The 130,349-nt window shown below is 41.8% G+C and overlaps 1 protein-coding gene and 1 pseudogene across 4 annotated transcripts; both read left to right on the top strand.

The window, feature by feature from the left end:
- Positions 1 to 16,155: 16,155 nt before the first annotated feature.
- On the top strand, positions 16,156 to 92,329 carry MAPK9 (mitogen-activated protein kinase 9). 4 transcript variants are annotated; one of them, XM_023552361.2, is made up of 12 exons: positions 16,156 to 16,268; positions 34,555 to 34,725; positions 47,455 to 47,584; positions 49,673 to 49,731; positions 52,121 to 52,259; positions 66,305 to 66,470; positions 67,133 to 67,204; positions 75,445 to 75,627; positions 79,802 to 79,926; positions 81,474 to 81,537; positions 85,173 to 85,244; positions 86,829 to 92,329. In XM_023552361.2, exons 2-12 carry the CDS (start codon positions 34,604 to 34,606, stop codon positions 86,969 to 86,971), a joined length of 1,275 nt encoding a protein of 424 aa, XP_023408129.1. In that variant the 5' UTR covers positions 16,156 to 16,268; positions 34,555 to 34,603; the 3' UTR covers positions 86,972 to 92,329. The 4 variants fall into 4 exon arrangements, with proteins under 4 accessions (XP_023408129.1, XP_003404756.1, XP_010591583.1 ...); XM_003404708.4 differs by lacking the exon at positions 67,133 to 67,204 and adding an exon at positions 67,563 to 67,634 and having other exon boundaries at positions 86,829 to 92,322; XM_010593281.3 differs by lacking the exon at positions 67,133 to 67,204 and adding an exon at positions 67,563 to 67,634 and having other exon boundaries at positions 86,824 to 86,961.
- LOC135230385 (germ cell-less protein-like 1) lies at positions 52,269 to 66,257 on the top strand (annotated as a pseudogene).
- Positions 92,330 to 130,349: the final 38,020 nt, after the last annotated feature.

The following is a 130,349-nucleotide window of genomic DNA, read 5'->3' as shown; positions in this document are numbered from 1 at the left end:
TGCGGTGTTGGCAAAGAATATTGAATATACCATGGACTGCCGAAAGAACGAACAAATTTGTCTTGAAAGAAGTAAAACCAGAAGGCTCATTAGAAACAAGGATGGCAAGGCTGCATCTTATATACTTTGGACATGTTGTCAGGAGGGATCAGTCCCTGGAGAAGGACATCATGCTTGGCAGAGTACAGGGTCAGCGGAAAAAAGGAAGACCCTCAACAAGGTGAATTGACACAATGGCTGCAACAATGAGCTCAAGCACAACAATTTTAAGGATGGCTCAGGACCAGGCAGTGTTTCGTTCTGTTGTGCATAGGGTCACTATAAGTCGGAACCAACTCGATGGCACCTAACAACAACAACAACAAGAGCAAGTTAATTTGAAACCTCAAAGGTTTAGAAAAAACGTTTTTTCTGCCTCAAGCTGAAATTGGTGCAAGTAAAAACTAACCAACCAACCAACCAGACGCCACTAAGTTGATTCTAACTCATGGCAATTCTGTGTGTGTCAGAGTAGAACTGTGCTCCATACAGTCATCAATGGCTGGTTTTTCAGAGGCAGACCTCCCGGCCCTTCTTCCAAGGCAGTTATGAGTGGACTTAAACATCCAACCTCTTGGTTAGCAACCCAGTGCATTAACCATTTGCACTATCGGGTACTCGAAGTAAAAGACAGGAAGCTGGATATAAAAGGAACTATAAGGGCCAAAATCAAAGAATTATGCCTACAACTTGGACAAATAGAAAGAGCAACAAAAGAAACCTTCAGTCACCAGAAGAAAGCAAATAATAAACATTAGAGCAGAATTAAATGAAATAGAAAACAGAAAAACAATTGAAAGAATTAACAAGACCAAAAGCTGGTTCTTTGAAAAAAGTAACCAAGTTGATAAACCATTGGCCAAATTGACAAAAGAAAAACAGGAGAGGAAGCAAATAACCCGAATAAGAAATGAGATCGGCGATATTACAACAGACCCAACAGAAAGTAAAAGAATCAGATTACTATAAAAAATTGTACTCTAACAAATTTGGAAACCTAGAAGAAATGGAGGAATTCCTAGAAACACACTACCTACCTAAACTAACACAGAGGTAGAACAAGTAAACAGACCTATAACAAAAGAAGAGATTGAAAAGGTAATCAAAAAACTCCCAACAAAAAAAAAGCCCTCGCCCGGAAGGCTTCACTGCAGAGCTCTACCAAACTTTCAGAGAAGAGCGAACATCACTACTACTAAAAGTATTTCAGAGCATAGAAAAGGACGGAATACTCCCAAACTCATTCTATGAAGCCAGCATATCTCCGATACCAAAACCAGATAAAGGCATCACAAAAAAGAAAATTACAGACCTATATCCCTCATGAGCTTAGATGCAAACATCATCAACAAAATTCTAGCCAATAGAATTCAACAACATATCAAAAAAATAATTCATCATGACCAAGTGAGATTTACATCAGGTAGGCAGGGATGATTCAACGTTAGAAAAACAATTAATGTAATCCATCATATAAATAAAACAAAAGAATCACATGATTTTATCAACTGATGCAGAAAAGGCATTTGACAAAGTTCAACACCCATTCATGATAAAAACTCAACAAAATAGAAGGAAAAGTCCTCAGTCAGCATAATAAAGGGCATTTACACAAAGCCAATAGCCAACATCATCCTAAATTGAGAGAGTCTGAAAGCATTCCCCTTGAGATCCGGAACCAGACAAGGATGCCCTATACCACCACTCTTATTCAACACTGTGCTGGAGGTCCTAGCCAGAGCAATTAGGCTAGATAAAGAAATAAAGGACATCCGGATTGGCAAGGAAGAAGTCAAAGTATCTCTATTTGCAGATGACATGATCTTATACACAGAAAACCCTAAGGAATCCTCAAGAAAACTACTGAAACTAATAGAAGAGTTCAGCAGACTATCAGGATACAAGATAAACATACAAAAATCAGTTGGATTCCTCTATACCAACAAAAAGAACATCGAAGAGGAAATCACCAAATCAGTACCATTTACAGTAGTCCCCAAGAAGATAAAATACTTATGAATAAATCTTACCAGAGATGTAAAAGCCTTATACAAAGAAAACTGCAAAACACTTCTGCAAGAAACCAAAAGATACCTACATAAGTGGAATAACATACGTTGCTCATGGATAGGAAGTCTTAACATTGTAAAAATGCCTGTTCTACCAAACGCGATCCATACATTTAATGCAATTCCAATCCAAATTCCAATGGCATTCTTTAATGAGATGGAGAAACAAATTGCCAACTTCATATGGAAGGGAAAGGGGCCCCGGGATAATTAAAGCATTACTGAAAAAGAAGAACAAAGTGGGAGGCCTCACTCTACCTGATTTTAGAACCTATTATACCGCCACAGTAGTCAAAACAGCCTGGTACTGGTACAAAAGAAACAAAGACCAATGGAACAGAATTGAGAATCCAGACATCAATCCATCCACATATGAGCAGCTGATATTTGACAAAGGTGGTTACATGGGGAAAGGACAGTCTTTTTAACAAATTGTGCTGGCATAACTGGATACCTATCTGCAAAAAATGAACTAAGACCCGTACCTCACACCATGCACAAAAACTAACTCAAAATGGATCAAAGACCTAAATATAAAGTCTAAAACGATAAAGATCATGGAAGAAAAACTCGGGACAATGCTAGGACCCCTAATACATGGCATAAACAGTATACAAAACATTACTAACAATGCAGAAGAGAAACTAGATAACTGGGAGCTCCTAAAAATCAAACACCTATGCTCATCCAAAGGCTTCACCAAAAGAGTAAAAAGATTACCTATAGACTGGGAAAAAGTTTTTAGCTATGACATTTCTGATCAGCGCCTGATCTCTAAAATCTACATGATACTGCAAAAACTCAACTACAAAAAGACAACCCAATTAAAAAATGGGCAAAACACATTAGAGAAATACAAATTAAAACTACAATGAGATTCCATCTCACTCCAACAAGGCTGGCATTAACCCAAAAACACAAAATAATAAATGTTGTAGAGGCTGCAGAGAGATTGGAACTCTTATACACTGCTGGTGGGAATGTAAAATGGTACAACCACTTTGGAAATCTATCTGGCGTTTTCTTAAAAAGTTAGAACTACCATACAACCCAGAAATCCCACTCCTCGGAATATACCCTAGAGAAACAAGAGCCTTCACACGAACAGATATATGCACACCCATGTTTATTGCAGCTCTGTTTACAATAGCAAAAAGCTGGAAGCAACCAAGGTGTCCATCAACGGATGAATGGTTAAATAAATTGTGGTATAGTCACACAACGGAATACTACGCATCAATAAAGAACAGTGACGAATCTGTGAAACATTTCATAACATGGAGGAACCTGGAAGGCATTATGCTGAGTGAAATTGTTCAGAGGCAAAAGGACAAATATGGTATAAGACCACTATTATAAGATCTTGAGAGGTAGTGTAAACTGAGAAGAACACATACTTTTGTGGTTATGAGGTGGGGAGTGAGGGAGGGTGGGAGAGGGTTATTTACTGATTAGTTAGTAGATAAGAACTACTTTAGGTAAAGGGAAGGACAATACTCAACACACAGAAGGTCAGCTCAACTGGACTGGACCAAAAGCAAAGAAGTTTCCAGGATAAACTAAATGCTTCAAAGGTCAGAGGAGCAAGGGCAGGGATTTGGGGACTACGGCTTAAGGGGACTTCTAAGTCAACTGGCAAAATAATTGTATTATGAAAACATTCTGCATCCCACTTTGAAATGTGGTGTCTGGGGTCTTAAATGTTAACAAGTGGCCATCTAAGATGCATCAATTGGTCTCAACCCACCTGGATCAAAGGAGAATGAAGAACACCAAGGTCACACGATAACTATGAGTCCAAGAGACAGAAAGGGCCACATGAACCAGAGACTTACATCATCCTGAGACCAGAAGAACTAGATGGTGCCCGGCCAAAACCGATGACTGCCCTGACAGGGAGCACAACAGAGAACCCCTGAGGGAGCAGGAGATCAGACCCCAAATTCTCATAAAAAGACCAGACTCAATGGTCTGACTGAGACTAGAGGAATCCCAGTGGTCATGGTCCCCAAACCTTCTGTTGGCCCAGGACAGGAACCATTCCCGTAGACAACTCATCAGACATGGAAGGGACTGGACAATGGGTTGGAGAGAGATGCTGACAAAGAGTGAGCTACTTGCATCAGGTGGACACTTGAGACTGTGTTGACATCTCCTGTCTGGAGGGGAGATAGGAGGGTAGAGAGGGTTAGAAACTGGCAAAATTGTCACAAAAGGAGAGACTGGAAGGAGGGAGTGGGCTGACTCATTAGTGGGTGAGTAAGTGAGTATGGAGTAAGGTGTATATAAGCTTATATGTGACAGACTGACTTGATTTGTAAACGTTCACTTAAAGCTCAATAAAAATTATTTTAAAAAACGGGCAAAAGATATGAACAGACCACTAAAGAAGACATTCAGATAGCTAACAGATACATGAGGAAATGCCATTAGCCATTAGAGAAATGCAAATGAAAACTACAATGAGATTCCATCTCACTCCAACAAGGCTGGCATTAATCCAAAAAACACAAAATAAGAAATGTTGGAGAGGTTGTGGAGAGACTGGAACACTTATACACTGCTAGTGGGCATGTAAAATGGCACAACCACTTTGGTAATCGATTTGGTGATTCCTTAAAAAGCTAGAAATAGAACTACCATATGATCCAGCAATCCCACTCCTTGGAATATATCGTAGAGAAATAAGAGCTTTTACACCAACAGATATATGCACACCCATGTTCACTGCAGCACTGTTTACAATAGCAAAAAGATGGAAGCAACCAAGGTGCCCAGCAAGAGATGGATAAATTATGGTATATTTACAGAATGCAATACTACACATCGATAAAGAAGTGATGAATCTGTGAAATATTTCATAACATGGAGGAATGTGGAAGGCATTATGCTGATTGAAATTAGTCAGTTGCAAAAGGGCAAATATTGTATAAGACCACTACTCTAAGAACGCGAGAAATAGTTTAAAAAGAGAAAAAAATATTGTTTGATGGTTATGAAAGGGGAGAGGCAGGGAGAGAAAGAGAGGGGTATTCACTAATTAGGCAGTAGATAAGAACTACTTCAAGTGAAGAGAAAGACAACACACAATATAGAAGTCAGCACAAGCAGACTAAACCAAAAGCGAAGGTTCCTGAATAAACTGAATGCTTCAAAGGCCAGTGTAGCAGGGGCAGGGGTTTGGGGACCATGGTTTTAGGGGACATCTAGGTCAATTGGCATAATAAAATCTATTAAGAAAACATGCTGCATCCCACTTTGGAGAGTGGCGTCTGGGGTCTTAAACACTAGCAAGCAGCCATCTAAGATGCATCAATTGGTCTCAACCCACCCGGAGCAAAGAAGAATGAAGAGCACCAAGGACACTAGGTAATTATGAGCCCAAGAGACAGAAAGGGCCATGTAAATCAGAGACTACATCAACCTGAGACAAGAAGAACTAGATAGTGCCTGGCTACAACCGATGACTGACCTGACAGGTAAGACAACAGAGAACTCCTGAGGGAGCAGGAGAGCAGTGGGATGCAGACCCCAAATTCTCCTAAAAAGACCAGGCTTAATGGTCTGGCTGAGACTAGGAGTCCAGTAGTCATGGCCCCCAGTCCTTCTGTTAGCCCAAGACAAGAACCATTTCCAAAGCCAGCTCTTCAGACAGGGATTCGACTGGACAATGGGATAGAAAAAGATGCTGGTGAAGGATGAGCTTCTTGGATCAAGTAGACACTTGAGACTATGTTGGCATCTCCTATCTGGAAGGGAGATGAGAGGACAGAGGGGTCAGAAGCTGGCAGAATAGATACGAAAAGAGGGAATAGAGGGAAGGAGCGGGCTGTCTTATCAGGGGGATAGCAATTAGGAGTATACAGCAAGGGTTATAAATTTACGTATAAGAGACTGACTTGATTTGTAAACTTTCACTTAAAGCACAATAAAAATTAAAAAAAAAAAAAACTCAGAGGAAAAATAAATAAATAAATAAAAGGAACTGTAAGGATTAGGGAGAAGCTGACACTTCTCCCCATCCCTAGCACCTGCTACAGATTCCCAGTGTAAAGAACCATCCCCACCCCCACCCTCCACCAAGAAATCACCCAGGAGCAAGAAACAGATTGGCTAGGCATTGGCTGGGTTTATGGCCTGGCATTTCCCAAGGCAGAGGCCAAGATAGAGCAATTAAGCTCGGGGCTGGGGGATAACGCAGACTCAGCCCTGTTGTTAAAAGAGAGTCTCCCTTCCCACTCCTAGACACACATACACACACTCGTGCACACACACACGCTGAGGACCAGGACTCAGTGAGATTTTTCTCTCCGGACTCCAGGCCGTACGGATGAGCAAATAAAATCATCCAAAAGTCTTTGCAAGCAAAGGCCCAAGATTCCCTAACCCTAAATAATTTCCTATGCCCAGAACCCTCACCAATAGGAAAAGCCCCCACGCCCCTGACAGATAGGCTCTGGGGAATGGTGGCCTGGAGCTCTCCCTGATGGCAGAATCAGAGCTGGTCAGGCGCTCCCTCTGGTGCAGAATGTGGTCTATGCCTAGACTGTGGCCACACGGGGCTGGTGCTTCCCCTTGTGTCTTTTCTTAGAGAGGAGTTATTTTATGGTCTTTTTTTTTGTATCCAGGATGCCCTGGGAGTGGTTACATTGACAGGTGGACTTCCCTGGAACAATGCCCACCTCCCAGAGAAGATTCCAGGGTCTGCAGGCAATGATGCCTGGACAAGGTGCTTCTTGATGGGAGGAGGTGACTGGGCTGTGGTCATATTACAAGAAAGCCATGCATGCACGCTCTTAGCTGAGCAGTGCCATGGGGTGAACATGTAGTTTTGCCTGCCCGTCCTACATCCTTCCCACTTCTTGGGCTGGAGAACAATGATGATGCCACACTCAGCCATGTGGTTGGTGAGGCTAACCCTAGCCCTTGCTCTAGGAGTAGGTCATGACCTGGGTATCACCCCAAGCACAGAGCCCACCCAAAACAGGGCTTCACAGGATATTTGCTGGGCTGCTGAGCGCAAGTCTCAGCTGGTCTAACAGCTGCAAGACAGCTTACAAATCCAGGTATTGGAGGAATGGCCATTTAGAGGCCTGAATGCCATTTGCCGAGAGCTTCCCATCTCATTTTACAAGCTGGCACTAGAAGGGAGAGAGATGCTTTTCAGTGGCTCACTGCACCCATCAGGCAGGGCACTTTCAGATACAAGTGACAGAAATCCAATTCAAACGGGCTGAAACAAGAAGTCCAGCAGTAGTTTTTGTAAGTGCCATTGAGCCAGCTCCAACTCACAGCAATCTTATGTATAACAAAACAAAATTTGGCCCAGTCCTGGGCCATCTTCATGATTGTCGGTATGTCTGAGCCCACTGCTGTGGCTATTGCGTCAGTCCATCTCATTGGAGATCTCCCTTATTTTCTTTGACCCTCAACTTCACCAAACATGATGCCCTTTTCTTGTGATTGGTCTTTCCTGATGACATGTCCAAAGTAAGTGAGCTGAAGTCTCACCATCTTTGCTTCTAAGGAGGATTCTGGTTATATTTCTGCTAAGACTGATTTGTTCATTCTCCTGGAAGTCCATGTTATATTCAATACTCCTCCCCAACACCACAATTGTAAAGCGTCAGAACAGCTGGATCCAGGCTCACATGACATCAGTACCTGATTCCTTTCCCTCTCTGGGTTTTACCCACCTCTATGTTGATTTCAGGCAGGTTTGTTCCACATGGGTCTATTGGCAGCTCCAGGCTGAGTCCAACAGGACAAGAGAAACTGGCCCTACCACAAGGCACTGAGCTGGTCACATGCCCATTCCTGAACTATCATTGAGGCTAAGGGGATAGACTACACTGATTGTCTTAGGACTGGGCCAGAACCATCCCTGGGCTGGAATGAGGGTCAAGGAGGTGGCCAGCCTCGCAATAACCACAAAGACTGAGAGTTGGGGGGATTCCCCAGAGACTCCTCAGAGTGTTTCTAGCGAAAGAAGAAGGAATGATGCTGGTCTGGTAAACAGCCATGCCCACTGAAGCACTGACCAGTGAGGGGGCAAGGGGTGCTCAAGGGGACTCGAAGCCAGAGGTAATCAGGACCCATCTGCGTCTGACCTGGGAATTGGCCACCCACAATTCATCCAACATCCCTGCCTTCCCCAACTGCTTCTGCCCTTTCTCCTGCCCGCCCAGCTGAATGGTGTAAGGTGGAAGCCCCGCCCAGTAGGGCCATCAGAGTCCTCCTAGGGGGGGTTGCAAACTGGATTTGGGAAGGAGGGTCAGTCCCCCTTGGGTGGTGGTAGTACAGAAGATGACACCAGGAAGAAGATGACCCACAGTGAGAGAGCAGGATGATGAAAGTACAAAGAAAGGGACAGTCCCAGGCCCCAGGGTAGCTCAGGATCCTGGTAGTCCTGAGGCCAGCTCCACCCCTACTTTCTCCCAGGGGTGCCATTATCTCAGGAACATCCCAATAAATCTCCCCATTGGCCTAAGTGCAGGTTGGCTTTCTCCAATACACAGCTGAGGCAGTCCGGACTTACATCCCTTGAGGCCGCTCTGGTCCTGGTCAGGGTTGGGAGAAGGGAAGGAGAGGGGTTGTTGGACGGGGAGAGAGCAGGCAATGTTCAAGGGTGAGGGACAGAAGAGGCTTCATGATGAAACTCAGCATCCTGGTCTGTGCCCAGCACCTCACCCCTTCTCTTGGGTCCTCGAAGCGCCCCCACCAGCATGGGATCATCACCCATACCCACTTCCCACAGAACCGAGGCTCAGAGAAATGACTCCCTTGCCCTGAGTAGCACAACGGATAAGCAGAGAACCAAGCTGGAACCCAGGCCAGTCAAGGTGAATGATGTCGGGGCCACAGAAATTTGTCCGGCTGTGGCTTACACATAGCTGGCTGCTAGACAAGCCCACTGGCTCCTCCTCCCATGCTTGTTCCTCTCTGGGTGTAGAGGCCAGTGTGAGGCAGAGAGGTGGGCAGGATCTCTGTCAGCTGTGGTATCTGGAGTAGCCAGAGCTGAGAGCCTTGATTCTCAAGGACAGGGAACGGAAAGGCAGTGAGGTGGCCAGAGAAGGGAAGCTGAGGGTCTCAGAGGAGGTAAAGGCCCATGGCTTTCACCACAGAGTACACAGCCAGGGGCTGCAGAGCTGAAAGGGGTCAGGTGGCAGCCTGGAGACAGGCCAGAAAGGACTCTCCTTTGTGCTCTTGGTGGGATGAGCCATGGGTGGGTGAGCAGGCCAAGAACTGAGGTCCCCACCTGGAAAATTGAGTCAGGAGCCATGGCACCCTCCCTGACTCCCCCTTCTCCTCTACCCCTACCTCTCACAAAGACCCACTGATTTTGCCTCCTAAACCTGGTCTTTACATCAAGTTTACTTAAGTATCGTTTACATACATTAGAAGTTTCCCTTTTAAGTGCACTGTTCTATGATATTTGACAAATATAGAATCACATAACCACCATCATAATCAAAATATGAAATATACCTATCATCCTAAAAAATTCTCTACTGCTCTTTTGTAGTCAACCCCCCTTCACTGCCCCACCCACAAACACACTTCTTGTCTGGCAACTGCTGATCTGATTTTGCTTTTTCCAGAATGTCATTGTTATGGATTGAACTGTGTCCCCCAAAAACATATATCAACTTGGCTAGGCCAGGATTCCCAGTATTGTGCGGTTGTCCTCCATTTGTCATCTGACATGACTTTCCTACTTGTTATAAATCCTAACCTCTACGATGTTAATGAGGCAGAATCAGACAGTTATGTTAACGAGGCAGGACTCAATCTACGGGATTAGGTTGTATTCTGAGTCAATCTCTTTTGAGATGTAAGAGAGAGAAGGAAGCAGAGAGGAGTGGGACCTCATATCACCAAGAAAGAAGCACTGGTGACAAAGCGCATCCTTTGGACCCAGGGTCCCTGTGCTGAGAAGCTCCTAGACTAGGAAAAGATTGATGATAAGGACCTTTCCCCAGAACTGACAGAGAAAGCCTTCCCCTAGAGCTGGTATCCTGAATTCAGATTTCTAGCCTTCTAAACTATGACAGAATAAATTTCTCTTTGTTAAAACCACCTGCTTGTGGTATTTCTGTTACAATAGCACTAGATAACTAAGTCATATAAGTGGAATCATAGAGAATATAGTCTTTTGTATCTGGCTTTTCCCTTAGACTTGATGCTTTTTATATCTATCCATGATGTGCACTCATCAGTAAGTTGTTCTGTTTTATTGCCAGGTAATACTCCATTGCATAGATGTGGCTTTTGTTTATCCATTAGCTGGATGATAGACATACAAGTTGTTTCCACTGTTTGACTGTTATGAACACAGCTGCTATAAACATTGGGTTCAGTGGTAAAATTCTCATTCATGAGGAAGACCTGAGTTCGATTCCCAGCCAATGTACCTCATGTGCAGCCACCACCTGTTAGTCAGCAGAGGCTTGAGTGTTGCTATGATACAGAACAGGTTTCAGTGGAACTTCCAGACTAAGATGGACCAGGAAGAAAGGCCTGATCATCTACTTCCAAGAAATTAGCCAATGTAAACCCTATGGATCACAGCTGTCCAATCCTGTTGTAGATAGGGCCCTTGCACATGGGGTCACCGTGAGTTGGGGACTGACTCAAAGGTAGCTAACAACAACAAACATTGATATACAACTCTTTGTGCAGACATGCCTCTCCCCCTGCCCTTGGATAAATATCTAGGAAGGGAATTGCTAAATCATGTTCTACTTTTGAAGAAACTGCCAAACTGCACTAGCAATGTTTTAGAGTTCCAGTTGCTCTACACCCATAATCCCAGTACTTCGTACTGTCAGATATTTTTCATTTTATGTTAGCCATGCTAAAAGATGTATAGTGGCATCTAATTGTGGTTTTAACTTGCATTTCCCTAAAGACTTGAAACATTAAAAATCAATTCCTTCCTCTTGACAACTGCTGCCATGGCCCTGGGCCAGGCCTCATCTTCTCTCCCAACTGCCTTTGACTAGCTCCCTAACTGGTTTCGTGGCTATAAGTCCCTCATTCCCAAAAGTTCATATATCCCAGTGATCTTTCCAAAACAAACATCCAGCCATATCACTCACTTCCTTGCTTAACACCTCTCAACAGCAGCCCTTTGCCTCCACAGCCAACTCCCGCTTTGTGATGTTACAAGGGCCAGCAGGTACTGCGGGGAAACCACAGCCAGGTGTGGGGGTTAGGGAGTGGTGGGCACTGTGGTGAACTGGGGACTTGCCTAAAGGGGTAGCTGCCACTTGATTCTAGTAGACCGGCCTGTGGGAATGCAGGACTTGTTGCCAGATTCTCTCTATGCAAGTGAAGCCAACAATTGAGATTTTTCAAGCTAAATTTCCCCATTTTAAAAGGTTAGCAATTAATTAAAAAAAAAAAAAAAAAACTCTCTGGGCCAAACAAGGTATATCAGTGAGTTGAAGCAAGCCCACATGCCACCTGTCAGCAGTGCCAGTCTGCCTCAAAGCCCCTCCTGACTCTTCTAGTGTTCCCATTCCCATTCTCCATCTCCGACAAGTCGAGATGACTGTGGTTCCATGAACAAAGCACACAGGCCTCACTTCTGAACTTCTGGACCACAGTGCCCTTGCCTTCTGACCACCAACCCAGCATACTTTTATCACTTTCCAGCCTCATCTGGGCTTCCTGCTTGACCAGGCCTTTTCCGACTGCTTCCTTCCACTGGGCAGGCTAAACCAGGTGTCCCTCCTTCATGCTCCTGTGGGCCTGTTCTCATCACAGTTGGGGCAGGATCTTTTCACATGTGTGCCTCTCCCAGGATTGTGTCATTCTCCAAGGCATGGACCTGTCCCTCTCCACCTGTCACTTCAGCTCTATGTCCAAAAATGTTCACCGTCTTTCACAAACCAAAAAAAAAAAACAGTGTTTCTGGGATAAATAGGAGGCTTAGAGAAAACTCAGTGTGACTATGTGTGCAGTGATTTTTTAGTTTCTTTGTTTTTTAATTTTATTGTGCTTTAGGTGAAAGTTTACAGCTCAATTGTTTCCCAATCAAAAACTTATACACATATTGTTGTGACATCAGTTGCAATCCCAGCAATGTGACAGCACTCTCCCTCTTTCCACCCTGGGTTCCCCATGTCCATTAGTCCAGTTTTCCTCCTCCTTCCTACCTTCTCGTCTTGCTTTTGGGGAGGAGTTGTCCATTTGGTCTCTATTATGAATTAAATTCTGTCCCCCCAAAATTTGTGTCAACTTGGCTAGGCCATGATTCCCAGTATTGTGTGCTTGTTCACCATTTTGTCATCTGATGTGATTTTCCTTTGTGTTGTAAATCCTACCTCCATGATGTTAATAAGGCAGGATTAGAGGCAGTCATGTTAATAAGGCAGAACTCAATCTACAAGATTAGGTTGTATCTTGAGTCAATCTTTTTTGGGGTCTAAAAGAGAGAATCAGATCGGGAGGGGGGCCCTCATACCACCAAGAAAGCAGCACCTGGAGTGGAGCACATCCTTTGGACCCAGGGTTCCTGCCTGGAGAAGCTCCTGGACCAAGGGAAGATTGATGACAAGGGCGTTCCTCCAGCCCTGAGGAAGACTAAAAGCCTTCCCCTGGAGCTGGCACTCTGAATTAAGGCTTCAAGCCTACTAGACTGTAAGAGAATAAACTTGTTTGCTAAAGCCATCCACTCGAGGTATTTCTACTATAGCAGCACTACATAACTAAGTCTCATATATTTAATTGAACTAAGAAACACGTTCCTCACATGTGTTGTTTTATAGACCTGTCTAATGGCTGAAAAGCGGGCTTTGGGAGTGCCTTCAGTTCTGAGTTAGCAAGGTGTCCAGGACCATAGTCTCAGGGGTTCCTCCAGTCTCTGTCAAGCCAGTAAATCTGGGTTTTTTTTGTGAATTTGAACTCTGTTCTACATTTTTCTCCCCCTCTGTCTGGGGCTCTCTATTGTGATACCTGTCAGAATTGGTCTGCGGTGGTAGCAGGACACCATCTAGGTCTTCTGGGCTCAGGCTAGTGATGGCTGTGGTTCATGTGGTCCTTTAGTCCTTTGGGCAAATTATTTTCCTTGTGTCTTTGGTTTTCTTCATTCTCCTTTGCTACGGACAGGATGAGACCAATAGATGTATCATAGATACATCTACTTGCAAGCTTTTAAGACCCCAGATGCTATACACGAAAGTAGGATGTAGAACATTTTCTTTACGAACTGTATTATGCCAACTGACCCAGGTGTCCCCCAAGACTCTGGTCCCCAGCCCTCAGCCCCAGCAACTCAGTCCTCAAGGTGTTTGGATGTATCTAGGAAACTTCTACGACTTTGCCTTGGTCAAGTTGTGCTGACTTCCCCTATATTGTGTGTTGTCTTTCCCTTCACCAGAGCTGACACTTTTCTACTATAGTGATTTGTCCTCCTCATCCCTCCCCTCCCTCGTAACCATCAAAGAATGTTTTTTTCTGTGTGTAAACCTTTTCTTGAGTTTTTATAACAGTGATCGTGTACAGTATTTTGTCTTTGTGTTTGACTTATTTCACTCAGCATACCCTCCAGATTCATCCACGTCATGAGATGTTTCACAGATTCATCATTGTTCTTTATCATTGCGTAGTATTCCATTGCGTGTATGTACCATAATTTGTGTATCCATTCATCTACTGATGGGCACTTAAGCTGTTTCCATCTTTTTGCCATTGTGAATAGTGTTGTGATGAACATGGGTGTGCATACGTCTACTCATGTGACAGCTCTTATTTCTTTTTTTTTTTTTTTTTTACTCCTAGGAATGGAATTGCTGAATTGTATGGTATTTCTAGCTTTTTAAGAAGGCACTATATCGTTTTCCATAGTAGTTGTGCCACTTTACATTCCCACCCACAGTGCGTAAGAGTTCTAATCTCCTCGAAAGGTCTCCAACATTTATTTATTTTAACTAATGCCAGTAATCTCAGAATGAGATGGTATCTCATTGTAGTTTTGCTATGCTGGTTACTCACTTTGCATAGGGTAAAGGGTGCATTTTAAAGGTGGATAAAGGTGGATGTTGTAAAATCGGGCACAGTATGTGTCTGGGAATTGGTGCTCCCTTCCTAACCTGACCAGAAGGTTCCACAAATGCTCCTTGGTAGAATCACAACTGACAGCCAGGCTTTTACTAGTTTCCCAAAATCCCTGATGGTGGCATTTTTCACTCTCTGTTTTCTGGAGTGCAAATGAAGTCAGGGTGCCCGAAGCAGGTGGTAGGCGTCAATGAAGTATCAGCAGGAACCCATTAGGTGGGCCCTCCATTGAAGGCCACACTCAAGAGCTATAGTTAGTTTTAGAAACCTCCCTTTGGTGGCCATAGTGGGTGGGGAGGGTGGCCTAATGGGGACACCATGACTCGATCCCTTCCTCTACCCCACCCCTCCTCTGAGACGCTAGTGGTGCCACCAGCCTTGCTCGGCACTCGGGTCCCCTTGATACCTAGTCAGTCTTGCTGCCTTCCCCAAGTTCTGCCACCCATGCCTCTCAGTCCCTTGACCACCCATCTACAGGGTCCTGCTCCTTCCTCCTACCTTATCCCTTACCCCTAGTCACTCCATGGACCCTAGCATCCTAGGACTGCTGCTCCTTCTCCAAGGTCACCATTTGCCAAGCACCATCTCCTACTCTTCCCATCCCCAAAGTCTAACTCCCCCCACTCACACCCAATCCATTGGCCTCAAGCTTTCTCTAAACGCATTCAGCGTCCTTGCTTCACTTCCGTCTTTACTTAGCCACAGCACCAGATAAACTCTCTCATCTTCTAAGACACTAAGCCGGCAGTTACCTGACCCGAGGGCCTTGAGGGCTGCAGGAGAAGCCCCAAAAGCTCAGTGTCAACAGACCCCAGTCACTAGCGGGCCCTCAGCACTCTCGTTGTGTACCCTCCAGCCAATTCCGACTCATAGCGACCCCCTAGGACAGAACCCCATAAGGCTTTCTAGGCTATATCTTTACAGGAACAGATATTCAGGTCTTATCTCCCGCGGAGCAGCTGGTGGGTTGGAACCGTCTACCTTTTGGTTAGCAGCCAAGCGCTTTAACCATTGCGCCACCAGCACTAACACCCTCCATTTACGGTTTTGCCCTTCTCCTCTAAGACCGAGGGATTGGACCCCGTTCGTTTCAGCCCTGCCACCAGACGCACCAGTCCATCCTCTCCTTCCCTCAGTCGCTGATCAACTGGGAGAGATTGTCCACACAGAAGCTCTCCATCTCCTCGGGCCTCCCCTGCAACAACTGGATTCTGACCGCACCCCCTAAAAGCCCCTTCACTGAGGCGCGCAGCTCCCCCAGCTGCAGTGAGCAGCGTAGTCGAAAGGCCCTGCGCCTCTCCTCCCACTTCCCCCAGGGCCGTTTCACGCCGATTCCCGGGCGACCCGGCCCCAGCCTCCCCTCGCCTTCGCCCGGGTTCTCCCCGAAACGGGCCGGCTCTCAGTCCATCTCCGGGACGCCTGGTCTCTGCGAGCCTGAACCCGCAGCCCCGAGGCTGGCTCCTGCTCGGCCCCACTGCGGTGAGGCGCCCCAGCCAGGTCCGCCTCCGGCCCGGATCTCGGTTTTGTCTACCCTCTCCGCCGCCTCCCGGGTCCGCGTCCGGTCGTCGTGCCGAGCCCTTCTTGCCGGGCTTGGGGGGCGGGCCGAGTCATGCTTGCGCCTCCAGCCCATGGTACGCACTAGGCAGGTCTGTATGCGGCGGCTGCGTGGCCCGAGCAAGCGCACGGTCTCAGAGACGCTGAGCCCCGCCATGCCCCAACCGAGACCTCAGGCAACCGACCCGGCCGCAGGCTCCGCCTGCCGCCCCACCTGCCGCCTCGCCAGCACCGCCCAGCAGCGGGCGGGCCTCCTGGCGCAATTGGCCGCGTCGGCCCGGCTTTCCGCGAGCTGATTGGTTGGCCCTCCGGTCAGTCAGGAGAGGCGCCGCGGCGGCGGCGGCTGCGGAGGGAACCCGACCGGAAGGGTCGAAGCGCCCCGGAGCCCCTCACACCCACTGCGGCGGCTGCGGCGGCGGCTGGGCGTAGCGGGGCGGGGCGGCCGGCCGAGCCCGGGGGCAGCGGATCCGGGAACTGCCAGCGCGCAGCGCTGCCAGTCTGCCCGCCCGCCCTCTCCCCTTGGCGCGGCGGCGGGGAGGCGAGGTGAGCCCGGCGGGTGGCGAGAAGGCTAGGCCCGGCGGGGGCTGCTTGGTCCGGACCCCTCCGGCAAGGGGCGGCGGGAGGGCTAGCGGCCGGGCTTTGCGGAGTGGGCGCAGGGCTGCCGGATGCAGGCCGCGGGGTGGGCCAGGGCCTGCGGGGAGCTGGCGGTCCGGGCCGCCGCCCCTGCCCTAGAGGCTGCCGCAGTCGCCCCCTTCCTCCCAGCTGTTAGCAGTCCCGGGTGTTGGCAGGCTTCCGGGCCTGGCCCCGACAGACCTGCCCGGGGGTGAGGAGTTGTGGGGGGTGGGGGCGCAGGAAGGGGTCTGCGGGTGCCACCCCTCCTGACTCCGGGGCGCGCAGCTGCACACACACCGGTGCTGCGATGCTCAGGAGCTCCGGGTCTGGTCCCTGCGACCTTGGCCAAGGCACTGACCCTCACCATGCCTCAGTTTACCCATCGGGAAAAGGACGAATTGTCAACACTTTTGTACAGAGTGGTTGTCAGGTTTGTGGCGGTGTGTGAAAGTGCGTGAGCCTTGTACACATTTGTGGGAAATCGTGCAGGATGGTGCCCCTTGCAGGTGTGAGTGGCAGGACAATCCCATCCCTCCCAGCCTCCAGCCCTTGCACTCTTCCAGTGCCTTGTTATTGCACACTCAATGGCCCTGGCAGCGCCTGAGCGGCCCTGCCCACCTCCTCTCCCGTCCCTTCCACCCATAGCAGTGTGCTCCTATCCCACTCACCTCACCTGCCTTGAAAAATGCCAAGCCTCATACACCTCAAGACCTTTGCAATTGCTGTTTCTTGTGTTTGGAGTTGTCTTCTGGATCTTTACACAGCTGACTCCTTGGTGTTCGTTTCTCTGGACATCTCCGGTCGTATGTTTTCTGTGAGGCCTTCCTTGACCACCCTCTTTCTTTCTTTAGTCATTCTGTCTCCTTTGTTTAATTTTATTCCCAGTGGTATATTCTGGCTTGAAACTGTTCTGTTTGTCTGCCTGTTTATTTTCTGTTTCTCCTGCTAGGATGTAAGCACTAGGAAAACAGGTAGTTGTCTGATTTGCTCACTGCTTTTTATCCCAACTGCTTAGAAAGCACACAGTAAGTACTTAGTAATATCAGTTGAATGAATGAATGGATGCTTTAAGGAATGACCCTGCCTCCCTATTGCCTCTGGTTTATCTTTTAATTTAGTGACTTCTGATTAACTTGTGAAACCTATAAGCAGATGGAAGCTTGTTCTCATTTTGTGAAACGTTTTAATGTTCTTGACCTCTTTATTTGGTAACTGTCAGAACAAGCTGTCGATATGAAAGCATGTGATGTTTTAGCTCCATCTTCCTTCCATTCAGTAGACATTTATGGAGTTCTAGATTATCTAGGTCAGGTTTTGTGCTAGGCCTTGGGGACACAAATGAGATGGCGACAGGGTCCCTTCCCCCAGAGAGCCCAGCAGGGAAAGCAGACATGCAGACAGTTTGTCCCAGGACAGCATGATGACTGCTATAGTGGAGGAGGCAACAGGTGGTGTTGGGGTTGGGCCTTGAAGGATGCTGAGAAGTTTGCCAGGCAAGGAGAGGCACGGAAGTATGACGAGGTTGGGGGGCAGGCTTTAGCCCAGTATGGAGCTTGAAGTCCGCCACAAGGCCAGGTGTAAGAGAGCACGGAGTGGTGGGGGCCCTGGACTACCAGAACCCCACCCAGCAATTTTTTAAAAGAAGCTAGAATTCCAGATTTTTGTGTTTACTCTCCTGGTTTTGTAAATATCTCCCAAACTTAAACCTACTGCCATCGAGTTGATTCCGACTCAGTGATTCCATAGGGTTTCCAAGGCTGTAAATCCCTATGGAAGCAGACTGCTACATCTTTTCTCTCATAGAGCCACTGGTGGTTTTGAACAGCTGAACTTTTTGGTTAGCAGTCAATTGCTTTAACCACTGCGCCACCAGGGCTCTTTTGTGTAAATGCTGACAGTAGTTAATTAATTACACACACTAAAAACAAGCAAGCAAACCAAAAACTGCTATGAGCCAAGCAAAATACAATAAGCCTCATTCAGCTTGGCTATAGGATTGTCATGCTCCAGGACAGGCTGTGTAGGAGGAAGTTGCTGTGATTCACTGGAAAGGTAGCCTAAGGCCAGGTACCAGCCCAGGTACTCCCACTTAATTGTTAGGAGCCCTTGAGTAACAGCTATGAAACCCATTTTTACAGACGAGGAAACTGAGGTTTATAGAGTTTGAGCAGTCTGCTTCAGATGAGCAGCTGGTAAGTGAAATTTGAACCCAGGTCTCCCCCAGATCCAGTGTTCTTTCCTGGGTCCTTCAGCTCTGAGCACACTCTTTTGGCCTTTGTTATTCTGTAAGAACAAAATCCAATCTAGATGATGTTTTCCTCTATCCAGTTTGTTTGTTTCCTTCAAAAGGATCTCGAGGGGTTAAAAATAATTGTATTTTGGCAGTCTTCTCTGGAGAGCTTTGATATGCCTGAGAATTTTATTTTTAAGGTGCCATGACTTTAAATAATTTGTTGACAGATTAAAAGGTGTTTGTTTGGTTCCCTAAATAAATGTTAGAGGGTACACTTAAATTTCATATTTTTCTCTTTAAAATAAAGTCATCTTAATTATCTGGTTAAAGAAAAGTTTTGATGCAGCGAATACTGTAAGTACATTCTCAAACCAACTGTTTTCGTGATGAATATGGTAAAACAGAAAGCACTTTTTTTTCTTTTAACTCTATTGATTTGGTGGTAAAACCCAAAAAACCAAACCCATTGCCATCGAGTCGATTCTGACCCATAGCAGCCATATAGTACAGAGTAGAACTGCTCCATAGAGTTTCCAAGGAGTGCCTGGTGGATTCCAACTGCTGATCTTTTGGTTAGCAGCTGTAGCACTTAACCATTATACCACCAGGGTTCCCAATTTGGTGGTAGGACAGCTGTTTTGACCTAAATATGTAGTTATACCTCTACATGGTTAAGAAGGCGCCATTTTTTACATGATTTTCCTTAAGAATTACCAAATTGGTACTTGTCATTTTGTGATTATGTAAACTTGTTTCAGTAGCAGGGTCTTTTATTTTGATTGTTTATCATGGCGACTTTCAAGCGTACACAAAAATAAACAGAATAGTATCCGGCTTCAACAATTAATAACTCCTGGCCAATCTTGTTTCATTTCAAACCTTATTCACTTCACACCCTCCCTTTCACCAATATTGTCTTCAAGCAGATCCTAAATACCATGAGATTTCATTTGTGACTTTTTAAGTATGTCTTTAAAAGATAAGGACTCTTTTTAACTTGAAAAAGCAAGAATTCCTTAAAACATCATCAAATAAACAGTCTATTCAAATTTCCAATTGCCCCATGAATTTTATAGTTTTTTTTTTTTTAACAGTTTACTTGAATTAGGCTCCAGCTAAGCCATTTTTTTTTTAAGCCATATATTGTGAATGGTTGATTTGTCTTTTAAGTTTCCTCTTATCTGTGGATTCCCTCTCCATTTCTTTTTTGTTTCACTTGTTTAATTTTTATTGTGGTGAAATACATATAACAAAACATTTGCCATTTCAACAATTTTCCATGTGCAACTTAGTGACATTAATTACATTCACCATCTTGTGCAGCCGTCTCCACTATTTCCAATTTTTTTTCATCACCTTTAACAGAAACTCAGTACCCCTTAAGCAATAACTCCCCATTTTCCTTACCCACCTGCCCCTGGTAAACACTAATAAACTTTGGTCTCTATACCTATTCTAGATATTTCACATAAGTAGGATCGTGTTATATTTGGCCTTTTGTCATCTGACTTATTTCATTCAGAATAGTGTTTTCGAAGTTTATCCTTATTGTAGCACATATCAGAAGTTCATTTCTCTTTATGACTGAATATGAATATCCATTCTTCTGTTGATGGACAGTTGAGTTGTTTCCACCTTTTGGCTATTGTGAAGAATGCCGTAATGAACATGGGTGTACAAGTATCTAAGTCCCTGCTTTCATATCTGTTGGGTATATATCTAGGAGTGGAATTGCTGAGTGACATGACAGTTTTATGCCTTGTAGCTTATTTGTTGAAGAAATTGGGTTATCTGTCTTATAGCATTATCATAGTTGGGATTTTACTGATGGCATCTCTGCAGTGTAATTTAACGTGTTTCTCTGTATTTCCTGAAAGTGGGTAGTTGAACCTAGACGAAGCTCGGTCAGATTCAGGGTACAGACTTTTGGCAAGACCCCTTCATCGGTGATAGTATGCTTTTGCCTCTAGAGGCACGTAAGTCTGGTTGTCTCATACTGTGATAGTAGCAGCTGTTGATTCTCAATGTTTAGATCCATTGATTCTTTAAAAAAGAATTTAAATTGATACCTCAAATCTTATCTGGGTGTAAATTAATAGATGTAAAAAGAATGAACAAGAGTAGCCACCATTTTAACATTGGAATTCGTTATAGCTAAGGAAGTTTACTAAACATCTGAAGGTGAAATTTAACAATTTGGTTTTATTTAATTAGTATTTTTATACTCTATTCTTTCCCTCCTTTTTTTTGTCAGCTAATTTTGCTTTAATATCTTTCTTAAGCAAAGACTACCTAATCTAAGACATTTTAGGAATTGTAAAAATAGGTTCTAAGGATGTATGGATTACAAATGAGGTAGTTTCCCCCCATTAAAAATGAGTCATTTATATCAAACTCCTTAAGTTAAAGAGGTTCTTGTCTGTTATGAAGTTGAAGCTATAAGTTGAAGTACTTCTTTAACTGAATTATTTAGCTATTAGGGGCATGAACAGTATAAAACCCATCTTTTAGTGGTGTGCCAAAAGTTTGTTTTTCCATAGGTCAGGGTTGAGAAAACTTGGGGATTTGCTTAACAGCATTTTTTAAAAAATGTTTACAACTACTGGTTTTATTGAAGTAAAATGATAAAACTCAGGGTCATCATAAGGAAGAGACACATGGGTGAGGAATATTCTGAATGCAAAGCTGCCGTACCTCAGAGAGGGCACCTCACTCTCCCTTTGTGGACCAGGAAGCTCTCTGAGCCTTAGAGTTTCAAGCATTTATTGACCAGTTCTGCATAATAGGCCAAATCATGCCTCCTGAGGCTAGCTGGTATCAGCCTCCCAGGTAAGTCTTTCCTGGCCTGGCCAGCCCCTTCTTGCCAGCACAGATCTTCAGGTATGGCCTGGAAGTCCCAGACCAAGGCACTCCAGTTACTTCAAAGGTGATTTCACATAAGCCAAAGACAAAGGCCACCTGACTTTGGGTAAAGCTATGTCCTTTACTCTGTACTAGAAATGTCCTGAAAAATTGGGAAAAATATGGAATCATCTGACTTTTTGGGGGGAGGAGGTGAAAATTATGCATCAAAACATGATCCCATTAAATAATTTCTATATGTTATTGTTCAGTGACATTGGTTGCATTTTTCACATTGTGTCAACATTCTCCTTTTTTCTCCTCTAATTGTTTCATTCTCATTAATTTAGACTGCCCCTTAAACTTCTCATCTGTGCTTTAGAGTTACCGTTGTCCCTTTGATCTCATATAGATAATTTTTTTATTTTTAAAGCGTAATACTTAAGGATGACATTCTTTACTTTTTGAGCTAAACCTTTTGTTTGTTTAAAGATGACTTCAGGGGATAGTTTTGTTTCAAGGTTTGAGAGTATCCCAGGACAATAGTCTCAGGGGTTTCTTCAGCCTCATTGGGTCCAGTAAGGCTGGGTTCTTTGGGAATTTGAGGCTCTCATCCACATTTTTTCCCTTCCTATCAGGATCCATCTATTGTGTCCCTGATTGAAGCATTTGGTGATGGTAGCTGGGCACCATCCAGTTCTTCTGATCTCATGTTAGAGGAAGTAGTGGTTCAGGGAGGCTGTTAGTCCTGCAGTTTAGTTACTTCTCTGATTCTGGACTTTCCTTCTTCCTCTGTTGCTCCAGGTGAACAAAAACCAATTATTGTATCTTGGATGGCCGCTAACAAGCTTTAAAAACATGCATGTTTTTAATCCCTCCTCTACCATGATGTGAATTTTGAGAAGGAATAATTGCCTTTAAAATAACTTCTAAGAAAAGCATATATTTCTACATAACCGTAAATGATTTAATTTAATTTGTCATATGGTTTAAATATTGTTTATCTAAAGGGACGCTGTTCCTAGTTTGTTTTTTGCATATCTAGTTGTGGCGGTGCAGCCCAGGTTACAGATGGACCCAGCTCAAGCAGCTGAGTACTGGCCAGTGACTGTGATCAAAATTGGCTTAACCAGCTCTTGCCTGTACTCAGAAATGTATTAACTGTAATATGTTATGAAGCAGATGTCTTCAAAAATGCCTTAAAATTTACTTCAGGCTTCCCGAAATACCATCTGCCTGTGTCCTAGAATGAAAAGTAAATTCTGTGAAGAATCACCTGTCTATTGTGTCTTTCACTGAGGTGCTCACACAACATTAGTCATGTTATCAGCTTTTGCACTTGCTAGATTTTAGTTCAGATCTTCAGAATACACATAGCTGTTTGGGGAGCAGTTTAAGTAAAATGGGTGTGATAATATCTGTCCTCATGTCAGCCACCATTATGCATGTACCCTGTTCTGGGCACGTACTAACCGTCCAGAGGTTGAGTATGTGCTCATCCTCATTTTACAGATGAGTGCAAGTTGCTTATCCAGTTTCACCCAGCCAAGTGATAGACCTACTGCAAGTCTGACTCTGGAGTCCTGGCCCTAACAATGGTACCACACTGCCTTTCCACATTTATTCTCTCTCTCAGTATTTCTTTTAACAAGCATTCACTAGATACCCACTGTGTAATTACTAGGGAATTGAGAAAGGAATCAGGCACATTTTCTGCCCATAAGGAGTTCACAGAGTGCAAGTGGAAGTAGACTTGGAATGCAGTATAAAATGGAAGTAGTTCCTGGTAGCAAAGAAAGGGGCATGTCCAACACAGGTTGAAGGGAAAGGGTGTAGTAGAGGAAAACTTCCCAGAGGAGCAGGTGCTTGCATGCGATTTGAAGGAGGATGAAGGTTGGCCCGGAGAACAAAAGGAGAAGGAAGTCAGGTCAGGCAGATGGAACCACTTGATACTGGCAGTGGCAAGGGTGCCCAGGGTCTCTGATGCAATGTAAAGGATCTGAATTTTATTCTCAAGGCAGTTGGTCACTACTGAAGGAATTTAAACTGGAAAGTGGTATGATTGCTGCATATTTCCAACAGACCTCTTTTTCTTTTTAACTTTTTAATTTGAAATAATTATGGATTCATAAGAAGTTGCAAAAATAGTACAGAGAGGTCTTGTGCATCCTTTACGCAGTCTCTCCCTCCCCACTAAACCAAACCCACTGCCGTCGAGTTGATTCTGACTCATAGTGACCCCATAGGGTTTCCAAGGCTATAGTCTCTATGGAAGTAGACTGCCACATCTTTCTCCTGCAGTTGATGGCTTTAACCACTGTAGTACCAGGGCTCCTTCCAGTTTCCACCAGTGATTATATTTTTACATAACTGTAGTACAGTATCAAAACCAGGAAATTGGCTTTGGTACAATGAGTATATAGTTCTATGCCATTTTATTAAATGTGGAAATTCATTTAACTACAATCAAGGTACAGAACTATTCCATCATCCCAAAGATCTCCCTCATGCTACCCCTTTATATTCATACAGTCATCCGTCCCATTGTCTGCCTATCCCCTGTCTCTAGCTCCTGGCAGTCACTAATTTGTTGTTCATCTCCATAATTTTGTCATTTCAGGAATGTTTCATAGGTGGTAGTGTGACTTTTGGGATTGGCTTTTTTCACTCAGCTTAATACCCTTGAGGTCCATCCAAGTTTTATGTATCAGTAGGTCATTCCTTTTTATTGCTGAGTAGTAGTCCACAGTCTGGATGCACCACAGTTCGCTTAACCATTTACCTGTTGGAGGACATTTGGGTTATTTACAGTTTTGGGCTATTACAAATAATTATGCTGTGAACATTCATGTGTATATTTTTATGTGGACAGATTTATCTTTTTTTAAATAATTTCTGTTTCTTGTTGAAAATATACATCGCAAAACATACACCAATCCAACAATTTCTACATGTACAATTCAGTGACATCGATTATATTCAGGTTGTGCAACCATTCTCACTCTCTTTTTCCAAATTATTCCTTTATGTTTGACTCACTGCTCCCTAAACTTCCTAACTTTCGAATTGCATTGTCAGTTTAATCCCGTATAGGTAGCTCTTTAAAAGAGTACAGTGCTCATGGCAGACATGATTTACTAATTAAGCTAAACTATTGTTTGGTTTTAAGAAGACTTCAGGGATATTTTTGATTTAAGGTTTAAAGATTAATTCAGGGCAGTAGTTTTAGGGGTTCATCCAGGCTCACTGGCTCCAGAAACTCTGGATTCCATGAGAATTTAAAATTCTATGCTGCATTTCCACTCTTTCGATCAGGTTTTGATCAAAATGTTCAACAGATCTCTCTTTTTAAAATATGTGCGTGGTGATTTGGAGGTAGACAGAAAAGAGGCTGGGGGAGCATTTAAGCTGTTGCTGGGTCCAGGAGGCATTGAGAAGGCCTTACCCAAAGCACTGGGATTGGGACGTAGAGAGAAAGGACAAGTGAAAGAAGGGGGGTCCAGTGGGGACAAATCCTCACGGGGCCCTAATGATCCAACAGTGGGTAACATGATAGCCCAATACCAGTTGTTATTCTGTATCCATAATATGTACTGTAGCTTCAGAACTGACACTCAGAAGCATGACCCTGAGATGCCATAAGGTTTTTGATTATCAAAGAAAGATTTAGTTGTTGTGCTCTGCTCTTTTTGTAAGAATTAAAGTAAGAAATGAGAACAGTTTGATAAATTTCAGCAGCAGATACTGAAGCACAGAGAGTTATTGTGAGGATCTACTTTTGCTCACAACTGTGAGTTAATTGAAATATCACATGTCCTGGGTATTCTGAAGCATTCGTATGATAAAAGGTTTAATTGAGTCTTTAAATAAATGAATCACCATCATCAGAAGGAAAATGTATCCTTGCTGGGTGAAACCAACAAGAAGAAAAGTAAAGGCCTGTGTGTTTCTAGCCTGGTCCTGACCAGCTCATGGACCCATCATTTTACCTTCTAAGTAAAATTCGAAATTTTGGAGTGGTGTATTTGGAAGAACATGAATGTTATAGTCAGACACCTGCATTCTAATCTGGGCCTTGCCACTTCCTAGCTGGAAAATTCGGCATCTTCCTACTGTCTCCAAGCCTCAGTTTTCTCGTTTGCAGAGTGGGGATAGTAGTACTCACCTCACAAGTTGTCAAAGGATTCCTTATGAATGTGCACCCCAGAGCCTGGCCCAATCTTTTGTCTCCAGTCTTGTCCGCCTCAAACCTATCCTCCATACAGGTCTCAGAATGACCATTCTACAGTTTTTCCCTTAGAATTTTTTGATTGACTTTTTTTTTTTATGTGAAATATGTACGTGGTTAAAAAAAAAAAAAACAGCAGAACAAAGTTATAATGGAAAAAGGCTAAGTCTTTTTTATTTCCCACTGATTCTCTGTACTTACTAGCGTAGTGTGGCGGGGGGGAGGGTGTGTATTTTTACATAGAGTGGAATTTACTGTCTGTACTCTTCTTCAGCTTGCTTTATTTCCTTTTACATATTTGGATATCCTTCCATATCACCATACATAGTTCCTGCATTCTTTTTAATAGTTATATTGTCATTTTTATACCATAATTTATTCAGTCAATCCACAGTGTACATTCTAGGTTATTTCTGGTTTTTTGCCTATTAGAAGAAATGTTACAAACATCCTTGCACAAGCATCTTTGAATACGTGTACTCATGTATTTGTCAGATATATTTCTAGATTTGTAGTTGTCATGTTAGGATTCATGTGCATTTAAAACTTTGATTAGATATTGTTTTCCTTTCAAAAATACGTTTTACCAATTTACAGTTCTCACCAACAAGTATAAAAGTATCTCCTCACACCTTGGCCAGTACTATGAATAGACTTGAGCTCAGGTCTTGCCTCCTCCAGGAAGCCTTCCTTTGTATCCCTCTCTCCACACTTGCACCTACACCACTTATTCACTCAACCTTTTCCACTCAGGATTAAGGTCTCTTTTGTACTCCTGTCAAACATGTATACCCTGAGGGGACTTCCCATGTAGCATGGTAATGGTTTTATTTTGCTCCCTGTTGGCTGGCATTTTGAGGAAAGGAACTCTCTGGGTTGGTCTGCAGCTAAAGCCCCTAGCCTAGAGCTTGGCTCACAGTAGGCCCTCAAGAAATGCTTTTTGGAAGAACTCAGTAAATGGTAACTGATATTCCCACAAGAATTCGTCTATATGCTCTCCATTCTTTCTTCCCACTGTAAAATTTTATAATTGTGGTTTGAGTTGTTTTTTTATTTGGAAAAATAAATCAGCAAATTTAATATGACATAGTACTTGAATTGCTGATATTTAGAAGAATACTAAAAACCAAACCCATTGCCACCCAGTGGATTCCAACTTGTAACAACCCTATAGGACAAATTAGAACTGCCCCATAGGGTTTCCAAGGAGCAGCTGGTAGGTTCGAACTGCCAACCTTTTGGTTAGCAGCTGAGCTCTCCTGCCCAATATTTACATATAGAGTGGGTAGATTTTATGCCGCTACCCTGTAGGTGATTGTACAGGACTCTCTAGTCTTTAAAGAAATGCAGATTTTAGACTAAAGCATTTAACTTGACAAGCATTCACAGAAGCAGTGTGGTAAAACTGGAAGGGCAGGGATGAGGAGCTAGCTGCTTTTAGCAAAGGCCATGCCAATGCCTGCCCTGAGGCATCCCTTCCCCGGCTCAAGGCCAGAAGAGCCCAAGGAACAGACTGTGTCCCCTGTCAGCTTTTTTACATGGATCACTTGGTGAGCACTGGAAATCCCCTTATATTTGTTGAACTGTGCTGTGTGAGAGTGCGATGCGGGGCACTGGAGAGACAAAGGTGAGTAGGACAAGCCCTTCCTGCTTCTGAGGAGCTCACAGTCTGGGGGAGGGAGGCCAGCCTGTGGTAAGATAAATAATAGTGCAAGCCTGAGGGTGCTGCAGCAGTGCACAAGCAGTAGAGAGCCAAGTCCTGTGTTGAACTGCTGTTGAGCACAATAGCAGCACTTTGCAGGAGCCAGTGATGAGGAACCAGTACCCACTGGTGGGGGAAGTGGAATAGAGACGAATCTGTTGGAAATCTGGTTACATGAAGAGTTCTTGTACTTCGTATTTGTGAAACCGTTTTCCGAGCCCATGCTGATACTCTTTTGTTGAAATATAATCTCAAAAGAGTTGACTCACTAATAGCTTAATTAGATTCATTCTCAGGTTGCCTTGAGGATCTTTGTCTTGCTCTCATAAAGCCCAGGCTTGACAAAGGAGGGGACTTTAACAGGTTCTCTCTTTTGTGAATAAGTTTCCTCATGGATTTCAGTTTTTATCACATACTTGGAACATCACAGGTGAATTTTTACTACCTAATAAAGGCAACATATTTTAATTTTAAAATCAATTTAAATCTTGAGATGAAATTATATTAACAGTTCCAGAAACTAATATAATTTAATGTACTCTCAAAATTCAAAGAAGCTAATGTGGTATTATCGTACTAGTCAGGATATTAGTTATAAGAAGCTGTAACAGAAAGTAGAACTGGGGGTTGGGTCTGGGTAACAGAAAGAGTTACAGAGCTGCTCAGCAAGGTTGAGATTCATTTGTGTCAGTCCCATTGTCGGGAGGTGATGTCGGGGGTGGGGGCTTCTGTGCCACCAGATCATTCAGGAGTTCGGTCAGTGTGGCTTCCATCTCTGGGTCTCGGATAGCTGATTCCCCCAGCCAGCAGCAAGAGAGAAAGATAGATCAGAGGGCAAGCAGCTTTCTGTTAACAAGTGATTTAGAAGTAGCATACCTCACTTCTCACATCTCAATGCCCACACCTGGCTGCCAAGTGTAGTCTCTAGCTGGGCAGCCATTTGTCCAGCCAAAGTGGGGAGGCGTCTGTCATAGATTGAATTGTGTCCTCCCAAAATGTGTGTCAACTTAGCTGGGCCATGATTTCCAGTATTGTGTCCATCATTTTGTCATGTGATTTTCCTGTGTGTTGTAAATCCTACCTCTATGATGTTAGTGAGGCAGAATTAGAGGCAGTTATGTTAATGAGGCATTCCAGACTCAATCTACAAGATAAAGTTGTGTCTTAAGTCAGTCTCTTTTGAGATATAAAAGAAGCGAGCAGAGAGACATGGGGAAAATAGTGCCAGAGGACCATGTCCTTTGGACCCAGGGTCCCTGCGCTGAGAAGCAACTAGTCCAAGGGAAGATTGATAACAAGGACCCTTCTCCAGAGCCAACAGAGAGAGAAAGCCTTTTCCTCGAGCTGATGCCCTGAATTCGGACTTCTAGCCTCCTACACTGTAAGAGAATAAATTTCTCTTTGTTAAAGCCATCCACCTATGGTATTTCTGTTATAGCAGCACTAGATAACTAAGGCAGCGTCTATTACTAAAAGCAAGAAGGGGTAATGGATCCTGGAGTCTGTTAGCAGTCTGTGCCACAGTCATAATGCTTGTCCCTTAGGCACTTCAACCTTCACTCTCCAAAGTTGAACTCACGAGCTCTGTGTGGGTATTTCCTGCTTGCCTCCATGTACTTTGCCCTCATTCGTCCCTGTCTCCAGGTCAGCAAGTTTCATATGTTCTTCATCCAAAGCTTGCTTTTCCTTTTCTTCACGAAATGCCATTACCTCTGTGCAGACCCTGTCATTTTTGCCTGATCTCACTTTCTTCCTTTTTTGGCTTCCTGAATAACCTCTCTGAACAGCGAGTCTGGTCATGTACCTCTCTTGTTCTGGTGGCTCCACAGCCCTCAGGACCAAGTCCAGATGCCTCTGAGTGACTTCTAGCATCCGTTCTGGCCTCATTTTCTGTCTAGCTTCATTCCCGTACTAGAACCCTAAATGGTATTCTCTTCGTTCAACCCTCTGGATTCCCCTCCTGACGAGACAGTCCTTTAGAGTGTAAGCTTCCTGAGGCAGAAATACTGGCTTTGTCCTGGCACAGAACAGGTCATCAGAGGGTGCTCGGTACATGATGTATGAGTGGCCGATGTTGCGGTGTATTATAATATGGTAAAGCAACTGCTGTTCCTGATACAGCAAGCCACAGTGGTTACCTGCCTGCCTTTAACTGAGTCTGTCTTTAATCCTTCGCGCTTGCACCTTACTGGCCATACTCAGCGGTCCTTTGTGTCTGAACTCTGTGTCCCTACTGTGTGATCCACTATGTCTGAACATAATCAGACAGAGCTCCGTGCCCTACTGAGCAATCCCCCATGTCTCCACACAGTCAGTTTGAGTTCTGTACCCCTATTGTGCAATTCCTCGTATCTACAGAGTCGTTTGGAGCTCTGCAACCCTACTGAGCAGTCTTCCGTGTCTGCACAGTCAGTCTGAGCTCTGTGCTCTTACTGTGGTGTTCCCCATGTCTACACATGGTCAGTCAGAACTCTGTGCCCTTACTGTGCCATTCCCTGTGTCTCCACACGGTCACAGTCAGAGCTCTGTGCCCTTACGGTGCCGTTTCCTGTGTCTGCACATGATCAGTCAGAGCTCTGTGCCCTTACTCCCTTACTATGCTGTTCCCCGTGTCTGCACACAGTCAGAGCTCTGTGCCCTTACTGCGCTGTTCCCCGTGTCTGCACACGGTCAGTCAGAGCTCTGTGCCCTTACTGTGCCATTCCCGGTGTCTGCACACGGTCAGTCAGAGCTCTGTGCCCTTACTGTGCCATTCCCCGTGTCTCCACACGGTCAGTCAGAGCTCTGTGCCCTTACTGTGCTGTTCCCTGTGTCTGCACATGGTCAGAGCTCTGTGCCCCTACTGTGCTGTTTCCCGTGTCTGCACATGGTCAGTCAGAGCTCTGTGCCCTTACTGTGCCGTTCCCCGTGTCTGCACACGATCAGAGCCCTGTGCCCCTGCTGTGTGTCTCTGGCAAAGTAATTGGAGGCAGATGCCACCACCTGCTCTGTGAAGCTTATCTAGTCTTTGGCGACAGGCTCTATTTGGCCTTTTTCTTTCAAGTATTGTATTTACATTTTTCGTATCGCCCTTAAACCTTATTGTAACTTATAATCTAGGTAGTGGACTTGTTCCTCACACTTCTCTCCCAAACAGTGAATTACATGCCACTTCAAACTCAGTTCCTAGCTGATCTTGCTATATCTGTTACAGTAGTTAGCACTTTCTTGTACAAAAGCACTCCATAAATGTTAAGGTGAATTGTCTCAGCCTCTTAAAAACTGTGAATAAATATACAGTTCAAAAAAAACAACCCACTGCCATCAAGTCAATTCTGACTCATAGCAACCCCAAAGGACAGAGTAGAACTGCCCCACAGGCTTTCTGAGGAGTGGCTGGTGAATTCAAACTGCCAGCCTTTTGGTCAGCACACAAGCTCTTAACCACTGAAAGCGATACTCCTTCAGATTTCAGAAAAATGGAGCAGCATGGTGAGGGAATCATTAAATATTGTATTGTGGGTTGGACCAACAAAGGTTCACTGAGTGCTTCTCCTGTTGCAGGCGCCATGCCTTCCCTGGCCTAGGAGTGTGGGATGCTTCTGTGAGCAAGACAGGCCTGACCTCGCCCCCTGGAGCTTATAAGACAGACCTAACAGCCTGGGCAAGACCCTGATTCTCCTTCATAGAAGCAGTGTGGCGTGAGCAGGCTGTTTAACCTTGTTCAGCCTGTGCTACTCAAGTATAAAATGGGACTGATCATCCATCCTATGCAGGGTCATTTATTAGAACATTCAGTGCTTTGCTGGTATCCTCAGAGGCACTCCAAAGGGCAGGGGCCAACAGGGCTCAGTAGGGGTGGCTGGTAATATAGCTCTCCCTGAAGATAGTTAGAAAAAGGTGAAGCAACACTCGGTTGGAGAAACAATTTATTGGACTTAAGTTCGTTGTTTGGGTTTGCTATTAATTGATGTATTCCCTTGTTTAATGGAAATCCTAGACATCATTGTGTTAATACATAAATCACTACAAAGAACTCCACGGTAGACATTAAGTATTAGATGGTAGAACAAAAAACGGCAGGAGTTTGGTTAAACTGTAGAATAAAGTTTAAACTCTGTGTTTTTAAATAGTATAGAATATGTACCTATGTGGATTTATTCTTGGCTTACTAATTGTTAAAAATGCCAAAATAAATAGCTTTTTATTTACCAGAATAAATAAGCCTGGGAACCAAGTGAATGTTAGCCGTCTGCTGGTATCTGTTTATTTTCTGTATAAAGTCAGTCAAGTTCCTGCAAAGCAAGAATCTGCAACCTACTGCTAAAATTATGGAAACGCTGCTTTCCAGTGCTGCCAATTTATACCCGCTTGTAGGTTAATGCACTTTGTAATGTCGGCGTTATTGGATATTGACGATAGGTTACAACAGAGCTTTCTGGATACGGAGGTCTCAATAGATACAGATTCAGAGGGTGCAGGCCCAGCTCCTCAACCCTTGGCATGCTCAGGATACATGGTGTCACCACAGCCCTTTACCAGGCTGTTTTTCTTTCTAACAACTTTATTGAGATATAATTCACGTACCATACACCTCACCATTTAAAGTGTACGATTCAGTAGTTTTAGTATATGTGCAGATGAGTGCAACCATCACCACAGTCAATGCTAGAACATTTTCATCACCTCAAAAAGGAACCCTTTACCCTTTATCTGTCACCCTTCACCTTCTTAACCTCCCTCCCTCCCCACACAAGCCTTAAGCAACCGCTATCCTTTCTGTCTGTAGATTTCCCTATTGTGGACTTTAGTATGAATGGAATCATGTAAAATGTGGTCTTTGGTGACTAGTTTTTCTTACTTAGCATACTCTTCAAGGTTCATCCATATTGTAGCAGGTATTAGAACTTTATTGCTTTTTATGGTGGAATAATACATATTCCACTTGATGTGTATACCATATTTTGTTTATCCGTTCATCTCTTAATGGACACTTCCGTTGTTTCTACCTTTTGTCTATTGTGAATAATGCTGCAGTAAACATTGGTGTACAGGTGTCAGTTTGAGTTCTTGCTTTCAAGCCTTTTGGGTATATACCTAGGAGTGGAATTGCTGGGTCATACGGTAGTTTTATGTTTAACTTTTTGAAGATCTGCCAAACTGTTTTCCACACCATTTTACATTCCTACCAGCAATGGACAAAGCTTCCAGTTTCTCCACATCCTCACCAATACTTGTTACTTTCTGTTTATTTATTTATTTATAATAATAGCCATCCTAGTGGGCATGAAGTGGTGGTATCTCATTGTGGTTTTGACTTACATCTCTCTAATGCTTAATGAAGCCATATGGGGCAGTTCTACTCTGTCCTATAGGGTCGCTATGAGTTGGAATCTACTGGACAACAATGGGTTTGGTTTTGGTAATGTCTAATGAAAAGGAACCCCGGCGGCACAGTGGTTAAAGCACCGGGCTGCTAACCAAAAGGTCACCTGTTCGAACCCACCAGTTGCGCCATGGAAGGAAGATGTGGCAGTCTTCCATAAAGATTTACGGCCTTAGAAACCCTATGGGGCAGGTCTGCTCTGTCCTGTAGGGTCACTACGAGTCGGAATCAATTAGATGGCAGTGGATTTGGTTTGATTTGAATGTCTAATGAAGGAGCCCTGGTGGCGCAGTGGTTAAGTGTTTGGCTGCTAACCAAAAGGTCAGCAGTTCAAACCCATCAGCTACTCTGCGGGACAAAGATGTGGCAGTCTGCTTCTGTAAAGATTGTTGTCGTTGTTAGGTGCTGTCAAGTTGTTTCTGACTCAGAGCGACCCTGTGTACTACAGAACGAAACGCTGCCTAATCCTGCACTATCCTCACAATTTTTGCTAACGTTTGAGCCTATTTTGTAGCCCTGTGTCCATCCATCTCATTGAGGGTCTTCCTTTTTTTCACTGACCCTCTACTTTACCAAGGATGATGTCCTTCTTCAGGAACTGGTCCTCCCTGATAATGTGACCAAAGTATGTGAAATGAAGTCTCGCCATCCTCGCTTCTAAGGAGCATTCTGGTTGTACTTCCTCCAAGATGGCCTTGGAAACCCTATGGGGCAGTTCTACTCTGCCCTTTAAGGTCGCTATGAGTTGGAATAAACTCTACAACAGTGGGTTTTTTTTTTTGATTGAATGTCTAATGATTTTGAGCATCTCTTCATGTGCTTATTGGCCATTTGTATATCTTCTTTGGAGAAATGTCTATTCAAGTCCTTAGCCCATTTTTTAATTGGATGGTTTGTTTTTTGTCAGTAATAGCTGGAAGAGTTCTTTGTATATTCTGGATATTAAACTCTTAGCAGATTTATGATTTCCAAATATTGTCTCCCATTCTGTAGGTTGCCTTTTTACTTCTTGATAATGTCCTTTGGTATACAGAAGTTTTTTACTTTGATGAACTCCAAATTATCTGTTTTGTCTTTTGTTGCTCTTGCTTTTCGTGTTTTATCTAAGAACCCATTGCCAAATGCAAGGTCCTGAAAATTTATCATGTTTTCTTTTAAGAGTTTTGTACACTTATATGTACGTTCTTGGTCCATTTTGAGTTAATTTTCATGTATAGTGTAAGCTAGAGGCCCTACTTTATTCTTTTGCATGTGGAAATCCAGTTGTTCCAACATGTGGTCTTTTTATTATTGAGTTGTAAGAGTTTTTTATATTCTAAATACAAGTCTGTTTTTACAGTCACTTTGACATATGAATCCTGGTCTCTGGTTCTCCAGTTTAACCTGAATTTTTGGACTTAGCAGAAAGCTTAGAAGACTGGTCTATTTGTTTTTCTGCAGCAGTTCTAGAAGTGATAATTTTGAAACAATGCTTCCATCTCCAGTTGAGACAACTAAGCGTAAACTGTTTCCACAAGGAAACAAGCTAATGAGAGGCATATAGTGACATAGTCCTGTGATGGCTGGTAATAATATGTAAATTATTTTCTCCAAAGGTTGTGATTTACTAATCTAGTCCCTTAAAATGTGGTCATGCAGGGCCTTAAAATTCCTTGCTTTCATAAAGGTCTTGTACTACCGAGATGTCTTCACATTTTTTTGCATGTTCCCTAAGCTCAGAATTTGGTCAAACTGAGTTTACCACTCGCAGCCATATTGTCTTATATACCAATAAATTTGAAACAGTTTTAGGTGAGCTATATATACAATTTCAGTAAGAGTTTATGTTCATTCTTTTTTTCTTTTAAGGAATCTAACAACTATCCCAGCTCTTTGGAACACTGCATGACACTACATCATGAGTGACGGTAAATGTGATAGTCAGTTTTACAGTGTGCAAGTGGCAGACTCAACATTCACTGTCCTAAAACGCTACCAGCAGTTAAAACCAATTGGCTCTGGAGCTCAAGGAATTGTTTGGTAAGTATAGTCTGTTTTAATAGTGTGGATTGAGTTTTTGCTGCAGTAAAAAGTAAAACCAAGCCATCAGAATTTAAAAACACTGTTGATAAAAGTACTCTTTTTTTTTTTTGCTGTAGGTTTATGAGCTAAATTGAATCAACCTCTTTCTCTAGTTATATGTAGTCAGATTTTAGGCTACAAACTCAAATTTTTAGAATGCTGCAAAAACTTAAATAGGTAGCTATATTTCTTTCTTTGTTTCTATTTTTGTTTGTTTTTTTTCATTCCCTTTGTCATTATGATATCAGAATATTAGGAATGACAGTGAGTTGTAACAGAAGTTTGGAGTTTTATTCATTTCTTCATCATGGCCACCTTTTCCCCCCTCCCCCTTTTATTCCCAATCACTCCTATTCATTTCCAGGCACCATCCTTGCAGTTCCTTGCCATTCATTGGCAGGATGAGGCCAGTCAGTCTCATTCTCACCCCATGGATTAACCAGGAAGGGATGCTGTGTGAGGGGTTGGGCTGGCCGTCTCTTCCTTGGTGTCTCACTTCAACTATGTGTCCAGCCCAGGACGTCAGAATCATTAGTCTGACCCTGAACTTAGTCTCTTGCATGGTAAGACAGTCAGCTGCTGCAACATCACTGGCCAGCTAAAGGTAAAGTTTTTCACATGTTTTTTAGACTACAGTTATCAGCACTCCCAAACTTTTTATCCCTTATTTTTCTGAGCAAATCTTTTTTGGGGGAGGGTGGGGAGGTCAATAAAACCAAGATTGTCCTTGCATCTGGAAGAAACTGTGATGAAGCACTTACTCCATGTAATGTTTACAGGTAGCAGGCAAAGGGGATTCAAGAAAAAAGGGAATTCTTTTGGATGTTCTGGTAGAGTAGTTTATGTTTTCCTCTAGAGATGTTGAGCTTTTGAGAACTGTTTTTGAAAAACAGTGGTTTATGAGTGACCCTCCATTGTGGATAAATGTGCTCAGGAAAACCAGTTGTTTTCTTTTGGGCTAGGTGGTCTGCAGCCCTGGTAGCTAAGAGAAGATTGCAGTCCAGAGCTTCTCAGAATGTTTTGAGAGAAAAGCAGTTTTTGGAAAGGGACAGCCTTCCCAGCTGTGTCTAAAATAGTAGTGAGCTTAACTTCCAAACAATAATGTATTATATCAGCACTTAAATCCAACGTGCCAAGAGAAGTTTTAAACTCAGTAAGTGGTTCAAAATTGGAAATTTTGGTGTAAATAAAAGATTCTAGAAAACAAAACATTCTTTTGAGTTATAGCCCATCTTTTATTTGAAACTAGATGGTAATCTGACACAGATAATCTGGCAAGGCTGATGTCAAGGGCATTTAATGTAATAACCACATGAAGAAGCTGACTGTCCAAGCCAGTTGCCATCTAGTTGACGCTGACCCATAGTGACCCTATAGGACAGAGTAGAATCACCCCATAGAGTTTTCAAGGAGCAGCTAGTAGATTAGAACTGCTGACTTTTTGAATACCAGCCATAGCACCTAACCACTGTACCACCAGAACACCAAGAGGCTGACTAAGAAGCTAGTAATTGTAAAATAGAAAGCTATGTAGAGTGGACATTTGAAAAGAATGACTTCATTACAGCATAGTAAATAATAATAAAATTACATGCTACTTTATTTGATTACAAGCTTGTCTATGTTACTTTTCACCTTTATTTTTAAAGAGAAATGTTTAATAATGAAATAATTCATTATGGATGTGTATTTTTCCTTTGAAAATTCTAGTTTTGAAATAAAAGATTTTAATATGCCATTGCACACCAAACCTCTAGTAATGGTAAAAGTTATAGAATAAAAAGTTATGAATTAAAAAAAAAAAATTTTTTTTAAAAAGAAGATACCTTAAACTATGAATATTTGTTATTTTTTATGGCTATGTGATTCCTGATACTAAAGTCTTGTGTTTAATGATACTCCCATATTGTTTTACATGTAATATATGTTGTGATATTCTTGTAGTAGCTTAAGTTACACTTGACAGAGTCTTAACAGTAATTTTACTAAACTCGTAACATTTTCATTATTTAATTGTCATAAATTTTTTTTTTTAAATAAATTTATGACAATTTAAAAAAATATTTTTAGGAGCAGCTTTCATTTCATGTATAGAAAGGTAGAAAGAAAGAAGTATGTTGAGGCTAAAATTTTAACAATACCCTATATTTTTCTCCTGCAAATCCTCATTTTTATAGCTTGATTTTTTATTCTAAGGAAAGATACGAAAACTGGGTTTTGGTGTTTTCTGCTCAAGAAAGAAGTTGCTACTTTGGACCAATAAAGGAATTAAGTATTGGAGAGGAAGATCTCTCAATGAGCCCACTGGCAGCTAACAGTTTATTTTTTATCTTTGAAGTCATTAATTCATCCGTTTTTGTAACCCAAGCAAATAAAAACTGTTTGTTGGGTTAACTTTACTGGATGGGTAAAAGGGGTTAACTAACTGGATTCATATTACTGGTATTTCTTTTTAAAAATGTTTGTATAATTATGAAAATTATTCTTAGACTTCTGGGTGTTTTATCTTTTTGGCCTTTAGGCAACATGTTATCATAGGATCTGGGCCTAGGTGGTTGGGAAACCTGGGTCTTCATTATTAGTTTATTACTGCTTTCTCACATAGCCTTGTGCCAGTTTCCTTTCAGCCAGTGAGGAGGGAATGACTATTCCTTGCCTTCTGTAACAGCTGCAGCAAGTTATTACAAATTTGGTGGCTTAAAAAAACAAATTTATTCTCTCACAGTTCTGGAGTCTCGAAGTCCAAAATCAAGGTGTGAACAGGGTCGTGCTGTCTCTGAAGGCTCTGGTGAAGGATCTGTTCCATGCCTCTCTCCTGGCTTTTGGTGGTTGCTAGCATTCCTTGACTTGTAGCTGCATCACTTCAGTCTCTGCATCCATCACCACATGGGCTTCTTTCCTGTGTGTTTTCTGTCTCTGTCTCTGTCTCCTCCCCTTTTCTTATAAGGATATCAGTCATACTGAATTTAGGACCTACCCTAATCTAGTATGACCTCTTCTTAACTGGTATTATAACTACTATTTCCAAATAAGGTCACATCCTGAGGTTCCAAGTGGACAGGAACTTGGAGGGGACACTATTCAACACAGTACACCTTTCTTTGGAGCATGAGGCTTCATAGGCCCATTGAGCTGGAGGAGTGGTCAGGTGCAGCAGTGGTCAACTGGGAGTAGCAGCCCCCAGACTGACAGACGGGAAATTTTTCCCACGACATTTCCCCACATCTCTTCTAGGGATTTTTCCAGCCTCTGTTTTGCACAGCACCCTCGATATTGGCATTATGCTTAAAATCCCTCAAAAGAAAAGTATTGGATACCTGGTGCGGGGAGAGGGTCTTTTCATTTGTCTTGCTTTTTGGATAAAGCAAGAAGCTATTAATCATGCTAGTTGGACACCTCTCTTCCTCATCAATGTTGGAAGGACCTAAGAATCTCTACCATCGAACCCTAACTTCCACATAACCTGTTCTCTCCATTGGTTTCTTCCCTGCAAATGTGCCAGGTTCATTCCCACTTAACATCACTTTTGTCCTCATACATCTCCAGGTTTTGTTTTCCTGGGTATCCCTTAAAACTCCCTATCTGTCCAGACACTATCTCTGGTCTTTCAAGACTTCTCTCACTTGTGAAACCTCCCCAGATAATCTCAACTCATGCTTTGAATAGAGCCTCCTGTCTGATTGAATGAAATGCTTGATTGGTGCACACACACACACACACACACACACACACACGTGCATATATATGCACACACACAGGGAGAAACCAGAGGTCTTCTGGAAGTTGTTCATGGCTGCAGAGAGGTAGGCATTTTAAGTATGGGCTTCATTTACTCCTATTGGCTTGTCATTCACTTGTTTCTGAAGGCAAATAGTGACATGAATGGTGGATATTATCTAGTCATTATGAGCTCTGCCATAACCCTAACTTTATGAATGGTGAAATTAAAGACAAGGAAGGCTCACTGCTTTCTCCCACCTCACAGGGTGTTAGTGGCAGGCCTAGGGCCAAAACCTACCTGTTGACCTTTTGAAACTTTGTCGCTTGTAATGTTATTTGGCCTGTTGATGACTTTGAACCACTGATAGGTTTTGGTGTGACCAGAACTCTGACCTAACCTCTGTTTGTCATCTTAATAATAATGAATTATTTAAAGACCTATTTAAAAATTCTCATGGTTAATTGGATTTATTTCTATAAGATGACTGTTATGTTCAAGAACAGTTCATTTTTATAGCTATAATATTCAGTTTTGTGGTACTCTTCTATCTTATGTTCTAACTGGAAAAGTAAATACTTTATAAGTGACTTTAGCTTCCTTTTCCCCCATTTTTCTTTGTGTCCATCCTTTTCAGGCTATGAGGTACCAATTGGGGTTGGAAAATAATCTGGCAACGTCACATTTCTGTTTCTTTAAAAAAAAAAAAAAAAAATCACAGTTCCTAAAATAAACTCAGTAGGTAAGCTCCTACTTTGACATCAGGAATTGGATTTTCTTTTATTGTATCCCTTATAAAAACATTGCCATTGTGCAGTTAATTGATTTGACAATCTGAAGTTCCGTTTTGTAGGTATCACACTTTAAAATTATCCATCAGTGACCATTTGGAGGTGTGGGAGGCTAAATAATGTCCATGCCCTAGTACCTGTTGTTTGTTGTTAAGTGCCATCAAGTCAGTTCTAGAACCTGTGAATATGTTACCTTACATACCTTTCATGGAAAAAGGGACTATACAGATTTGATTAAATTAAAGATCTTGAGGTGGGGAGGTTATCCTGAATTATTCAGGTGGACCCAATGTAATCATGAGAGTCTTTAAAAAAGGAAGGCAGGAGGATCAGAGTCAGAGAAAAAGATGTGGTGACAGAAGGTTGGAATGATGTAGGGCCACAAGCCAAGGAACGCAGGCAGCCTCTTTGAGCTGGAAAAGGCAAGGATTCTCTCCAAGAGCTTTCAGAAGGAACACAGCCATGCTGACACCTTAGTTTTAGCCCCACAAGACCCATTTTGGACTTCTGACCTCCAAAACTGTAGGATAATAAATGTGTGTTGTTTTAAGCCATGAAGTTAGTGGTTTATTACAGCAGCAATAGAAAACTATTACAGGGAGCATGTGTTATTTTACATTTTTGAGAAATAAAATATCATAATAGCATCAATGTATGTTTATAAACTCATTAGTCATCTATTTAAATTAGAAGTCTGTAAAGACACAGGGAGAGATGTGTAAACCATAATGCAGATAGGGCATAATTCAGGTAGGGCCAGTGACTTGTACAGGGTTAAATGGAAGATCTGAGGCCAGATTTAAATCTTTTGACCCTTGTTTTTGAGTTATTTTTAAAGTTGTCTTATGCTTTTGTTTTTCTATTTTTGTTGTTCATGAAAAAGGTCTTAATAAAGTTTGTTAGGAAAATAAGTTTTAAAATGTAATTTTGAAGTATTCATAAAAATCAACGAAGTTCTATAGTAAAATTAAGTAATTTTAAGGTTTTATAGCTCTAGTGGGGAGCATGTGAGTAAATTTCTTTCATATGTATGTTAAGTTTTTCTTTCTCCTTTTAAAATCTCAAGTTCAACCAAAATGGTAATGATTTTTTGTTTGATGAAACAGTTCTGTAAAATGCTTAACCTTTTTTAAAATAAATGTGCTTAATAATAGATATGGCAGTACTTAGAAGTGACAATTACAGCTTTAGTATGAAATAATTGGTATAGCTCCTGTTCCTTTTTGCTTCCTCTAGTTCTATACAAGCAGGCAAGTTGGCCTGTTTTTACACTGTTTTATTTTCTCTGTACTGATAAAAAGAAATAATAACATCCACATAAAATTTCTTTCATATAAGAGATATATATGTATAAGGCATCAAAGGTCTGAGATTCAGGATACTTGAGTTCTAGGTTCATCTCTCATCCTCATAGTAGTAGTTCTTTGTGACCTTGGGTAAGTCATTGTGTCTTATGGACTTTAATAGTTTCATCACTAAAGTGAATGCATTAGAGAGCTAGTAAGCTAATGAAGAATTATTAGGCCAGGATCCAAGGAAAGACAGAAGTCGAATGGGGGGAGCCTAGTATTGGGGGCTGTCTCTCCCTTGGCATTTGCAAATTCTAGAGCAGGCATTTGAGAAGTTGAGTAGTGCATTGGGTTGCCTTTTGGGACTAGGAGACAAGGGTTGGAATCCAGGGCCATCTAAGGGAAGGGAGGGCCTAGGGAACTTCCTTTGCTTTGAATTGGGACCATAAAGGACTATGTCTTAGAAAGGTGATCCAGAAAAAGACAGGCCTTTGCAGAGACTGTCACTCTGCTTCAAATCATCTTATTTGCTGAACTACTGAGGTGAACCCAAATTGCTAGAGTCCCGAGGTACCTGGCAGGAGTAAATATAAGAATTTACATCATACTAGATATCAAATTATTTCTAGATAGCAAGCATTTCTACAAGTATGAGGTCTAGCATACTATCAAAAATAACTAGGTGCACAAGGATTTAAGACAATATGAACAAAACCCAGCGGAAACAACAGACAAAAAAAATAGATCCACGGAGCATACTGGCCTTATTAGATCCAAACTTTAAAATAACTTTGATGTTATGTTTAAAGTGATAAAAGGCAAGATGAAAAATTTTGGTGAAGAAGTGAAAATGTGAAAAAAAAAATCCTAAATGGAAATTGTAGAACTTAAAAATACAGTAATTGAATTATGAACTTAATAGATGGGATTAACAACTATTAATATAACTAAAGAAAGAGTTAGTGATCTAGAAGATAGGTCAGAAAAAAATATCCAGAATGAAACATGGAAGGACAAAAGGGTAGAAAATACAGAACAGAGGTTTATTCATTTTCTGTTGCTGCATAGCAACTTCCCACAAGTTCAGTGGTTTAAAACAAGAACCATAGTTTTATAGGTCAGAAATCTGGATAGGCTTCACTGGGTACTCTGCTCAGGGTCGAATAAGGCTGAAATCAAATTTTGGCTGGGCTGGGCTCTTACATCAAAATTCTGGGGAAGCATATGCTCCCAAATTCATTCAGGTTATTGGGAGAATCTAGTTACTTGAAGCTATAGATCCTCATAAGGTCCCCATTTCCTTGGTGGCTATTGGCCAAGGGCCACTCTCTGCTCTTAGAGGCCGCCTGCATTCCTTCTTATGTGACCCACTCCATCTTCAAGGCAACAGGGGCACATCCAGTCCTTTTCACAGTTGTAATTTCTCTGACTTCTTCTGCCCAGTAGCCAGAGCACACTTTTTGCTTCTAAAGGGCTCATGTGGTTAGATTAGGCCCACGTAGATAAGATATCTCTCCTTTGTTAAATTAATGAATGCGTTTAGCCAGTTGCAAGGTATAGAGTCAGTGTACAAAAAAAAAAAAAAAATCAATTGCATTTTTACATGCTAACAGCATATAGAAAATGAAAATTTAAAAAGGATATCATTTTAAATAGATTAAAAATTATTATATATTGAGAAAAAATCTAACATTGTGAAAGATTACAGTGCTGAAAGCTAAAAAATACTTGAAAAAATTAAAAAACTTAAATAGTGCACTAACTAGATAGTAGGCAAGAATTATCTTAGATAAAGGGAAGGACAACACACAATACAGGGAAAGTCAACACAACTGGACTAAACCAAAAGCTAAGACGTTTCCTGAATACAGCCAAACACTTCAAGGGACAGAGTAGCAGGGGCAGGGGTCTGGGGACCATGATTTCAGGGGACATCTAGGTCAATTGGTGTAACAAAGTTTATTAAGAAAATGTTCTGCATCCCACTTTGGTTAGTGGCCTCTGGAGTCTTAAAAGCTAGCAAGTGGCCATGTAAGTAAGGTGCATCAATCGGTCCCAACTCACCTGGGACAAAGCAGAATGAAAAACACCAAAGACGCAAGGAAAGTATTAGCCCAAGAGACAGAAAGGGCCACATAAACCAGACTCCATCGGCTTGATTCCAGAAGAACTGGAGAGTCCCTGGCTACCACCAATGACTGCCCTGACAGGGAACACAAGAGAGTCCCTGATGGAGCAGGAGAGCAGTGGAGTGTAGAACTCAAATTCTAGTAAAAAGGCCGGACTTAATGGTCTGACTGAGACTAGAGGGACCCCAGAAGACATGGCCCCTGGACTCTGTTAGCCCAAAACTAAAACCATTCCTGAAGATTAGACTGGACTATAAGACACAAGGAAACCCTGGTGGCATGGTGGTTAAGTGCTAACAGCTGCTAACCAAAAGGTCGGCAGTTCATATCCACGAGGCGCTCCTGGGAAACTCTATGGGGCAGTTCTACTCTGTCCCATAGGGTCGCTATGAGTCAGAACTGACTCAACATCAATGAGTTTTTTTTTTTTGTAAGACATAAAATGATACTTGCGAAGAGTGTGTTTCTTAGCTCAAGTAGACACATGAGACTAAATGGGCAACTCCTGTCCTGAGGCGAGATGAGAAGGCAGAGAGGGAAAGGAGCTGGGTGAATGGACATGGAAAATACAGGGTGGAAAGGAGGAATGTGCTGTCACATTATAGGGAGAGCAACTAGGGTCACATAACAATGTATATATAAATTTTTGTATGAAAAACTGACTTGAACTGTAAACTTTCACTTAAAGCACAGTTAAAAAAAAATGATAATGGTAGGATATATGAGAATGGGATCAAGCATAGCAACAATTCCAAGGATGGTGCAGGACCGGGCAGTGTTTCATTCTGTTGTACATAGAGTCACCATGAGTCGGAATCGACTTGACGGCACCTAACAACAACATATCATGTTCAAGAATTTATCTATAGATTGTTTTCGATCTTAATTTCAACAGTCTTTTTTAAAATGAAAATTAACAAGCTGATTCTAAAATTTCAGTTAGCAGCTGAGCACTGTAACCACTGCACCACCAGGGCTCCTAAAATTTATATGGAAAAATAAAAGTCCAAGAATGAAGTTGAAGGGAGGAGGACTTAACTCTGCCAGATCTCAACTGTGGTGGTTAAGATGGTGTAGTGCTGGTGCAAGGAGAGACAAATAGACCTATGGAATAAGTAAATAAGCTAGTAACCAAACTACACACATGGGCTCCTGACTTATGGCAAAGGTAGCATTACAGAGTGACAGAGAAAGGATAGTCTTTTAACTAAATGGACATATCAGCATTCACATAAAAAAGTGAAATTTTATCCTGACTTTACCTTATACCCAAAAATAAATTTCAGTTGACTCGCTCTAAATTGAAAGACAAAATGTTAAAGTTATTTAAAGATAAGAATTGTCTTCATGATCTGGGGAGTAGGAAAGACTCATTTGAACAAGACATAAAAGCACGTACCATAAAGGAAAAAAAGATTGATAAATTCGTCTTAAAATTACAAACTGCTTCTTTTATAAAAATCAAGAAAAAGACAAGCACAGATGGTGAGAAGATATTTGAAAAATATGATTGACAAAGGCTTTTATTCAGAATACATAAAAAACTCCAATAAGATAGACAACCAAATAGAAAATAGCTGTCACAAAAGAGAATACCCCAGTGACCAATAAACGTAGGAAAAGGTACTCAACATTATTAAACATCAGAGAAACGCACATTAAAACCACAATTAGATACCACTGTATACTCACCAGAATGGTTAAAAATTAAACTGTTGATAATCCCAAGTGTTTAGGGTGTGGAGCAGCTTTCATCTAGCTCTCAGACGTGGGCCTCTCACACACAGCTGATGGGACTACAAATTGGTAGAGCCATTTTGGAAAACAGTTTGGCATTATTTACCAAAATAGAATCTAAGCAATTCCACTCTCAGCTATCTACTCATCAGATATGTATGCATATGTATGCATGCATATGGGACTTAGAAACACGTGCAGGAATGTTTGCGACTGTTTTTGGAACCACTGGAAAACTGAAAACAACCCAATATCAACAGTAAAATAGATAACTGTACTATAGTCTTACAAAGGAATACTGTGTAACAGTGACACAGAATGAATTACAGCTACATTACAACAATGTGGTGAATCTCGCCAGAATGTTGAGTGAGAGAAGCCAGACATAGAAGACCTCAGAAACCAGATGAAAATAAGCCATTGCGGGGGTGGGGAGGTGGGGCATTTGGGGATGTATGTTTAGCTAGTACATACAGGGAAGTAATTATACTAAAAGTCAGCAGTGGTTATTATCTTTGGGGAGGCAGGAGGGATAGCGTTTAGTTGCGGGGGCGGGTAAGAGTGGCTTTTGGGATATTGATAGAACATGCTTCTTTGCTCTGGGACAAATCAGATGTCTTCAAGAAGAATGAAATAAATTTCAAACAATAGATAACATGAATAAGAAAGTAGAATGTACTAGTGATAGGCTAAAGGAGATATATTTTGTCTTCTCTTAATAAGAAGAAAGAAAATACTAGGAACTTATGAGGAAAAAGAAAAAATCATGGTCTAAATATAAAACAAAAGAGATGTGACTCTTGAGCAATTGATGGAATGTAAGAAAAGAGAACCCGTTTGACCTTGATGCTGGAAGCAGTTTCATTCTCTTATGAGTAGTACAAAGGCTCATGTTATCTTTAGAAAATTATATATAATCCTAGCTCTGCAATTAATAACATTTACATGTGCATACACAAATATACGTCTGTGTACTTTACTGATTTTCAACATTTAGACACATCCTAAAGAAGAAACACAAATATGTATATTATCAGACTTGACCATTTAAGACAGAAGTTTGTAGGACCAAAAAACCAAACCAAACCCACTGCCAGTGAGTCGATTCTGACTCATAGCAACCCTATAGGACAGAGTAGAACTGCCCCATAAATTTTCCAAGGAGCGCCTGGTGAATTTGAACTGCCTGCCTTTGGTTAGCAGCTGTAGCTCTTAACCACTATACAACCAGGGTTTCCAGGAAAAGGGAAAGGGATAGAGAAATGGAAAAAGGAGGTGGAATATAATGTTCTCATTTTATATTCTGGGGAGTCAAGAGATTCCTTTAAAAGCTGGTTGAACAAGAAGTTTAAGCATGCTATTTAAGGAAGTTTAAATGTGCTATTTAAAGTTACAAAGATAACCAAAGGAAAACTAAAAATATAAGAATAAAAAACTGTGAGGAGTTACAGTTTCAAATAAGTGACTGAATCCTAAAGTCGATAAGTGAAAAAATAGTGATGAAAGTATGTTATTTGGAGCTAAGAAAAGACCACAAGAACTAAAACTAGAAATACTTCAAGGTAGTTGATCTTGGAGATAGAACTGGGAGTGGAGAAGAGTTTACTCGGATACTCAGGATTGGTCCATTTGGGTCATTTTGGACAGAAACTTTTAAAACCAATAAAAGTATGAAATTTGGCTTTTTTCAATTTGTTGAGACTGAGAAATATATGTAATACAAATACACATGTGTATGTACACATTAATTGATGGTTTGTTTCACAAAGAATTATCTTGAACGGTTTATAATTCATACAAATGGAACATTTGCATATGGATATGTGTACATGTACACATAATGTGAACGAAATTGAAGGCAAAGTAATTCCAACATAAGATATGACATTTCTAATAATTCCTAACCAAAGCTACGGCCAACAGTCTTCAACTTAAAAACAAATCAAATTCAGTGAAGAGTTTTTTGGCAAAGAAATATCATTAATAGAAGAGAATAAGTGTGAACTGGGTTATAAACCAAATAGAATAAATACTTAAAAACAATGTTTAAAATGGTGCTTAGGCTCTCAGGTGGTCTTCAGCAGCTTCTAACCCTTGATCGTAGCCAAAGAGTAATAACATCGTCAGTACTATTTTAATACTAGTTTCAAGCAATTAGGCTAATCGGTTTTTCTTGTCTGTTTTCTGAAGGAAAAATGAACCTTAAATTTCATCTGGGAACTTGAGATGGTGGAAGCATAGCCTGTAAAAGATTTCATTCTTACTATAATAGTATAGGAAGCTATTTTTGGTAGAATTTTATATATAGCATTGCTTACATTAGGGATTTTGTGTCTTAGGGGTTTGCCATGAGCTGAGATTTTTGGCTTCTGTTTTCTTTTAGATTCTTTCATCTAGGAAAAACATGATCATTCAAAACTTAGATTTATCGCATTCTTCTCATGAGCTCAACCATTTCCTCCATTGCAGTGCTCCAAAATACACTCACATTTAAGCTGTGATAACCAGTGACTTTTTTTTTTCCAATTTAATAATGTTTCAGGTTAATTAAAAATTTCGCTTATTGACTGGCATTATATACTTTGTATTAAATTTCCTGGTTCTGAACATAATCTCCACTAATATAATGGAAATTCAATGTACAGAGGATTGTTGAATCCTATCCTGCCTGCAGTGGAAATGTCTGTGCCTCTGCAAAGGAGTTAGGCCATCCTGCAAACTTGCCTTGCTTTTCATATTGTAGAAATACTTTGGAAACAAGCAGACTCAATCAAAGCAGGCTTCTAATTGTGCTCCTGTTTTTAAGATTATCTCAGGATACATAGGCTAATTTATTGTTGAAAAGCTAAAGTATCCTCTTGTCATGTGGTCACAGCCTCTCCTCATTTCAGTGATTTCCAAGTACAGTCAGAGTTTTCCTTATTTGTTACTCATAAGAATATAGTACCTTGAATGTATATTCTGCATTGCTTCATTTTCCAAAACCATTCTAATGGATTGTGTATTATATTTCCTAATTATAGTGCTGCTTTCGATACAGTTCTTGGGATAAATGTTGCAGTCAAGAAACTAAGCCGTCCTTTCCAGAATCAAACCCATGCAAAGAGAGCTTATCGTGAACTTGTCCTCTTAAAATGTGTCAATCATAAAAATGTAAGTTATTTATGTATATATTTCCTCTGTATATTTTAATATTGTCACTGGTGTCATAATCTTCAGGGTCTTTTGGAGGTACATTGAGTTTAGACCTGGGATAAACTAGTGATAAAAATGACCATTAAAATAGCTATATTTTATTGGCAAAATTCTTAGTTAAAAATGGGAAAATTGGAGTTAGAAAGAGGCATCATGGTCCATAGGAATTTAGGTCATTCAAATAAGATAGGAATAGATTAACCCTGTAACCATTTGGTTTCTGTTAGTTCTATTTCTATAAAATGGAAACAATATTAACCTAACAAATTGAGAACCAACTAAATATTTTTTGGAAAAGCATCGTTCTATAAGTAGGTTTTTACCTTGCAGCACTGACATTTCAGTTTTAAATAAATGTTATTAGACAGTGTTAACACTCAGGATAGCTGTATGCGGCATCGGCACAGAAATCAAAGCACTGTGAATTTTAAAGAGAAATAGCATCTCTTTAGAAAATGAGGTGGTACACAGGCACATTGTATGTCCTGGCGGTCTCTGAGCATTATTTTGATAACCTTGCCGTATTGTAAAACCATAAAATGTTAAATCCAGAAGGAGCCTTGGAGATCACCTCATATGGTCTTTTTTTTTTTTTTTAGGTATTTAAGATTACCCTAAATTATGCTGGACATTAAATAGGAAACTAAGGTTGATTTGAGCCTGTATTTTGGGTTTGTTTTTTAATAGCTGCATAGTATAAAAATAGATGCACTATAATATTTATTGAACCAATCACCTACTGTTGGAATTTAGATTGTTTCCAGTGTTTTGCTATTCCAAGCAGTGCTTAAGTGAACATCTTTGCGCACTTGTCCAATGTACCAAGATTTCTTAGCTGGAAATTGCAGGGTCAGAGAGTATGCACCCTTCAGATTTTAACTATGCTGACAAATTGACCTTAAGGAAGACTATCAATTTTATACTTTCATTAAGAGTATCTGAGAATGTCTTTTTCCTCAGTCTGATAGATGACATGATATTTTTGTCATTTCTTTCTTCCCGTATGTTTATTAGTCATTTATTTTTATTCTGTTGAGAATTTGATTTGCATGGCCTTTGTCCCTTTTTCTCTTGGACAGTTGGCCTCTTTTTTTATGCATTTATAGAAGGTCTATGTATATTAAGACTTTTTTTTTTTTAACTTTATATGCTTTTTGCTACACTGAAGTTTTTACTTGTTAGTTCTTGGTTTTGTTTTAATGTAATTAAATTTCCCAAGTTTTCTGATAAGCTTAGAATAGCCTTTTTCTGCACCAGGATTATATAAAATGTCTGTTCATATTCTAATGTTTGTATGGTTTCATGTCCGGATTTACAGCCTTGTCTCATTTTGAATTTGTCTTGGTGTAAATATTGAAGTCTGGATCCAGTTTTATTTTTTTCCTCACCTAGCCCGTCACCTCGATCCCATTTACAGAGTAATTTGTCTTTATCCTCTGCCATTTGACATGATGGAGAATGTGCATCTCCTGCTGAAGTGGCAGGACTCGGTTTCTACAGCCTCATGGAGGGAATGCAAGCAAGAGGCCCACAGTGGGGCCAGGTGTTTAACCCTCTAGGCTGGCAGTGCTTAAGTAAATAAACAATGCTGTGAGGCCTTTTCATCTTTATCACACCAAAAATATGAGCTTAGCCTTCATATTTGAAAACTTTTTAGAAATTTATATATAGTGTTTAAGCTTTTAGAGTTAACGTATCTCCTTATTTAGTGTTTTTCCACCCATAATTTCTACTTTTTTATGTTCAGAGACAGAAAGTCATTATGTGTTAATATCCTGTAATAGTAATAATTTAAATTATTAAGAACACTTAAGAGTGACTTGATTAAAAGTACACTTTATTTCCAAGGTGAGAATCCTAATTCTTTCTCTTTCTTTAGGTACCATTTAATAGAATGTTTTCTTAAAAGCAATAATAATAATAATAAATACTGAGCTCTGCTGTGATTTTTTTTTCCAATTTTAATACATCCTAACATTAAACTTAATTTTTATAATCAGTAGAGTCATCTGGCATACTGAAGTATAATTAATTTTCTCTTTTCAGATAATTAGTTTGTTAAATGTGTTTACACCACAAAAAACTCTAGAAGAATTTCAAGATGTGTAAGTATCATTTTTATTCAGTAATGCACTATGCATCAAAAACTGAAAATTTAGCTGTGTTTTTTACTTAGGAAATGGTGGTGGCAATACATTGTTAATGATATCACTTTTCTGTGGAAGATAAATATTAAGAAAAATGGAAAGTAATATTCCACTCTTCGTGATTGATAAGCCTAGCAGGTCATAATCCCCATATAACAGATAAAGGTTGACTGAAAAGAATTCTTTAATGCTGACACTGACCATTAATGCCTCATTATTGCCGCTGATCTGCTGAAACATGTTTTTCTCCATCCCCTTAATAGACAGGATTATAGGATTTAGGTGTTTACAATTATAATTTGAAACGATTAAGTCATTAAAAATTGTATGTTTCCAAAATCTTAGGGTTATCTTACTAACAAATGAAACATAAATTTTATTATTGGAGGCATAGTGTTCAGCCTCATTCTAAATACATTGGTGTATTCATTCATTTAACAAATATTTATTTATTGCCAACCACGTACTAGGCACTGTCTTACTACTGGCATACTTAATGACCAAAACAGGTGAAAATCCTCTTTATTAATAAAGAAATATAATTGGTAATACTCCTTCCTGTACCTTGCCATTTAACTGAGGGAAGATAGAAAATAAACATGGTGAGTAAGGAAATTACCATTAGAATGTGATAACTGCTATGGAGAAATGTTAGAGCTGCGTAAGGAGGATCAGCAGCACTGGACGTTGAGGGTAAGGATGCAATTTTAAATAGGGTGGTTGGGGAAAACCCCCCTGAGTTAATGACATTTGAGGGAAGTCTTGAAGGCAGTAAGGGGTTTGTCATACAGATACTTGGAGGAAGATTGAATTGAGACAGAAGGAACAAATAGTGCATAGGAACTGAAGTGAGAGCACGCTAGGTGTAGCCTAAGGACGTCTTAGACAGAGAGACAATGGGTACATTAGGAGAGGAGGGGCTTGGAGAGGTGATAGGGCAGACTTCCTGGGCCTTGTAGGCCATTGTATGGCTTTTATTCTAAGGGAAGCCAGAGTAAGATTTTAAGCAGAGGAGTGTCCTGACCTGATTTATGTTTTAAAAGATTAGCTCTGCTGTAAGGGGTGGGGACCAAAGAACACCAGTTAGGAGGCTATTGTAGCAATTCAGGTGAGCGACTATGGTGGCTCAGCTCAGACCAAAGGGCTATAGTGAGGATTAAGAAAAGAGGTCAGATGCTGTCACTGTGTTGAAGGTAGAGTCACAGTATTTCCTGATGGATAGCACATGTGTTGTGAGAGAGAGGCATTGCAAATGGCACCATGATTTTTGGTCTGAGCACCTGAAGGATGAAGTTGCTATCAGCGAGATGAGAAAGGCTACAGGAAGAGCAGACTTGGCTGGAGGAAAGGGGGAATCAAGAGTTCAGTTTTGGACATGAGTTTTGAGATATCTATTGGAGATCCAAGTGGAAATGTGAAGTGGGCAGTTGGATGTATGATCTGGGTTTCAGGAGGGAGGTCTGGGTTAAAGATACAGATTTGGGAGTTGACAATCTATAGATAATATTTAAAGCTGCAAGACTGGAGGATATTACAGAGGAGGTGAGTGTAGTTAGAAGAGAAGAGGGCCAAGGACTGAGTGCTGGGTACCCCAGGGATGAGGAGTTGGGGAGAGAAAGAGGTTCCACAAGGAGAGCAAGGAGGAACCACCAAGAAGGTAGGTAAAAAAAACCAGGAGGGTGACTTCCTGGAGGCCAAGGGAAGTCCAGGAGGAGGGCACGATGGTCTATGTGGTCAGGTGAGGATTGGCTGTTGGATTTAGCAACATGATGTCATCGGTGACCTTGAGGAAGACAGTTTCAGCAGAGTGATGAGGGCAAAAGCCTGATGGAAGTGGCACTAAGAAAGATGGGAGAAGGTTTGGAGATGGCAAGTGTGGTCACTTCTTTGGGGAGTGTTGCTACAAAGGGAGCAAAAAAAAAAAAAAGAAACAGGGCAGGAGCTCATGGGAAAAGGGGTCAAAAGGTTTTTTGAGAGAAAAAACAGCATGGTTTGTGTGCAGGTAAGAATGAGCCAATACCAAAACAATTATGATACAGGAGAATTTGAATGTATGAGATTCTATTTATCATGATGTAGAAGTTACTTTATCTTTAACTTGAAAGACATTGTAATAGGTCAGTTTTATATTCTTTGGAAAATTGTTTTACAAAGTTCCATTAAATATTTACTTCGTTTCGAGATACCTTATAAATGTTTTAGTGAAAATACGTTATCTTTTTACTTTAACCAGTGCCATGATAAGAAAGTAAATTATTACTATTTCATAACAATTGTGGTTCAATAACCATAGAGGAATTTTGGATTAATTTTCATGTATACATGGCTGATAATTTTTTTTCCTCAGGTATTTGGTTATGGAATTAATGGATGCTAACTTATGTCAGGTTATTCATATGGAGTTGGACCATGAAAGAATGTCCTACCTTCTTTACCAGATGCTTTGTGGTATTAAACATCTACATTCAGCTGGTATAATTCATAGAGTAAGTAGCGATACCACATTAATCTTATTTTTTAAATCACAGTCATTTTGTTGTTGTAATCCTCCAGAGACAAGAGAATTTAATAGTTTAAATTTTTTTGTCAGTGTTGAACGTCTAAATAGACTATGGGATTGTGTCACGTTTCAAAATGTTGTGTTTAGAAAACATTTGTGGAGCACCTGGTTTGCCCAGCCTGTGTCAGCTAATACGGCAAAAGGCTTTGTTTTTTTAAACTTTTCATTTTGACTTAATTTAAAACTCAAGAGAAAAGTTGCAAGAAAAGGACAAAGAACTACCAAATACCATTCACCCAGATTCTCTTATTATTTGATCATATTTGAAACCCCATTTTTAATGAGCAAGGAACTTGGATGGGGGCCGGGGAGGGAGGAATTAGAGATCAAGAAGGAAACAAGACAGTTGCTTGAGAAATCTTACTTAAATTATGTCCCAAATTCCTATTTCTTATATCCTAAAATTCGGCTATACCCCTGCTGGTGGGAGTGCCTTACTCTACATCCTGTTTGGAATAGCCTGGTGCTATAGCCTCCTCCCTGGGATTTGAAAGGAGAGAGTTGCCTGTTCTATCAGGAAGCAGCATTTAAAAACCAGGGAGATACAATGTAACTCTCTAAGCTGCTTTTATAGCTTTTTGTTACTGTTTGACTTGTACAACTGTGTAAGTAGAACATCATGATAAACAGTTTTTAAATTGTGGTAGAATGTATGTAACAAAAAGTTTCCCATTTTGACTGTTTTTAAGTGTACAATTCAGTGACATTAATTACATTTACTGTGTTGTGCATCTATCACCACTATCCATTTTTGTGTTTTCCATCACCCCAAACAAAAACTAAGTACCGCTTAAGCAGTAACTACCTATCTTCCTCTCCCTCCAACCCTGTTGTTGTTAGGTGCCATCAAGTCTGTTCCGACTCACAGTGACCTCATACACAACAGAACAAAACACTGCCCTGTCTTGTGCCATCCTCACAATGATGTTACGCAATGCTCATCAAAACGTTATTATGTTAAAGATATTTTAGTGTATCTGGAAGTGTTTCTTTAATGTTTTGTATGCATATGCATACGTATATATATACTATATACTAAGATAAACGTTTGACTGATGTTGGATACAAACTGTACCTAAAAGTACCTAAGTGTTCCAACTTACGTACAAATTCAACTTAAAGACAGATTTAGGAACGGAACTAGTTTGTAATCCGGGCACTGCCTGTGCCACACTCCCTTTATCCATTCACCTGTTGATGGACGCTTGGGTTGTTTCCACCTTTTGTCTGTTGCAAACAATGCTGCAGTGAACATTCGTGTACAAGTATTAGTTTGAGTCCCTACTTTCGAGCCACTTGGGTATACACATAGGACTGGGATTGCTGGGTCATATGGCAAATCTGTGTATAACTTTTTGAGGAATAATAGAATATTTTTTAAACAACTAATATTTTGAGTGAGTCTAGAGGCAGAGATAATATAATTTATTGGAAGTAAGTGTTCTTAGTATTCTCTAAATGTTTACTAGTTTTGTTGACAGACTGTCTTTAGATATCATTTTTTAATATCTAAAAATAATCATTTCTTCTCTGAAGTAAATATTTGTGTTTGGGGAATAATAGATGAGAAAGATGTAACCTGTTAATACAAAGAAGAATAGATTGTTGATACCATAGTAGTAATTTTTTCAGATTAGCTAGGTGCTGGGAAAGGTTGATCCCATCACAGCTGATGAGTGGAGGCCAGATAAGGCTCTTCTGTCCAAGGGCCCCTCCTTGTGAGCATCAAGTCTGGGACAGGAGGCCAGATCCAGGGCATAGGCATCTCTTGTCCTCCCAGTGCCTGCCAGGGCCTGGCTTGCTGACAAGGACCCTGATTCACCAACCACCAAAATAAAACCTAACCTGTTGCCATACAGTTGGTTCCAACTCAGTTGATTCCAACAGAGTAAACCCACCCCATAGGGTTTCCAGGGAGCAACTGGATTTGTAGATTCAAACCACAGACTTTTTGGTTAGCAGCTGAGCTCTTAGCCAACCAGTATAATGTTATTTAAAATGTAGCCTTTTGCTGCCACCAAGTGTTCAGTTAAAATAATTTCAGTTATGTTGCCGAATTTGCTTTTAGTAATACTAATCTGTATTAATTAAAAATAAAAATTTCCCAACATACCACTCTATATCTCTTTCTAAATTTTTTACAGACCTTTACATAAATTAAGGCACTCTTAATATCTCCTAAATGCATTGTTTTTTAAATTCATGCTTTAGAATAATTTCCCAGACATTTTGGCCTCATTAAAAAAAATTTTTTTTTTTAATTTTGTAAGGGGAAGTGGTTTTCCTTTTTTGTTTCTTCCCTCTTGGGCCCGAGGTGAGTGAGAAAACAGTATCCTCCTGTTATTAGAAACCTTGTAAGAGCTGCAGCATTGATTATTTCATGGAAGATTTGGGTCCTTACTAGCAGGTCAAATAGGGTCCAAAAAAGTGTTTGGTTTGCCAACATGGTGTTTAGAAACCTATGAACCCCTGAGAAAATTATTCTATTGAGCACTTCTCTTTTCTGCTTACCGCTGTTCTTGCCGTGCCTCCCCTTGTCTTGTACCCTCTTGCTTCATACATTGCTAGGACCTGCCAGGCTGTTGAAGGCATTTGTATTTGCTTGTGAATGTAATACATGCTCTTTGTGGGAAAGTTTCAAACAGTACACAGGTGTGTAAAGCAAGAAGTGAAAGGGCCTTATTTGCTCCCACCCCTCCCAGGTCCCAAGAGGTGACTAGCCATCAGTTGACTAGTGTGTTAAGACTTTTGTGTGAACTTTTCCAGTCGTTTTTCCTATATATAGTACCATATACATAGATACATACTTTCTTGTTTTTTGTTGGTTTTAATTTTATTGTGGTGAAATAATATATAGCAAAAAACTTGCCATTTTAATTACTTTCAAGTGTACAATTCAGCGAGAATTCACTATGTTGTGCAACCATCACCATTATCCATTTCCATATGTTTTTCATCCCCACAAACAAAAACTAAGTACCCCTTAAGCAACAACTCCCTATTTCCCCCTCCTTCCAGTCCCTGGTAACTTCTAATAAACTTTTCTGTCTGTGCATTTGCCTATTCTAGATATTTCATGGAAACCCTGGTGGCGTAGTGGTTAAGTGCTATGGCTGCTAACCAAAGGGTGGGCAGTTCAAATCCGCCAGGAGCTCCTTGGAAACTCTATGCGGCAGTTCTACTCTGTCCTATGGGGTCGCTGTGAGTCGGAATCGACTCGACGGCACTGGGTTTAGATATTTAAGTGTGATCATACAATTGTTGTCCTTTTGTGTCTGACGAATTTCACTCAGCATAGTGATTTCAAGATTAATCCATGTCATAGCATGTATCAGAATTTCATTTCTCTTTATGGCTGATAATGTTTCATTATATGTGTATACCACATTTTGTTTACCGATTCGTGTGTTGATGAATACATGGGTTATTTCTACCTTTTGACTATTGCAAATAATGCTGCAATGAGCACTGGTGTATATATATCTGTTTGAGTCTCAGCTTTCAGGTCTTTTGGCTATAGACCTGGGGATAGTATTGCTGGGTTGTGTAGGAATTCAATGTTCAACTTTTTGAGGAACCACCAAACTGTATTCCACAGTTGCTGCATCGTTTTACATTCCTATCGGCAGTTGATGACGGTTACAATTTCTCCACGTCCTCGCCAACACTGAATTTTTTATTTTTCTAGTAGTAGTGGCCCTAGTAGTGATGAAGTGGTATTTTTTTTTTTTTTAATGACTAATGGCATAGAGCATCTTTTCATGTGCTTGTTGGCCATTTGTATATCTTCTTTGGAGAAATGTCTACTCAGATCCTTTGCTCATTTTTTAATTGGGTTGTTTGTCTTTTTGTTGTCTAGTTGTTGGAGTTCTGTATATACTCTGGATATTAAACCCTTAGCAGATACATGGTTACCAAATATTTTCTCCCGTTCAGTAGGTTGGGGCCCTGACAGCATGGTGGTTAAGAGCTCGGCTGCTAACTAAAAGGTCAGCAGTTCAAATCCACCAGCTGCTCCTTAGAAACCCTATGGGGCCAGCTTTCCTCTGTCCTGTAGGGTTGCTATAAGTCCGAATCAACTGAATGGCAACAAGTTTACTCTATAGGTTGTCGCTTCACTTTGTTGACAAAATCCTTTGATGCTCAAAAGTTTTAAATTTTGATTAAGTGCTTTTTATCTATTTTGTTCTTATTGCTCATGCTTTTTGTGTCATATCTAAGAATCCATTGTCAAAAACTAGGTCCTGGCCTTCCATCCGCGCTTTGTTGGCAAAAGCGCGGGGGTGAGGTCCTGCGTTCCAGGTGCACCCCAGGCGCCGTGCGCGGGGCAGAGCATGGAGGTGGCATCGTCCATTGTGACGACGGTTGGGGCTTGAGGCTGCGCGTGAGAGGGTGGTGGTGTAAGCACTGGAGCTGGGTGGAAGCCAGCGGGGCCAGACCATGGCTGCAGACCCTCTCCCCTGGGCTTCGTGAGGTGCGCTCCCTGAAGTGCTGGGGAGCGTCGCCAATGGGCTCGCTGAGCAACCAAGTGCTCTGCCACTGGGGGCGAACCCAAGCCCAGCTGGAGCCCAGGCCCCAGGACAGGCGGCGACGCACTTGGCCACAGCTTCTGTTACTGCCCGGGCAGCCTCAAGTGCAGGCGGAGCAGCGGGGCCTTCTACTGTCACCCAGACTCCAAGACGGAGGAGGATGAGGAGGAAGGGTACGAGCAGCAGCAACTCCTCAACACCCCTCGAAGGAAAAAATTAAAGAGTATGTTCAGTGGTTCTTGGAAAGAATCCAGCATGAATATTATTGAACTGGAGACTCCTGACCAGAATATTGATATAGAAGCACTGCAGGTTGCATTTGGTTCACTGTATCAAGATGATGTATTAATAAAGCCCAGTCAAGTTATTGCCATTTTGGCAGCAGCTTGCATGCTGCAGTTGGATGGTTTAATACTGCAGTATGGTGAGACAATGACGGAAACAATGTGAAAACTGTACTTGGCTATTGCATATCGGTAGCGACCTATGGATTAGATTCTGTAAAAAGAAAGTGCCTTGAATGGCTTCCAAACAACTTGATGAGTCACCAGAATCTTGAACTTTTTAAAGAACTCAGTATAAACACCATGAAACAGCTCATGAGTTCCTCTAACTTATTTGTGATACAAGTGGAAATGGATGTATACACAGGTCTTAGAAAGCGGATGTTCCTTCAACTTGTGCCTTCTTGGAATGGGTCTTTAAAACAGCTTTTGACTGAGACAGATGTGTGGTTTTCTAAGCGGAGAAACGATTTTCAAGGTATGGCCTTCCTTGAAACTGAGCAAGGGAAACCGTTTGTGTCAGTGTTCAGACATTTAAGGTTACAGTGTATTACTAGTGATCTGGCCTCTGCAAGAATTATTGAACAAGATTCTCTAGTACCTTCAGAACGGCTGTCTTCTGTGTATAAACAGCAATGGTTTGCAATGCTCCGGACAGAGCAAGACAGTGAGGTGGAGCCTCAAGAAATCAATAAGGAAGAACTAGAGGGACATAGCATGAGGTGTCTAAGAAAGCTTGCCAAAGATGGTGCATACTGCTGGCAGTGGACAGGTTTTAACTTCAGCTTTGACCTGCTTGTAACTTAAACCAATCAATACCTCATTTTCAAGCTCAATACACTGAATGAGCCATCTAGCATATCTGTCAGTTTACAGCCTTGAAGGAGCATAGCATTTAGATTACGTTTGGCCTTTTTTGATAGTAGTGGAAAACTAATATGTAGTAGAACAACTGGATATCAAATACACTTGAAAAGGATCAGGAACAAGTGGTAACGAACTTGGACAGTAGGCTTCTGATCTTCCCTTTATATAACTGCTGCAACTGCCTGTATATATCACCAAAAAGAGAACTGAAAATAATCGTCACCCAGAAAACTGAGGACCTCGTCAGTTGGAACCAGTAGCACTTTGAAAACTTCTGAGGCCAGCTTTAATTTAATGGCTGTACTGATAATCACATCTAAGGAGACTAACAATGATAAAGGCTGTTACGTGTACTATAACAGATAGTACAAAAGACTGTTCTTATCCTCATTACATTTCTATACATATACAAAAAAAAATATTTTTAAAGCCAAGAAAATATCTTTTAAACTGTTTGTTATGAAGATGTCAACTCCTATTTTTGATTTAGCATGAGTAGAAAATTGCTGTAGATAAATTCCACATTTCTCTGCAGCCAAATACAAACTTAATTTCTAGCTTAAACTTTGACCCTTATCTAATGTTGATGAACCTCAGTTATCCATCTATGAATTTATTTTTTATTTGGCTAAAAGAATGTTAAAGGAATAATTTGAATGGCCAATTGCAAGTGTTCTTTCAGTTTGTACATTGATGTTCTGTACAATTTTATTATTAGGTCATGAATTATTTATGTACCAGATATTACACTTTAAATATTTTCATATTCTCTGATCTTTAGAATTATTTATGTTCAGATTTTATTTGAGAATCCCGTTTCCTACTTAAGCTCAGAACTTTATAACCTCTGAATTGAGTGCCTTTTGAGTTATACATTCTGATAGAAATTTCATAGTAAATGTAAATAAGGTTGGAGGGTCTAATATAGATGATGGATAATAAAACATTAATGTAAAAAATAGAACTTTTTTTTTAAAAAAAAAAAAAAACTAGGTCCTAAAGTATTATCCCTGTGTCTTCTTCTTAAGAGTTTTGTGACTTTAGTTTCTTGTATTTAGATCATTGAGCTGAGTTATTTTTCGTATATGGTGTGAAGTATCTACATTTTTTATTTTACTTGTTAAAATGGTTTCATACTAAACATAAAATTTAATTACTTGAAAGACAGTATGCCCATGATCCCACCACTTTTTACTTTTATAATTCAAAAAATTAAATGAAAGTGCCCTAACCTTCCATTCCCATCTGGAGGTGGTCATTGATAACAGTTTGGTTCTTCTCCTAACTTTACAGTGACACATTTCTAAATGCTTATGCCATTACCAACTTATCTGTTATACGCATGTCCTCTTTTAATTTATATTTTTCAAAAATGGGATCATATTGTACATAATTATTTTGCAACTTGCTTTTTCATTTGTTTTTTTTTTAAATCAAGGGTCAAACAATTATATAAAACAGAGTCTTCACTGGCTGAGAGCACAAAGTGTGGTCTCAGCATGAACAGAGTGGTGGAGTTAGAGCACAGCCATGGGGCCATCTGTCAGTTGCACTCCCTGCAGCGGGAGATATGAGTGGCGCATTTTTATGGCCACTGCAGTCCAACCCTTGCCCCTTCAGATCTTCTTCACACACGTTCCCATGGTCCTCTACTCAAGAGGGGAAGTTTAGAAGAAGGAGATTAGTAGAAAGAACTATAGCCCCTGTCATAGCAATTAATCTCCAGGCCATGACTGGTACTCATGCTCTGCCACCTCCAGTTTTCCTTCTTTGTTTCCCTGCCTCTCAAGCTATCACCTTGACAGAACTTTGTGGCTTGTCTGGATGTGTGTCCCAAACCTCAGCAGGGTCTGTGTCCTTGGCTCAGCCTGGAGTAGCTGCACATGCTTGTGCCCAGTTGTGATGGGGTAGGGAGTACCAGGAAGTGCCCGAGTAGGGCACCTGGGTCCTCACATATCCCTCCCAGTCCATATGGTATAAGATTAGCCCTGCCTCCTCCTGCTCGCCTTGCCGGTTTGGTGATTCTTCTCCTCACTTGCTGGTCCCTGGACCAAGGAGTACATTGTGTCCTGGCAGGAGCCCAGCTGTAGCTTGTAGTTCGGTAGGACCCCAGGCAAGAAGTCCTCTTTGGGGAGCAGGACCTCCAGTCCTGCAGAGCTCTGAGTTGTGAAGAAGGAAAGCAGTGGGTCATGGGACGTGATAGTAGGTGGGCCACTCGTGCTCCCACCCGTTGAATCCTGGACCCATGTGTTCGTTCTGTAAGGGACACAGCATCATGTGTTGTTGTTGTGTGCCATTGAGTTTATTCCAATTCATAGTGACCCTATAGGACAAAGTAGAACTGCCCCATAGGGTTTCCAAGGCTGTGATCTTTACAGGAGTAGATCACCAGGTCTTTTCTCCCTTGGAGCCAGTGGTGGGTTCAGTCTACTGACCTTTCAGTTAGCAGCCAAGCGCTTTAACCATTGCTCTACCAGGGCTCCATATAGCACCGTATAAACCCATTGCCCATCTTGCCGTCGAGCCAATTCCAGCTCATAGTGGCAGTGCCATATAGAAGTCTCAAATGCAGTCTGTATTGTTTCAAAGTGTTATCCCTGAGCTGATGCTTCAGCTGTGCCGTTAGAAGGTCATTCCAGCATTCTTAAACCCAGCTGCTACGGCATGATGTAGTAGGTGATGTGACCAGTGGATTTCATGGCCACACTGCCTTCGATGTGAAACGGGCCCCTATTTGGCTGAGTAGAATTTCAAACCTGTAAATCAGGCATTCTGAAGGCCCCAAGAAAGTGGTGCTGGCTGAGGCGCCGTGGGCAGGAAAGGTAAGCCCGTACCCAGAATAGGTGTCTTATCATCTATCCCTCTGAGGACAGACTGCTAGCACCTCCAGGAAGGAAGGAGTCCATTGTGGCTGGTTAGTGTCCTCGAGAAGTAGTGCTGTGCCAGGGGCTCAGCAGAGGTATCTGTTGCTGTGACAGGTTGGACATTCAGCAGCAGCAGTAGCTAAATGGGGCTTGGCAAATGAGAGTACAAATCGGAGCCATATGTAGTCTCTGCCACCGTGGCTACTCCGTTCATATTCCTGTTGTGACAGTTCTGGTGTGACTGATGATGAAGGCTGAGTAACATCAACTCACCAAGTCATATATTCTGTGTGGTTTCTCAGTGCCTCTTTGATGGTATATGCTTTCCAGTAGTTGTTGGTATGTAATACAGAGATCTTTACACCTCATACCCATTCCTGTATGTGTATCTACATATTCTCTTATTTCCAGTCTTCCAGTTCCTTTCCTTCCAGGCCCTGAACAGATGGCCGGGCAGTTGACCGCTGCCTGGGAATACACGTTCTCACCTTAGGCCACTTCTTCCACCCAGAGGTGCACTGCTTGTGGCTCTGCCCACTAGCAAGATCTTTCCTTCCCACCACCTTTTCTGGCCACTCCTTCATCTGTCCATAATGCAGCAACTGTCCATTTTCAGCTTGCACCCACATACCAGCCCAGTCCATCTGTAAACCAAGCTTATGGGATGTTATTTATGGTCATAGGTGCAAGCTGGGGGAGAGGCATGATGTAACTGTGGGGAAGGTTTTGTGGGGTCTGGGTTCCCTGCTCATGTAGCTTACTCATGCCCTCAGGTCTTGCTTGTGTTTTATCCCATATGTACCATTTCTGTCTTTGGATGGACTGCTCCTGGGCCCATTCAGCTTCATGATGTGGTGGCTTCAACAGAACCTAATTCATGTTGGGCCATTTCAGATGCATGATCGCTTGGTGCTCCACAGCCAAGTGTACTCTCTCTACCAGGGCCCAGTGACACACCAGAAGAGGTTCCCAAAAGGCTTATAATTATCTGCTGTGGATGGCATGGCCTTGATTCTCCTTTGGGGGCTTGCCGTCGGCTCCATACTGCTTATTTTCCCACACTGACACCCCCAAGACCATGGGGTCTGCCGGATTATGTGGTCCAAGTGGAAGGATTGCTTGCATACAACTTGGATCTGCTGCAGATTCCTTTCTTGTTCCAAGCTCTGTTCAAAACTGGCAGCATTGCATGACACCAAGTATAGTGGCTGGAGCATTATTCCTAGATAAGAAATGTGTCACCTCCAGAACCTAAAGAGACCCACCAGTTACTGTACAATATGGTAGGGGTCGTAAGATAAAACAGTTTCTGCAAGGGCTGGAGTTTAAGCTAAGATATGAGAGGGACTGGGGTCCCTGGGTGGCACAAATGGTTAAGCGCTCAACTACTAGCTGAAAGGTTAGGAGTTTGAACCTGTCCAGAGGCACCTCCAAAGACAGGCCTGGCAATCTGCTTCTGAAAGGTCACAACCTTGAAAATCTATGGAGCAATTCTACTCTGCACACACGGGGTCACCATGAGTCAGAATCCACTCAACAGCAACCAACAACAAGAGTGACCACCATCCCTGCAAGGAGCTCTGATGCTCGGCTGCTAACAGAAAGGTTGGTAGTTCAAACCTCCCCCCTGGCCCCCGCCCAAGGCTCTGTAGGAGAAAGACCTGGCGATCTGCTCCCGTAAAGATTAAAACCTAGTAAACCCTATGGGGCAGTTCTGCTCTGTCACATGGGGTCACTATGAGTCAAAAATCAACTTGATGGCACCCAACAGCAACAACCACCCCTGTATCCGTCAGGTTTTAATGATAACACTAATCCCCATCTTCCCCACCCCAGCACCCCTCAGGATGTAATCGTGTTTTTTATTTAATTTCTTGGTAGGGGGGCAGTTTCAGATTTCCATTTGGCCTTCCCTGCCTTGATAACTCCTACCCCTCAGGCCACTGAACCAAAGCAGGGATTACTCCAACTGCCAGTTATATCAATTCCAGTCATACACTCGGGGACGGGGGAAATGACCCCTATGGTGGGCCTGCGGAGTTACATTCTAGCCAGGACTCCATTTATTACCTAGCTCCATATGCTTTTACTCTCAGGGTAATGGGACATGATGATGCTTTGGGTCTTTGGGTATCAGTATCAGCTCAGAAGTTGTGTCCTGACAATGCCTAGTTTTTCTCCTTTTTCCCGAGTAAATGGTCATAGGTACCTTTCGGGAAATCAAAACAGGTTGCACTTGCCATGATCCAGGGCCCTTTCTCATGGGCCACCTCTTCAATGGATTCTGGATCCAAAAATCACCTCAGATCTAATTGACAAGGAGTGTTGATGTTTTATTGGGGTAACCACCTCAGCCTCCTAGTCCTCCATTCTTACCATTTTGCAGATGTTTGCAGCACCCTTGTTGGCTGCCTCTAGGGTCACCATGCTCTATTAAGCATCTTCACAACTCCCTGTGGGTCAAGCCCCCATGGGCTTCTTCACCTTGCTGGTCATTGTGATTGCGACCACATTTCACAAGCACGTTGTGGTGATTGTGGTTGCAGTTACGTGCCGCTACCTGGTCTCTAGTATATCAGGGCCGTTATCTCCACGGGTGCTATTGTCTAATGTCCTGACCTGTACAGGACAGTCACCTCACACTGAGCTGGGACCCCTCACCAGCACACTCCTGATGGCCTTGGTGAAGAGGGAGTCCTCTGAGCTGTCCCGTGGAACATAATCTAGTTGGTTTTGTGGCTTCACGTAATATACCCATCCCAGCTTACCCACTCCCTTCAGCCTCTTTATTCTTTACCTTCCTCTGGCCTTTCCACTTCAGTAAGCAGTAATGGCCACCACTCATTGAAGTGGAAAGGGCAACTAGGGCCTTTCCACTTAAATGAGCAGTAGCCATTAATTTTTCCAGACTTCTAGGAGCCAGCCTACCTGTGAGTTTACCCCATCCCCTGGAGTCCTTGCCAGGGTGTTGTCACATGGCCCAAGAACATACCCGCAAACCAGTTATTCTTGCTTACCTACCCTCACATCCTGGCCCCTCAATTAAGTACCCTGAAAATCCTACCCAGGGAAAGGGGCCTTCCCTGGGTCCTGCTGGTACATGCTAGGTCATCCTTGCTACTCCTGCTGTGGACAGTATTCTCCCGTATTAGGTCTAGCCAGGTTGCACTGGGATTTATCCCCAGCATTTGGCCTGGCAGCGAGAGAGGTGAGGCAGGATGGGCACCTGGTGCCTCATGGGGGAGAGGCCTCTGCAGCATCTTCCAGCAAGCAGGAGTGCCACAGCCTTTATTAGGGAGGGGTGAGCTACCTCTACAGTCTCTGAGGGCTTAGGGGGTCTGCAGAGCCAGCGCTCTCAGGGCCATCCATCCAGATGTCCCCATCCTATTTTTCAGGGTCCCGGGTTTTCCCAACTAGGCCCTGGTCTTAGCATAACAGACCCACGTTGGCTGAGCATTCAGATGTCCCTGGAGCTCTGCAGCTGTCACGTCTTCAGCTTGCTTCTCCGCTGCATCTGCTCTGCCATTGCAAGTAAGCAGGGCCTCTTCTAGTCTATCATAGAGGTCTTCTGGCTGTCATACTTAGCTTTCCCTTGCTGGTTAAGAGCCCTTACTCTCATAATCCCTCTGCAAGGCATCAATACAACTAAGCAGTCACCAGCCCCTCCCTCTCCTCGTAGGCGTGGTCCTTCTGCCTTTCTAATGTCCGAATCGGCATTCCTGCAGCTGTGTTTCCCTCCGTCCTTGGTGTCTCCCCAAGTTAGCACCGCTGAAGTCCTCAGCAGTTGGCCGTCACCCTTGCCAGGGAGGTTTCTGTGCCCCACCTACCTCTCAGGATGGTGTCCTCTTTTCCTGCCGGTCCCAATTCCCCATCTTTCTGTTTTCTCAGACCACTCCTAGTACCTCTTGCATCAGTGTAGGTCTTCAGAGAATTGTGCCCTAAGATGGGATTAAATATACAAGATTTATTGGGAGAATACGTGTAAGGAAAAGAGAGGATGGAGTTGGAGGAGGCAGGGGAGCCATGAGGCGGCAGTGCAGGTCTGAACCCCTGGAGGAGAGAGGGAGGAAGGAAGGCTGGGTGAGAAGAGTCTCAGGCTGCAGCACAGCTCTAAGAAAGCTTTGACCAGGCCAAGAGTCCTCAAGCCCCAAGTCACCTTCAAAGGAGTCCTGTGTCTCTTGGGTAAGGAGCTGCCTCAGTATCCCTGCCCCACTTAGCCATTGGCTGAGAGTGGCCCTTGGGAAGTGTAGCCTCTGCACAAATGTGGGGCACCTGCAGCAGGCCTTTCTGGGTAGCAGGAAGTCTAAGTAGCCCATTTCTGTGGTCTCCACAAGGTATCATTTGTCTTCTGATTCATGTATTTGTTTTCTTCGTTTTGGGGTGGCTTTCAAGAGTTAAAGGACAGAACTGGCTTTATTCTGCCATCTTAAAGCTGAAAGCCCATTTAAGTTTTGTAAAGACCACTGTATTGTGAAGGCTGACTGGAGAGAGGCCATGGGCATGGGGAGAGCTCTAAGGCACCTCTGTGGTCTCTTTAACCCTCTCCCCACTGGTAAACATTGAGGAGTGAGGCTACTCTTCCCTCACACAGGCAATGCCTTGCACGGGCACCACGAGGGGTGGCTGTACATGTCGTAGATGTCCCAGACCCATATCATTATCACGGTTTCTCAGCGGATGGCAGTAAAGAGTTGTTCCAACAAAATCGGTATAGTATGACAATTTTCTGACAGATGGAAGTGTCTGGAGATGGGGCATTTTGCTATCAGGCAGTCCTGTGTAGTGGGTTTCCACTGTTGCTGTTGTTGGAAATAGTGTTGCACCAACCACCCTTGTTCATGTGACTATGCTAGTATTTCTAGGCCAGGTTTCTTTTCAGGGACTGCTGGGTGCTAAAGTATATATACCCTGCAAATTTTAAAAACACACCTCCCCTCCAAGTAACCTGTGAGGAAGGACCTGTTTCTCTCATCAGCTGCATTGGGTGCGTCAGCTCTCCCATCACTGCCACGTGCCCAACTGAAAGTGGTGCTCATGATTGTGTGTGTGTGTGCGGGTGGCGTGTACTGTGGGGTATGTGCACGTGTGTGCATTCATGTGTGGGTGCGTGTACGGGCGTGTGCATGTGTGTGGTATGTATTGGTGTGCCTGTGCATGCGTGCGTATGTATGTGTGGGCATGTATGCATATATGTGTGTATGCATATGTATGTATATGGGGGGTTGGACATCGTTTCATGTTAGCAATTTGTAGTTTTTTCTATCTGAAATGCCTGTTTTTGCCAGATTCCTTGGTTTTAAAAAAGAAAACTAGAAACAAATCACTTCATCCTGTATTACCTTCTTTACCAGCCCCCCGCTTTTTTTTTTTTTTAGAGAGAGAGGGGCCCCTAGTTTCAGTTTATTAATTTAAACCATTTCTTTCTAGGATTTGAAGCCCAGCAACATTGTAGTAAAATCAGACTGCACCCTTAAGATCCTTGACTTTGGTCTGGCCCGGACAGCATGCACTAACTTCATGATGACCCCCTACGTGGTAACACGATATTACCGAGCACCCGAAGTCATTCTGGGCATGGGATACAAAGAAAATGGTGAGTATTGACTGAGCTGGATGGAGCGAGTGACATTTTTAAGAGTATAATTGGTTATCACTAGTTTTTTTTCTCTTTCCTTTGAACTATATGAAATATAATATGAGAGCTATATTATAGATAATCATAGTCCATAGACAAGAAATAATTAACTTTATGTATTCCTATTGGTTAAAATAACTCACTTTTGAAATTAGTATTTTTGAACATTTTATAAAAGTATAACATACGTATATAGAAAAGCACACAGGTTTATTTAGATGTGTAGTAGAGTAGTAACTTGTGCTCCCACTTTGAGAAGCAAAGATCTATGGGCTTCCTGTTGGTTCCCTGTGGAAGTAAGAGAAAATCAGATCCCCTGTTAACTTCTCCCCACCCCAGCAGGGGCAATTAAAATAGCTCTCTGTCTGTGCAGTCAGAGGCGTGGGGTACAGCTGGGGCCCAGCAGAAGAGGATGGGACCCACAGAATTCACGGCCTCCCCTTGAACCCTGGAGTGCACTGCAGCTCAGCAGTGACCACTCAGAAGAGAGTCAGCATTCCACAAACGTTGCCATTGGCAAGCTGGTGACAGTGAATGATTTTGGTCTTCTTTTGGGAGGAGGTTTGGGGAAAAGACATGTGGGGCATCAGGCTCGTTTTTAATCCCCTCATGTTTGGTAGTGGACATCTGGTCTGTCGGGTGCATCATGGCAGAAATGGTCCTCCATAAAGTCCTGTTCCCAGGAAGAGACTGTATCCTTCACAGGGAGTGACCATGCATCAAGGCTGGCGGGGAGGGATGGGGGCGGCAGGGGTGGGGCTGTGGGGGCCGGGGCTTCTTGGGCACTGCTTGTTTCTTGTTTTTTTTTGTTGTTGTTTGTTTGTTTAAAGCTGTAAAGTATTGGAATCTTTGGCACTAAAACCCCAGATTGCTGCAAACCAAAGATTAAAAATAGAGGCCAGCAATCATTCATATTGTGTGAAAAGCCTACCCTTAACTAGCAATCTATTTTTTCCATATTTGTGTGTTTAGTACACTGTTAGAATTCCTTTTTTTTCACCCTTGTTTTGTTCATGCACTTCATAATTTTTCATTTCATTTTATTTTCAGTTGATATCTGGTCAGTGGGTTGCATCATGGGAGAACTGGTGAAAGGTTGTGTGATATTCCAAGGCACTGATCGTATCCTTCCCTGGGATCTTGAACCCCAGCCATGTTTTCCATAAATGCCAGAGACAGAATGATTCTACCTACTTACATGAATGCTCAAAGGGAAAATGTCGTTATCCTGAACTGGGTTCCAATTAAGTCTTTGTTGTGTTTTTTAAATTAGTGGCACAAGTCAAATGGTTCAATTTTACATTTTCTTTTTTATTTAACTACATAATATGATTTCATTGAGGCTTAGAGTTAAGTTAAACCATTTAGATTAGCTGTTAGTTTTATGAAAATTAGCTGGACTTACATAAGAAATGATATGCTCTGGTAGTTTTATATTTAAACAAAAATACTGTTTAATTCAGTAAATTAATTTAACTAGGAAAGTTGCTATCTAAATTTAATAGGCCAGCGTGCTTGTGTGATTAAATTAATATACTATTTTGTTAGTTATAAGTATGCATTAAAATCTTTTTCCTCAAAGTAAGAACTGAAGCACATTACATAAGACCTATGTGAAAAGTATTAAGTGAAAATTTTGTGAGGAGCTAAATTGTCTTATTTGCTATTCTGCTGACATTTAATAGAAATTTATCTATAGGGTTATTTTGTGGCCTGTTGGAAAAATCTAAGTAAATATAAAATGCAAAAGGTTAAATTATACTGTGGTCAGCAAATCATATTAATGACGGTAGTATAAAGGAGAATAGATGATACAGTAGTTATAATTAGCTTTCTGTCCTTCTATAGTCATTCTTCCATCGTTAATATTTTTTACCCTAACATGGTTCTTCACATAAGCCTTTTTTCATTTATGTTTTAACTACATAATATTTTCATTAGTCTTTGGTTATATTTTTTGTTACAAAAGCTTAGTCTCTGTCCATTGGCAGACTGATGGTTGTTTTTAAAGGAAATCAAAAGCTCTGGAGTCAGTGTTTTGTATGTTTTTTTCAAAGTAATCTTATTTTTTTTATCATTTTATGAGGGCAGTTTTCTTATAAATCCTTCACAACACAAACTTGGAATGAAAAACTTTTATTCATATCATTTTATCTATCTTTACATTTTCCACATCGTAGATTTTATAGTATATGAAGTGAATACAACATTTTATTTTGTTGTAATAAATTTTCTAGTTTTTCATATCTTTATCTCAGATTCACTATTTCAGACTGAGAATAACTAGGTCTTTATTTTGCTACTAGGGCCCTGGTGGCACAGTGGTTAAGAGCTTAACCAAAAGATTGGCAGTTCGAATCCACCAGCTGTTTCTTGGAAACCCTGTGAGACAGTTCTACTCTGTCCTATAGGGTCATTATGAGTCAGAATTGTCTATGGCAATGAATTTTTGGGGGGTATTTGTAAACTCAATCAAAAAGGGAAAAGTTGATGTTTTCTGAAAATAAATTATTTAGAGGTGACTGTTAAACATCTGTTTATTTCTTCTCAATTCACATGCATTTTGTGCCTTTTATTTTACTAATTAAGAAATATTTTCTTCAGAAACTACAAAAAAGAAAAATGTGGGTGTTTTTCATTACATCACTAGGTAATAAAAAATTTCTACTGTATGTATTAGCATTTTGTAGTGTTAATAATTGTTTTATACATAAGATCATCTAATGCTATTCTCAAAAAAAGAAATCACAAAGATTAACACTGTATTTCAAAGAAAATTTTGCCAGTGTTTTCAGACATTAGATTAAAATTCTTGGTGTAGAAAAAGATTCTGGAAACCAGACTAAGGTTCATAGAGATTGGCTTTAGTTTTGTGACCTGGTGTACAAAAGGAACTGCTGTCACCACTGTGAGAAAGAGAAAGCTTTAGCCAGGCCACCTTGCGCCCAACTAAGTTCTGACTCCTCTTCATGGTAGCTGTGTGTTCTAGAGAAACCTTGGGCCTCTCTGAGCCTTGGTTTCCCCATTTGTAAATTGAGAGTCCTGTGGTCTGCTCCTCAGGGCCATGGGATTTACTGACAGTGGTGTATGTAGATACTTATCCCAGAAGGTCTTCCAGGTATGTTGGGGTTATTTTTCTCTCTCCTACCTCTTCTTTAGTCTGTAAAAATGACCCTTTACTCATTAATTCAGCAGATGTTGTTTGAGCACCTGCCTTTTTCTAGGCTGCTTGTCTAACTTACCTTTTAAGAGGCTCCCTCAGCTGCTCTACTGATGGTTGCCATCTAGGCAAGAGTAGTAGCAGGGGCACAGCTCAGAGCTGTTGTGGTTTTCCAGCTGAGGTGGAGAAGCCCACCCAGGTGATAGCACTGAAGGTCATGAGAAGGGGTTGAACTCCCCATCTATGTTGCAGGTAGAACCTTCACAGAGCCATGTTAGGAAAACCAAGACTGGAGATCAGGAGAGAGGTTGTCATTCTGTCGATGGGATTTGAAACCTTGGGACTGGTATTGAATGCTTATGGAGAAAAAAGAGAAAGGAACCAAGGACAGAAGTCCCCTGGGGTGGTGGAGAAAGAAGGAACGGGGGGAGGAAATTTTGAGTCACTTTTAGTGATGTAGATGGGCCAAGAGAGCGACCTGCCCTGAGGTAAAAGATATATGCTGTCATATTTGTTGACAAGTCAAAAAAGTTTTGGGCTGAGAATTGACTATTGCATTTAGTGATGTGGACCCCACTGGCAGCTTTTATGGGATGGCGGGCACAGTACGAGTATGTTTAAGAGAGAAATGGGAGGCAAAGAATTAGAGATGCAAGTATAGGCAACTCTTTAAGAGGAGTTTCACTGTGAACAGAGGGGAAGAAATAAGGATGATAGCTAGCAGGGATGTGGAGTCAGAAGAGACCAGTGGCTGTTATAACATGGGAGGAGAAAACATCATATTTGAGTGGTCATGTGAATGCTCCTGTGGAATGCAAAATGTTGATGGTGCAGGAGTAAGAAGAAGGCACTGCAGGAGTGGTGTCCTCTAGTGGGCTGGAGATGTGGGTCCAAAGCCATGCAGGGCTTGCTTAGCTGAGACCCAGGTCGTCTCTCAGTGGTCAGTAGTTGTCATGGATTCAGTTGTTGTTGTTAGGTGCCGTCAGGTTGGTTCCGACTCATAGCAACCCTGTGCACAACAGAACAAAACACTGCCCAGACCTGAGCCGTCCTTAAAATCGTTGTTATGCTTGAGCTCATTGCTGCAGCCACTGTGTCAATCCACCTCGTTGAGGGTCTTCCTCTTTTCCGCTGACCCTGTACTCTGCCAAGCATGATGTCCTCCTCCAGGGACTGATCCCTCCTGACAACATATCCAAAGTATATAAGACGCAGTCTCGCCATCCTTGCTTCTAAGGAGCATTCTGGTTGTACTTTTTCCAAGGCATACTTGCTCATTCTTTTGGCAGTCCGTGGTATATTCAATATTCTTCACCAACACCACAATTCAAAGGCGTCAATTCTTCAATTCTTCCTCCAATCCAATTCATTGTCCAGCTTTCACATGCATATGATGCAATTGTAAATACCATGTCTTGGGTCAGGCGCACCTTAGTCTTCAGGGTGACATCTTTGCTCTTCAACACTTCAAAGAGGTCCTTTGCAGCAGAGTTACCCAATGCAGTGTGTCTTTTGATTTCTTCACTGCTGCTTCCATGGGTGTTGATTGTGGATCCGAGTAAAATGAAATCCTTCACAACTTCAGTCTTTTCTCCGTTTATCATGATGTTGCCCATTGGTCCAGTTGTGAGGATTTTTTGTTTTCTTTATGTTGAGGTACAATCCAAACTGAAGGCAGTTGTCTTTGATCTTCATTAGTAAGTGCTTCAAATCCTCTTCACTTTCAGCAAGCAAGGTTGTGTCATCTGCATATCACAGGTTGTTAATGAGTCTTCCTCCAATCCTGATGTCCCGTTCTTCTTCATATACTCCAGCTTCCTGTATTATTTGCTCAGCATACAGATTGAATAGGTATGGTAAAAGAATACAACCCTGACACAAACCTTTCCTGACTTTAAACCAATCAGTATCCCCTTGTTCTGTCCGAACAACTGCCTCTTGATCTATGTAAAGGTTCCTTGGGAGCACAATTAAGTGTTCTGGAATTCCCACTCTTTACAATGTTATCCATTGTTTGTTATGATCCACAGAGTCGAATGCCTTTGCATAGTCAATAAAATACAGGTAAACATCCTTCTGGTATTCTCTGCTTTCAGGCAGGATCCATCTGACGTCAGCAATGATATCCCTGGTTCTATGTCCTCTTGTGAAACCAGCCTGAATTTCAGGCAGTTCCCTGTTGATATACTGCTGCAGCCATTTTTGAAGGATCGTCAGCAAAATTTTGCTTGCGTGTGATATTAATGATATTATTCTATAATTTCCACATTCAGTTGGATCACCTTTCTTGGGGAGAGGCATAAATATGGATCTCTTCCATTCAGTTGGCCAGGAAGCTGTCTTCCATATTTCTTGGCATAGGCCAGTGAGCACCTCCAGTGCTGCATCTGTTTGTTGAAACATCTCAGTTCATATTCCATCAATTCCTGGAGCCTTGTTTTTCGCCAGTGCCTTCAGAGCAACTTGGACTTCTTCCTTCAGTACCATCGGTTCCTGATCATATGCCACCTCTTGAAATGGTTGAACATGGACTGATTGTTTTTGGTATAATGACTCTGTATATTCCTTCCATCTTCTTTTGATGCTTCCTGCGTTGCTTAATATTTTCCCCATGGAATCCTTCACTATTGCAACTCGAGGCTTGAATTTTTTCTTCAGTTCTTTCAGCTTGAGAAACGCCGAGCATGTTCTTCCCTTTTGGTTTTCCATCTCCAGCTCTTTGCACATGTCATTATAATACTTTGTCTTCTCGAGACGCCCTTTGAAATCTTCTGTTCAGTTCTTTTACTTCATCAATTCTTCCTTTTGCTTTAGCTGCTTGGCGTTCGAGAGCAAGTTTCAGAGTCTCCTCTGACATCCATCTCTGTCTCTTCTTTCTTTCCTGTCTTTTCAACGACCTCTTGCTTTCTTCACGATATCCTTGATGTCATTCCACAACTCATCTGGTCTTCGGTCACTAGTGTTCAGTGCATCAAATGTGTTCTTCAGATGGTCTCTAAATTCAAGTGGGATATACTCAAGGCCATATTTTGGCTCTCGTGGACTTGCTCTGATTTTCTTCAGTTTCAGCTTGAACTTGCATATGAGCAATTAATGGTGTGTTTCACAGTTGCCCCCGGCCTTGTTCTGACTGATGATATTGAGCTTTCCCATCGTCTCTTTCCACAGATGTAGTCAGTTTGATTTCTGTGTGTTCCATCTGGCGAGGTCCATGTGTATAGTCGCCGTTTATGTTGGTGAAAGAAGGTATTTGCAATGAGGAAGTCGTTGGTCTTGCAAAATTCCATCATTCGATCCCTAGCATTGTTTCTGTCACCAAGGCCATATTTTCCAACTACTGATCCTTCTTCTTTGTTTCCAACTTTCATGTTCCAATCACCAGTAATTCAGTTATATCCCCCAAAAAATGTGTGTGTCAGTTTGGCTGGGCCGTGATTCCCAGTATTGTGTGGTTATCCTCCATTTTGTGATTGTAATGTTAAGTTAAAGAGGATTAGGATAGGAGGGACTGTAATACCCTTACTAAGGTCACATCCTTAATCCTATGTAAAGGGAGTTTCCCTGGGATGTGGCCTGCACCACCCTTTATCTTAGAAGAGATAAAATGAAAGGGAAGCAAGCAGAGAGGCAGACGTCATACCACCAAGGAAGCAGTGACAGGAGCAGAGCGCATCCTTTGGACCTGGGGTCCCGACGTCATACCACCAAGGAAGCAGTGACAGGAGCAGAGCGCATCCTTTGGACCTGGGGTCCCTGCGCGAAGAGACTCCTAGTCTGGGGGAAGACTGATGAGAAGGCCAACAGAGAGAGAAAGCCTTCTCCTGGAGCTGATGCCCTGAATTTGGACTTTTAGCCTACTTTACTTTGAAGAACTAGATTTCTCTTTGTTAAAGCCATCCACTCGTGATATTTCTGTTATAGCAGCATTAGATAACTAAGACAATAGTGTACAGCTTCTGGGTCGGCGAGGCTGCCGGGAGTCTGCAGACACTCTCTTCGGATGGGTTCAGTTTTTGCAGAGAAGTGTGAGGATGGGGAAAAGGTGTAGGAACTTTAAGGAGAGAAGGAAAGGGGTGAATTTGCTTTTACGTTTTGGCTAAATTAAAAAAAAAAATTGTCATGAAGTCGATTCCGACTCAAAGCGACCAGGTAGGACAGAGTACTACAGTCTCATAGGGTTTCCAAGGCCATAAATCTTTATGGAAGCAGACTGCCACATCTTTCTCCCACTTTGGCTAAATAGGTCAGCAGAATTAAGGCATAACTCTGGTTCAGCAGTATGCATGAAACTGAGGAGTTAAGGAGATGCACTAGTGATTTGAATGTCTGAAACCCATTTCCCGAGCAGGTCTGCTGAAACAGCATTTTGGAAGAACTGAGCTCATGTGTCTGTTCCGTTGGTTATTTTACAGGGATGTAGTTTAATTTTTCTAAGACATGCCTCAGTTGATCACTTTTTAAAGTTGCTGTTTACATGATTTTTTTTACTCTGCCTTGTATCCTCTTGTATAGCTGTCTACAGTTTCAAAATCACTGTTCCACACACGTTATCTGAAGCCTAACAACCATACTGTGAAATGGGCTGCACTGGTATTGTCTACATTTACAAGTAAGGAAGTTCAGACGTAAGGGGGATTGACTTCCCTAACATCCTTTAAGTGTTTAGTGACATAATTGAGACTAAAACCCAGGTCATGTGTTTTGAAAGAAGATAAAATGCATTACCTAGGTATTGCAGGGATGGTTGCCGTTAATATCAAGTAAAACAGAATGAGAAGTCCCTGGGTGGCACAAATGATTAAGTGCTCAACCACTAGCTGAAAAGTTGGCAGTTCAAACCCACCCAGAGGCGCCTCAGAAGACAAGCCTGGTGATCTGCCTCTGAAAGATCACAGCCTTGAAAACCCTATGGAGCAGTTCTGCTCCGCACACATGGGGTCACCATGAGTTGGAATCGACTCGTTGGGAACTAACAACAACAAAACAGAGTGACATTTCAGAGATGTTATTTCTCAGTCTAAACCCAGCTACAGGGAAGGAATGTGGTCCAGTGGGAAAGGAGTAAGCAAAGGGATCAGAAGAGCCTAGGGCTGTCATCCTGCACTAACCGTCTTCACACCTGTCCAGTCCCACCCCACAGGGCCTTGTTTCCCCAGCCGCATCACTGCAAATTCTATTCCTCACTACTTTGAAAGCTGTGCGTCTTAGGTAGCTTAGGATGAAAACTGATTTCATACTTGCTTATGTAATGTTTCTCTAATTTCATGTTTATCTGATTATTTCTGTTGTGTTGTTGTTGGGTGCTGCCGTCAAATCAATTCCAATTCATAATGACCCCATGTGACAGAGTAGAACTGCCCCATAGCGTTTTCTTAGCTGTAATCTTTACGGAAATAGATCACCAAGCCTTTCTCCCCAAGAGCCACTGTGTGGGTTTGAATTGCCAATCTTCAGGTTAGTAGCCAAGTGCTTAAGTATTCTTTAATCACAAGATAACTTTATTTTGATCTAGAGTGGAAACGTTTGTAGACTTCAATATGTTGATTCTAATAAACTGGGATCATAGTTTATAAAGATGCAGAGTGTAAAAGTTTTTTAAAATAGTCTAAAGTTGGAAACCCAAATTTTATTTAAATATTATTTCAAAATGCTTCGGCTAACCCAGTGGGTTGATGAATATGATTATAATTTAAATTTTTCTTTGAGTAGTGCTACTTCATGTAATATGGATATAAGGTATTACAGCTGTATTTTCCTGAAGAGATCCCTTAGATATTGATCAATGGAATAAAGTTATTGAGCAGCTAGGAACACCATCAGTGGATTTCATGAAGAAGCTTCAGCCAACTGTGAGAAATTACGTGGAAAACAGACCAAAGTATCCTGGAATCAAATTTGAAGAACTTTTTCCAGATTGGATATTTCCATCAGAATCTGAACGAGATAAAATAAAAAGTAAGATATCCTTTATTCTTTGGGTTTTTTTTTTTTCCCCCTCCATAATCCAGGTGAAGCTTTTGCTTTTTCATGTTTGCACTCTGAAACCTGTGAATGTGGGGAGATAAAATGGTTGAAACTCTTGAATAAAGTTATTTACTGGCTAGAAGTTTGGTAAATGAAGGCAGTTTAGAGAAAATTTTTAGAGACCTAGAAGTTTTGTCCTCAATAAAATGGCTTTGCTAAAGCCTTTGGCCAAAGTAAAAATGTTCAAATCAGTTCGACTCTTGAATTCAATTAGAATTCAGAAAGTTTTCAGATATGAAGAACCCTTGAATAAAGATTCTAGCCCAGTTGAAGTCAGAAACCATATTTTAGTTTAACAAAAAGTTCCTCTCTCAAATCCAATACCTCTACAATAGAAAGATAAATAATCCAGTTAAAAAATGGGCAAAGGATATGAACAGACACTTAACCAAAGAAGACATTTCAGGCACATAATAGACACATGGGAAATGCTCTCGGTCACTAGCCCTTAGAGAAATGCAAATGTAAAACTACAATGAGAGACCATCTCACCCCGACATTACTGGCACAAATCAAAAAAACAGAAAATAAGAAATGTTGAGGAGGTTGCAGGGAGATTGGAATTCTTATGCACTGCTGGTGGGAATGCAAAATAGTACAACCATTTTGAAAATGATATGACACCTCCTTAAAAACCTGGGAATAGAAATACCATACGATCCAGCAATCCTACTCCTAGCAATGTATCCTAGAGAAATAAGAGCCATTGCATGAATAGACATATGCACACCCATGTTCCTTGCAGCATTATTCACAACAGCAAAAAGATGGAAACAATGTAAGTGCCCATCAACAGATGAATGGATAAACAAACTATGGTACACACACATAATGGAATACTGTGCAACAATAAAGAACAATGATAAGTCTGTGAAAGATCTTACAACATGAATGAATTTAGAGGGCGTTATGCTGAGTGAAATAAGTCACTGTTATAAAAACACATGAAAAGAAACAATCTTTGATGATTGTTTCTTTTCATGTGTTTTTACAACAGAAAGAAACAATCTTTGATGATTATGAGGGAGAGGAGGAGTGGTGAGGGAAAAACACTTAAATAGTAGATAAGTGGTAACTTTGGAAAAGGGTAGGACAGCACACAGTACTGAGGAAGTCAGCACAACTTGGCCAGGGCAAAGTCCTAGAAGCTTCACGGACACGTCCAAACTCCCTAAGGGACTGAGCTGTTGGGCTGAGGGCTGGGGACCTTGGTCTTGGGGGACATTTAGCTCAAATGGCGTAAAATAGTCTCTAATGAAAATGTTCTACATCCAACTGTGGTGAGTAGTGTCTGGGGTCTTAAAAATCTGCCAGTGGCCATCTAAGATACATCTACTGGTCCCATTCCTGCTGGAGCAAAGGAGAATGAAGAAAACTGAAGACACAAGGGAAGGATTAGTCCAAAGGAGGAATGGACCACAACCTCTGCCAGACTGAACCCAGAACAACTAGATGGTGTCAGGTTACCACCACCAACTGCTGTGGGCAGGGATCACAATAGAGAGTCCCGTACAGAGTGGGAGAAAAAATGTAGAACAAAATTCAAATCCCCCCCCACAAAAAAAAAAAAACTTGCTGGTCTAACAGACTGGAGAAACCCTGAGATATGGCCCCAGACACCCTTTAACTCTGTACTGAAGTCACTCCCAAAGTTCAACGTTCAGCAAAAGATTAGACAGGTTTATAGATCAAATGATTAACACAAGTGAGGAACATGCATCGTAGTTCAATCATGTGTACTAGACTAAATGGGCACACCACCCGAAAGCAAAGACGAGAAGGCAGAAAGGGACAGGAAAACTGGACAAGTGGAAACAGGGAATCCAGAGTGGAAAAGGGAAGAGTATTGACACATTGAGGTGGGGCGAGGGGGAGTTGGCAACCAATGTCACAAAACAATTTGCATATTAACTGTTTAATGAGAAACTAATTTGTTCTGTAAACTTTCACCTAAAGCACAACTTAGAAAAAAAAAGTTCCTCTCTCCCAACCCCTTCTTCCATGCCGTTTACTAAAATGTGATTGCTTACGGGAAAAAATTAATTTATTTTTATCTACATCAGTGGAAACTGCTTTATCGGGAAAACCCCCGTCTCTCCCTTTGCCTGCACACGTTGTGGATCAAAACCTAAATGAGCCTCATATTTAACTAAGTTAATGAACTTGTTTTTTTCTTTTTTCTTCAATTACTAGTCTCTAGATCTTTTTTTTTTAAGTGTATATTGCCAACACATACACAGGTAAGCAAAGCAGAGGCATCTGTGAAGTATTTTGTACTGTGGGAACCTGAGATTATTGTGTGGTTTAGAATTGTTTTGAGTTTGTTTTGATGTAACATCAAGAAAAGTACCCACTGAATCTAAAATGGTACAACCACTTTGGAAATCAATTTGGTGCTTCCTTAAAAAGCTGGAAATAGAACTACCACACGATCCAGCAATAACACTCCTTGGAATACGTTCTAGAGAAATAAGAGCCCTCACACAAACAGATACATGTACACCCATGTTCATTGCAGCAGTGTTTACAATAGCAAAAAGATGGAAGCAACCAAGGTGCCCATCAGCAGATGAATGGATAAATAAATTATGGTATATTCACATAATAGAATACTACACAGTGATTAAGCATGACGACGAATCCATGAAACAACATGGAAGAATCTAGAAGGCAAGTGGAATTAGTCAGTTGTAAAATAACAAATAATTGTATAAGACCACTATTATAAGAACTCAAGAAAAAGTTTAAACACAGAAGAAAATATTCTTTGATTGAGGGTGGGGAGGGAGGGAGAGGGGTATTCACTAAATAGTAGACAAGAACTATTTTAGGTGAAGGGAAAGACAACACAATACAGGAGAGGTCAGCACAACTGGACTAAACCAAAAGCAAGGAAGTCTCCTGAATACTACCAAACACTTCAAAGGCCAGAGTAGCAGGGACAGGTCTAGGGACCATGGTTTCAGGGGACATCTAGGTCAATTGGCATAACAAGATTTATTAAGAAAACGTTCTGCATCCCACTTTGGTGAGTGGTGTCTGGGGTCTTAAAAGCTAGCAAGTGGCCATCTAAGATGCATCAATTGGTCTCAACCCACCTGGAGCAAAAGTGAATGAAGAACACCAAAGACACAAGGTAAATATGAGCCCAAGAGACAGAATGGGCCACATAAACCAGAGACTACATCATTCTGAGACCAGGAGACCTAGATGGTGCTCAGCTACAACTGATGACTGCCCTGACGGGGAACATAACAGAGAATCCCTGCTGGAGCAGGAGAACAGTGGGATGCAGACCTCAAATTCTCATTAAAAAGACCAGACTTAATGGTCTAAGACTGGAGGGACCCCTGGAGTCATGGCCCCTGGACCCTCTGCTAGCCCAAGACTGGAACCATTCCTGAAACCAACTTTTCAGATGGGGATTGGACTGGACTGTAAGACAGAAAATGATAATGGTGAGGAGTGAGCTTCTTGGCTCAAGTAGACATGAGACTATGTGGGCAGCTCCTGCATGGAGGTGAGATGAGAAGGCAGAGAGGGACAGGAACTGGCTGAATGGACACGGGGATTACAGGGTGGAGAGGAGGAGTGTGCTGTCACACTAGGAGGAGAGCAGCTAGGGTTACATAGCAAGGTGTGTATAAGTTTTTGTATGAGAGACTGACTTGAATTATAAACTTTGACTTAAAACACAATAAATAAAAAAGAGAAGTACTCACCCGTGCCTCATGCCTGAACTTTGGGGAGCATCACCCAGCTCAGCTCTTGCCCTTTCCCTGGCCCAGATTTCTCAACAATGGTCTCTGTCTGGACACTGGTTGCCTGAGACCTTCCCTCCCAGTCATGTTATTCCTCCTACTCTCACAGACTCAGAGACATAAAACCCCACTCGAAAGGAGAAAAAGTGGTTGCTTGACTTTTTCTTGAAGTAAAAGGCTGTGTTGATCTTGAGCCTTTCAAAAAATTTTTCAAAGTTAATTTTCTGCATTTTCTAATTTGAAACTTATCTGTATTGTCACGTTTAGTTTCGTGCTGTGTGATTTCCATTGTTTTCAAATTAAGAGCCGTAGTTTATTAATCTAGTATTTGTTTTTCTGTTTAGCAAGTCAAGCCAGAGATTTGTTGTCGAAGATGTTAGTAATTGATCCTGACAAGCGAATCTCTGTAGATGAAGCTTTACGTCACCCATATATCACTGTGTGGTATGACCCTGCTGAGGCAGAAGCAGTAAGTATCTATTTTGAAAAGGCTTATATGTAGAGGCAGGGGTTACACTTCCTGGGGCCTTATATCTGCTCATCCGGAATGGCTAAATAAGGAAGCAAGTCCTACATATAAATGGGCTCCTAATTATAAAGAGTTCACCTTCTGAGACCTGGGCCACAGCCATTTTTGGGGGTTCTTACTATTGGGGACAACGCTGTACTTCAGAATAGATTTTGAAATGTTCTTTTTGATGATGAACATGAAGCCATTCCTTTTCAGTTTACATGTTTTGTAAAGTTGAAGGTCAGTGAAAAAAGGAAGACCCTCAACGAGATGGATTGACATAGTGGCTCCAACAGTGGGCTCAAGCATAACAGCGATTGTGAGGATGGCGCAGGACCAGGCAGTGTTTTGTTCGATTGTACATAGGGTCACTATAAGTCAAAAGTGCTCCATGACACCTAACAACAACAACTATTGGGGCTCTAGCTTAGAGTGCCTTAGAGTGAACATGCTTAGACTGTGGTGATGCAGTTGTCTCCGTTTATGCAAATGCTGATGTGTAATTCTAATAATCAAAAGAAAACCAAACCCATTGCTGTTGATTCTGACTCATAGCAACCCTATAGGACAGAGTAAAACTGCCCCCATAGGGCTTACAAGGAGTGGTTGGTGATTTCAAACTGTTGACCTTTTGGTTAGCAGCTGATCTCTTAACCAGTATGCCACCAGGGCTCCATAATAAGAATATCAACTTTTTATTAAGCACATGTTGTATACCTGACACTGTGCCATGGGCTTTGGTTGTATCATCCTATCTAAAACACCCAATCAGATAGGTTAAGAGACTTGCTGGAAATCACAAGTTTGTTTATCCTTCCCCAAAGGCTTCTGGGCCTCTCCCACTGCCTGTGCCAGGAGAGTTCCCCTTCTGAGTTTGGTGCTCAGGTACGCTGTTCGATGGAAATGTTAGTGTGAGTGATCTTTAGCTGTATGTAAAATAACGATAGTGTGGCACTCTTACTTTATGCCATCAGTGGAACGCATTTTTATGTCCTGGCCTGTGAATCTGACCACCATTCTAAACATTGTTTTATATGAAAAGAATCTGATTTATAAACATCTGGTTTATAAGCAAACTTTTGGAGTGGTCCATTTCTGAGTTGGGATTGGGTTTGGGGTAAATGTAAACCTGAAATGTGCTCTGGGAGAGGACAGTGCTGCCCAGAGCTGCTGGCACAGTGCGAAGTCCATGGTGGCATGCTAGGATGTAGTCTGTGGTGGTCAGTTTTCGAATTGCATTTGGGCAGGTGCCTTACAGAGTGTTTTGAAGTCGTTATTAAGAGGAACATAATAGCTCTATATCTTTGGTTAATTTTTTCTTAATTGTGGTTCTGAAACTGATACGATATGACATTTATGAAAAAAAATCTTTAATACACCCTGAACTGAATGAAGCTAAATCCGCATCATAAGTAGATTAGAAGCCTTCCAAGTGGTTTTATCTTTGTTTTTGAATGTCTCGTTAATTTTTGAGCTGTTGACTTTACATGTAATTTAATTTTTAGCCACCACCTCAAATTTATGATGCTCAATTGGAAGAAAGAGAACATGCAATAGAAGAATGGAAAGGTAAAGGCAATGATTGTTTTGATGCTTATTTATGACATTTCTTGTCCTGTAAAGCAGAGGCTTTTAACTTTTTGACAATGGCCCTTTTAGGACCTGCAGCCCACTTATCCTATCTCTTCCCCTTTTTGAGGAGAAAAAGAATTTGAAGATAACAGAATTAGAGAGGAACAGGTACGAATTGTGTATTATTTGCTTCAGTAGAAGACATTAAGAGCTTTTATACGTGATTTTACATTATCAAGCACTAGCAAACTGAACTCAGTAATTGTATCATGCTTGCCTTGATAAATCAGTTGCCGTCAAGTTGAGTCGACTCTGACTCATGACAACCCCAGGTGTGTCAGAGTAGAACTGTGCTCCATAGAATTTTCAGTGGCTGATTTTTTGAAAGTAGATCACCAGACTTTTCTTCCCAGGAGCCTCCAGGTGGCTCAAACTGACAGCCTTTCAGTTAGCTGCTGAACACATTAACCATTTGTAATACCCAGGGACTCCTACCTTGATAACATGTTTTAAATTATTTGAGTAGCCCCAATCCACAGGCTGCATGTTACGTATAAGTTCCCTGTGTAAGCAGACATGGGGGAGCCAGGGCTGGGGACCAAGTGAGCTTCTGCTTGTATTTTTAAGAAATGTAGTTGTGTGTATGTTTTAAAATCTAATTTATAGGAAATTGCAGATCAAAGCTATGCAAATAGGTACTATTATCCACTATAACATTAACCAAATGACCCACAACAAAGTAAACTGGTAATGAAGAGGCTGATTAAAAGGCAAGATTAGTAGTAATTGAGAACCTTGCACCATGATCAGTTCAAGTCAAAACGGAGGGTCAACGCACCTGTCCCAGGGTGTCAGAAGTACCTGTTATCCACATGTACACACTTAGGGCATTGCCAGCAGTCACACTCCATGGCAAGATGTTGTTCCCAGCCCTCAGCACATGCTTGCAAGGGTCTGGTTTTAGTTCAAGAATATCAAAATTTGAGGAACCTCTGATAACTTACTTAGTAGCTAATTAGTTTTTCTTAAAAATAAAAGTTGAGGAAAAGACTTACGTATTTGGATTCATTTCTGCCCACTCAAGAGGGACTTACAACCCACCAGAGGATGCTGGTTACATCTAGAGAACCACTAGTAGTGATGGGGGAAACATGTAAGAATGAAGGTGGAAACATCAAGGACTTCGATAGTACTCACGCTCTCTCTTTTCTTCTCATTTGTTAAATTGGATTTTTTACTTACTACACTTTTTAAAAAATAATATTTTATTGTGGTTTAAGTGAAAGTTTACAGAGCAAATTAGTTTCCCATTCAACAATTTATATACAGACTATTCTGTGACGTTGGTTGCAATCCCACAATGTGTCAGCACTCTCCCCATTTCCACCTTGGCTTCCTCATTTCTGTTCGACCAGTTTTCCTGCCCCTTCCTGCTTTAACTTTGCTTTTGGGCAAATGCTCCACTTTTGGTCTCGTATAGCTGATTGTTCTAAGGAGCATGTTCCTTCTGGGTATTATTGTTCCCTTCATAGGCCTATCTTTTATGTAGCTGTAAAATTATCTCCAGGAGTAGCTTCAGTTCTGAGTTAGAAGGATGTCTATGGGCCATAGTCTCAGGGGTTCCACCAGTCTGTATCAGACCAGTAGGTCTGGTCTTTTTTATGAGTTTGTATTTTGTTCTACCTTTTTTCCCACTCTATCCAGTACCCTCTATTGTGATCCTGGTTAGAGCAGTCAATGGGGTAGCCAGGCACCATCTAGTACTTCTGTTCTCAGATTAGTGGAGGCTGTGGTTCATGTGGTCCATTAGTTCTTTGGACTAATTGTTGCCTTGACTCTTTGATTTTCTTCACTCTTCCTTGCTCCAGATGGAAAGAGACAGTAGTTGTAACTTAGGTGGCCACTGGCAAGTTTTTAAGACCCCAGTAGCTAATCACCAAAGTAGGATGTAGAATGTTGTCTTTATGGACTATGTTATGCCATTTGACCTTGATGTCCCCTGATACTATGGTCCCTAGCCCTCAAGCCCAGTATCTCAGACCAGGAGGTGTTTGGTTATAACTAAGAGCTCAGACCAGGAGGTGTTTGGTTATAACTAAGAGGTTTTCATGACTGTGCCTCCAGTGCACTCTATTATATACATGGGTATATTTACAGCATGTATAAATATGTGTGTAGGAATATCCACTGCCAGCTCTATATATGCATGTGAGTGTACTCCAATATACCCCCCACCCCTGTTCAGCTTACATAACTACATATGTTTCCACTCCTGCATTATTGTTTGTTATTATTCTTGTTACAGGATTGTATATGTAATAAACCCATTGCCATTGAGTCAATATTGACTCATAGCAACCCTATAGGACAGAGTACAATTGCCCCATAGGGTTTCCAAAAGGGTTTCCAAGGTAGATTCAAATTGCCAACCTTTTGATTAGCAGCTGTTGCTCACTGTAGCTCTTAACCACTGTGCCACGAGGGCTCTGTATATGTCATAGTATTTGCCATTGTTGCCTTTTACTCTTGTGTACCTTTCAGTGTCTTCCTTTGCCTTGGTTATGTTGTGCTGGCTTCTCCCATGTTGGGCAACAAAAGTTAGCATGTGTCACTTGACCAAGGCAAGGTCATGGAAACTTCACAGATGCATCCAGACTCCCTGAGGGACCAAATTACTAGGCCAAGGGCTGGGGACCATGGTCTCAAGAGACATCTAGCTCAATTGGCATAAAATAGTTTATAAAGAAAATGTCATACATCCTACTTTAGTGAATAGCGTCTGGGGTCTTAAAAGCTTGTGATCAGCCATCTAAGATACTCCACTGGTCCTACCCCGTCTGGAGCAAGGGATAATGAAGAAAACCAAAAATACAAGGGAAAGATTAGCCTAAAGGACTAACAGACCACAACTACCACAGCCTCGACCAGACTGAGTCCAGCACAACTAGATGGTGCCCAGCTACCACCACCGACTGCTCTGACAAGGATCACAAGAGAGGGTCCTGGCAGAGCTGGAAAAAAATGTAAAACAAAATTCAAACTCACAGAAAAACACCAGACTTACTGGTCTGACAAGGACTGGAGAAACCCTGAGAGTATGGCACCCAGACACCCTTTTAACTCAGTACTGAAGTCACTCCTGAGGTTCGCCCTTCGGCCAAAGATTAGATAGACCCATAAAACAAAATGAAGGGCAAGGATGAGAAGGCAGGAAGGGACAGAAAAGCTGATAATGGGGAACCCAAGGTCGAGATGGGGAGAGTGTTGACACGTCCTGGGGTTGGCAATTAATGTCACAAAACAATATGCGTATTAATTCTTTAATGAGAAACTAATTTGCTCTGTAAACCTTCATCTGAAGCACAATTTGAAAAAAAAAAAGTTAGCCAGTGTCTAACAAGTGATTTTCCTACCTCCTCCTCCACTTTTTAAAACCCCTTAGCAGATTCAGAACTACCCTACATTTTGGGCTGTTTGGATGTTCTGGGGCCAGGTAGACTGCGTTACTGGATTGTATCGCAACTGAAAGTACACGGTGCAGTGCCCTTACAGTGGCCACAGTTGAGTGGGGAGCAGGTTTTAGAGATGCAGAGAAACTGAGGAAGCATTGTAACTTGCATTTTTATTTGAAGAGCTGATTTACAAAGAAGTAATGGATTGGGAAGAAAGAAGCAAGAATGGTGTTGTAAAAGATCAGCCTTCAGGTTAGTGATTGCTTTGTTTGATTGTTTAATATGTTTCCTTCTCTATTCAAGTTTTATAAATGGCAGCAGTGTGTTAAATGCCAGTTTGACCTGCATTGGATTTGGAAGGCCCTTGTGTGAAATAGTCTTCCTCTTTTTAGTGCTCTGGTGGTGGCAGTGGTGGCAGCCTGATGTGCCAGGCCCCAAACTAACTGCATTATTAAACACTGTTCATTGTTTCTTCCCCACAACTGCTGTTAGCTCCATTTACAGATATGTACATGACTCTCCCTGTACTGCCCCCACTAAGTTAAAAAAGAACAATTAATGCAAATCTAGGTAAAATGGAATTTGGTGTTCTTTTTGGAAATTGTTCATGCAATTCTCCTATTTTTCTGCTTGATCTACCTAGTGGCAGAAGGCTGACAAAAAACTAGGGAACATTATAATTATTACCCACTGCCATTGAGTCAATTCCAACTCATAGCGACCCTATAGGACAGAGTAGAACTGCCCCATAGGATTTCCAAGGCTGTTAATCTTCACAGAAGCAGACTGTCACATCTTTCTCCCAGGCCGCGGCTAGTGTGTTTGAACCACCTACCTTTTGATTAGCAGCCAAGCGCTTAACCACTTCACCACCGGGGCTCCTTTTTATAATTATGCTATAGCATCACTATGACTCAGAATTGACTCGTCAGCAATGGGGTATAATATTAGTGATGTCAGCTTATGTCTATAGTTGTCTACCTGTTTACTAAATAAAACTCTTAATTATCTTTATTTTCTCACTGCCACTGTTACTGTAAAACACACACACGAAAGTATAGATTACAGTATTTACGTCTTATTCTTGAATTTTATTTTCAACATGACCTAAGTGTTAAGTGTTTAGAAATTATATAACCTCAGTGAGAATTTAGGTGCTTATTTTTAACTAACCAGATTTCAGACTGCAGACCCTGATCTCTGAGAGCCTGAATAATATGTTTTTGCTCAGACCAGGCTAAAATATGAATAGTAGGAAATACGAGTTTTATTTGCCTTGAAAGATTAAAATGTCAGTTTCCTGAATTCACAAAGCAAAAATAAAATGATCAAGGAGCCACTAAATTTTCCTTTGCTTTGTACACAGTCCTTATTTCAGAAGCTGTTTTTATTGCAGGAGGTTTCTTTGAAGGTTGATGCTTTTTTTCCTTAGACCTAGTGTTTCTGGCTGTAATTGAAATGCCTGACAAGACTTGAATCCCGTTTGAGCTTCAGTCTTTTATGATACTGGTAGTTTTAGGAGAAAGTCAACAATTTTCTTTTGCCGTCTTTTTGAAACCAGTAGGTATTTCTTGAGCAGTTAACATGATTATGCATGACTACATATATGATGTTTAGCCCCTGGGAAAAAAAGGGGAATGTTGTAGAGAGACAGGACTATTCAGGATTCTAGGCCTAAAGAAAAAGTTAAAAATATACAGTTGACCAACTACTTGTTTATACTAATAATTAGGATCGAGAGACTGTAGAAACCGAGAAATGGCCTTAAGTCTCATTGCCTGGAATTGCAGCAGTGTCATGCCTCAGATTTTATGATATTTGGTTTTCTTAGCACAGATGCAGCAGTAAGTAGCAATGCCACTCCTTCTCAGTCGTCATCTATCAACGACATCTCATCCATGTCCACTGAGCAGACACTGGCCTCGGATACTGACAGCAGCCTCGATGCCTCGACGGGACCCCTGGAAGGTTGTCGATGATAAGTCAGAAATAGCAGACTTATCATCAGTGAAGGAACTCTCACTTCCAGGGGCCTTCGATGCTTGGGAGTTGATGGAACCAAATAGAGGAGCTCCATGTTCTGCATGTAAGAAACACAATGCCTTGCCCTTACTCAGTTCTACTAGGATTGCCTGCTTAGATTATAAAACGAAGCAGATTATGTCTGAAGAAAAAAAGTGCAAGCCACAATTTTAGAGATTTTTGTTCAAGATCATTTCAGGTGAGCAATTAGAATAGGTGAATTTTTTTTATTACAGTTATTTGGTGATAGTAATGACAATTTCTCATCATCAGTATCGATTGGGACTTATATGCATGTGACCACAAATGCTTGCTTGATCTTGCCCATCTAGCACTTTGGAAATCAGTATTTAAATGCCAAATAATCTTCCAGGTAGTGCTGCTTCTAGACTTATCTCTTAATCCTCTTAAGTAATTTGGTTGTCTGTTCAGAAAAAATAGATTTATGTGTCTTGATTGGCCATCATCATATTATCATATCTTACCCTCTTTTTATGGTGTCATCATTTACTCTCTTTTGTATTTCAGACAAAAAGGAGTATCTATTCAATAAATAAAAAGCCAACTTTTCTTTAATTTGTGGTGTTGGGCTGAGAATTATCATTCCTAAAACCGAGACACTTATAGGTACTCTTTTTTCTCCTAGATTGTCTTGATTCGAGATGATCTGTAAATTCAGCTTTACCACATGATAAAATTTTAAGTTCTGTTTTGTACTGCTGAAGACATGTAGACCTTTAAAATCCTATCTACTTTACCTCTTATTTCTTAGTCTCCTGAACTTATTATTAGTTTAAAATACTACCTAGAACTTTACCACCTTTATTAGGCACGTAATGCTCCATCTCAATAATATGATGGCAAATGGATTCTTGAATCCTAGAGTAGAATTTTGCAAAATAACCACTGCAGATGATCACAGCCGTTTGCGAAGTGATGACTCTGAGGCAGAGACTGGACTGGGTCCTTTACTTAACCTTACATCATTTAAGGTAAAATACGTGAGTGGACAAGGCAGTGTTTCACTTTTCTAATACAGCATCATTATTCAATTTTATTTCTCTTCTAAAAGAAACCAGGTTTGATATAAATTCCGCTTTAGTCCATTTTAGGAAGCAAGGCTGATTTGGAATGCTTGTTCGTCCTTGTTTCCCATTTGTGGAGACATTTCCTGTCCCTAAGGGAAAGCTGTGAGAGGTCTAGAAAAACTCTTCAGAGGGAGAGGGATGAAGGACCCTGAAGAGTAGTGATTAATGATGGATTGTTTTATGATTTAAAACTGCTCACCTGAAATTGATACTTTCAGACTTTTTGATATGTAAGTTATTCACAAGTCATGAAGATACTGAGTATTTAAATATCATTGCAGAAATGGAGTTACAGTGATCACATTTCAGCTACCTGTGCTCATGTTTTTTCTTTTGAGCTTACTTTGTTATCGATACATATTTTGTGTTTAATTATTTTGGACACTATTTGTTCAACATTCTGTAGAATGTATTCTGAGGAGGAATTTTGATAAGAAAGTTTATTATAAATATTATCTAAAATATATGATTCTCTCTGTACCAGTTGTATCTTATTGGTTGGTCTTATCACTGGAATCTAGAGTCCTTGATGAACAAAATTAATATTGAAATAAGAAATCATTTTATATTGTACTATTAGACACATTCTAGTAAAAAAAATGGAAGTACTAACTTGGATTGAGGCAGAAACGCCTCTTAGGTGGCTTGGGGTTATTTTGGCCTTGGTGGCCCGTTTGTTTAATTAAGGAAGATATCACTATGCATATAAACATCTTAAAATGGCCTTCTCTCTGATACATTTTCTTTAAAAAGACTTTATTAAATCTGTCTTTGAAAGGAAAAACAAAGAAAGGGGAGGTTTTTGAAACTTCACGATCTGCCCTGAAAGCTGTGTAAATGCAGCACCCCGGTTATGAGGGTACATCAAGGTCCCGTTGCTAGAAGACATCCATAAATGGAGTGAAGTGCCCACAGATCGGCTTTCTGCTCACTTGTCCCTCTGTGCCTTTCAGTGGGCCTGTTGTCACAGATGAAGCCGTGGTAGTGGGGACAGGTTTCCTGCCACGACCATCTTCCATCAGGGATTGGTGAGTGCACCTGGGAAAGGCCACAGGGCTGGAGACAGCCTGTCCTCATAGAAATACCTCACCCCGTCCCAGGATTATCCCTCCTGAGCCTAGCATTGCCATGGTCCTGGTGCAGTGCACATGGTTTCAAATTGATCTCCATGGATAAAAGCTGATGTTGGATAAAGAATTGAAAAATGTGCTCAACTTTTTCATCTTTTCTATTTTATTTTTGTAATTTATATTGTAAACAACCCTGGAAGTAACTATTTTGGACATGTATTTTTATAAACCAGGTAATTTATTATTATCCTGGAATTTGGACAAGCTTTGTTTTGTTTATTGGCTTAGTTTTCAGGCACAAAGGAAATGACTGCCTCCCCTCTGTCAGGTCTTGATTTCAAATGCAGGTTCCAGAGAGCAGACAGAGTCCTAACAGAATATGAGAGCAGTTTAGAAGCACTGCTGAAGAGATGACTCAGCTCTGGTCATCGAGGAGACAGGAAACAGGGCTCAGCTCTTATCTTTGGAACATGATGTTCAGAGCTCAGGGCTGGAAGGAGAACGCCCTCTATAGGACCCCTGGCTGATACCCAGAATCAGTAGTTGAGACACTGAATGGGATCTGGTTTAATCAGAATGTAATGCTGTGTACATCATGATAACTGTGGATGAGTGTGGTTGATTTACAGTAACCCCTCCAGTATTTCATACTGGTAGTAAATTTAGGTGTGGCCTATCAGATTGCATATCTCAAAAGTAACATTGCCTAAGTTTTTATAATAAAGTATATTATGTGTGTTTTGATTGGTGAAAATAATACAGACTACATTTTAAAAGAGAAATATATTACATGTCCAATTTTTGTGTGTTTTTAAGTGACACTTGACTGTGTATTTTTACATCACCATCTCTGATTACAGACTTAACATGAACACAGGTAGATGTTGGAGTGTCGTGATTTCAATCAACGTTAGTGTCTTAGTTATCTACTGCTGCTGTCACAGAAACACCACAAATGGATGACTTTAACAAACAAATTTATTTTCTCACAATTTAGGAGGCTAGAAGTCCAAATTCAGGGTGTCAAATCCAGGGGAAGGCTTTCTGTCTCTGACAGCTCCAGGGTAAAGTCCTTGTCTCTTTTAACTTCTGCTCCTGGGCAATCTTCCTGTGGCTAGGCGTCTCTCTTCCCCCCATCTCTGCTTCTCTCGTTTGCTGGTTTAATCTCTTATATCTCAAAAGAGATTGAGTCAAGATACACCCTATACTAGTCCTGCATCATTAACATAACAAAAACAACCCATTCCCAAATGCTATTATTACCACAGGCATAGAGTTAAGATTTACAACACATATTTTGTGGGGGGACACAATTCAGTCTATAACAGCAAATGTTTTCAAATTGAAAGGAAAAGCATATGTCTGTTATTCTACTTCTGAAAATATTCTGCAAATCTCTGAATCTAATTTTTCATAAACAATGACAGTAAATTTTGACTTCAAAAATGTGCAAGTACAAAATTGAATATTGAGGGTATTAGTGTAGTTGTTTGCTCACACAGGGTGCTCAGGAGACTCCACCAGTTAACCTTCACTTGTATTACTTAAAATCTTTCGTGGTGCTTCTGGCTTTATGCCTGGGATTAACCACTTTTAATTTCCTTTCTGGTTTTGAGGCACCTTAGGATGTTTGATACTTAAAATCATAGGACTGGTTCAATTTCTTTTCTCTGCTTAAAAGAAGGACTGGAATCATTCTAGACCCTAATATCCAGAGTATTAATCTTATTTTAAAAGGTCTCTAGAGAAGGAAAACATTTGATGTTGGGTTTCATTTCTCTCTGTCTTACCTCCTTCCCCACTTCCAACATCCACTTCCAACATAGACGGTACTAAAATACTTTTTACCTATTGACTGAAATGATGGGTGTGGGTGTGGTTTTTTGGGGGATGTGAGGGTTAATATTTCAAAATAACCCCATAATCAGCTACTTAATATTGCCCCCAAATTCTGTGGTTATTCATATGAATTTAAGCATAAGGTTTGACACAATAAGGTAGTCGATATTTTTTGTTTTTAATCAGAAAAGTTAACAGCCATCACAGTGCCAGAAAGAGACTCCACTGAAGTTGTATGTGCCCACATCCAGGATTTAAGGGGGATACAACTGTCAAAGCTACTGAGAATATGTCACACACTGTGCACTCAGGTCCTGAGGCCACATGCTCCTCCACAAATCGAAAGACTAAGGCTTTGGGGACTGAGTTGTCATTGTAAGCAAGAGTATGTGCTACTGACATTCCTTTGTCATGGTATTTTAGAGTAGGAAGGAAAATTATTTAAAAGTCATCTAGTGTGGTCCCCCACCGTACAGCAGTGAGGGACTGTAGTGGCAGAGAGGAGAGCAATGCAGCCTTCATCAGGAAGGGAAGCAGAAGGTTGCTCCTCCCTGTGTGCTACCTACCACGTGTTCTTGCAGATCTCACTCTTTGCCCTTTTGGTCATAAACATCTTTGAGAATCTGATGAAAACTATGTTCCTCTCCCTAGAGAAATGCCACGAGCACAGAATTTGCCAAACTTTCAGGGGAATCACAGACCCCAGTGGATACCATGTGAAGATCCCTTTCTCCATGTATGCTGCATGTTCTTAGAGTGAACCAGAGCCTGCCAGAGCACTCTGCTCACCTATCTGCTCTCAGTTGCCCTGACACCTTGGCATGCAGATCGTAGGAGTGAGTAGGGAAATGTTAAGTCTTCACTATGAGACCCAGCACTAATTGGTATTCTTACTTGGTATCAAACAGGCTTAGTTCCAGTAAAATTTAGGCTGTTTCCATGATTCCTTCCATGTGGAACTTAGGTGCAAAACTGAAAAGAATGTACTGTAGCTACAGCTTATAGTACAGACTTCATAGAAACACAGGTGTAATTAAATGCTGCATTTCTTAATTTTAAAGAGGTACTTCTGCTGAGCTTTGGTTGACTGAAATAAGTACTGTCTTTCACTTAAATAGCTATTTCAGATTGATTCTTCAGTAATACTCTCTTCTCCACAAAACTTGCCTATGACTTTCCTATAGTTCTTTTTTTTTAAATAATTTTTATTGTGCTTTAAGTGAACGTTTACAAGTCAAGTCAGTCTGTCACATAAAAACCCATATACACCTTGCTACACACTCCCAGTTACTCTCCCCCTAGTGAGACAGCCTGCTTTCTCCCTCCACTCTCTCTTTTCGTGTCCTTTTAGCCACCTTCTAACCCCCTCCATCCTCTCATCTCCCCTCCAGGCAGGAGATGCCAACATAGTCTCAAGTGTCCACCTGATCCAAAAAGCTCACTCCTCACCAACATCCCTCTCCAACCCATTGTCCAGTCCAATCTATGTCTGAAGAGTTGGCTTTGGGAATTGGTTCCTGTCTTGGGGCAACAGAAGGTCTGCAGGCCATGAACACCAGGGTCCTTCCAGTCTCAGTCAGACCATTAAGTCTGGTCTTACGAGAATTTGGGGTCTGCATCCCACTGCTTGCCTGCTCCCTTAGGGGTTCTCTGTTGTGTTCCCTGTCAGGGCAGTCATCGGTTGTAGTCGGGCACCATCTAGTTCTTCTGGTCTCAGGATGATGTTGTTGCTGGTTCATGTGGCCCTTTCTGTCTCTTGGGCTCGTAATCGCCTTGTGTCCTTGGTGTTCTTCATTCTCCTCTGCTCCAGGTGGGTTGAGACCAATTGATGCATCTTAGATGGCTGTTCGCTAGCGTTTAAGACCCCAGACGCCACTCTTCAAAGTGGGATGCAGAATGTTTTCTTAATAGATTTTATTATGCCAATTGACTTAGGTGTCCCCTAAAACCATGGTCCCCAGACCCCTGCCCCTGCTACCTTGGCCTTTCGAAGCATTCAGTTTATTCAGGAAACTTCTTTGCTTTTGGTTTAGTCCAATTGTGCTGACCTCCCCTGTACTGTGTGCTGTCTTCCCCTTTACCTAAAGTAGTTCTTATCTACTATCTAATTAGTGAATACCCCTCTCCCACCCTCCTTCCCTCCCCCCTCTCGTAACCACAAAAGAATGTTTTCTTCTCAGTTTAAACTATTTCTCAAGTTCTTATAATAGTGGTCTTATACAATATTTGTCCTTTTGCAACTCAGCATATTGCCTTCCAGTTTCCTCCATGTTATGAAATGTTCCACAGATTTCTCACTGTGCTTTATTGATCCATAGTATTGCATTGTCTGAATATACCATAATTTATTTATCCATTCATCCATTGATGGGCACCTTGGTTGCTTCCATGTTTTTGCTATTGTAAACAGTGCTGCAGTAAACATGGTTGTGCATATATCTGTTCGTGTAAAGGCTCTTATTTCTCTAGGATATATTCCAAGGAGTGGGATTGCTGGATCGTATGGTAGTTCTATTTCTAGCTTTTTAAGGAAGCGTCAAATCTATTTCCAAAGTGGTTGTACCATTTGACCTTCCCACCAGCAGTGTAGAAGTGTTCCAATCTCTCCACAGCCCCTTCAACATTTATTGTTTTGTGTTTTTTGGATTAATGCCAGCCTTGTTGGAGTGAGATGAAATCTCATTGTAGTTTTGATCTGCATTTCTCTAATGGCTAATGATCATGAGCATTTCCTCATGTATCTGTTAGCTACCTGAATGTCTGCTTTAGTGAAGTGTCTATTCATATCTTTTGCCCATTTTTTGATTGGATTATTTGTTTTTTTGCAGTTGAGTTTTTGCAGTATTATGTAGATTTTAGAGATCAGGTGCTGATCAGAAATGTCATGGCTAAAAACTTTTTCCCAGTCTTTAGGTAGTCTTTTTACTCTTTTGGTAAAGTCTTTGGATGAGCATAAGTGTTTGAATTTTAGGAGCTCCCAGTTATCTAGCTTTTCTTCTATGTTCTTTATACTGTTTTCTATACTGTTTATGCCATGTATTAGGGCTCCTAACGTTGTCCATATTTTTTCTTCCATGATCTTTATCGTTTTAGATTTTATATTTAGGTCTTTGATCCATTTTGAGTTCGTTTTTGTGCATGGAGTGAGGTATGGGTCTTGTTTCATTTTTTTTTTGCAGATGGATATCCAGTTATGCCAGCACCATTGGTTAAAAAGACTGTCTTTCCCCATTTAACTGTTTTGGGGCCTTTGTGAAATATCAGCTGCTCATATGTGGATGGATTTATGTCTGGATTCTCAATTCTGTTCCAGTGCTCCATGTATCTGTTGTTGTACCAGTACCAGGCTGTTTTGACTACTGTGGCAGTATAATAGGTTCTAAAATTAGGTAAAGTAAGGCCTCCTACTTTGTTCTTCTTTTTCGGTAATGCCTTATTTATCCGGGGCCTCTTTCCCTTCCATATGAAATTGGTGACTTGTTTCTCCATCTCATTGAAGAATATCATTGGGATTTGGATCGGAATTGCATTAAATGTATAGATCGCTTCTGGTAGAATAGACATTTTTATAATGTTAAGTCTTCCTATCCATGAGCAAGGTATGTTCTTCCACTTATGTAAGTCTCTTTTGGTTTCTTGCAGAAGTGTACTGTAGTTTTCTTTGTATAAGTCTTTTACGTCTCTGGTAAGATTTATTCCTAAGTATTTTATCTTCTTAGGGGCTACTGTAAATGGCATTGATTTGGTGATTCCTCTTCGATGTTCTTTTTGTTGGTGTAGACGAATCCAACTGATTTTTGTATGTTTATCTTGTATCCCGATACTCTGCTGAACTCTTCCATTAGTTTCAGTAGTTTTCTGGAGGATTCCTTAGGGTTTTCTGTGTATGAGATCATGTCATCTGCAAATAGAGATACGTTTACTTCTTCCTTGCCAATCTGGATGCCCGTTATTTCTTTATCTAGCCTAATTGCTTTGGCTAGGACTTCCAGCACAATGTTGAATAAGTGTGGTGATAAAGGACATCCTTGTCTGGTTCCCGATCTCAGTGGGAATGTTTTCAGGCACTCTCCATTTAAGGTGATGTTGGCTGTTGGCTTTGTATAAATGCCCTTTATTATGTTGAGGACTTTTCCTTCTATTCCTATTTTGCTTATAGTTTTTATCATGAATGAGTGTTGAGCTTTGTCAAATGCCTTTTCTTCATCAATGGATAAAATCATGTGATTCTTGTCTTTGGTTTGGTTTATGTGGTGGATTACATTAATTGTTTTTCTAATGTTGAACCATCCCTGCATACCTGGTATGAATCCCACTTGGTCATGGTGAATTATTTTTTTGATATGTTGTTGAATTCTATTGGCTAGAATTTTGTTGAGGATTTTTGCATCTACATTCATGAAAGATATAGGTCTATAATTTTCTTTTCTTGTGGTGTCTTTACCTGGTTTTGGTATCGGGGATATGGTAGCTTCATAGAATGAATTTGGTAGTATTCCATCTTCTTCTATGCTTTGAAATACCTTTAGTAGTAGTGGTGTTAATTCTTCTCTGAAAGCTTGGTAGAACTCTGCAGTGAAGCCGTCCGGACCAGGGCTTTTTTTGTTGGGAGTTTTTTGATTACCTTTTCCATCTCTTCTTTTGTTATAGGTCTATTTAGTTGTTCTACCTCTGTTTGTGTTAGTTTAGGTAGGTAATGTGTTTCTAGGAATTCATCCATTTCTTCTAGGTTTTCAAATTTGAGTATAGTTTTTCATAGTAATCTGATATGATTCTTTTAATTTCAGTTGGGTCTGTTGTAATATCGCCCATCTCATTTCTTATTTGGGTTATTTGCTTCGTCTCCTGCTTTTCTTTTGTCAGTTTGGCCAGTGGTTTATCAATTTTGTTGAGTTTTTCAAAAAACCAGCTTTTGGTCTTGTTAATTCTTTCAATTGTTTTTCTGTTTTCTGTTTCATTTAGTTCAGCTCTAATTTTTATTATTTGTTTTCTTCTGGTGCCTGTGGGTTTCTTTTGTTGCTCTCTTTCTCTTTGTTCAAGTTGTAGGGATAGTTTTTTGATTTTGGCTCTTTCTTCTTTTTGGATGTGTGCATTGATATAAATTGGCCTCTGAGCACCGCTTTTGCTGTTTCCCAAAGGTTCTGATAGACAGTGTTTTCATTCTCGTTGGATTCTATTAATTTCTTTATTTCATCCGTAATGTCTTCTATAATCCAGTCTTTTTTGAGCAGGGTATTGTTCAGTTTCCAAGTGTTTGGTTTCTTTTCCCTGCTTTTCCTGTTATTGATTTCCACTTTTATGGCCTTATGGTCAGAGAACATGCTTTGTAATATTTCAATGTTTTGGATTCTGCTAAGGCTTGCTTTATGACCTAATATGTGGTCTATTCTAGAGACTTCCATGTGCATTAGAAAAGAAAGTATAGTTGGTTGCTGTTGGGTGGAGTGTTCTGTATATGTCTATGAGGTCAAGTTGGTTAATTGTGGCATTCAGATCTTCCGTGTCTTTATTGAGCTTTTTTCTGGACATCCTGTCCTCTGAACGTGGTGTGTTGAAGTCTCCTACTATTATTGTGGAGCTGTCTATCTCCCTTTTCAATGCTGATAGAGTTTGTTTTATGTATCTTGCAGCCCTGTCATTGGGTGCGTAAATATTTAATATGGTTATATCTTCTTGGTGTATTGTCCGTTTAATCATTATATAGTGTCCTTCCTTATCCTTTCTGATGGATTTAACTTTAAAGTCTATTTTGTCAGAAATTAATATTGCCACTCCTGCTCTTTTTTGATTGTTGTTTGCTTGATATATTTTTTTTCCATCCTTTGTTTGTTTATGTCTCTAAGTCTAAGGTGTGTCTCTTGTAGGCAGCATATAGACGGATCTTGTTTTTTAATCCATTCTGCCACTCTCTGTCTCTTTATTGGTGCATTTAGTCCATTTACATTCAGGGTAATTATGGATAGGTATGAATTTAGTGCTATCATTTTGATGTCTTTTTTTGTGTGTTGACAGCTTCTTTTTCCCACTTGATTTTATGTGCTGAGTAGATTTTCTTTATATATTGTCCTTTCCTCATATTTGTTGTTGTTGATTTTGTTTCTGCTGAGTCTGTCTTTTTCCCTTGTATTTTATTTTGATGAGTAGGATAGTTTTGTCTCCTTTGTGGTTACCTTATTATTTACCCTTATATTTCTAAATTTATAACTAGCTTTTATTTCTTTGTATAGCCATATCTTCCTCTCCATATGGAAGGTGTATGATTACATTTCTTAGTCCCTCTTTATTATTTTAATGTTGTCTTCTTTTATATAATAAACATCGCCGTTACCCTGTGTTGGGCTTTTTTTTTTTTTTAATCTTGCTTTGTTTTTTTTTGCATTTCCCTGTCTGGGTTGAATTCTGGTTGCTCTGCCCAGTGTTCTAGTCTTGGGTCGATACCTGATATTATTGATTTTCTAATCAAAGAACTCCCTTTAGTATTTCTTGTAGTTTTGGTTTGGTTTTTACGAATTCCCTCAACTTGTGTTTATCTGGAAATGTCTTAATTTCACCTTCATATTTAAGAGACAGTTTTGATGGATATATGATTCTTGGCAGGCATTTTTTTTCCTTCAGTATTTTAAATATGTCATTCCATTGCCTTCTTGCCTGCATGGTTTCTGCTGAGTAGTCCGAGCTTATTATTATTGGCTCTCCCTCGTAGGTGACTTTTCTTTTATCCCTCACTGCTCTTATAATTGTCTCCTTGTCTTTGGTTTTGGCAAGCTTGATTATAATGTGTCTTGGTGACTTTCTTTTAAGATCTACCTTATCTGGAGTTTGATGAGCATCTTGGATAGATATCTTCTCATCTTTCATGATATCAGGAAAGTTTTCTGCCAACAAATCCTCAACAATTTTCTCTGTATTTTCTGTTATCCCTCCCTGTTCTGGTACTCGAATCACTCATAGGTTATTTCTTTTGATAGAGTCCCACATGATTCTTAAGGTTTCTTCATTTTTTTTAATTCTTTTATCTGATTTTTCTTCAGATATATTAGTGCCAAGTGATTTATCTTCAAGTTCAGAAATTCTAGCTTCTACTTGCTTAGTTCTGCTCCTCTGACTTTCTATTGAGTTACCTAATTCTGTAATTTTATTGTTAATCTTCTGAATTTCTGATTGCTGTCTATGGGTTTTTCTAGCTTATTAAACTTTTCATTATGTTCCTGAATAATCTTTCTGATTTCCTCATTGGCTTTATCTGTGTGTTCCTTGGCTTGTTCTGCCTATTGCCTCATTCCCTTCCTCATGTCTTGAAGGGTTCTGTATATTAAACTTTTGTATTCTGCATCTGGTAATTCCAGGAATGCACTTTCATCTAAAAGATCCCTGGATTCTTTGTTTCGAGAGCCTGTTGAGGTGATCATGGCCTGTTTCTTTATGTGACTTGATACTGACTGTTGTCTCCGAGCCATCTATAAGATATTGTATTAGTTTATGCTTGCTTACTGTGTCGTAGCTGCTTGCTCTGTTTTGTTTTGATATACCCCTATGGGTTGCTTGAGTGAGCTAGCTTGATTATTTTCGCCTTTGGAGCTCTGGTATCCTGTCCCCAGCTGGCAAGAGCTGTTATCAGGTATATCAGTCTAGGAGTCTATTCAGTTTTCTCGTATGAATTCAGCTCAGGTTTCCAGGTAGCTGATCATCAAGTGTGTGGTATAGCCTCTGTCCTACAGTCTTAGAGGTGCAGGGGTGATTGGCGCATATACCCGTATCTGATTGCAGCAGGGAGTCACGCTTTGAACAAGGCAGGGGGCTGAGAACTGATCCCCAAGTGTCTCTGAGGAAAACGCATGTCTGTTCCCTAGAGTGTGCTTGTGGGCGGGCTCTGCAGAGAGACCATGGGCACCCAAAGATTTTGTTGTAAGGACTGGGAGGTACCAGTTATCCCTGGGCCCCTGTCACAGGTGGCTGGGCAACCCAAGTGGAGCCACCAGTCCTTAGGTCCCTGTTGTGGGTAGGTGAGGACCTTGTTTAATAGGCAAAGCAATGTCAAACGTCAAACACCCACCTCTCCACCGCACGGCTGAAATGGTTGAAGTTTGCCAAGAAGGGCCTATTCTCCCAAAATAGGCCCACACAGGTCCATGCAGAAGAGAAAGGTGCTCGAGGTCCACGGATGGTTTATGCCTGGACAGGAGCCACTTCTGTCCTGAGCTCCCCCAGTTAATGGAGCTAGCAAATTATCTTTTCTCCCCAGTTGGAAATTTTTTCCTTCCCCAAGGCTGGGAGGACGGCTCCAGATGTTCACCAGGGTCTATCTCAGGCCTAGGGATTCAGCCATTGAAGCTGGGTTGGGGGTGGGGCAGGCGTGGTAAAATATCTGCAAGTACTTAGCTTTTGCCGAGAGCACCCTTCTGCTCAGGTTCTGGAGGTGTGAGTGGGCTGTGTGGCTGGCTGCTTCTCCCTGGGGAAACTGCGGCTGAACGCTAGGACCAGCCTGCCAATGCTGCTGCCGCCGCCGCAGCCACTCCAGGAATGGTGCCTGAGGGCTCCCCGCGATTCAGGTCCAGCAACTCCTCTCTGCTTCTGAACGGGTCTCTTCCTTCTCCTGCCCCTCAGTTCGTTGTCTAAGCTTGCCTTTGATGCTCAGGGTTCCCAGTTTGTCACAAATATACTCATTTCACTTGTTTTTTCGGGTCTTTGTTGTAAACAGGGCTCGACAGAAGCGTCTGTCTATTCCGCCATCTTGGCTCCACTTCTCTCCTATAGTTCTTATAAACGTGCTATAAAAATTAATTTCATTTATGCATTTAGATTTCATATAGGGTGGGAATGGACAGAAGAGGCTCTCTAGTTCCTACCACCACTCAGAGTGAAGTCAACCTGAAGAGTTTTGTACTATCAGTCACCCAGCCACTGCTCAGATGGTTTAAATGAAAGAAATTCTCTTCCCAGGGAATTTTTTTGTAGTTTCAACTCTTAGAAAATTCTTTCTTAGATTGAATTGAAACCTGGCTCCCACAACTTCCACCTCTGGATCTTAGTCCTTTCCTTTGGGTGAAACAGCAAGTCTGACCCATCTTTATGAGTCATCCTTTAATATGTTGGATAGGCAAGCACCTAGTCTTCCCTTCTCTAGGCTACACTCAAAGTTCTTCCCACCCTCTCTCATGAAAATGCCTCCAGAGCCTCACCATCTCAGGTGCCTGTTTGTCAGCTGCACCCTTATGCTATGGGGCCAGGACTGGGTGTAATGGTCCAGATGCAGCCTGAGCAGTGTATCTTCCTTATTTGGTCACCCCACTAATCAACACAGCCTGAAGAGGCCTTAGCTCTAACAGCTGTGTCACACTCTGAGTTTGTAGTCAACCAAAATGACTGGATTCTGTGATGTCACAGTTAATCCTGGTTCTGTCACCCTTCATAAGAGTTCTCTCCGCCAGGTTATGACATCTGTCAGTTTTAGGAGTTTGAGTAGGCCCCCAGAAAATTCACCCAGTTGGGGACTAACACCTTCAAATAGGCAGGACAGAGCCTTGAGGCAGGCTCCCAGCAATCAGAGTGACAGGGTCCATTTGCCAGGGCTGTGTCACTCATCAGGAGGATCTTCCAGCTGAACAGCACCACGTTCAGCCCAGCCAGGGCTCTCTCTTGCCTGGAAGTTATGAAGAAGGATCCTATCAGATCCTCCCTGAGACCAAGAACGCACTTCATCACATTCTCTGATCCACTCACTAGTCGTGTTTTAGAAAAGTGGATTTAGTTTGGCCCCACGTGTTCCTAGTCAGCCTCCTTGGTTCTTAGTGCTCCTTCTTTGAATTTTACTTGGAAGGAGTGGGTGGTGAGTAGCAGCTTCACCTTTGATAGCAACACCTTTGATATCCTGTGGCCTCTTACAAAACATGACTAATTTTTCCCTATGCTCCTCAAGCCATGGAGTAAGGGAGCAGGACAGAAACACTTGTTTCACTTTGATTCGCTTCACTTTCATAAAGAAGTGATATGTTTTGAAGTTCGTGTAAATGTAATTTCACAAAGGGCCATACGACCTAATGCCAAGTAGCCCTCCTGTCGCTGCTGATGACAGAAATGGCTGCCAGGGGCATACCTTGAGCATACTTTACCTTTTTCGTTTGTTTTTCTTTTCTTTTTAACTAAGCAGTGATTATTTGTTTTTATTTGATTTTTATCTGGACTAGAGTTTCATACACAGTTTCATTAATACTTAGGTTTGGACAGCTCTCCATTTCAAAAGGTGATTTTTTTTTTTAGGTCTTTTTAAGCAGCAAACTATAATATAGTTTTAAGATGCTCTTAAAAATTAATAGTCGAGTGGCAGCATTCAGCTGTGGGTGTTTATTCTTAAGTGCTCTCAGAGATGGTTAGCTAACGGTACTTGACTAAGGAAATAGAATGCAATTTAGGAGCTCTACCTCTTCTGTCCCTACCCCAGCCCAGCAGCCCAGCCTCCTCTGCACTCTGACACCATCACCAGCCCCATGACAGCCCTTCCTCATGGGCCCAGGAGCCCATCTGCCTCACCCTTTCAAGAATTCACTCCTGCACTGATCTCTCTAGTCTACACATTCAATTTCTCCTTCTCGTCTCCATCTTTCCAGGCCCATATTAAGACAAGAAAACTGCTGAATCTGACCTAGGGACGAATTACCCAATAAGCAAGGTATGCATGGGCTTAGTAATCTGTAGTGCACAATTTAAACCCAGGTGACATTGTGCACTTCGGATGAGTAAGCCCATGCGTACCTTGCTTACTGGCTAATCTACCTCTACGACATCCCTTCCAGTTGCTCCCTTCACAACAGAAAGCAAGAGGAGTTTATATTTACTCCCTCCACTTCCTTGCCTCCTATCTGCTCTCTTCTTAAATTGAAAAAGCAGTGTATATATATACTGAAAAATGAGAAACTAGTTACACCCTATTCTGCCATCCAGAGATGATCACTGTGTCTCTTTCAGATATTTTTATGGACACATACACACCATGGAAACCGTGGTGGCGTAGTGGTTTTGTGCTACGGCTGCTAACCAAAGGGTCGGCAGTTCAGATCCACCAGGCGCTCCTTGGAAACTCTCTGGGGCAGTTCTACTCTGTTCTATAGGGTCGCTGTGAGTCGGAATCGACTTGATGGCACTGGGTTTGGTTTGTTTTTTTTTTTTATACGCACCATATTTTTTTGTTTTGTCTTTTTCTTTTTTGCCAAAATGAGGTTACACTGTACATACATTTTATAATCTGCTTCTTTCAATTAATGGTCTCCAACTTTCCATACCTTACACACATTTTTCACCTAGGTCTAGAGATTTCCCCATTGTGTACAAAGCATCCTGTACAGCTAACTGGTGTGTCCAGGCAGGATCCAGTGCTTTTATAGCATCTGCAGTCTGGTTTTCACATCCTTAAGTCTCTCCTAATCCCACATGACGCCACCTGTGGACTATTCCAGGCAGACTGCCTTGTGGAATGTGCACCTCTAGCTTCGTGTGGCTGCGCCCATGAGACAGCGTTGATCTGCTCCCATCTCCAGTGTTCCCTGGAATTAAATATCTAAAGGCTTCACAGATTCACTTACAGATATTGGTTATGATGCATTTATGTGGTGAATGTTTTATACTAAATCACACAGGAGACATTTAATATCTTTAATATGTTAAATGATGCTAAAATTGGCCCCTGGGTCAGAATGATGACAGCCTGATTCTCCATCATATGGGTAGATTTTCATCCTTGTGACTAGAAAGTCATCCATATGGGCTTCCTTTGAGGGCTGCCTCATCTAACACATACCACAGTTGGTAAACGTTGCCATGATCACTAATTTCATGAGGACTTAGGGGAGAAAGAGTGATTTCCTTATAGGGTCACTATGATTCAGAATTGACTCGATGACAATGGATTGTTTTCTGTTTTTGTTTTACCATTCCTTTGATGTCACTCATTGGCACTGTTGGATAGAGCTTCCTCCTACCAGGCAGGCTGCTTGGTGGCCCTGAGGTGACACTCCTGACTAAAAGGTAGGGTCACTGCCTTGGTCTTCCCCTTTAGCTGCCAGTGTTCAAAGGGGGGTATTCGTTAAATAGCTGCCTCAAGCGATATCATGTTTTGTTGTTAGGTGCCATTGAGTTGGTTCCGACTCATAGTGACCCTTTGTCTAAAAGAATGAAACACTGCCTAGTCCTGCACCATCCTCACAATCGTTGCTGTGTTTGAGCCCATTCTTGCAGCCATCGTGTCATTTTATCTCGAGGGTGTTCCTCTTTTTTGCTAACCCTCCGTGATGTCCTTCTCCAGGTACTAGTCCCTCTTGATAACATGTCCAAAGTACATGAGACAAAGCCTCATCATCCTCACTTTTAAGGAGCATTCAGGTTATACTTCTTCCAAGACATATTTATTTGTTCTTTCTCAGTCCATGGTGTATTCAATATTCTTCGCCAACACCGTAATTCAAAGGCATCCGTTCTTCAGTCTTCCGTATTCATTGATCAGCTTTCACATGCATATGAGGCGATTGAAAACACCATGGCTTGAGACAGGCTCACCTTACTCCTCAAAGTGATTTCTTTGCTTTTTAACACTTAAAAGAGGTTTTAATTGCAGTACATTTGCCCAATGCAGTATGTCATTTGATTCTTGACTGCTGCTTCCATGGGCATTGATTGTGGATCCAAGTAAAATGAAATCCTTGACAACTTCAAAAATTTTCTCCATTTGTCATGATGATGCTTATTGGTCCAGGTGTGAGTCTTTTTGTTTTCTTTATGTTGAGGTATAATCCATACTGAAGGCTGTAGTCTTTGATCTTCATCAGTAAGTGCTTCAAGTCCTCTTTGCTTTCAACAAGCAAGGTTGTGTCATCTGCATATGACAGGTTGTTAATGAGTCTTCCTCCAATCCTCAACCCCCATTCTTCATATAGTCCAGCTTCTGGGATTATTTACTCAGCATACAGATTGTATAAGTGTGGTGAAAGGATACACTCCTGACGCACACCTTTCCTGATTTTAAACCACTCAGTATCCCCTAGTTCTATTCGAATGACTGCCTCTTGGTCTGTGTTAGGTTCCTCAGGAGCACAATGAAGTGTTCTGGAATTCCCAACCTTCACAATGTTATCCATAATTTGTTATGATCGACACAGTAGAATGCCTTTGCGTAGTCAATAAAACACAGGTAAACATCTTTCTGATATTCTCTGCTTTCAGCCAGGATCCATCTGACATCAGCAATGTTATCCCTCCTTCCATGTCCTCTCCTGAATCCAGCCTGAATTTCTGGCAGTTCCCTGTTGAAGTACTGCTGCAACCGCTTTTGAATGATCTTCAGCAACATTTTACTTCCATGTGATATTAATGATATCGTTGGATAAATTCCACATTCTGTTGGATCACCTTTCTTTGGACTGGGCACAAATATGGTTCTGTTCAGTTGGTTGGCCAGGTTGTTACCTTCCAAATTTCTTGGCATAGACAAGTGAGCGCTTCCAGTGTTGCATTCATTTGTTAAAACATCTCAATTGGTATTCCATCAATTTGTGGAGTCTTGTTTGTTGCCAGTGCCTTTACTGCAGCTCAGACTACTTCCTTCAATACCATCGGTTCTTGATCACATGCTTCCTCCTGAAATGGTTGAGCACTTGGTATAGTGTCTCTGTGTATTCCTTCCATCTTCTTTTGATGCTTCCTGCATCGTTCAGTATCACATAAGGGTTATTTTTCTGGTTTTCTTTTTCTTTGAGTATCACTATTAACTTGTGGACTTTCAATAAGACACTGTTTCCAATCTTTCTTTCTTTTTTCTTTTCTTTTCTTTCTGGCTTAAACTGCCATAACTGGCAAGGGGGACCTCCTTAAAGCTGATTCCTATGTCCTTTTGCCTGACTTCATTAAGTTTTTTACATTTTATTTTGAAGTAACTTCTGACTGACAGAAAAGTCACAAAAATAGTACAACAAATTCCTGTATATCCTTCACCAAGATTCCCCAAATGTTAACATTTTATCGTGTGCTTTATCCTTACCTATTTACATACATACTCAAATGAGTTTAACCAAATTTCAAACTCAAAGAGTACACAGACTGCCCTCACTTCAGACACCAGCCACAAGTTCAGGGGTTCCCAGAGCCACCCTTACATCAAAGGTGCTGGCTACAAATATAGAGGCCCTCAGGGACTCCCTTAGGTTCAGTAGTTTGGTAGAAAGACTTAGAATTTAGGAAACTGCTATATTTACAATTATACTTTTATTGTAACAAAAGGGTACAAATTAGAACCAGCCAAAAGAAGAGAGCCAAAGGACTAAATCTGGGAGGGTTCCAAATGCAAGGGTTCCCTCATCCTCAGGATACATTACCCTTTTTCAATGGAAGTGTGGCAGTACTCAAAAAGTATTGCCCACCAAGGAAGCTCACCTAAGCTTCCATGTCCAGAGTGTTTATTGAGGGTTCATTATGTGTACATACTTTCTTAAATCATTGTACACTTGGTTGAACTCAGTCTCCAGCCTCCCTTCCCTCCCCAAAGGGCTGATATCATGGGCTCAAATCATGTGATTGTTCTTTTTGGTATGGCCAGCCCCCACCCCGAGTCATCTTAGTATAAACCATCAGCCGTGGTCCCAGGGCCCCACCATAAATAACAAAGATACTCCAAGCACGTGGGAAATTCCAAGGATTTAGAGGTTTACTCCCAAGAGCCAGGACAATGACCAAACCTCTCTTTGGGTGAAACCAAACTCCTTACTACACACACACACAAACACACACACACACGTACATATATACTGATTGATACAGTCATTAATTTTCCCCCATTTTTTACAAGGAACCAGGTTTTTTTTTTTTAATTTATATTGTGCTTTAAGTGAAAGTTTATGGATCAAGTCAATCTATCACAGAAAAATTTATATACACCTTGCTGTATACCCCCAGCTGCTCTCCCCCGATGAGACAGCACACTCATTTCCACTCTATATTTTCGTGTCCATTTGGCCAGCTTCTGACCCCCTCTGCCCTCTCATCTCACCTCCAGACAGGAGCTGCCCACATAGTCTCATGTGTCTACTTGATCCAAGAAGCTCACTCTTCACCAGTATCATTTTCTGTCCTATAGTCCAGTCCAATCCCTGTCTGAAGAGTTGGCTTTGGGAATTGGTTCCTGTCTTGGGGTAACAGAAGGTCTGGGGACCATGACCTCTGGGGTCCTTCTACTCCCATGCAGACCATTAAGTCTGGTCTTTTCATGAGAATTTGAGATCTGCATCCCATTGCTTTCCTGCACCTTCAGGGGTTCTCTGTTGTGTTCCCTGTCAAGGCAGTCATCAGTTGTAGCCGGGCATCATCTAGTTCTTCTGGTCTCAGGCTGATGTAGTCTCTGGTTTATGTGGCCCTTTCTGTCTCTTGGGCTCAAAATTACCTTGTGTCTTTGGTGTTCTTCATTCTCCTTCGCTCCGGGTAGGTTGAGACCAATTGATGCATCTTAAATGGCCGCTTGCTAGTGATGAAGACCCCAGATGCCACTCTCCAAAGTGGAACGCAGAATGTTTTCTTAATAGATCTTATTATGCCAATTGACCTAGATGTCCTCTAAAACCATGGTCCCCAAACCCCTGCCCCTGCTACACTGGCCTTTGAAGCATTCAATTTACTCAGGAAACTTCTTAGCTTTTGGTTTAGTCCAATTGTGCTGACCTCTCCTGTATTGTGTGTTGTCTTACCCTTCACCTAAAATAGTTCTTGTCTACTATCTATTTAGTGAATACCCCTCTCCCTCTTCCCTCCACATTCTCCTAACTATCAAATAATATTTTCTTCTCTGTTTAAACTATTTCTTGAGTTCTTATAATAGTGGTCTCATACAATATTTATCCTTTTGCAACTGACTAATTTCACTCAGCATAATGCCTTCCAGATTCCTCCATGTTATGAAATGTTCCACGGATTCATCCTTGTTCTTTGTCGCTGCATAGTATTCCATTGTGTGAGTATACCATAATTTATTTATCCATTCATCTGTTAATGGGCACCTTGGTTGCTTTCATCTTTTTGCTATTGTAAATAGTGCTGCCATCGACATGGGTGTGCATATATCTGTTCTTGTAAAGGCTCTTATTTCTCTAGGATATATTCCAAGGAGTGGGATTCCTGGATCGTATGGTAGTTCTATTTCTAGTTTTTTAAGGAAGCGCCAAATTGATTTCCAAAGTGGTTGCACCATTTTACATTCCCACCAGCAGTGTTTAAGTGTTCCAGTCTCTCCACAACCTCTCCAATATTTATTAGTTGTGTTTTTTGGATTCATGCCAGCCTTGTTGGAATGAGATGGAATCTCATTGTAGTTTTGATTTGCATTTCTCAATGGCTAATGATTGTGAGCATTTCCTCATGTATCTATTAGCTACCTGAATGTCTTCGTTAGTGAACTGCCTGTTATATCCTTTGCCCATTTTATAATTTGGTTATTTGTCTTTTTTTGTTGAGTTTTTACAGTATCATGTAGATTTTAGAGATCAGATGCTGATTGGAACTGTCATAGCTAAGAACTTTTTCCCAGTCTGTAGATAATCTTTTTACTCTTTTAATGAAGTCTTTGGATGAGCGCACATTTTTTATTTTTAGGAGCTCCCAGTTATCTAGTTCCTCTTCTGGTGTTTGTGCATTGTTAGTAGTGTTTTGTATACTGTTGATGCCATGAATTAGGGCTCCTAGCGTTGTCCTATTTTTAATTCCATGATCTTTATTGTTTTAGATTTTACGTTTCTGTCTTTGATCCATTTTGACTCCGTTTTTGTACATGGTGTGAGGTGTGGGTCTTATTACATTTATTTGCAGATGGATATCATTTGTTAAAGAGACTGTCTTTTCCCCATTGAACTGACTTTGGGCCTTTGTCAAATATCAACTGCCCATATGTGGGTGGATTTATGCCTGGATTCTCAATTCTGTTCCATTGGTCTATGTATCTGTTGTTGTACCAGTACCAGGCTGTTTTGACTACTGTGGCAGTATAATAGGCTCTAAAATCAGGTAGTGTGAGGCCTCCCACTTCATTCTTCTTTTTCAATAATGCTTTACTTATCCAGGGCCTCTTTCTCTTCCATATGAAGTTGGTGATTTGTTTTTCCATCTCATTAAAAAATGTCCTTGGAATTTGGATCGGAGTTGCATTGTATCTATAGATCTCTTTGGGCAGAACAGACGTTTTTACACTATTGAGTCTTCCTATCCATCAGCCAGGTATATTTTTCCATTTATGTAGGTCTCTTTTAGTTTCTTGCAGTAGTGTCTTGTAGTTTTCTTTGTACAGATTTTTTACATCTCTGGTAAGATTTATTCCTAAGTATTTTATCTTCTTAGGGGCTACTGTTAATAGTGTTGATTTGATGATTTCCTCTTTGATGTTCTTTTGTTGGTGTAGAGGAATCCAACTGATTTATGTATATTTATCTTGTATCCTGATAGTCTGCTGAACTCTTCTATTAGTTTCAGTAGTTTTCTTGAGGATTCTTTAGGGTTTTCTGTGTATAAGATCATGTCATCTGCAAACAGAGATACTTTTACTTCTTCCTTACCAATCTGGATGTCCTTTATTTCTTTATCTAGCCTAATTGCTCTGGCTAGGACCTCCAGCCCAAGGCCGAATAAGAGTGGCGATAAAGGGCATTCTTGTCTGGTTCCCAATCTCAAGGGGAATGCTTTTAGACCTTCTCCATTTTGGATGATGTTGGCTATTGGCTTTGTATAAATGCCCTTTATTATGTTGAGGAATTTCCTTCTATTCCTATTTTGCTGAGAGTTTTTATCAGGAATGGGTGTTAGACTTTGTCAAATGCCTTTTCTTCATCAATTTATAAGATTATGTGGTTCTTGCCTTTTGTTTTATTTATATGATGGATTACATTAATTGCCTTTCTGATGTTGAACCATCCCTGCATGCCTAGTATGAATCCCACTTGGTCATAGTGAGTTGTTTTTTTGATACGTTGTTGAATTCTATTGGCTAGAATTTTGTTGAGGTATTTTGCATTTAAGTTCATGAGGGATATAGTTCTGTAATTTTCTTTTTTTTTTTGGTGTCTTTACCTGGTTTTGGAATGAGGGATATTCTGGCTTCGCAGAATGAGTTTGAGAGTATTTCATTCTTTTATATGCTCTGAAATACCTTTAGTAGTAGTGGTGTTAACGTTTCTCTGAAAGTTTGGTGGAACTCTCCAGTGAAGCCATCTGGGCCAGGGCTTTTTTTGTTGTTGGGAATTTTTTAATTACCTTTTCAAACTCTTCTTTTGTTACGGGTTTATTTAGTTGTTCTACCTCTGTTAGCGTTAGTTTAGGTAGGTAGTGTGTTTCTAGAAATTCGTCAGTTTCTTCTAGGTTTTCAGATTTGTTAGAGTACAATTTTTCATAGTAATGTGATATGATTCTTTTAATTTTAGTTAGGTCTGTTGTGATGTCTCCCATCTCATTTCTCATTCGGGTTATTTGCTTCCTCTCCTGTTTTTCTCTTGTCACTTTGGCCAATGGTTTATCAATTTTGTTAATTTTTTCAAAGAGCCAGCTTTTGGTCTTGTTAACTCTTTCAGTTGTTTTTCTGTTCTCTATTTCATTTATTTCTGCTCTCATTTTTAATACTTGCCCTCTTCTGGTGGCTGAGGGTTTCTTTTGTTGCTCTCTATTTGCTCAAGTTCTAGGGATAATTCTTTGATTTTGGCCCTGTCTTTTTTTTTGGATATGTGCATTTATTGGTATGAAGTGACCTCTGAGCAATGCTTTTTCTGTGTCCCAAAGGTTCTGATAGAAAGTGTTTTCATTCTCATTGGATTCTATTAATTTCTTTATTCCATTCTTAATGTCTTCTACAACCCAGTCGTTTTTGAGCAGGATATTGTTCAGTTTCCAGGTGTTTGATTTCTTTTCCTTGCTTTTTCTGTTTTGGAATTCCACTTTTATGGCCTTGAGGTCAGAGAAGGTGCTTTGTAATATTTCAGTGTTTTGGATTCTGTTAAGACTTGCTTTATGACCTAATTTGTGGTCTAGTCTAGGGAATGTTCCATGTGCAGTAGAAAAGGAAGTATACCTGGCTGCTTTTGGGTGGAGTGTTCTGTATATGTCTATGAGGTCAGGTTGGTTGGTTGTGGCATTTAGATCTTCCATGCCTTTATTGAGCTTCTTAACCTTCACCGAAAAGTGGTATGTTGAAATCTCCTACTATTATTGTGGAGTTGTCTGTCTCACTTTTCAATGCTGTTAGAATTTGTTTTATTATCTGAAGCCCTATCAGTTGGTGCATACATGTTTAATATGGTCATATCCCTGGTATATTGTCCCTTAAATCATTATATAGTGTCCTTCCTTATCCTTTGTGGTGGATTTAGCTTTAAAGTCTATTTGGTCAGAAATTAATATTGCCACTCCTGCTCTTTTTTGATTGCTGTTTACTTGATATATATATTTTTTTTATCCTTTGAGTTTTAATTTGGTTTTGTCTCTAAGGTGTGTCTCTTGTAGGCAGCATATAGATGGATCATGTTTTTTAATCCATTCTGCCACTCTCTATCTCTTTATTGGTGCATTCAGTCCATTTACATTCAGCGTAATTATGGATAGGGATGAGTTTAGTGCTTTTGTTTTGATATCTTGTTTTGTGTGTTATTGACAGTTTCTTTTTCCCACTTAATGTTTTCTGCTGAGTAGTTTATATATTGTCTTTTCCTCTTATTTTTTGTTTTTGATTTTGTTTTTGCTGAGTCATTATTTTTCCTTTATTTTATATTGATGAGCAAGATTGTTAGTCTCCTTTGTGGTCACCTTAATATTTGCCCCTATTTTTCTAAGTTTAAACCTAACCTTTATCTCTTTATATCGGCTTGACTTCCTCTCCATGTGAAAGATCTATGACTATATTTCTTAGTCCCTCTTGTTTTAATGCTTTCTTTTTTACATAATGAAATCGTGGTTTCCCTGTTTTGAATGTCTTTTTATCTTGATTATTTTTCTGGTTTTCCTAGCTGGGGGTTGACATGTGGTTGCTCTGTCCTGTGTTCTAGTCTTGGGTTGATATCTGATATTATTGTCTAACCAGAAAATTCCCTTTACTATTGTAGTTTTCGTTTGATATTTATGAATTCCCTAAACTTCTCTTTATTTGGAAGTGTCCTAATTTTGCCTTCATATTTGAGAGACAGTTTTGCTGGATATATGATTCTTATGTGGCAATTTTTTTCCCTCAGTTTTTTATATAAATCATCCCATTGTCTTCTTGCCTGCATGGTTTCTGCCAAGTAGTCCGAGCTTATTCTTACTGACTCTCCTTTGTAGGTGACTTTTCATTTATCCCTAGCTGCTCTTAAAATTCTCTCTTTACCTTTGGTGTTGGCAATTTTGATTATAATATGTCTTGGTGACTTTCTTTTAAAATCTACCTTATGTGGAGTTTGATGAGCATCTTGGATAGATATCGTCTCATCTTTCACGATACCAGGGAAGTTTTCTGCCAACAAATCTTCAACAATTCTCTCTGTATTTTCTGTTATCCCTCTATGTTCTGGTACTCCAATCACTCATAGGTTATTTCTCTTGATAGAGTCCCACAGGATTCTTACAATTTCTTCATTTTTTTTTAATTATCTGATTTTTCTTTGAATATATTGGTGCTAAATCTTTTATCTTCAGTCTCACTAATTCTGCCTTCCACTTCCTCAATTCTGCTCCTCTGACTTTATATCGAGTTGTCTATTTCTGTAATTTTATTGTTAATCTTCTGAATTTCTGATTACTGTCTCTCTAGGGATTCTTGCAGCTTATTCAATTTTTCATTACAGTCTTGAATACCCTTTTTAATTTCATCTACTGCTTCATGTGTTTGTTCCTTGGCTTTTTCTGTGTTTTGCCTGATCTTGTTCCTGATGTCTTGAAGAGTTCTGTGTATTAATCTTTTGTATTCTGCATCTGGTAATTCCAGGAATACACCTTCATCCAGAGGATTCCTTGATTCTTTGTTTTGAGAGCTCGTTGAAGCGATCACAGCCTGCTTCTTTATGTGATTTGATATTGACTGTTTTCTCTGAGCCATCTATAAGTTACTGTATTCTTTTGTTTTATGTTTGCTTACCATATCCTAGCTTCTTGCTTTGTTTTGTTTTGATATGCCCACATAGGCTGCTTGAGTGAGCTAGTTTGATTATTTGTACCTTTGAAGCTCTAACATCCTGTCATCAGATGTCTAGAGCTGTTATGTATATGAGCCTAGGAGTCCATTCACCTTTCTTGTATGGATTCAGTTCAGGTGTCCAGGTAGTTGGTCATCACGTGTGTGGTACAGACTGTGTCCTACAGTCTTAGAGGGGCAGGAGTCATTGGTGTAGGTACAGGTATCTGGTTGCAGCAGTGGGTCACTGAGCAAGGGAGGGGGCTACAGTCATCCCTCCAGGGTCTGTGCGGAAAGCGCGTCCCTGTTCCCTAGAGTGCACAGGTCTGTTGGTTCTGCAGCCAGACCATGGGCACCCAATGCTTTTGGTTGTAAGGACTGTGAGGTACCACTTATCCTTGGACCCCTGTCGTGGGTGGCTTGGTTACATGGGTGGAGCCAACAGTCCTTAGGCCCCTCATATGGGTAGGTGAGGACACTGTTTAATAGGCAAAGTGGTGTCAAACATCAAACACCCACCTGTCCACCACACACCTGAAACAGGTGCAATCTGCTCACAAGGGCCTATTCTCCTGAAGTGGGCCCACACAGGTTCATGCAGGGCTGAAAGGTATTCAATCTGCAGACCCTTTGTGCCTGGATAGGAGCCACTTCTGTCCTGAGCTCCCCAGCTTAGTGGAGCTGACATATTATCTTTTCCCCCAGTTGTGAGTTTATTCCTTCTCCAAGGCTGGGAGAATGGCTCAGGGTATGCAGCAAGACCTATCTCAGGCCCAGAGAAATCGACAGCTACTGAGGGTGGCTTGTGGGCTGAGGGCATGGTAAAATAAATGCAAGTACTTAGATCTTGCCGAGAGTACCATTCTTCTCTGGTTCCAGAGGTGCGAGTAGGCTGTGTGGCTTGCTCTCTGTCCCTGAGGAAACCCCGTCTGGAGGCTACCACCAGCCTCGTTGCTGTCATTCCAGGGCATGGTGCCTGAGGGCTCCCGGTGTTTTAGACCTGGCAGCTTCTCGCCACTTCTGAACCATCCCTCCCTCCCCCTGCCACTCAATCCATTTTTGAACTTTGCCTTTGATATTCAGGGCTCTTAGTTTGTCATATATATAATTGTTTCACTTGTTTCTTTGAGTATTTGTTGTAAGAGGGGTCCCTGGAAGCATCTGACTACCACCTTGGCCCCTCCTCACAGATTTTTTAATATTGTAAACTCATGTATGTAGGAGGCATATGCATGTATTTCTTACACAAAGACAGAAGTGTACATACCAAAATCAAACACATTGTTCTTGAGTCGATTCTGACTCACGGTGACCCTATAGGACAAAATATAACTGCCCCATAGGGTTTCCAAGGCACTAATCTTTATGGAAGCAGAGTGCCATATCTTTCTCCCACAGAACAGCTGGTGGATTCAAATTGCCAACCTTTCAGTTAGCACCCAAGTACTTCAACTACTGCACCACCAGGGCTCCTTCCAAGTATACATAGAGACATACATATATTTTAAAATGTGAACATTTTACTAGTGTTTATAATCAGAAGCATTCCCACAGCTAAATATGTTCACATTGATTCCAGAAAAATCTACTAAATAATCAATCTGTTTTATGAAAAATCAGAAATCACTCATGAAACCTTGGTGATATTTCTAGGCCACCAGGCTTCAGAAGTAAAGCTCTAGAATAATACCAACTTTGCTGATGGGGTGGGGATGAAATGGGCAGAGGGAACAGACAGATATGAGAGCACCCTGAGGACTTACCTGCTGAGGAGGAGGCGAGATAACAGATACTGAACATTCTAAGAATTTGAAAAAATTGATAGAAAAAACTAAAGTGCATGACTTGAGCAAAAAAAAAGAAATTCAGTTAGAAAAAAAGAAAATATGGTTAACTGAAAACATGGAATAAGATAGCATAAATAAATCTTAATATACCAGTAATTAAAATAAATGAAAACAGCCAAAAGACACTGATCAAAAAGATTTAAGGATCATAGTGTTGTTGTTGTTAAGTGCCGTTGAGTCGGTTCTGACTCATATCGACCCTACGCAGAAAAGAACGAAACACTGCCCGGTCCTGCACCATCCTTACAATTGTTATGCTTGAGCCCATTGTTGCAGCCACTGTATGAATCCACCTCATTGAGAGTCTTTCGTATTGTGCAGACCCTGTACTTTACCAAGCATAATGTCCTTCTCCAGGGACTGATACCTCCTGACAACATGTCCAAAGTATGTAAGATGCAGTTTTACCATCCCTGCTTCTAAGGAGCATTCTGGTTGTACTTTTTCCAAGACAGATTTGTTTGTTCTTTTGGCAGTCCATGGTGTATTCAATATTCTTTGCCAGCACCACAATTCAAAGGCATCATTTCTTCTTCGGTCTTCCCTATTCATTGTCCAGCTTTCACATGCATATGATGAGACTGAAAATACCATGGCTTGGGTCAGGTGCACCTTAGTCTTCAAGGTGACATCTTTGCTTTTCAACACTTTAAAGAGGTCTTTTGCAGCAGATTTGCCCAATGCAATGCGTCTTTTGATTTCTTGACCGCTGCTTCCATGGCTGTTGATTGTGGATCCAAGTAAAATGAAATCCTTAACAACTTCAGTCCTCTCTCCATTTATCATGATGTTGCTTATTGGTCCAGTTGTGAAGGTTTTTGTTTTCTTTATGTTGAGGTGCAATCCATACTGAAGGCTGTGGTCTTTGATCTTCATTAGTAAGTGCTTCAAGTCTTCTTCACTTTCAGCAAGCAAGATCGTGTCATCTGCATAATATAGGTTGTTAATGAGTCTTCCTCCAATCCTGATGTCCCATTCTCCTTCATACAGTTCAGCTTCTCAGATTATTTGCTCAGCATATGGATTGAATAGATATGGTGAAAGGATACAACCCTGACGCACACCTTTCCTGACTTTAAGCCAATCAGTATCCCCTTGTTCTGTCTGAACAACTGCCTCTTGATCTATGTACAGGTTCTTCATGATCACAATTAAGTGTGCTGGAATTCCCATTCTTCACAATGTTATCCATAATTTCTTATGACCCACAGAGTCGAATGCCTTTGCATAGTCAATAAAACACAGGTAAACATCCTTCTGGTATTCCCTGCTTTTAGCCAGGATCCATCTGACATCAGCAATGATATCCCTGGTTCCACGTCCTCTTCTGATGTGTCTTGAATTTCTGGCAGTCCCCTGTCGATATACTGCTGTAGCTGCTTTTGAATGATCTTCAGCAAAATTTTGCTTGCATGTGGTATTAATGATATTGTTCAATAATTCCTGTATTTGGTTGGATCACCTTTCTTGGGAATAGGCATAAATATGGATCTCCTCCATTCAGTTGGCCAGGAAGCTGTCTTCCGTATTTCTTGGCATAGATGAGTGAGCACTTCCAGCACTGCATCCGTTTGTTGAAACATCTCAAGTGATATTCCATCAGTTCCCGGAGCCTTGTTTTTCGCCAATGCCTTCAGAGAAGCTTGGAATTCTTCCTTCAGTACCATCGGTTCCTGATCATATGCTACCTCTTGAAATGGTTGAACATCGACTAATTCTTTTTGGCATAATGATTCTGTGTATTCCTTCCATCTTCTTTTGATGCTTCCTCCGTCGTTTAATATTTTCCCCATAGAATCCTTCACTATTGCAACCCGAGGCTTGAATTTTTTCTTCGGTTCTTTCTGCTTGAGAAATGCCGAGTGTGTTCTTCCCTTTTGGTTTTCCATCTCCAGTTCTTTGCACATGTCATTATAATACTTTACTTTGTCTTCTCAAGCTGCCCTTTGAAATCTTCTGGTCAGTTCTTTTACTTCATCATTTCTTCCTTTTGCTTTGGCTGCTCAACGGCCAAAAGCAAGTTTCAGAGTCTTCTCTGGCAATCATCTTGGTCTTTTCTTTCTTTACTGTCTTTTCAATGACCTCTTGCTTTCTTTATGTATGATGTCATTGATGTCATTCCACAAATTGTCCAGTCTTCAGTCATTAGTGTTCAATGCATCAAATCTATTCATGAGATAGTCTCTAAATTCAGGTGGGATATACTCGAGGCCATATTTTGGCTCTCATGGACTTGCTCTGATTTTCTTCAGTTTCAGCTTGAACTTGCATATGAGCAATTGATAGTCTGTTCCACAGTCAGCCTCTGGCCTTGTTCTGACTGAGGATATTGAGCTTTTCCATCGTCTCTTTCCACAGATGTAGTAGATTTAATTCCCGTGTGTTCCATCTGGCGAGTTCCATGTGTATAGTCACTGTTTATGTTGGTGAAAAAAGGTATTTTCAATGAAGAAGACATATTGGTCTTGCAAAATTCTGTCATTGGATCTCCGGCATCGTTTCTGTCACCAAGGCCATATTTTCCAACTACCAGTCCTTCTTCTTTGTTTCCAACTTTCACATTCGAATCACCAGTAATTATCAATGCATCCTGACTGCATGTTCAATCAATTTCAGACTGTAGAAGCTGATAAAAATCTTCAGTTTATTCATCTTTGGCCTTAATGGTTGGTGCATAAATTTGAATAATTAGTCATATTAACTGGTCTTCCTTGTAGGCATATGGGTATTATTCTATCACTGACAGTGTTGTATTTCAGGATAGATCTTGAAATGTTCTTTTTGACGATGAATGCAACACCATTCCTCTTCAAGTCTTCATTCCGGCATAGTAGACTATATGATTTTCAAATTCAGAATGGCCAATACCAGTCCATTTCAGCTCACTAATGCCTAGGATATCAATGTTTATGTGTTCCATTTCATTTTTGATGATTTCCAATTTTCCTAGGTTCATACTTCATACATTCCAGGTTCCGATTGTTAATGGTTGTTTGCAGCTGTTTCTTCTCATTTTCAGTCATGCCACATCAGCAAATGAAAGTCCTGAAAGCTTGACTGCATCCACATCATTAAAGTTGACTCTAGTTTGAGGAGGCAGATCTTCCCCAGTTGTCTTTTGAGTGCCTTCCAACCTAGGGGGCTCATCTTCTGGCACTATGTCAGACAGTGTTCTGCTATTATTCATAAGTTTTTCAATGGCTAATTCTTTTCAAAAGTAGACTGCTGGGTCCATCTTCCTAGTCTGTCTTAGTCTGGAAGCTCAGCTGAAACCTGTCCTCCATGGGTGGCCCTGCTGGTATCTGAATACCGGTGGCATTGCTTCCAGCATCACAGCGACATGCAAGCCCCCACAATACAACAAACTGACAGACACGTGGGGGTAAGGCTCATAAGCAAATATAAAACCTAACAATATATAAAATTGTAAATGTGTACCCATGTAGAATACATATTACGTGTGTGTGTGTATGAAATGATTGACAGTACCATGAGGAGAAATAAATAAATTTTAGTTTGAAATTTGAATGTACTCTTCTCAGAAACTGATAGATCAAGCAGGCAGAAAATGAGCAAAGATATTGAAGATTAGAATACCACAGTTATTCATAGAGAATATTATATACAATAGGCAGATTCCTTTTGCTCATATATGGAACTTAAGGAAAATTGAGTATGTACCAGGCCACAGAGAAAGCCTCAGTAAATTCCAAAGTCAACATCATACAACTTTTTGTATGATGTTTTTCTATGATGATGTAATAAAATTCAAAATAAAAGACCTACATCTGGAAAGGGATCAAGAAAATAAAAATGAGAAAAAAATTAGCAAAACCAAAAGCTGGTTTGCGTGAAAAGATTAAGATAGACCTCTGGCAAAGTGATCAAGTGAGAAAAAAGAAATGAATTTGCAAGTTACATACAAAGGGAAATAGCTGTAGACATAAAATAAAACTTTTCAGTATTGGAACAAATATGATCATCTCCATGAAGCAGGTGCATTTTTATCAAAATATTAGCATACCAAAATTGGCTCAAGAAGAAGAAGAATAGCTAAGCATGTCATGAAGCCCCTGGGTGGTGCAAATGGTTAACATTCTCAGCTGCTAGCTGAAAGGTTGGCTGTTCGAGGCCACCCAGAGGTGCCACGGGAGAAAGGCCTGGTGATCTACTTCCAAAAAATCAGCCATTGAAAACCTATAGAACACAGTTCTACTCTGACACATACGGGATCACCACGAATTGGAATGCACAGAACAGCAGCTTGTACTAGTAAGCACATCATCCATATTAATGTTTTTAATCTTCTCAACAGTTCTATGAGGTCAATCTGATTACCTCCATCTTATAGTTGGGGAAACAGAGGCAGGAAGAGAGCATAGTTCCACTGCCACTGTGTGCAGAGCTGGGTCTGAGGCTGGATACACTGGTGCCAGGATTCCTGCTCTTCCCTGCTGTGATTCTGGACTGCCTGCCTCTAGAAAACATGAATAGACCAAGGACCATCAAAGGCATCAACCACCACCCCAAATACTCCAGGACAAATCCATTTACAGGTCAGTTTTTACCAAACTGTCAAGAAACAAAAAAGCCCTATCTTATCCGAGATTTTCAAAGCTGCCCAGCTCAATTTATGAAACTATTTACAGTCTTGATTCCAAAATCGGATAAAGACAGATTAAGAAAATTCATTGCCCTTTTCAGAGATGCTAGCTGAATCCAACATTGTATAGCTTATTCCAGAATGCAAGGATGACTCAACACAACTATTTCAACAGATAAACTATTTTTGTTTCTAAAAAAGTTCTCAGAAAACTCTGACTAGAAAGGAACTTCTTTTGGGGAGTGCAGAGCATGCTTGGGGAAGAGCAGGAGGAGGCAGCAAATTCAGATGTACTGCAGGTCCTTAAGCTGCCTCCCCTTGGAGACTGGGGGAGGACAACGAGTTTTGTCATACAATGTGAATCAAGTCCCGGTTGCCCTGTAAGAGGGCAAAAATTAGAAGTAAGAAGATGATGAGATCATGAGTCAGTGTCTGTGTGTGTGTGTGTCCCTGGGTGGCACAAACTGCTGGCACTCACCTGGTAATCTACAGGTTGGGCTTGGAACCCACTGCAGGAAGAAAGTCCTGGCGATCTGCTTCCGTAAAGATAACAGTTAAGAAAACCCTATGGAGCAAATCTACTCTGTCACACATGGGGTTGCCACGAGCTGGAACTGACACCATGGCAATGGGTTTGGTTTTATAGGTGTATATGTGATTATATGTATGTATTCATATGTTGCGGTCGTGTGCCAAATCAATTCTGACTCGTAGCAACCCTATAGGACAGAGTAGAACTGCCCCTTGGGGTTTCCAAGGAGTGGCTGGTGGATTTGAACAGCTGATTCTTTGGTTAGCAGCCTGAGCTCTTAACCACTATACCACCAGGGCTCCATGTATACATATAAACATACATATACACACACACACACACACACACACATATATATACACACACACCCCTCCTTGTGGATTCAATTCTAACTCATGGCAACACCGTGTGACAGAAGAATTGTGCACACACATTTTATATACATAAAAAAATACACGTACATATATATACACATGTACATTCATACATATATACATAAAAATTAGTATATAACGTATGAATATTAATGGATGAGGCATAAACAAGAAAAGAGGACAAAGGATTTGACAGTCCAGTCACAGAAAGGCGAGACTAGGTGCCCCTGCCATGGCATAAGGAGCATCTCCAGGTGGCTGAGAAGCAGAGAAACACAAGCACAACTGCGGCGAGGAAGACCCTACCAGCCAGAGGGATGGGAGAAATTGGAAAGGGGGTGCCAGGAATATCAGAGCTGACTTGGAATGCCATGTGAACTGCTGGGGCAGGGAGGGGGTGACTTTGGGGCACAGCTGGAGGTAGGGCATGTGTGCCGGCAACTTCCCATCTCCTGAGCAAGTTTGCCAGAGCAATTCCTGGCCAGGCCTACTAAGGACCATGCACTTGGAGCTTGGCCACAGAGCTAGCTGGAAGGGTATCTCACAGGGGGAGTAAATAAAGCAGGGAAGGGGTGTCAGCTCGGAACACTGGGTCACAGTTACAAGAAACCAACTGGACACAAAAGTGAGAAAGAGGAGTGTTTAGAACCTAATTGTTTGTATAAATGTAGGACACTCCCACAGAACAGTGAAGGCACGTGTAACACCCAGCAGAGCGGCTATTCATGGCACAGAAGGTAAGACAGGGACCAAAGGCCCTGAGATTGGAGGGTGCGTGTTTGAGAAATAGCGAAGAGACTGGTGTGGTTAGCAGAGAAGCAAGTAAAAGAGAAATAGACTGTACTATCAGGGAGATAATAGGGGGTTCAGCGTGGAACCTAGAGACTTAGTAAGGCAGGGAATAGAGGAACCCACAAATCTGCAAAGTAACAAGAAATGGGCCACGGCGCAGAAACAAAAGCCATTGCCCAGAACAATGGGGCAGGGTATCTAAAAATAGACCTCAAACGTCTTTAAAGTTGCCTTTAAGAAGCAGTGCCAGGGACATGTGCAGAACATCCACCTGTGACTGCTGTGTGACCTTCCACCAGGGGCAGTGAGGGGCTACAGCAGCAGCCGGGGAATTGAACCCGGGGGGCAAGAGACTGTGCAGGTGCGACACCCCATAATAAGTCCTATTACGAATCCCAGAGGCCTCCAGGACAGGAGCCATCTTGGAAAGCTGCTGTGCATGCACCTTAGTTAACATATCCCCGCCTGTGTCTATGAATAAATATGAACATTTTCCTGCCCAAGAACTTTTAAAAACCCAGGCCGTCTTTTGTTCTGTGAGATGGGGGTATGCGTTGCTCTAGGCCCTCCTCATCTCCGCTTGCAAGCCTCTTCACTAAAGCCCTGCTCATGTGGAAAACTCTACGTGCCTTACCTGCTCATTCTTGACCAGTGAGAGGCAAGAATCTTATTCCAGTAACAGAGGGGCCAGGTGGGGATAAATGGTGAGGGGAAAAGATATCATAAAACAAGAAGGAACCTCCATAGACCTATGATGAAAGTGTGCTAGGATGAGGAGGGGATGAACACAACCCCCTACCCAGGTCACCGTCCTGACTGCCTCCAAACCAAAACCCATTGCTGTCAAGTCGATTTCAACTCATAACGACCCTATAGGACAGAATAGAACTGCCCCATAGGATTTCCAAGGAGTGGCTCATGGATTCGAACGGCCATCCTTTTGGTTAGCAGCTGATCTCTTAGAATTCTCCCACCCTCCCTCCACCTTGTTCAACTCAGATGACTAAGAAGCCCAAATCGGCCTTTCTGTGGCTCACCATAGGCCACTGAGCAAATGCATTGCCCCTGAATCTGATGCTGGCTGGGCCCCTCAGAGACCCGCTCGTTGGGGGAGCCAGACTCCTGCGGCGGCTTATTCTGGCAGGTCAACACATAGGACTGCACCCAAAGGTGGAGCGACTTCCTCTGCAAAGCTGGCCATTTTACAGGTGACCTGCTCTCCTGCTCGGCCTTCCGTGAGGTCTGCTAACGTGTGGGTTTGGCAAAAGAGAGCTGGCTCTCTTTGGTGGGCAGCACTATCCCTGTTTGTACACCCTACAGGTCCTCCCAAGTGAACAAGCTGCCCCAATTTCTTATGCCAGGGTGGACCAACCCCCTAGTCCACCCGGCCATCTCCCCTGTGCACCCTGAGGGATGCCTGGGAGGGGTGCAGAGTCAGGAGTTGGTTCAGGCTGGCCCTCGCCGTCATCAAATGCTTGTCAGCAGGAGCAATTGCTCTGATTTACAGTGGAAGAAACTGAGGCTCAGAACGCAGTGCCTGAGCAGTGCTGAGCTTCCTGTGGAGCCTTGGGAGAATCACTCGGTCTGGTAACTTGGGATCACCTCCCCTAGTGGGTCTTGTTTCCTAAGCACTGTGAGACTACAGATTTCACTCCACCTTTCAGAATATTTAAGTAATTTATTCCCCTTTCCCCCACCACATTCTCCCTCCCACCCTCACCTCCAGCCTCAGAATTCAGCAAATGCCTAAGGGGAATCCTGGCCTCAAATCTTCAATCTAGTGCAAATGCAAAAAGCTGTGCTGATTTTCTTTTCCCTAGCAGCAGCCCTCTACATACCCTAAGCCCATCTCCACAGCCCAGTCAGCAAATGCCCCCAGGAAAAAAAGCCGTCCCCTTCCATTCACCTCTGAGCGGTTCTCGCCTCTATGAAATTTTAGTCCATCTAGCCTTTGCATAAGGGCGACTCGAGAAGACAAAGTATTATAATGACATGTGGAAAGAGCTGGAGACGGAAAACCAAAAGGGAAGAACACACTTGGCGTTTCTCAAGCTGCAAGAACCAAAGAAAAAATTAAAGCCTCGGGCTGCAATAGTGAAGGATTCTATGGGGAAAGTATTAAATGACACAGGAAGCATCAAAAGAAGATGGAAGGAATACACAGAGTCATTATACAAAAAGAATTAGTCCACGTTCAACCATTTCAAGAGGTAGCATATGATCAGGAACCAATGGTACTGGAGGAAGAAGTCCAAGCTTCTCTGAAGGCATTGGCAAAAAACAAGGCTCCGCAAACTGATGGAATATGAATTGAGATGTTTCAACAAACAGATGCATCGCTGGAGGTGCTCACTGGTCTATGCCAAGAAATATGGAAGACAGCTTCCTGGCCAACTGAATGGAAGAGATCCATATTTATGCCTATTCCCAAGAAAGGTGATCCAACGGATTGTGGAAATTGTAGAACAATATCATTAATATCACACACAAGCAAAAGTTTGCTGAAGATCATTCAAAAATGGCCACAGCAATATATCGATAGGGAACTGCCAGAAATTCAGGCTGGTTTCACAAGAGGACGTGTAACCAGGGATATCACTGCTGATGTCAGATGGATCCTGGCTGAAAGCAGGGAATACCAGAAGGATGTTTACCTGTGTTTTATTGACTATGCAAAGGCATTTGACTGTGTGGATCATAACAAATTATGGATAACATTGCGAAGAATGGGAATTCCAGAACACTAAATTGTGATCATGAAGAACCTGTACATAGATCAAGAGGCAGTTGTTTGGACAGAACAAGGGGATACTGATAAAGTCAGGAAAGGTGTGCGTCAGGGTTGTAGTCTTTCACCATACCTATTCAATCTGTATGCTCAGCAAATAATACGAGAAGCTGGACTATATGAAGAAGAACGGGGCATCAGGATTGGAGGAAGACTCATTAGCAACCTGCGTTATGCAGATGACACAACCTTGCTTGCTGAAAGTGAGGAGGACTTGAAGGACTTACTAATGAAGATAAAAGACCACAGCCTTCAGTATGGATTATACCTCAACATAAAGAAAACAAAAATCCTCAACTGGACCAATGAACAACATCATGATAAACGGAGAAAAGACTGAAGTTGTGAAGGATTTCATTTTACTTGGACCCACAATCAACAGCCATGGAAGCAGCAGTGAAGAAATCAAAAGACGCATTGCATTGGGTAAATCTGCTGCAAAGGACCTCTTTAAAGTGTTGAAAAGCAAAGATGTCACCTTGAAGACTAAGGTGCGCCTGACCCAAGCCTTGGTATTTTCAATCGCATCATATGCATGTGAAAGCTGGGCAATGAATAAGGAAGAGCAAAGAAGAATTGACACCTTTGAATTGTGGTACTGGCAAAGAATATTGAATATACCATGGACTCCCAAAAGAAGGAACAAATCTGTCTTAGAAGAGGTACAACCAGAATGCTCCTAAGAAGCAAGGATGGCGAAATTGCGTCTTACATACTTTGGACATGTTGTCAGGAGGGATGAGTCCCTGGAGAAGGACATCATGCTTGGCAGAGTACAGGGTCAGCGGAAAAGAGGAAGACCTTCCACAAGGTGGATTGACACAGTGGCTGCAACAATGAGACCAAGCATAACCACAATTGTAAGGATGGCTCAGGACCAGGCAGTGTTTCGTTCTGTTGTGCATAGGTTCGCTATGAGTCGGAACCGACTCGACAGCACCTAACATAACACATAACAATCCTTTGCATGGAGCCCTGGGGTATAGTGATTAAGAACTGACTGCTGACCAAAACGTTGGCAATTCAGTTCGAATCCATCAGCCACCCCTTGGAAACCCTTTGAGGCAGCTTTCCTCTGTCCTATAGGGTCGCTATGAGTTGGAATTGACTCAGCGGCAATGGGTAGTCTTTGCATTTCCACATCTCTCTGATGCCTTTAAAAATACGGTTTTAAATTTATCCAGTTTTTTCTGATTGTCAGAAGGAACACTGGTTTGCCACAACTTAAGCAAGACCCTGCTGACTTTGACATGGATTGAATTATGTCCCCCCAAAAATGTGTGTAGTAACTTGGTTAGGCCATGATTTCTAGTATTCTGTGGTTGTCCTCCATTTTGTGATTGTAATTGTATGTTAAAGAGGATTAGGGTGGGATTGTAACACCTTTACCAGGTCACATTCCTGATCCAATGTAAAGGAAGTTTCCCGGGGGTGTGGCCTGCATCACCTTTTATCTCTCAAGGGATCAAAGGAAAGGGAAGCTAGCAGAGAGTTGGGACCTCATACCACCAAGAAAGCAGTGCCAGGAGAGGAGCCCATCCTTTGGACCCAAGGTCCCTGCTCAGAGAACCTCCTAGTCCAGGGGTAGGTTGACGAGAAGGCCGACAGAAGGAGGAAAGCCTTCCCCTGGAGCTGAAGCCCTGAATTTGGACTTTTAGCCTACTTTACTGTAACAAAATAAATTTCTCTTTGTTAAAGCCATCCTCTTGTGGTATTGCTGTTATAGCAGCACTGGATAACTAAGACTTTTTATTGTGAAAATGTTCTCTTATTCAGAAAAGGTAGAATAATAAACTCTGTTATCCTCATCACCTTGATTTAACAGATACTATTTTTTTTGTTGTTAGGGAAACCCTGGTGGCATAGTGGTTAAGTGCTATGGCTGCTCACCAAGAGGTTGACCATTGAAATCCACCAGGCGCTCCTTGGAAACTCTATGGGGCAGTTCTACTCTGTCCTATAGGGTCGCTATGAGTCGGAATCGACTCGACGGCAGTGGGTTTGGTTTTGGGTTTTTTAGGATTTTTTTTACATTTCCTTTACCCACTAAGTAACATTAACATCGAGAAATTTGACCCCTAAATTCTTCAGTACACATCTTTAAAAATTAAAGTTAATACCAAGTCCATATTCAAATTTGCTAAATAACAGAACTCTTGAAAGAAATTAAATTTTTTTAGTTTTTAATAAATTAAAATACTAATTAAATAACTTCATTATTTAAAAATTTTAATTTTAAATAATTTTTTTAAATTATTTGTATTATAATGTTACTTAAATGTGATCCAACATAAAATCAAATGAAACCAGCATGCCGGACAAGCAGGGTTTCTGTGACATACACTTTTATTTCTGTCCCTCTGCCCCTTGACAAAAGGAGCCCTGGTGGCTTAGTGGTTAAAGAGCTTGGCTGCTAATTGGAAGGTCCAGATTTTGAACCTACCAGCTACATCCTTGGGAGAGAGAAGTGGCAGAGATTACAGCCTTGGAAACCCTATGGGGAAGTTCTACTCTATCCAATAGGGTCGCTAAGAGTCAGAATCCGCTGGACAGCGACCAGTTTGGTTTGGTTTAGCCCCTTGACAGTTATTCAGCAGGGGAGGTTCCATCCCTGCCACTGACTGAAAACTTTGATAGATCTAAGACTTTTCTGGTCACTGATAGGAAACAAAAAGCTTTATGATCAGTTCAAGTCAAAAACTAAGTCTCAATTCAGTAATTGAAATGCCCACTGCCATGTTATATTCAAAGTTCTCAAATTCATCTTGAGTTAAATCTTCTACCCTCCCTGGCTGGAGTCTGCTGTAGCTAGGGCAGGGAAGTGGAATATTTCTCCCCTTCCCCATATTTTGCTTCTATCCTTTCTCTCCTTCTTCCTAACTTCAATTTTTTATCTTGCTAGGGTCAAAGTAAGGTCCCTGGGTAGCACAAACGGTTTGCGCTCAACCACTAACCTAAAGGTTGGCAGTTCAAACATGCCCAGTGGTATCATGGAAGAAAAGCCTGGCACTCTGCTTCCGTTAAGATTATAGCCAAGAAACCTTATGGAGCAGTTCTACACTGTAACACATGAGGTCACCATGAGTCAGAATTGACTCACCAGTGATGGGTTTTTAGTTTGGGTTTTATTATTATTATTATTATTAGGGTCAAAGAAGGGAAAGGAAGATAAGGAGAGGCAAGGAAACTCTGAATTTGACTGGCCCATGATCATAAGATAGATTTGAGCTCTCCCATCTTTGCGGATCTGTTTCCTGGAACCAACTTGGAGCACCAGGCAAAGTCCCGTCAGGGCAACGAGCCACACAAGGTGTTTCAACAAAGCATTTACTATGGCAAATTGTATTGTGTTATATAATCATATATATATAGATAGATAGATACACACACATTATAATATTGTTATATAACTATGGCATGGTTTGAATTATGTCCACCCAAAAATGTGTGTATTGATTGGGCTGGGCCATGATTCCAGGTATACTGTGATTTACATGTTGTAAATCCTGCCTCTATGATGTTAATAAGGGAGAATGTGCAGCAGTTGTGTTAGTGAGTTAGGACTCAACCTACAGGTTTAGATCGTGTTTTGAGGCAATCTCTTGAGATATAAAAGGCAAGCAGAGAGATGGGGACCTCACACCACCATAAACACCGTGCCGGGAGCAGAGTGCATCCTTTGGACCTGAGGTCCCTGCATGAAGAAGCTCCTAGTCCAGAGGAACATTGATGAAAAGGCCAACAGAGAGAAAGCCTTCCCCTGGAGCTGACCCCTTGAATTTCGACTTTTAGCCTACTTTACTGTGAAGAAATAATTTTCTCTTTGTTAAAGCCATCCATTTGCGGTATTTCTGTTATAGCAGCACTAGATGACTAAGACAAACTATATTACATAATATAGGAGTTGAAAGACTTAAACAGCAAAAAGGAAAACTGAGATAACATAGGGCTAATAGCTTTAGGAAGCAGCTACCACCTTCTAGGGGTTAAGGAATAAAGGGAAGAGTCTGGGCTTATCAGAGATGAGGACCCCTTGTGAAGAAGGGCATGATGTGGCTGCTGGCAGCCCCTGTGGGAGAGGCGATGAAGCTGGTTCTCAGGGTGTGGAATGAGGCTGAGCCTGGAACCTGCTGCCACTACCAGGTGAGGGAGCACTGTCTTCTCATTCCTCCTGCCTTCTAGTCTCCGTCTGGTGCTTCCCATGGGCAGAGGCAAAAAGGAGCCTGCTGGGAAAGGAGAAATGTGTAGCATCTCAGACCCAGCTCAGTGTATAAGAGCAGGTTTGGAGCCGAGAGACAACAGCTTAATAATAGACTCATTTTTCTTCCTTTCCACTTCCTCTTCAGTTTCTGATCCCTCCAGGCTCAAAGCGAGGGAAGGGAAAGAAGAGGGACAAGAAAGATCTCCACTCAGTGGCACTGTCATAAGATGGTATCCTCCTCTCTGGCCTGGTACGTATTTAAAGATGATTATCTCATGGAGTCCCTGAGTAGTGCAAATGTTTAACCCACTCAGCTGCTAACTGAAAGGTTGGTGGTTCGAGTCCACCCAGAGATGCCTCAGAAGAAAGGCTTGGCTATCTACTTCTGAAAAATCAGCTGTTGAAAATCCTGTGGAGTACAGCTCCACTCTGACACATGTGAGGTCACCATGAGTTGAGGTTAACTTGACAGCAGCCGGTTTTTGTCATCTCATGGGACCCAGTCAGGAGTGCTTCAGAGAGATCCCATCATACCCCATCTCCATGGCCTCTCTGTGCAGTTTACCTAAACCAAAAGCCAAACCCACTGCCGTTGAGTTGATTCTGACTCACAGCAACCCCATAGGATTTCCAAGGTTGTAAATCTCTAAGGAAGCAGACTGCCACATCTTTCTCCCTCGGAGCCACTGGTGGTTTCAAACCGCTGACCTTTCAGTTAGCAGTTCAGCACTTTAACCACTGTGCCACCAGGGCTCCTTCCCTCAACCCAAGTTAATGCCTCTTCTCCGCTGGTTGCTTCTCCCCTCCTCACCTCAGCAACAGCCAACAACAGTAGTGGAAGTCCATGCTAAGCGATAGTCATTGTGACAGGAACAGTGGGTGAGGCCACCTTCGCTGTGAGTCCTATCCCATTGTATGACCAAGGCTTCAGCAGCCCCAGGATGGCACTGGCCTGCCTGTGCCACAGAGGGGTGGCTGTGCTGAGCTCTAAGCCACCACTCTGCTCCTAACCACTGGGCTCCTCTGGGCTCTGCTGTTTCCTGAGCGGGCCAATGCGGGCAGCTGGGGCCCAGACACAGGCCTCTTCAGCTCCAGCTGTGCCGGCTGTGCCCAGTGGCGTGGGCCAGTCTCCCCTCTCAGGGCAGGACTAGCACGCCCCTCCCCACGCCCCTTCCCTGCAGGGGGTGCGTAAGAATTAGAGAAGATGTAGCGACTGACCTCATCACCTGTCCCCACGGCTCCTCTGCCCACAGCTCCTCTGTCTGTGGGGAGTCCCCTACCCCTTCCCGCCTCCGTCTGCCTGTCTCTGTTCCCCAGTCCCCTCCTCCATGGCATGGCCTTTGGCGTTGGCTTCAGTCATCACCCTCTCCAGGCTCAGCCTCTGGGTCTTGGCCCTGTCCCAATGCCCCGCTGCCTCCTTGCCCAGCCCATCCAGCCTACATTGGCCCCGAATGCATCCATGTGCCCCAAGCAGGTGCCTCCTGTCTCTATGCCTCAGTTTCCCTACTGTGGGAGAAAGTAGCTGGATTCTTATTTTCACCTGTCCAGTCTTCTGGAGACAGCCCTTGGGACACACTTGCAGAGGCCCTATTCCCGTCTCTGTCTTCAGAATGACACAGGGCTGTCTCCACCCCCACCTCTGCGGAAGTGGCCTGGGCTAGGCTCCTAGGAGCCTGGTGTGGCAGTCCTGGGCTCTTCCTGGAACTATCAGGCAGGTGCACTCTTTTCAGAGTTGTCAGCCAGGAGCTGCTGGGGCTTATTCTCCCCACAGAAGGACTGGGAGGAGGGGGAGGTGGATTCCTAGGCATATAGTTTAAGTCCTTGGATCTAGCTATTCCTGAAAACAGCAAACCTTGGTTTTTAACGTTTTATGAGCCAAATAAATTCTTTTTGCTTAAGCTAGTTAGGTTAGGTTTCCTACCATGTGTCTTCAGGTAGGTCCTGACTGAAGCAGAGGACAAATGCCCTGACCCCTAGCTCGGACAACCCAGGAAACTTTTAATAGCCAGGTGGAGCCAGTTCAAGAGGGCCATGGATAAGATATCCTATTCTGGCCCCCTCCCCCACTGTAAAAGTGAACCCCCTCCTACACCATTATTCCCCTCCCACCCCAGTATTTTCAGAGTGGTGAGCCACCCTCCTGTGGGCAGGTTCCCCAGCCCCGTTACCCCACGTGAGGCTACTGGTAACTTCTGTGTGTAGCCTTCCGCGCACTTTTGATACCACCCTGTGTGCCCCGGACTCAGGAATACAGACACACAAAGTACAGTTCAGTGACCAGCAGAAGGCAGGAGAACTCAGAGGCGTGGCTAGGGCCCTGCCTTGGGGAAAAGGACGCACTGGGTCTCAGGGTGCAAGGGCTTTGCTTGGTGCGGGAGCCAGGTGGGGTAGTTTGGAGACAGAGTTCAGCAGGAGCCACGCTCAAGGCGACAGCGTCAGACGCTCGCAGCGGTGCAGTGCAGGCCCGTGCGGCCTGGCCACAGGGTAGGAGGCAATGCTGAGGGATGCTGGACGCTTGGTCTTTACCCTGTGGCCCCGGAGCAGAGGACAGGCACAACCAGGTCCTGGTAGGCAGGACGGCAGAGGCATCAGAGGTGGCGGGAAGCGAGAGGAAGAGGGCGGCTTGGCTGGGCGTGGATGGGGGGCCTCTCGCCGGCTCCACCTGCACCCCTCCCGCTCCGCGCTTCTCCGTGCGGCCGCGAGGGGGCGCCGCGTCGCGCTGCTGCTGGACTGGTCGCCAGGCGCACTGGCTGGTTGCGCCCGGGAGCGTCGCGGAAAGCGGGTGGTTGGCAGCCCCCGGGATCCGTGGTGCCGCGGCTGGCAGCGCGCGGACGGCACTGCCCATGGGCCGGGCCTGGGGTCGGGGTGTACCGGGAGCCGGTGAGTAGGGTCGGCGGGTCGGGCGTGCGCCTGGCGCTGCGGGCAGGGCGCGGGGCGCGAGAGCGCGGGAGAGGGACTGCAGCGGGCGGCGGTGCGCTGTGTTAGCGTGAGATCCGGGCGGTGTGTTCCGGGCAGCGAGCACCGCGCGGAGACGCGCGGGCCTGACCCGGGACACA

The sequence above is a fragment of the Loxodonta africana genome, chromosome 2 (genome assembly GCF_030014295.1).
Source record: "Loxodonta africana isolate mLoxAfr1 chromosome 2, mLoxAfr1.hap2, whole genome shotgun sequence".
Lineage (NCBI taxonomy): Eukaryota > Metazoa > Chordata > Mammalia > Proboscidea > Elephantidae > Loxodonta > Loxodonta africana.
This window is presented reverse-complemented; position numbering and strand designations above follow the sequence as displayed.

Bases quoted from the DNA above. Each gene is read 5' to 3' on its own strand.
- MAPK9 (XM_023552361.2), top strand. From the start codon at position 34,604: ATGAGTGACGGTAAATGTGATAGTCAGTTTTACAGTGTGCAAGTGGCA. The intron at 67,205-75,444 runs GTATCCTTCACA...GAGATCCCTTAG, and splicing joins CCTGTTCCCAGGAAGAGACT to ATATTGATCAATGGAATAAA. The intron at 81,538-85,172 runs GTAAAGGCAATG...TTTTATTTGAAG, and splicing joins TGCAATAGAAGAATGGAAAG to AGCTGATTTACAAAGAAGTA.